Source organism: Myotis yumanensis, unplaced genomic scaffold (assembly GCF_028538775.1).
Source record: "Myotis yumanensis isolate MYYU_CA2020_CCGP unplaced genomic scaffold, mMyoYum1.0.hap1 SCAF_3, whole genome shotgun sequence".
NCBI lineage: Eukaryota > Metazoa > Chordata > Mammalia > Chiroptera > Vespertilionidae > Myotis > Myotis yumanensis.
In genome coordinates, this window is record NW_027223754.1 from 170989955 (window position 1) to 171134133 (window position 144179).

Below are 144179 nucleotides of genomic sequence, written 5' to 3' on the forward strand. Positions count from 1 at the left end.
CCCAAAGGATGCTAGGAACTGGGGTCACAAAGACAGCATGCTTCCAGAGCCCTCCAGAGGTTACTACAAAGATCTGGGATTTTAATCCTGCAGTTCTCTGAAACCAGGCTCATAATTACACACCCACTGAGCACTACTCTGGGCTTGACTTTATGTTTAACTGCATTCTCAGATATCAAGACTCCCTATGACACCAAAGGTAGTAATACTTCTCAATTCTCAAACTTCCTCCATCCTGCTGAGTGGATGAACTGAACAGTAAGGAGTAATCTTGCAGTAGAAAGGAAGAAAAATCTACATTTTAGCAAAACACTTCAAGCCCATTAAAAAGAAAAACGACAATCCGATTATTTAAACCTAGTTGCTTTATTTTGCACTTTTCAAATTCACAAAAAGCTTCACAATATCTGCTTTCCCCTTTTGATCACCAAGGCTTTATAAGACAATGAAAATGTTATCACATCAGCTGGGCAGACACACAAACAAAGGATAATTTACAAACACATTTTTTTAATGAAGGACATTTTGCAAAGTACACACGCTGGTACACATCTGAATTTATCTATCCTAAAATTAGACTTTAAAGCTTAAAGAAAAAAACAAAAAACACAGATTTAACACTGACAAACCTACCAGAATAAAGCTGGTGGCAAGTTTATTATAAACTGCTTTAATGTTTAAATGTTATCTGTTGAACCTACATTTAAATTCATTTGAGTAAAAGTCCTATAATTTAATGAATTTCAAAAAAGTGAACAACTCTTTTGCCTCCATGGTAGTTTCTCAAGTTTATTTATTAAATTGTGACATCTCGACTAAGGAAAATGGATCCTGGAACTACAACATTGAAAGAGAAGAAACACATGAGGACAGGGGAGAAACAAAATCCGTACTTTTATTCTTTCTACGGTGATTGTAACAAACAAAATCATTGCTCATATTAATAAAGGATATCAGAGATGATACGTGGGGTTGAGTTTTGGCTATGTACAGCATCTAAATGGCAATAATTAAAGTTCAAGGTATTATATAGGAAACTTAAGAAAATAATTGTTGCCTTCAATTTTAAATTTGTGGAATGGCATAATACATTTTTTGAGGTACCTATTATAGGATCTGCTAAAATTATTTATATTATTTCCACATTTAATAAAATGTTTATCTACGCTGGGTAGCTGTTAAGATAGTATCAATAAAGGCCACTAAAAATGTTGCCAGAATTCAGGTGAGAAGAGTGGTAATGGAAAGAGGATGGGAGGATAATGATACTGGGTAGTAATAACAAACATAATTTTTAAGGTTTCCTAACTAATGCTACAAAATTACATATTTTGGCTAAATGCCTCTGGACAGCTGGAAGTGATCAGGAAATGAGTGGAATATCCTAATCGTCCCAGTTAGATTCCTAACTAACCTGTTATTTGGATGGCTAGCTCATAAAGGATGGTTTACACAGACTGCTTGGTGAAAGGTCATTGTGCGAGGCTTATTACCTACTCTGCTTTGTTTCTTCCAAGAACACTTTTGAAGGGTTAAGAACCCCTTAGAAAAGCAGCAAAAGAAAGAACTTTTTAGAATACAAAGAGATTTACAAAGACATAATCGTAAATCGTTTAATTATGGATATGTTATCGGTCTTCTTTCTTGAGATAGGGAATATGGGCCAATGGAAAAAAAAAAAAAGGAGCCCTACTACTCCCTCAAATTCTAAATTTTTATCTTTCAATTAGAAATTTTAAAAGAAATATAAGCTTTAAAATGGCCCTCATCTTTCATCTCAAATTACCTATATATGATGTTGTCTAAGATACACACAAGAATTTCAGGATTATTTTCATAAACGACATTAATTTAGGTTCATTTACTTAGAAAACAGGATTTTATTGTGAGGTGTCTTTTAAGAGATTTAAGTGCTCTAGTTACCACAATGAGAATTTATACTCAAAGCAAATATTCTCTAAGATACCAAGGTATTCAGTATACAGTGGGGCCTTGACTTACGAGTTTAATTTGTTCCGAGACCCAGCTCGTTAAGGAGCTCGTTAACTCAAATTACTCTATCAACTCAATGCAAAAAATAGGCCGAGAGACAGCTGGTATCTCAAAAAACTTGTTAGTCGGGACACTCACAAATCAAGGCCCCATTGTATTTGGATCTTATACTTAAACATATTAAAACTTACAAAGCCTAAGATAAGCAAGCAACAAGTCAATAAGATCACAACTTAGAATTCTAACATTTTCACATGGTATCAATGACTATGAAATGCAAAAATCTTATAAATGTTTAAGTGGAATGATCTCTAAAAATTACACTAGTGTGACCAAACAAATGATCACATACTATGGAAGACTATAGCACATGAATAAGTACAGAAAGCTGTTCTCCAGAACTTGAAACATTACTTGACCCATCATCATTTTAGAGGGGGGGGGGGTGGGGGGGGAGGTAAGTAATTACACGTAGATAAAACAAATTCTAATTAAAATATCTTAAGACTATTTTAGATGTTTATTTGATATTGGAATTGTGGTCAACTATCATAAAGTATTTCTCTTCATCAAAAAAAAAAATCCATATTTTAAGGATTTACACAATCCAGTGGGGGAGAGGGACTATCTGGTACCTTTTTTTTTTTTTTTTTGGCCTGAGCACGTAAATTTTTAAAAAGGCTCTCCAAAGTCTTGACTAGAGGTGTCATACTCTGCAATGAAATGCTTGAGTTCTTCCACACACCGCTCACCTATTTCATGTAAATTCTGTCTCAATGCAAACTGTATGGACTTTTCTAATGAAGGATCTTTTTCAATCAGCATTTTCACAACCATCCCGAAAGTTTCACAGTCTTGTCGGTAAACCTAGAAAGATGAAATACATTGTGGTTAGCTGAAAGTGAAAATAATTAGTCAACTATTGAGCTGGTTCAGTTGGCAGAATTATGATGCTACAGTTCAAAAGGGAGAGAGTAATATCACTGAACCTCTGTCAGCCCTAAGTAGTCACTAATTGCCAAAGGCCATTTAAACCTCTATTTTTAAGGTTTGCTGACAACTTCGATGAGTAGGAAAACACTGCTATACCCCATCACTGACTACTGAAGTTAGGCATGACTTTTGTCAGCATAAGGCAGTCTACAAAAAGGACATCAGACTAAAGGTGAGAAGAACTAGGAACAAAAGAGTAGCGAGGTAAGGCACATTAATGGATTTATTCATTTACTTGTTTGGAAGAAAAAAGTTTCTGAGCACCTAACTTCTGATCATTTGTTTGAACAATGACCAAATGACAAATTCAAAATTCTGTTAGTACACAACAAACAACTATAAGAATGCCAAAAGTAACTACTTGAAAAAAATTTCCAAGCTATAAATATTTAACTATATAGTCACCAAGGTACAGTGTGCACACACGTGTATATATAAATCCATACATATTACATATGTACATGTGTATATATTTTCTACCTCAGTGTTTATATTTTACTTTAATTACTATATATAATTTTTACCGGTGGCAATTAGATGGTTATTTCCTGTCCAAAAATTGCTGTTTCCTCCATACTGTTAAGAAAATGTCATTTCCTTAATTTGTAGTCACAAAATACATTTTAGATGTCTATGTTATTTTTCATACTTTGTTATTCATGCATTTAGAGAAAAATTATAGTTAAATCTCCATGAAAATTAAGTGAAATACAAATTATCCTTTTTAAAAGAACTATTAAATTAATTTTGACTTTTCTAAATTTAACAAAAACAATTAATATAACATGTTTATTCTCTGAAAAAGAATTTTGTTCATTTAGAAAACTTTAGAAAAAAACAATTTGAGATAATGCTTGGCTTGTGATAGTGTTTACTCCTCAAATGATCACTGCTAGCTGTGGTCGTTGCTGCTGTATTTTTAAAATGTCTGCAATGTTTGATTTCTTAAAAATAAATATTTAAAGAATATTTAATTTTGACTCTCACTAATAGGTTGCTAAATGATATTCAATTCATGTCCTTGCTCTTGAAAACCATCCATAAACCTCAAGAAAATTAATAGGATAAATTCTTCAGATGACAGAGAAATTAAAATATATAAATCCCTTAACTACTTTCTCCATTTCAGGGTGTGCATGTGCACACCCCACACACACTTTCGCTAAATAATGATGAAATTTACTTATAATAATAAGTTTAATTCCAGCTATTTAAACCAACCATTTATTCCAGTTTATCCTAAGATTTACATGACCCAGAATTGATAATACTACTCTAATAAACCAGCATAGAAAACAGTATACCATTCACATACTATAAGTGATGTCAAGGCAACAGAGCACATTAACTGCTCTAACAAACACATAGTACCCAAGTCAAGCCAATGCAGCCCCTATGGGGGGGAAGCCAGAACCATGATGTTTCATTCTTAGTGGAGGTAAATTCCTTACCAAACCAGTCAGCCCACATAATAACAGCATTCTAATGCCAACCACAGGCCTCAGCAGACCACTTTGTGGGTGGCCTAAATTTTATAGGCTCCTTTATAACAGATGTACTAGATGAGGATAATGTTACACTGTGAATTAACCTGCAAATTCTTTAATGTAAATCTGCTGTTTTACCTAAACTCTAACTCTTCATTTAGCATATTTACAGAACATAAATGTGCTACAGATGTGCATATCAAAAGTAAAACCATATTAAAATGTGTTCATACATTTATTTAAATTGTAAACTACTATCACTCTGGAGACAAGGTAATACAAGCATTTAAAGATTATGTTTTATTTTTAAATTTTAAGTCCTTTCTGAATTATTCATTGAAATAGACAAATATTATACATTAGTTAAGAACAACCAGAACTGCCCAAAGCAATGTAACCCTCTACTAAAGGGTAAATTTTCTAAAGAGACTGCTTCAAATACACTAGTAGGCCATTAGACAGGAAATAATTAGTTTTTGTTAAAGGAAGAACCACACCCTCCAACATTTTATAAATAAAATTCACAACTGTCAGAAACCTATTTCCGAAATCTGTTCCACAGTAAACTCGGTCCCAAACAGGAAGGGTGTAGTTATCTGTAGGAGAGTTTGTTTGCTTATGGTCCCTAGCTGGAAATGCATTCTAATCTTCAGATTTGATATCTACAGGCCACACAGGAAGATTATTTTGTTCTTGCTTTTCCCCCTGATTGGAGTTCATCAAAATGGGAAACAGGTTAAAGTTTGGGTGGGGTTCACATAAACTGCAAAGAAATGTAGTTAAATTTGCCAGTATAATAAAAACACTATCCAAATGTGGTTTCACACAGTCCTTTATTATAGTAGCCTGTGTTAATAAATTCTCATACAGTACTTCTAGGAATAAGCGAGTATGATAAAATAAACTACCAAGGCATTTTACTATTAATTATGCTTCTGGTGACTGGAAGAAGAGCATCTGGCCAAACAAGCTCAATGGCAAGCTTGTTCTATATCTGAAATACCTGTAATAACATAAACCACCTCTAAAATGTGTATTATTTTAGGCCTCAACTCTGATCCCACAAATAGAGAAACTAAAAATTAAGACCACATGAACTGTTAGAATTTTCATTTCAGACAAGTTTTCTTTAGCATTAGCATCCCACTGCTATCTGAGAAGTCTGATGGAATGTCTGAGGTCAGAGTTGTGCTATCTAATACAGCAGCCAACTAGCCATAGGAGGCTACTAAATTTGAGTATGTATGCATATACTTACCTTAATATTTAATTTATAATTTAGTTTATATTAATGTTAGGAGGTAACTGGTTAACTGCAAAAGTGAGGCATGCACACAGCCTTAAAAAGCTGGGGAATCAAATAAAAACAATTATTTTCTCTATTGTTGATGCCTCATCATTCTATATATTTTCCTTGATCTGAACTCATTTGGTTCAAATGCTGTATGTCCTGTGACCATCTTAGTTGGAAAGGTAAACACAGACTATTAAAACAAAGCATAAAGGAGATATTTAGATGTTGAAGGTGGTATCGAAGTTGGATAAAACAGAGAAGCAGTTCCATGAATAGGCTTATTAAGTTCAAACCCCGATTCCACTACTGCGGGAGGCTGAATAATGCCACCTACCCCACACTCAAGATGTCCAGACCCTAAACTCTGGAACCCATGATGATGATACCTTACAATTCAGTAGTTCTCAACCTTAGCTGCACATTAGAATCACCTGGGAATCTTTTAAAATCCTGATTTCTGGGCCTCATCCTCCGGAAATTCTGTTTCTTTGTTACTAATGTTGTGGCCGCACCCCATAACAAAGAAACAGAATTTCCGGAGGATGAGGCCCAGAAATCAGGATTTTAAAAGATTCCCAGTTGATTCTAATGTGCAGCCAAGGCTGCGAACCACTGCCTTACGTGGTATAAGGGGCTTTGCAGATGGGCTTATGTTAAGGATTTTGAGTTGGGGAGATTATCCTGGAATATCCGTGTGGGGAAAATGTAATCACAAAAATCATGTAAACAAGAAATGCAGGAGCGCCAGAAAAAAAAAGGAAATGTGACCACAGAAATAGAGGTGGAATGATGAGCTTTAAAGATGGAGGAAGGAGCCACCAGCCAAGGAATGAGGCAGCCTCTAGAGAACCGACAAGGCAAGGAAGAGATTCTCCCCTGGCAACTCCGGAGGAAGTGCAGCCCTGCAGACACTGTGGTTTGGGCCTGGAGAAACCCATTTCGAGCTCTGCAGGTTTTTTCAAGCTCACATGGAATATTTACCAGAATAGACAACATCCTGCAATCATAAAACACACCTTAACAAATTGAAAAAACAGAAATCATACACTATATGCTCTCAAACCATAAAGGAATTAAATTAGAAATCAACAGAACGACAGGTAGAAAAATCTCAAAATATTTGGAGATTAAACAACACACTTCCAAATAACACAGAGATCAAAAAAGTCTCAAGAGAAATGTAAAAATATTTTGAACTAAATGAAAATACAACTTGTCAAAATTTGTGAGATGCAGTAAAAGTAGAGCTTAGCAATTTATAGCATTGAATGCACATTAGAAAAAGTAAAGATATAAAGTTAATATTCTAAACTAGAAAACAAGAAAAAGAGTAAATTAAATGCGATGTAAGCAATGAAACTGAAAACAGGAAATTAGAGAAATCACTAAACCTAAAGCTGATTCTTTGAAAAGATTTTTTAAAAAAAGCAATAAACCTCTAGCCAAGCTAACCAAGACAAAAAAGAGAGAAGACACAAATTATTTAATATCAAAATTGAAATAGGGGTCATCACTACTGACCTCATGGACATTAAAAGGGTAATAAAGGAATATTAATAACTCTCTGCCTAATTTGATAGCTTATATGAAATGCACCAAGTCCTAGAAAGACACAGTGTCCAAAACACAGACAAGGATAAATAAATCATCTGAATAAGCCCATATCTATGAAAGAAACTGAATCAATATTAATAAATTTCCCAAACAAAAAGCACTAAATGATTTCACTGGTGAATTCAACCAAACATTTAAGGAAGAAATTATACTACTTCTCCACAATCACTTCTAGAAAACAGAAGCAGAGGGAACATTTCCTAACATTCTATGAAGCCAACATTACCCTATTACCAAAATAAGACAAAGACATTAGGAAAGAAAATTACAAGACCAATGTATAGATATATGCTAATATGCAAAGTGTCCCCTCGGGAGTTTGACTGGGAGACCTGGAGTTCAATCGCTATGACGTGTGCTGACCAACAGGGGGCGGCACAAAATGAAGGAAGGTCCCGGCTGGCATCTGGCAGCCAGGGAAGGAAGGCCTTGATCGCAGGCCAGGCCTAGGGACCCTACCTGTGTACGAATTCATGAACTGGGCCTCTCGTATCTCTCATAAACGTAAATGGCCAAAAATTCTCAAAAAAAAAAAAAGTAGTGAATCAAACAATGTAGTAGAATTATGCAACACAACCAAGTAGGATTTATTGCAGATATACAAGGCTCATTCAACATTTGAAAATCAATTATTAGAATCCATCATATCAATAGGCTAGAAAATCCCAGCAACTATATATGGAGGAACTTTAAATGCTTATCGTTAAGTGAAAGAAGCCAGTCTGAAAAGGCTACACAATGCATGATTTCAACTATATGACATTCTGGAAAAGGCAAAACTATAGAGACCTTAAAAAGGTCAGTGGCTGCTGGATGAAACAGGGGGATACATAGGTGAAGCACAGAGCATTTTTAGGGTGATGAAACTACTGTGTCAGATGCATTCTGCATTTGTCAAAATCCAGAGAATTAAGTGACACGAAGAGTGAACTCAAGGGACTTTAGTTCATAATAATGGATCAATATTGGTTCATCAATCACAACAAATGCATCACAGCAACGTAAAACGTTAATGATGGATGAAGCCCTGTAATGGAGAGGGGGGGTATATGGGAACTCTCTGTACTTTCTTAGAATTTTTCTATAAACCTAAAAATGCTCTAGTAAATAAGGTCTATTTTAAAAAAAGAATCACACAAGCAAATTTTTAAGAGGGGTGGGGGGCGGGGCCCTCAGATTCAGTACCAATAGAATTGACTATGCTGTTATGAGGATTAAATGAGATAACTAAGAGCACTCAGAATAGTACTTGCTATACAGAAAGCATTTAGTATAGTGATGCTGATGATGGAAACAGGAAAAACAACTCTTCTGACTTTGTCTAGAGAAGGGAGCATTAGAAAATGGTGTTAGGACTAATTCTTTTCTTAATGTTTAACATCTAATTTTGACATTGAAGACTAGTTTGTTTTATCAATAGTGCTTTTATTTTGATTTTAGTTTTATCTCAAGTTGTCCTTCACTTTCTGCTAACATTAATCATATACATATTTAAAAATCAATATGATGATCACATTTGCCATTTCAAGAACTGATTCTTTAAACATGAGAAGTTCACTCCAGGGAAACATGAATGAGGAAAAGGAAATGGCAGCTGATTTGGCCTAGCTAAAGCATAGGGTATGTTCACCTTCAAAGTAGATCATGAAGAGCTTTCTTTCAAGGAGTTTAGACCTCAACCTATAAATTAGCAATAAGCAAATGGGAAAAGAGCTATAAGGAGGAAGAGGATCCCTTCAATGAATCAGGAAGAGAGAATGATTAGCAATTGATACTACAGACTCCTGAGAGTGGGGACTATGAATGGCACATGACATGATGTGTTAAAGATGAGATTAGAGACTGTACAAGTAATTAAGAAGCAATATGGGTATGATAATGTACAGACTGATGGATGGAAGATTTTTAATTCATTTCAAGGGGAAGGGTAATGGGAATGGGAGAGAAGTTCAGTAACTATTACATAATTGAGGTATCCATCAAAAGGAATTTGAGTATTGAGTCTAGACTTCAGAAGAAGGAAACAGAAGAGAGAGGATAGGAGGGAGGGAGAGAGGGATTGGGGAAAAAGAGTTATCTTTACATTGAGGCCAGTTGAGGCCATGGGAGTTCCTTAAAGAAAGGGGTAAGTTCTTTCTAGCCCCAGTATTTGTACACAATAGATACTCAATAAATGTTGAATGAATAGCTAAATATCAGCTCTAAGAGAATGGTAATATAAGATCAAAAGGCAGCCCAGAGTAGACATCTAAAATCATAAATATTAGCCACAGAAGAGACAATAGGAGACTAAAAACCAGAAGAATGAAAGCACAGGTGCCAAGGGAAGTTTATAAAATAAGGATATAGTCAGTCAAATGCCAGAGAAAGATCAAAGAAACTGACAAACAAAATACAGTATATTGACTGAATTTGGATATGAAAGAGTAACTGGTTAACTGCAAGAGCAGTTTATTGGGATGATGGAGATAACAGAACGGTGCTATCTAATATAGCCATTAGCCAGAAGTAACTAATTAAATTTTAATTTTAATTAATTTAATTTAAAATTCACTTCCTCAGTCACACTAGCCCTATGTCAAGTACTAGTGGCTTTCACATTGGACAGTGCAACTTCAAAACACTTCCATCATCACAGAAAATTCTATCAAGCACTGTTGTTAAAAAGAACTATGGAGTGAAAAAAAAGGGGAATATGTAGTGATAGGTGTTAACCTGGTAAGTTAAATAATATATGTATTTGCAACTATTTTGTCATTAAAGTGGAAATAAAAGCTTACTACTTTTAAAGGAGCATTGTGAAATATAGCATTTTTGAAATGTTCTACAATATTTTGATGAAATGCATGTAAAAATGTAAGTTAAAATAAGTAACTCCAATAGAGACTTAATATACAAGGAAACATTCATAATGTCTCATGTGTTGATGAAGTTGGGTAAAAAGCGACAGCATACTGATGTTAAAAAGTGGAGACAAATTTAGACCCTTTAATTTTGAGTCTGTAGTAATGCAGAAGGCATCAAAGCTATTATAACTATGTTGCTCTTTGTGCTATATTAATAGAAAATATATCTTTGAAATGTCCTTTTCAAAGCTACGGCCCCATTGGCTCTTAGAGCACAGATGCTAAAAAGGCCACTGGTAGTTGCTAAGAAATGCATTATGGGCACATGGATTAGATCTCAAATGCCTACACTCAATATGTGGGTGCAGTTATTACAGCCACATAAAAAAGTAATTGCAAAGATAATGATAAAGTGGATAAATGCGAGGAGAATCGAAGATGGCGGCATAGGTAAACACCGGAGACTGCCCGCCGTGGACAACCACTTCAAAAATACAACTAAAAGTCGGAGCGGACATCAACCAGAACCACGGAAGGCTGGCTGAGGAGAGTCTCTTCAACTAGAAGCAAAAACAACAGCATTCCGACGCTCAGCGGAGGCGCAGTGTGGAAAATTTAAAGGTACGGCGGTGCGGTGGTGAGGGTGCGCGCGCAAAGCGGGCTGGCGGCTGAGGGCACGATTGTCGTTTTCAATCAGGAGCGAATCTCAGACTCTGGGCTACAGATCCGGGCGAGTCTCTAGGGACCCAGACTCAAACGGGAGAAGCGGGACTGTCTGGCTACGGCCCCTCCGAGATTTGCAGCAATTGCTGGGACAGAGAGGCAGAGCCCCTGGGGACGGACTGAGAGCGGCCATAGCTGCTCCCTCCCCCCCGCCCTGTTGAGCCCGCCCCGCCCAAACCCTGCACACAACCATTTGCCGACCGCCTCAGGCAAGGGCTGGACTAGCGCCTCCCCTGAGGACTGAAGTTTTCCCACAGCTGATTTCCACCGCCAGTCGGCCGGGTGGTCAAATCCCTCTAGTGTTAACTACAACAATTAAGGCTTCGCTAGAACAAGACTGCACACAGAGACCACAAGGGGGTGCACCAAGAAAGCATAAAAGATGCGGAGACAAAAAAACATGACAGAAATGGAGGACATGGAGCTAAGAATCGCAATTTTGAGGGCTTGCCATAAATTCGTGCAGAGCCTCACGAAAACTAATGAGACCCTCGATGCTACGATAAAGAAATTAGAAAGTAACCATACACGGACTGAAATAAAGAATATTATACCCAATAGCAGACCAGAGGAGTGCAAGAATCAAACCAAAGATTCGACAAAAAACACCCAATTGGAAAAGCATAATGAAAAAAGAATCCGAAAGTGTGAAGATAGTGTAAGGAGCCTCTGGGACAGCTTTAAGCGGACTAATATCAGAGTCATTGGAGTCCCAGAAGATGAGAGACAGCAAGATATTGAAAACCTATTTCAAGAAATAATGGCAGAAAACTTCCCCCACCTGGAGAAAGAAATGGACTTACAGGTCCAAGAAGCGCAGAGAACCCCAAACAAAAGGAATCCAAAGAGGACCACACCAAGACACATCATCATTAAAATGCCAAGAGCAAAAGACAAAGAGAAAATCTTAAAAGCAGCAAGAGAAAGAGGCTCAATTACCTACAAGGGAATACCCATACGACTGTCAGCTGATTTCTCAACAGAAACTTTGCAGGCCAGAAGGGAATGGCAAGAAATATTCAAAGTGCTGAATACCAAGAACCTACAACCAAGATTACTTTATCCAGCAAAGCTATCATTCAGAATTGAAGGTCAGATAAAGAGCTTCACAGATAAGGAAAAACTAAAGGAGTTCATCACCGCCAAACCAGTATTATATGAAATGCTGAAAGGTATCCTTTAAGAAGGGGAAGAAGAAGAAAAAGGTAAAGATACAAATTATGAACAACAAATATGCATCTATCAACAAATGAATCTAAGAATCAAGTGAATAAATAACCTGATGTACAGAATGAACTGGTGACTATAATGAATCAGGGACATAGAAAGGGAATGGACTGACTATTCTTGGGGGGGAAAGGGGAATGGGAGATTCGGGAAGAGACTGGACAAAAATCATGCACCCATGGATGAACTCAGTGGGTGGGGAGTGAGGGTGGAGGGTGGGATGGGAGCTGGAAGGAGGGGAGTTATGGGGGGAAAAAGAGGAACAAATGTAATAATCTGAACAATAAAGATAAAAAAAAAAAAAGTGGATAAATGCTAAAAAAAAAAACAAAACCACACCCCATAGAAATCAATGTTTATAGAATTCTCATCCATAAACACAGATCAACTTATAAATTTACAGGATTCCAAGATTAACATATAAATGATTTTCATTTTACCCTTTCCAGCTTGCTTGTTCTTTCAATCACAATACCCTAAATGAACAAAAATAGAAGTAATTTCAAAGAGTCGCAGAATCCTTCACTGATGTCAAAAGCAGGTCCTACAGAGATTAAATATAGGAACTAGACAAATCTTAAATTAACACTGAGTGAAAAAAGTTGCAAAGGAAATAAGAGATACCATTTATGTATGTTTTTTAAAGTTTATTTAATTTAGGGATACATACATACAAAAATACAAAAACATGAATAAGAATGACAGCTCTGAGAAGGAAGGGAGCCAGGAAGGATCTGAAAAGGGTTTTATCTATATCTGTAATATTTTATTTCTTTAAAAAAAGAAGAAAGTCACAAATATTAATCTCTAGTTAATGGCATATATCAGTGATGGCGAACCTTTTGAGCTTGGCGTGTCAGCATTTTGAAAAACCCTAACTTAACTCTGGTGCCATGTCACATACAGAAATTTTTTGATATTTGCAACCATAGTAAAACAAAGATTTATATTTTTTATATTTATTTTATATATTTAAATGCCATTTAACAAAGAAAAATCAACCAAAAAAATGAGTTTGCGTGTCACCTCCGACACGCGTGTCATAGGTTCACCATCACTGGCATACATGCTGCATCAGAAACAAAGTGTAATGAAATTCGCAATATACTTTAATATGCATCAAAAACAAGATGAATTAATGGATGAATACAGGAACAGATATATGACAAAAAACGAAAATGTTAAAGAATCCAGGGGACTATATGGATGTGCACTGTATAATTTCTCATGTTTGAAAATTTTCATAATAAAATTTTAAGGGGAGAGATGTACTAGTAAAGTAAAATCAGGAGCAATGGTGGGGTATATTTGTCTGATCATCTCAGCTTACAAATAAAAATGGCTCTGTTTTGCTTAGACCCTGGATGATGAACTTTGCGTTTTCTCAATGTGGATTGAGAATTACAAATATTATCCTATATAATAAAAGCCTAATATGCTAAGTGTCTGGTCATCCATTCAACCAATCAAAGTGGAATATGCTAATGATATGCTAAGGCTGCTCAACCGCTCTCTATGACATGCACTGACCACCAGGGGGCAGACAATCGACTGGTCAACCAGTCGCTATGATGTACACTAACCACCAGGGGGCAGATGCTCTGACTGGTAGGTTAGCTTACTGCTGGGGTCCGGCCGATCAGGACTGAGTGAGACGGGCCAGACATGCCTTAGAGCCCTCCCGCAGCCCCTCCCCGACTGGCCAATCTCCTGCATCCCTCCCAAGCCCTGACTGTGCATCAGTAGGGTCCCTCGGCCTGGCCTGCACTCTCTCACAATCTGGTACTGCTTGGGGGTTGTCGGAGAGCCGGTTTTGACCCAATCCGGCAGGCCAGGACAAGGGACCCCACTGGTGCACAAATTCCTGCACTGGGCCTCTAGTTATAGATATTAATGAATCTGCAAGCGCAGATATACATTTGAACGAAAGGCAGATGTGCCCACCAGACAACTCGAACTCACATGTGCAAGGCACTGGATTTCATCAGCAATGTAGCACATCCTGCTCAAGGAAATTAGGTTCCAGTAAAAAAAGTGATACATTTAAGATAACCATAAGACAAGGTAGAATACAGTAAGTGCCATGAGAGAAATAAAAAGTATTAATAATAATTCCTAATACATAATTATTAATAATAATTCCAAAGAAAAGATAATGGGTGGGATGGGAAAGGATTAAAAGCACTGAGAATGTTCCAAGCAACTCAGAAGCTTGCAAACAAAAAAGCATAGTATGTTTAAAAATGAATAAAAGAAAGTTTTAGAAAAGATAGCTAATGGACAGACCAAAATCAAAATGGAGATAGATATAAACAGGTTGGACTTCAAATAACTTATAGTTAGACTTATGGTTTAATTTCTCCTTGGACTTAAAATAACTTATGTTACACTGTAAACATCTTTTTCTTATTCATCAAACAATAAACCACTGGAGATTATTGATTACAAGAAAAGTAATTGTATTCATTACTCAATATCCCCTTCAAATCTGTTACTGGTTTGGAAAAAAAAAATCACTTCTAAGATTCAAAACATATGAAAAGGCTAACTATAAAGAAAAATATTCATAATGAAGACTAATGATAATTAAGTACATTATAAAATAGGTTTAAAAATTCTAATTGCTGAAAAAGTGGTTAACAATAAATATTTTGTAAAATTACAAAATTTTTCACGTGGCTTTTAATTTCATGTCTAAGAACAATATAAATTCTTTAATAAAGTTAGGGAGGCAAAGGCTTAATTTAGATATTTTCCCAAGTTAATGTCTAAAACATCCACCACAATGAAGATCACAGGTTAAAATGGCAAGTCAGCTTCTTAAAAGATAGCTGTCACTTAGAATGTATTTCAATTGATTTAAAAAATCAATTTTAAAAGGTATATGTAATATTTAAACTGATTATTTTACATATAGCTAATTGTTATAAAAGAAATTATTATATTGGGTGAGAAATTAAATGAAGCTAAGGCGTATACAAGTAAAAGAAAATAATATACAGTTTAAAGTTATAATTATCCAAAAAATGTATTTTACGATTAGTTCCAAATAAATCTTTTTAGAAAGTAATACATTTTAAATTGCTTATGAGGTAGTCCAGTCCTCAAATGATTTAACATTAAAAATAAAAAAATTACAAAGTCCTGGCTGTACAAAAAAAGTCATGTTTTAAATTGACTAAGGCCAAAGAAAGGAAAGAAGAATTCGAGGAAAATGGAGAGGAACCCTACCTAGGCAAAAGTCTTTATAGCTAGAAATGGTGATGGGTTACAATTTTAAAGGGCTATTGTTTGTTTAAAGAAAGTAACATTTTGAAATTATTGGCATTTAAGAAACATTGTCACTAACAATATTTTCATGTAAGCTTTCACATTCTTTTATGTACCAGGAATCCTCACAAGTACTCTGAAATTGCTATCTTCATTTTATAAAAATAATGAGTCAGAGAGAGTAAAGGGAGTTAGTTTTAAGAAGTATGACTAACATTCCCAGCCTAGGTTTCTAATCTATCTCTTACCATACTGCTGCAATAACTCAGGGGAATTATATAAATCCAAAACCTAAGTAAAGCCCTAACTGACACTAAATCCTTGACAAAGATAAATTAATCTGCTTGGTTTTGAAGAGGGGTATACAGCAAGTGGCTTGGAGGGGCCTGGAAGGTAGATCAGCTGATCATGACTCCTAACTATCATGAAACATTATGTGTGTGTGTCCTTCATGGTTAATACTTTAAGTCATGTCCCTAGTGAAATCTGAAACTTGGATTATTTTTCCAGACAGCTTCAGGGATGTCACTGAGATAAATTTATGAAAAACAAACAAGTAAGATCAGCCATCTTTACCATGCTCGGAAAAGTACTACTGTTTTATAAACTCATGTGCTGGGATGATTAAAGAGCACTTTATGGTTGAAATGTGACATTTTCAATCTGTTCTGCAGGGGAAGATAGATCTTTAGCCTTTTTTTGCCAGGTGATTCAATGAACCGGGTACATTCACTCTATTATACCATTCCTTTCGTCATTAAAATCTGTATTATCTAGGTGATTTTAGGGGAAATCACTTTTCCCACTATGAAATTTCTCCATGTCTCATTCTGACAAATTAAGTTATGGTTTCAGCACACATGTGCTGTTGTGCTACTTTTTCTTTTTCTCTGTTTTTGTGTGATTTTGGACAATTTAAATATTTTATATGTACTAAAGTTTAGAAAACCTTTCATTTCTGTTACAGTATTCAAGGTATTGTGAATTTTCAGCTCAACATGAAGTTCTTGTTAATGCAATAGTTATGAGAGACTTAAAATGTTTGCTATAGTCTCTTTTTTAGTAAAGGTGATGGCAGTGGGGGTTGTTAAGAGGTAACTGAACCCAAAGGTGCCAGGGAAAGGGCAGAAAACACTAATGATGGGCATGATTAATTATAACTCCAATATAGAGCAGCTTCTGCAGTTTCTACTTAGTTGTCTCTTCCCACCTCCACCCCACATCTCAAGAGAAGCCTCTCTGTCAGGTATATTTATATTATGTATTTATAGAAGATAGAATTTAATTCAGAAATACCGAAAACTATGTATTTATAGAAGATAGAATTTAAGGGATTTTGGTGAGGAAGATGAATCCCAGGGTTCACAACATTATAAATTGGGTGTTTGACGCTGACATTGCCAAGCAATATGGGAAAAATGGATGGCAGTTGGGTAGGGAGGCATGGGGAGAAAGAAGGGAAGAAGGGAAACTGCCCAATGGCCTTCCAGTTCCTGGCTCTAAACCTGGTTTCTGTCTGTATTTCATAAGCTTTCAATATTTTCCTTTTACTTGCTAAAGGTAGTTTGAGTGGGTTTTATAACTGGAAACCAAAAGGAACCTTTGGTTAATAGCCTGATATGTGAATCTTATCTGGCCTCCTGGGAGCAGCAGAGACCTGTGCCATCACACCTGCGCTGCAGCATATCTGCTTGTCAGCAGTGCTTTCACACTGGCAGGAATGCCAAGGTGATGGTATGAATCTATTTTCTCTTCAATGCAATTGCAAACCCATCACAGATGCTTCACAGGCTTTATCCAACACAGTTGGAGGGAGGCTATACTTTTACATGGTGAAAGCTAAACAATTACCAATCTTTCAAATTCCCACTGAAAATACAGCTTTTGTTACTTTTACTGAAAAAAAAAAATAAAGCAATGTATCTGTTTTCAGCTCATCATATGCAAATGTAAGAAACAGAATATTATCAGTTTACTTAATCATACTTCTACCAGAGCGAGGCTTTTCAAACAGATAACATATAATACCACTCTGAATACTTCTAGGATGTGTTTTTTCTTCCCAGAAGAAAGGTAGTATTAATAACTAACACAAATTGCCCAACTTTATTTTAAAAATAGGAACTGCAGTATCAGGTATATTAAAAGTAGGTTAAAATTAATTAATATTTAAAATAATTCATTATTTTACTTTTATCTCTGAAGGCATTATATACACTGGGGAAAGTCCATAAATTCCATTACATATGAATGAAAACATATTTTCAAGGCCTACCTGCAAATATTTTTCTAGTCTATGCTTTTTTCAAAAATATATTTTTATTAAGAAAAAGGGAGCGGGAGAGAGAGATTGAAACATTAATCATAAGAGAGAATCATTGATCGGCTGCCTCCTGCATACCCGGCTCCCTCACCCCCGCCCCATGGGAAGGATCGAGCCCACAACCTGGGCATGTGCCCTGACCGGAAATCGAACTGTGACCTCCTGGTTCACAGGTCAACACTCAACCACTGAGCCACGCCAGCTGGGCTCTAGTCTATATTTTGAAAAGCAAAGTATATAGAGCAATTGTTATACAATCTAAATCAGCGGTTCTCAACCTGTGGGTCGCGACCCCTTTGTCGGTCGAACGACCCTTTCACAGGGGTTCGCCTAAGACCATCCTGCATATCAGATATTTGCATTACAATTCATAACAGTAGCAACATTACAGTTATGAAGTAGCAACGAAAATAATTTTATGGTTGGGTCACAACATGAGGAACTGTATTTAAAAGGGCCAGAAGGTTGAGAACCACTGAATTCTAAATGAATGTGATGTCCACTTAACATCACAAATAAAACTATTAATGATGTCTCAAATAATGCTGAAGTTCCTTCCAAGAACCTGAAAAATACTTATAACAATACTGTGCACACAAATAAACAGACACATGCTAGAAGCACAATCAGCTATGCTGCTACTTCCATTTCATTCTCAACATAAGCACTGTGTGCTGGTCACAAGGACGGTATTAGTAAATTTTAGTAAATGAGGATCTAAATCTGGTCCTCAAAAAGCCCATTTGAAAATAGAATTTAGCTACAGCCAAGGATTTGAGACAGGAATCCAGTCAAATTAAATTTTTTGGTAATGTTTGCAGGTGATTTGGGGTAAGCTGATATTACTAAATATTGTATTTCTATTTATTTGAAATTAGGGCAAAAAATGATGTAATATGAATTCTACTGGAATCCTGAAAGTATAATGAAACTTAGCATATGTATTTTCAATATGTTGTACATTCATTATAATGGTGTTTTAAAATTTGACTTACTGGTTTAAAAGTACATACTTTTAAATTACTGATTATTTTTGTTGACAAAATCACTAAGACTAGACTGATGGTATATTTTAGGAAAGAATAAAAGAAAAAAGCAGGAAAAAAAATCTGTTTGGATTAGCAGCACTGGATATTGAAATGGTTCAGATAAAATAAGGGTCAAAGGGCCGACCACCTTACTACAAGAGCCAAAAAAAACAGTAGACTGTGGCTTCCCCTTTAACCTTACTTCGTGCAAAATTATCATGTGTTCACATAGATACAACATAGACAGAATTTTTTCATATAAACACATCCTGGAAAAACGCATTAAACCATTCCTCTCCTCATATATATTTTCAGTATCCTATGGCAATAAAAAGCACAAATATCAAAATGTGGCTTCATTCTCTGAGAGTTCAGTGTGCTTCATGTTACAGTATTTAAAAGTCCAGAAAGTAATATTTATGGTTAGGACTTATTTCCTGGGCAAACATGAAATCATTTGTAAATACTAATTGCTAAATTATTCTACTTTTAAAAGGGACTGTTTCCATGCTTTGAGAGGCATCACAGTCTGGAATCTGACTCCGTTGTATACCTCCTTATTGCTATTCCTATAGTCACGATGCTGGTGTGAACCTAACAATACACCCTGTTTCTAATTGTTCAGCTTCTAGTTTTTTTATTCTAAACTGCCCTACTCACAGATGCCATCATCCTAAAGATGGAAACCCCTTTTCAGAGAACACTGCTGCTCTGCCTTCCAACATCTGATACAATTAAATTCTTCAACAAAATCTGAACTACTAAAATCTTATCACCCAACAAAATGCCATCCACCATATATTTTTTAGCATTTTACCTGTTCTCATATATCATCTGAATTCCCTTACATGCTTTTCTACTACTTAAATTTCTTCAAATTTTGTACAAGATATCTTGTACAAACTTGTTCTAGATCATTTTTTCTGTGTTACTTTAAATATTTAACAAATATATGTTCCTTTCTGTCTCCCTCTTTCATTATACTGAGGGCAAACACAATTTCTTTTGCTTCCTTTGTAACCGTCTCCCATTAAGTATAAGGCTGGGAACAAAATGGATCTTTAATTATCTCTGATTAACTTAAAAGCTTAAAATCATATATTCTGGCCTTGGCTCAAACTTTAATTAGATAATTTTAGCCATCCTACCCAATTGATCCCATATGCAAATTATTTTAAATTAGTAAATAAATTTGTTCACAGGACTGTCAATAAAAATTGTTCCTTTATCAAGTAAAGGTCACAATTAAATTTTTACTTGATTTAGCTTTACAAGGAAAGTGAAGTAAAACAAAGTAATGTTCTCAAATCAAGCAGGCAAGAAAGTTTATGTTATAAAGTCATTTAAAAATAGTGAAAAGCCTTAAAACACAATACCTTGAAAAGTATAATTTTTTTAAATATAAAGTCACCTCAACTTTTAAAGTATATAAAATCTAAAGATCTTGGTTCAGAATTTTTTTCTGACAAATAAAACTTTCTTGTACAAAGTTATTCACAGACTCTTGCTGATGGTTTGCTTAGCAAAATGTTTTTTCTGTAGGTTGTGTAAAGTGATCCTTGATCCAATATATAGACCACATCTTGGGTTAAGATACTCAATTCCCGCTGCACAGATCGACAACACTCTACTATTCTGTGGGAATCCAATCTTCTAACCAGAATCAAAAAGATTTGGTCTAAAGTCCGCCCCCCACCCCAGCCCCCGGAAGACAATCATACTGTAGGAAGAAAATAAAATTCAGTTAGAAGCACGTTACTTCGCTGTACATTCATAGAGTTTTCACTACTAAAACTGAACACCAAGGGACAAAATAATTTTTTCAAAACTACTATACAAAGAGACAAGTCTTAAAATGTCAAAAAAATATGTATCATCTTTTGCAAAAAACAAAAACCACATGCGCGCGCGCACACACACACACACACACACACACACACACACTCACACCAAGCAAACCCAAACCCCAAACAAAACTCATCCAGAAATGGTACCATTCAAGATGTCACTATTTAAGAAATCAAAATAACTATACACTAAGATGAAATAATTAAAAGGTAAACGTATTGCATATAAAACAAGATAAATTTTTCCAGTTCTGCCTCTGTCTCCATTGTGTAAGTGTGACAGGAAAGCTGTAAAAACTTTCCCCAAACACTAAATCTCATCCCGTGATTAGAGCCAGTATTTATCTGATGTAGTAGCTCAATTGTGTAGCAGCTGCATTTTGCATTCTATTTTATTTAATGGCAGTTATTTCAGCTTTAGAGACAAAGCCACATTAAATTTGAACAACCAAAATACAACTTTAAAAGTCAAATTCTGGCCCTGACTGGTGTGGCTCAGTTGGCTGGAGTGTTGCCCCGTGCACTGAAAAGTTGTGGGTTAAATTCCCGGTCAGAGCACATATGGAAGGCAACCAATTGATGTTTCTCTTTCATATTGATGTTTTCTCTCTCTCTCTCTCTCTCTCTCTCTCTCTCTCTCTCTCTCTCTCTTCTCTCTCTCTCTCCTTCTCCCTTCCTCTCTGAAATCATTCTCACATACTGAACACACTCAAAATTATCCACATAAAAGTCAGATTAAACCATGTTTTCTTAGCCTTCGATTATATCTGAATATAATTACACAGTAAAAGCTAGAAATTCAAGTCCTTTGCACAATAAAATTCAACTCTTATGACCTTGAAGAATGAGCCACTCATATCCACAGGTATGTCAAAAAAGAAAGGAGAAAATGTAAAAAATTACCACAGATGTAACTTCTTACTTTGTTCCTACAAAAGAAGCAACTTCTCATTTATACTGAACAAGAAAATGTAATTTAAATCTAATTCAATCTTCAAAACTGCAAATAAAACCCTTTTGCTTTCAACCATTTAAAAAATTTCCCAGAGACACAACTCCTATAGAAAGGTAGGCTCATAAGCATTTTAAATATCCAGTTTTACTTTGTTTAATGGAGATAATGGATTTTATGGTCATGGAGCCCCAAGGTCTGGGCTATTGTGTGACCCTGGGCACATTACGTAACTCTGTAAGCCCCACCTGCCTTACTTGCAATGTGGGGATTGTAACAGTACCTTAGCTCACAGGGCTTTTGCGAGGATTATGTGATAGAACAAACATAAAGTATTTAATACTCAGGAACCATTCACTTAAACACTTGAGGGCTACTAGTCAACAAATATTTGGGGACCCGCTATGGACCAGCTCTGTACAAGTGGTAAACAAGAAAACATATAGTCCCTATCCTCAGGAAGCTTTCTTTTTTTATGTGTAGAAAGACAGACAATAAAATGTATGAAAACACATAAATGTATAATTGCAGTAAGTGTTACAAAGGAAATAAAGTAGGTTCAGTGATGAAGGAACTCCACTTTGATTGGTCAGAGTGATACAGAAATGTTTTAGGGTAACATTTAAGCAGGGGTCTGAGAGGTGAGGAGAAACCAGAGAATTCTAGGCAGAGAGAGAATTCTCGGCAGAAAGAACAGCATCAACAAGGCCACCAAGAAGGGGAGAAAGCATGTTCTACTGAGAGGCCGGTTTGACTGCAGCACAGTGAACCACGAGGGTACAATGAAAAATATTTGGAGGGAAAGGTAGTCGACAGGATCAGCAGATCTCTGTAACAGTAAAAAACTTCGGGCTTTTATTCTAAATATAATGGGAAGCCACTGGAGGGTTTCGAGCAAAGAAATCATTTAACAGGTTTAAAAGTCAGGAAATCATCATAACAACATTCCATTTGGCTAGGAAGATCTAGATTCAAAGCATTCTGCAGCACTGAAACACACCTTTGTTTAAAAATACTATTGTTTGTTCCTTTTCAGTGGAAAAATCTTAAATATATGTGGCCATTTCCTGCCTTAGTTTTTAAAAAGACATCTTAAAAACTCTAAAAAATAGAGCCCCCCCCCCCTTTAAATGCATCATGATCAATAGCAATGCTGAGTTATAGATATAAGTTTAATTTGTATCATTTGCCTCTTTAATTCTGAACTGCACAATATGTAGCTGCTCAAAAACCTGGGCAACAGAACTGGTCAAAATTCCTGGCACACTAGTAACTGAAAGACAAAGGAGAGTAAGTTTGTCATTAATTTTCCCCCCGGATAAAATCATCACCTTCTCTGTCTTATGGGTGAGCATTTTTTGCTTATTTAGTAACATTTAAGGTGTTCTTCCTTGGTCAACTATGGATAAACAACCTGGTTTGCCTTTCCTACTCTTACTCAATGGATGCTGCTGTGAATGGCTGGAAAAGGTCCAAAACTGCAATTATTTGATCCCCCATGACCTCCTTAATCTCTCTTGTTACTCCATATCAACATACAGCATCTGGGGCATTCTAAGCCCTTTCCATGCTGATAGGACTCTCCCCTCCCTATCCCATTTCCCCTTACTTTTAGCAAAACTGCCTCTCTCCCTAACTTATCTCTTCTCTACCTCAAAAATGCCACTTTATTCTACTTTGCCCTAGTCCCAGAAAAAGGTTTCTCTAAATTTTGAAGGTTATTCCCTCTATCTGTGCTACTGATAGCCTTCTTGCTTCATCAATTATTTCATCTGTTTTTATCTTCAGTCTCTGTCAAATAACCCTTACCTTTCACAAGTGGTCAAAAATAAGCAAATAGGTCTTGGGTTTTATTTCTTCTCCTGCCACACACTTGAATGTACTTGTTCTCTATTTCTGACTCCACCAGCCTATTTCAGGCTCTCATCCTTCATCTGAAGTGTAGCCAAACATTTTTGTACAACCAAACTAATCTTTAAAAAAAAAAAAATCCTGATCCTAATTCTCCTGTATTTGAAATTCATCCAGAAACCGTACTGCCTATCAGCTTAATTCACTCTTCTAATCTAGCATTTAAATTGTCAACAATCTGGCTCTAATCCACATATCCTCAGAAAACTATCCCAGGCTTGCTATCTACTATCTTTTCTCTACCAACAACTTTCTGTAAATTATAATCTATAATCACATCCTTTTCGCACACTACCTTAGTTTCTCATCTACTACTTGGGAGACTGTACTTAACTGGTGAGATTTGCATGCACTAACTCGAGTGGTTAATGCCAGAACTGAACTGCCATATACCTGTTGGGATTAAAACAGAGGATTTCCTTCCTGATTTGTGTCCTTTATCATAAAACTATAATCTTAAGTATAGCACTTTCCTGAATACTGTCAGTTGTTCAGACCTATTGGGAGTCATGGGAACCCCAAAACTTGTAGCCAGTGGGTCAGAATGCAGGTGGCCCAGGGACCCCCAAAGTGCAGCAGATGTCTGAAGTAAAGGCAGTCTTGTTGGGGACCATGCCCTTTAACTTGGGGGGTCTGCACTAACTTTGGTTGATTAATGACAGCATTGAACTGTAGGACACAGATGTTAAAACAGAATACTTCCAAAGTCTTCCTACAAAATCAAAAGTACTCAAGATCCTTCTATTACACCACAATAATTATAATTTTACCAACATCTACTCTATTAAGTCATAGTAATAAATGTTGTGACTGGGGAGTAGGGTTGAGGAATGAGGGTATGGGGGAGAGATTTAAAAATACCCATGAAAGATACGGTTTTAACCAAACTAAAGTACTTGTAATTGTTGATTATTCCCTTTAATTCCCTATTTGCAATCTTATGCACATCATTCACCCCATTTATAATCTTTTATCTCCTACTCTACCTAGGAGACTCCTACCTGAATTTTATTAAGTATCCAAGCAAATGTCACTTCCGAACTGAAGCCTCTTTAGTTCTCCCAACTGAAACATGTAAATCACCGGTCTGGTATAAACTTGAACAGGTCAATTGAGCTTTGTTAATCCTCACCCAAGGATATTTTTTCTATTGATTTTTAGAGAGAGTAGAAGGGAGGGAGGGAGGGAGGGAGGGAAACGTTGATGTGAGCACATTGATCGGTTGCCTCCCGCATGCACCCCAAGCAGGCCAGGAATGAACAAATGAACTGGCAACCCAGGTACATGCCCCCTGACCGGGAATCGAACCCAAGACCCTTCAGTCCTTCAGTGCCTGGAGCCCATGTTCCAACCACTAAGCAACACCAGCCAGGGCTAAAACTAATTTTTAAAAATCTCAGTTTCAAGGACAATAAGCCTAATCTACACTAATAAAAGAGAAAAATGGTAATTAGCGTACGACCGCTACCCTTCCCATTGGCTAATCAGCATATCCTTATGCAAATTAACTGTCAGCCAAGATGGTGGCCGGCAGCCAGGCAGCTGGAAGCGAACATGAGGCTTGCTTGCTCCAGTGACTGCAGACTCCAACATTCCCCGCCTGACTTGCCGGCCTCTGAGCTGCAACTCTAAGAAACTTTGTAACAAATATAGAAGCTAAACAAAACCCCAGAAACCAGCTTTCAGTCAGCCGGGATCTCAGAGCTGGAGTTATACATTGTTTCGATTATAGATTGCAATCAGCAGCGGAAGCCTCAGAGCTAGAGCCAGAGCTAAAGCTGGCCCAGAATAAAAAAGAAAAAAAAAAGAAAAAAAGGAGCGGTTGGGAGCTTCAGTCAACAACCACCAGCCTGAAAGCAGCCCTCAGCCCCTCACCCAGACTGGCCAGGCACCCCAGTGGGGACCCCCACCCTGAAGGGTGTGTGACCAGCTGCAAACAGCCATCATCCCCTCATCCAGGCTGGCCAGGCACCCCAGTGGGGACCCCCACCCTGATTCAGGACACCCTTCAGGGCAAACCAGCCGGCCCCCAGGCCTCTATCCTATATAGTAAAAGGGTAATATGCCTCCCAGCACCGGGATCAGCGGAGACACGAGGCCTCCTGGCGCCAGATCAGTGTGACAGGGGGCAACGCCTAAACCCCCTGATCGCCCTGCAGCTCTGTGTGTGACAGGGTGCGGCGCCCCAACCCCCCCCCCCCACCCATTGGCCCTGCCCTGAGTGTGACAGTGGCAGCGCCCCAACCCCCTGATTGGCCCTGCTCTGTGGGTGATAGAGGGCGGCGCCCCAACCCCCTGATCCGCCCTGCTGTGTGTGACAGGGAGCGGTGCCCTAACTCCCCTATCAGCCCTACTCTGTGCATGACAGGGGGGAGCTCCTCAACCCCCTGATGGGCCCTGCTCTGTGCATGACAGGGGGGAGCTCCCCAACCCCCTGATGGGCCCTGCTCTGTGCGTGACAGGGGGCAGCGCCCCAACTCCCTGATGGGCCCTGCTCTGTGCGTGACAGGGGGCAGCGCCCCAACCCCCTTATCGACCCTGCTCTGTGCCTGACAGGGGGTGGCGCCGCAACCTCCCCATCGACCCTGCCTTGAGTGTGACAGGGGGTGGTGCCCCAACCCCCCAATCAGCCCTACCCTGAGCATGACTGAGGGTGGCATCACAACCTCCCAATCCGCCCTGCTCTGTGCATGACAGGGGGCGGCGCCCCAACTCCCCAATCAGCCCTGCTCTGAGCCCGACCAGGGGCTGCACCTAGGGATTGGGCCTGCCCTCTGCCACCCAGGAGCAGGCCTAAGCCAGCAGGTCGTTATCTCCTGAGGGGTCCCAGGCTGCGAGAGGGCACAGGCCGGGCTGAGGGACTCCCCCCCCCAGTGCACAAATTTTTGTGCACCGGGCCTCTAGTATCTATATAAAAGCCCAGCAACCGGAACGGCGGAACAACTAGAACAACTGGTGGCTATGATGCACACTGCAGCAGCCAACCAGCCTGATCCAGGCCCTGATCGCCCCCCACCCCAGCCGGCCCGGCCCTCGATCGGCCTCCAACACCCCGATCGGGGGCAGGGCTGGCCGGCCAACCACCCACGGCCCCTCCCCCCCGCCAGCCCAGCCCAATGGGCCCCCATAGGGGCGGGCTGGCTGGACCCCACCCATGCACCAATTCATGCACTGGGCCCCTAGTAATAAATAGGAGTAGTCACATCTACACTAATAAAAGAGAAAAATGGTAATTAGCGTACGACCGCTACCCTTCCCATTGGCTAATCAGCATATCCTTATGCAAATTAACTGTCAGCCAAGATGGCGGCCAGCAGCCAGGCAGCTGGAAGCGAACATGAGGCTTGCTTGCTGCAGTGACTGCAGACTCCAACATTCCCCGCCTGACTTGCAGGCCTCTGAGTCAGCAGTTTGAAACTTTGTAACAAATATAGCCGGCTGGGATCTCAGAGCTGAAGTTATACATTGTTTCGATTATAGAACGGCAAACAAACCAGCAGCGGAAGCCTCAGAGCTAGAGCCAGAGCTAAAGCTGGCCCAGAATAAAATAAAAGAAAAAAGAAAAAAAAGGAGCGGTTGGGAGCTTTAGTCAACAACCACCAGCCTGAAAGCAGCCCTCAGCCCCTCACCCAGACTGGCCAGGCACCCCAGTGGGGACCCCCACCCTGAAGGGTGTGTGACCAGCTGCAAACAGCCATCATCCCCTCATCCAGGCTGGCCAGGCACCCCAGTGGGGACCCCCACCCTGATCCAGGACACCCTTCAGGGCAAACCAGCCGGCCCCCAGGCCTCTATCCTATATAGTAAAAGGGTAATATGCCTCCCAGCACCGGGATCAGCGGAGCCAAGAGGTCTCCTGGCACCAGATCAGCATGACAGGGGGCAGCGCCCAAACCCCCTGATCGCCCTGTGGCTCTATGTGTGACAGGGTGTGGCATCCCAACCCCCTGATCGGCCCTGCTCTGTGTGTGACAGGGGGCAGCGCCCCAACACCCTGACTGGCCCTGCTCTGTGCATGACGGGGGTGGTGCCGCAACCTCCCCATTGACCCTGCCTTGAGTGTGACAGGGGGCGGTGCCCCAATCCCCCAATCGGCCCTACCCTGAGGGTGTCTGAGGGTGGCATCACAACCTCCCAATCCGCCCTGCTCTGTGCATGAAAGGGGGCGGCGCCCCAACTCCCCAATCAGCCCTGCTCTGAGCCCGACCAGGGGCTGCACCTAGGGATTGGGCCTGCCCTCTGCCACCCAGGAGCAGGCCTAAGCCAGCAGGTCGTTATCTCCCAAGGGGTCCCAGACTGCGAGAGGCACAGGCCGGGCTGAGGGACTCCCCCTTCCCCCCCCCCGAGTGCACAAATTTTTGTGCACCGGGCCTCTAGTTTCTAGTATAAACAAGAACAGGTCAATTGAGCTTTTTAAATACATAAAATGAAGACAGGGCAAAACAATACACTGTTATTTTCCAGAAAACTCTCCTGTCTCAAAAAAACTTAGAAACACATTCTTTTGAAAGCATAACTAAGCTCTTAAAGTAGGAGGAATTATCAGCAGTCATAAATGAAGAAGCAGTAGCAAGAAACCAGTGTGATAAGTTAACATCGTGGGTCATGGCTGCCCCAAAGAACCTGGAACTCGGAGCCTGGTGGGGAATGGGAGACATGACCTCTGGCCCAGTCAAGGTACGAGGCCTCTACAGAAAGCTAAAATTTTTGTGAAAGGATGAACTAGAAAAAAGAAACCAAACAAAAATCACCGGTCAGTAAAAGAAAATGACAGGTGACCTTCTCTGTCTTAATCTGGGCTCCAAGGAAGAGGTGCCGTTTCCTCTAAGAATTTATTATTAGCACAGGTCTACCTTCATATGCATCCGAATTTCTAAATATAAGTTTACAACTCCAAAATACAAATTATATGAGGGCACATGCTTCTGTGAGCAAGAGTCAGCAGAAACAGCAAACTGGATTAAAGCTTTGAGACTTTAGATACTGAAATGATCAATGATAGAAAATAAGATGTTTTAAGGACTGAGAAAATGAAAACATGAGCAATAAATCTAATTCTAGACATTTTAAAAGAAAACCAATTTGTTCAATTTTACAAACTGAACTTCTAAAAGTGGAAAATACAACTGAAATTAAGAAGTCAATGAATAGGTTCAACAGCAAATTAGAGACAACTAAAATAAGACATAGATTCCTAAACAAATATTCCTAATTTCAGATTTTTAAAAAAATATTTTTATTGATTTTAGAGAGGAAGGAGAGAGAGATCGAAACATCAATGATAAGAGAGAATCACTGATTAGCTACCTCCTGCACGCCTCCTACTGGGGATTGAGCCCACAACCTGGGCATGTGCCCTTGACCGGAATCGAACCTGGGACCCTTCAGCCTCCAGGCCAACACTCTATCCACTGAGTCAAGCTGGCTAGGGCCATAATTGCAGATTTAAAAAGGTAATAAAGATAAAAGAAAAAGAGTTTAAGATATATGAAAAAAACTACCCGTTAGAATAGAAAATAATCAAAATTCAAAGAAATCATACTTTATAATTTCCTAACTCTAATGAAAATTATAAATTCTCAGAAAGCATAAATTATCTTAAACAGGAAAATTTTAAAACAATCCATATCTAGACACATAGTGAAACTGCACATTAAAAGTAAATAAATTTTAAATTAAAAGTAACCTCTTCCTTGCCCCTTCATAGATTGTCATAAGGATCCAATTTTTTACACCAAAATAATTTTAACATCAATCTCAAGATATATTTTAGTCATATGTGGTAAATTTATAAGAAATCCTCTCTTGTAGACTCTGAAAACCATAAAAATCTGGCTGTATATTTGCAACCAAATGAATAAGATGGTTTTGCTTCTTCCTTTACTTCCTAATTCCTTGAAGGAAAAGATTCTTGAAGATTTACTCTAGTAAATCTGAAATCAAGCAAAAATGGCAGAGCCAAACTACATGGGACTGAGGGTGCTTTGGGCACTCTAACCAGTTCCATTCATTGAACTATTAAACATTAACTGTGAGCCTACTGTAGGTGAGGAACTCAGGATGATACAAAGATGATTAATTGGGTCATCTTCCTTTCAGCCTATTGAAAAGTAAGTAGTATTGTAGGTGAACATATGCTAGCTATGGGAAGGAGGAAAAGATGTTATTAACTTTTGGCTGTGCAGCTTTCATGGCAAACAGTACTTGGTTGTGTAACTGGTGACTTCAATGGATAAAAATAAAATTTTAGAGTAACTAAAACAAAACTTAGAAAGTTATACATGCTGCAAACTATCCTCCCATAACATCAGGTTTCAACTAAAAACCCAATTAATTTGCCCTAACCGGTTTGGCTCAGTGGATAGAGGGTCGGCCTGTGGACTAAAGGGTCCCAGGTTTGATTCCGGTCAAGGGCATGTACCTTGGTTGCGGGCACAACCCCAGTGGGGAGTGTGCAGGAGGCAGCTGAATCGATGTTTCTCTCTCATCGATGTTTCTAACTCTCTATCCCTCTCCCTTCCTCTCTGTAAAAAATCAATAAAATATATTAAAAACCCAATTAATTTAATATATTTTACTCTTTTGCTTTACATACGGCCCTGATCTCTTTCACAATCACAATCAAGGATGCATTACATTAGAAAACATGTAATGGAAAAATATTTTTATGTAAGGATAAATTCTCTACTGAGAGAATCACATGCATTTCTCCAAGCTTGATCCTAGTGGTACCAAAAATTTTTACTAAAATAGCTTGTGATCAAATATTTTAACAGAATAAATGAGTACTATTTAAAATCTCTAGATTAAAAAATCTTTATTATTACTAAGGCCTCATTTGATCTGTAACATTTGGACCACAGATACAATTATAAAGGGATGAAAAACATATGTAGTATAACAGGTGTTGAAACAGCACCAGTGGTTTTTCTTCTTAGCTCTCCTCAAACAGTGCCAATAAACAATGCTAATAATAGAATAAAATTTCAGGGCAGAACAATACAACCCATAATTAGACATCAATACAGTATAAAACTGTCAAAGCTCCTGGGCAAAAATTACTATTGAGGACCCTCAAAAGAAGTGTGTGTGTATATGTATGTCTACGTGTGTGTGTATATATGCCAGTAAAGCTAATGAAAACAGATAAATCATTTTCAAAGTTAGAAATAGCCTAAAGATTGAAATAAACACCACAATTCAATACAATCTATATACAGCAAAAAACAATGGAGTGCAAACGTTCAGGAAAAATTTGACATAAAGAAGTGGTTTAGTGCGGAGAAAGTGACTACTATATTAGCTGACATGTAATTTTTAAAAATTAAATTAAAAAAAAAATTAAAACTTTGTAAGTTGAATTCACATACCATATATATGATTATTTCAAATTTACCCTGAAATAGAATATTTTCATCAATCTAACATGGGGATTGTATAAATAAAATAATAACTAAAAGGCAAAAGCCCTACCTAAAATAAAACATTGCTGTTATCTATATTTTTAAAGTTTTCCCCCAAGCAAATTAATCTTTAAAAAATACATGTACAAAAATCAAGTCCTACTAGCCTCAATACAATCACAACCATCACAGATAAATGACCAATATAGCAGTATATTATCACCATCCTGATAACACATTTCAGTTATTTAATATTTACTTTGCCTTTTACATTTTACTTCTAGTAAAAGGGAATCACTAGATGAAAGGAACAGGAGGAGTTGTTTTTTTCATTCGTGGTTTTAATCACATCAATTATCATTTCAATCTATTCACAAAGACTATAATTCAAAACACAAGGATTACCAAAGGAACAGATTACTTTTTAGTGTAATTTATAAGTTACTTGGTAGGAGTTTGGGCCTTGTTTTTCTAAGTTGGGATTCCAGGCTATCCCACAAAAACCTTATAAGCTCACAAGAGTTAAATACCTTTCATCTACCATGAAAAATAGTACAAAATAGTAATAGCAGCCATTGTGATTACTGACAATGTCCTAGGCAACTTAAATATCCATCGCACTTAATTCTAACATATTCATTAAGAGGGTAAAATTACCATCCCAATTACAGTAGTAAGCAAAAGCACAGCTCAGAAAATTTAGTTTCTCAGAAACACACAGTAAGCGCTGAACTGGGATTCAAGCCAAATCCTCTAATTCCAAAATTCCTACACTACTTGTTATAACTACTAAAATAATGTAGCAGCATTGTGTCAATTCTCTATAAATCCTTCTATTAACCATGTAAAATTCCATAGTGTGGTTACACTAGAACCTAGTTAGTCATTGTTCTTAGGGAGAAGATAAGGATCCTTGATGGGAGTTAGAGACACAAGAAGCAAAGAAAGTAGCAGAAAAGGCAAATATTTAAATAAATCCAAATAAATATTAATTGCATAAAATACTGTTAGTATCTTGTGGGATTTAAAATATACATGAAAGGCCCAGCAGGTGTGGTTGGCTCAGTGGCTGAATGTCGACCTATGAACCAGGAGACCACGGTTTGCTTCCAGGTGAGGGCACATGCCCAGGTTGCAGGTTTGGTCCCCAGTAGGAGAAATTTGGTCCTCCTGTGCAGGAGGCAGCCGATCAATGGTTCTATTTCATCAGTGATGTTTCTATCTCTCTCCCTTCTCCCTTCCTCTCTGAAATCAATAAAAACATATTAAAATATACATGAAAGTAAAACATAAACAGTAATACATCATTCAATAGGAAGTTCAATGGAGTTAAAATGCTATAATGTGCAGCCCTGAGTGGGTAGCTCAGCTGGTAAGAGCATCATCCCAATACACGAAGGTTGTGAGTTCAATCCTTGGTCAGGGCACATACAAGAAGCAACCAACAAATGCATAAATAAGTAGAACAACAAATCAATGTCTCACTCACTCACTCACTCCCCCCCCCCCCCCACTCCTTCCTCTCTGTGAGATCAATTTCTAAAAAATAAAGTTAAGACAGCAGATTTTATAGGAGGGATCACATCTAAAAAATGGGTGATGAGAAATAAAGGAGAAAAATATGAGAATTTATGTTTTAGGAATTCCTCAGGGAATTCTAAGGAAAAAGAAAAATCTTTTTTATGGTACTTCTTATGTCTAGAAATATAGGTAAGGACCAGTGAGATTAAAAAAAAAAAGAAAAGCCAAATGGAAAATGTGAAAGCAAAATTACAAAGTCCCCCAAAATAAACAAAATATTTCATCATAAAATTATTTTTATATTCATTTTCAATAAATGGGGGGAAAATAAGAAAAAAACAAAAACAGAAGCCCCAACCCTGACCATGATGAGAAAATTGCCTCTCATGGTTAAATCTATATAAGAAACTTGCTTAAAATATTCCTAAGAAGTAATCTGAAAGTAGTCAATATTCCAAAAGTAATAGTTACTATAATACCATAATCACTTCAATAGTGTTTTTCAACACACAAAGGGCTTTCACATAAAATTATTTATTCTGAGGGAGAATGTGCAATTAATCCCATTTAACAAATGAGGCAAAGGGCTCTGAGAGGTTAAAACACTAACTGGAAGTATCTATATCACACTAGAGTACTTACGTGCAAAGTACTGAGAGACCATTGACAACTTACAAAAAGGGAACTGAATAATATCAAAGGATAGTAATTTGAAACCAGTTGCGAAAACCCTTACTGACACTGGTAGACAGTGGAGGAAGAAGAGAGGTGAAAGAAGGAAGCTCCTACTTAAGTTTATGCCATGGGAAACATCTGAGTTGGGTCTTTTTTGTTTAGTAATGACATCCCTGGGGATAAGGTCCAAGATGGCCTCACCTCTTCTGGTACTTGTAGCATTTTAAGTACAGTTCTGATAAGACTTGGTATCCGTACTGTCAATTTTTATATTTTATATAAAAATAGTATCTTAACAGAGTCATCGATTTTCGTATTTATAGGTTTACATCAGATATAAAACAATTTATCTTTCCATTTAAAGGCTGAAATGCTTGGATTTGACATTTCAAATTTTATACAAATCACTTCATGATATAGTTCTCAGATGAGACTCCCTTAAAATGAAAACTTTACACTTGTGCTTCAGCAACAAGTTTCTGTAGTAGGAGCATGACCAGAATCTGAGTGATAAATTATAACATTCAAATACTTTGAAATTTGGCCAAAATAAATTATATATTTTCTATGTGTTTTGGGAATGAGACTTTTTCAGAGGTAAATCTTATATGAGTATATTTTACCAAATCTATATATGTAAAGCCTGAACAAGTGGCTGGTAATAAGGGAGTGTTAAATAAAGTAGGGTAGACTTGATGTCTAGACAAGATAGTGGTGAGAGCTGCACTTTAAGAGGTTCAGTACTTGCTCTGATAAAAAAAGAAAAACAAAGAATGTTTCTATTATGTAAGGCTAGCATAGTATGAAATGCTTAGATCATGCATATACAACAATAGAGTTACCACTACTTTGAAAATAATTTCATTTTAATCCATCATGTGTTAAAAGCTGATTCTTTTCCATGTTCCCAACTCTAGTTAACATTTTAGGAAGATGGTACTTTTGATTACTCTTCTAGACTTTTTAGTTTAAAAGTAAAACAAAGTATCCTATTATTATATGTTCACAAAGAAAGAGCAAAAGCTAGTAAGAGTTGCTGGGAACAATCAGCTGTTTATTTATTTAAATATATTTTTATTGATTTCAGAGAGGAAGGGAGAGGGAGAGAGAGAAATATCAATGATGACAGAGAATCATTATCAGCTGCCTCCTACACGCCCCCTACTGGGGATCAAATCCACAGACCAGGCATGTGCCCTTGATGGGAATCGAACACAGGACCCTGTAGTCTGCAGGCTGATGCTCTAGCCACTGAATCAAACCAGCTAGGGCCCATCAACTGTTTAGATGGTGACTGAAACGATACACTGCAAAAGGCCCACAGGAAGAACAATGATCAAATATAACACCTTATTTGCTGAAGAAAACATTTTCTGTACAATTCATTAGCTAAACAAACATCAATTAATTAAAGACTGATCATAGCAACAGTATATTTGAGTTTTTAAAAAACATTTTAGCATAAAATCCCTGTGTCCTTATGAAGAGGTTAAAAAAACTAAAACGCCTAAAAATCTATAATCAAATCTGAAATTAGCTACACATAACAGTGTGTCCAAAAGAAGCAATCTTAGCTGTATTTTTTTAATATGATTTAGATTAGAAAGGGACCTAAAAGATTATTCAATCCAATTTTTTTACTTCGAGAAAAATAAGAAAAGTTAGTAAGCAGTCCATACGGTCACAAAAATGGTGAACTAGTGTAAAAAGGCATCCAGGGGGAAAGAGATCAACCAAAAAGACTTGTATGTATGAATATAGCCTAACCTTTAGACACAGACAGTAGGGGGCTGAGGGCATGAGCTGGGGAGTGGGAGTGGCTGGGGAGAGGTCTATGGGGGAAAAAGGAAACATGTGTATTACTTTAAACAATAAAAATTTTTTAAAAAGGTGAAGGTGCAGTTCAAATTAATATAAAAATTATATATTAAGTAGATTGATCTAGACTCACAATAAAATCTTATTAACCTATAAGGCTAATGACCTAGACAGGCAACAAAATGATCTGTAAATTAACTTGATTTTTCGTAGTTAATTAGAGTAAGTAAAGAGGTTCTTGGATGGCTAAGAAATAAAATTTCTTTTATACATCAAGGCTGGCATAGCTATCAATGACTATAAAAAATGTCTTTACTAGCTCAGTTGGTTAGAGCATTGTCCCATGCACTGAAGGGTCAAGGGTTCCATTCCTGGTCAGGGCACATACCCAAGGTTCAGGTTCAACCCAGTTGGGACTCATACAGGAGGCATCCAATTGATGTTTCTCTCTCTCTCCCTCTCCCTTTCTCTCTCTAAGAGTTAAAAAAGTCTTTACTAAAATAAATGCACATTCTGTTTGAGTCCTTTTAAGTTAAAAGAAAGAAAACAAAAATAATCCTCTTGATGAAGTGTTTCTTAATACTCTCTATATTTAAATGTTTTAGAACACGCGATTCCCACCATATCTGGGTCTGAAATTATTCCTACCTACATTTTATTTATAAACTAAAGGCCCAATGCACGCAATTCGTGCAAGAGTAGGCCTTCTCCCCACCCCCCCACCCCCCCCCACCCCCAGCTGCTGCCGACACCAGCTTTCCTCCGGCACCCAGGACCCGGGTTTCTCTCACAGCCCAGGCTTCGACCAGAAGGACATCTGGTCTAATTAGCATATTATGCTTTTATTATTATAGACTAGAGGCCCAGTGCACGAAATTCGTGTGGGAGAGGGGGTGTCCCTCAGCCCAGCTTGCACCCTCTCCAATCTGGGATCCCTCTCACAATCCAGGACTGCTGGCTCCCAACCACTCGCCTGTCTGCCTGCCTGATTGCCCCTAACCACTCCCCTGCCAGCCTGATCAACATCTAACTGCTCCCCTGCCGCCCCCATTGTCCCTAACTGCCCCCCCCTGCCGGCCTGGTCCCCCCCAACTGCCCTCCCCTGCTGGCCTGGTCACCCCCAACGGCCCTCCTTTGCCAGCCTGGTCACCCCTAACTGCCTTCCTCTGCAGGCCTGATCACCCCCAACTGCCCTCCCCTGCCAGCTATCTTGTGCCAGCCATCTTGTGCCCACATGTGGGCAGCCATCTTGTGTGGTGGAGTGATGGTCAATTTGAATATCACCTCTTTATTATATAGGACTAGAGGCCCGGTGCACAAAAATTTGTGCACTTGTGGGGGAGAGGAGGTCCCTTAGCCCATCCTGTGCCCTCTTGCAGTCTGGGACCCCTCAGGAGATAATGACCTGCTGGCTTAGGCCTGCTCCCGGGTGGCAGAGGGCAGGCCCAATCCCTAGGTGCAGTCCCTGGTCGGGCTCAGAGCAGGGCCGATTGGGGAGTTGGGGCGCCGCCACCTGTCATGCACAGCAGGGCGGATTGGGAGGTTGCGATGCCACCCCTAGTCACGCTCAGGGTACAGCCGATTGGGGGGTTGAGGAGCTCCCCCCTGTCACGCACAGAGCAGGGCCGATCAGGGGGTTGAGGAGCTCCCCCCTGTCACTCACAGAGCACGGCCGATCAGGGGGTTGAGGAGCTCCCCCCTGTCACTCACAGAGCAGGGCCGATCAGGGGGTTGAGGAGCTCCCCCGTCACTCACAGAGTAGGGCCGATAGGGGAGTTGGGGCACCGCCCCCTGTCACACACAGAGCAGGGCAGATCAGGGGGTTGGGGCGCTGCCCTCTATCACCCACAGAGCAGGGCCGATGGGGAGGTTATGGCTCTACCCCCGTCACACACAGAGCAGGGCCCGTGGGGGGGCGGGGGGGTTGGGGTGCTGTCCTCTATCACCCACAGAGCAGGGCCGATCAGGGGGTTGGGGCGCCGCACCCTGTCACACACAGAGCAGGGCCGATCAGGGCGTTAGGGCGCTGCACCCTGTCACACACAGAGCCGCAGGGCGATCAGGGGGTTGGGGAGCTCCCCCCTATCAGGCACAGAGCAGGGCTGATCAGGGGGTTGGGGCGCCTTCCCCTGTCACGAACAAAGGAGGGTGGATAGGGAGGTTGTGGCCCCGCCCCCGTCACACACAGAGCCGCAGGGCGATCAGGGCGTTTGGTCGCTGCCCCCTGTCACGCTGATCCCGGTGCCGGGAGGCCTCGCAGCTCTGCTGATCCCGATGCTGGGAGGCATATTACCCTTTTACTATATAGGATAGAGGCCTGGTGTACGGGTCTGGGCCGGCTGGTTTGCCCTGAAGGGTGTCCTGGATCAGGGTGGGGGTCCCCACTGGGGTGCCTGGCCAGTCTGGGAGAGGGGCTGAGGACTATTTTCAGGCTGGCGGGTGACTGAAGCTCCCAACTGCTCCTTTTTTTCTTTTTCTTTTTTTATTCTGGGCCAGCTTTAGCTCTGAAGCTTGGCTCCAGCTCTGAGGCCTCGGCTGCTGAAAGCAGGTATCTGGTTTGTTTGGGTTCTATAATCGAAACACTGTTTCAACTCCAGCTCTGAGATCCTGGCGAGCTAAAAGCAGGTTTCTGGGGTTTTGTTTAGCTTCTATATTTGTAACAATGTTTCAAACTGCAAGCTCAGAGGCCGGCAGCGGCAGGCGGGAAATGTTGGAGTCCTCCGTCACTGAAGCAAGCAAGCCTCATGTTCGCTTCAAGCTGCCTGGGTGCCGGCCGCCATCTTGGCTGGCAGTTAATTTGCATATCGCCCTGATTAGCCAATGGGAAGGGTAGCGGAGTAACACCAATTTGCATGTTTCTCTTTTATTAGTGTAGATGTATAATATATATATATATATATATTACCATTTTTTCCATTTTCATAAGATTTAGAACACGCGATTCCCATATAATTTTTTCCATTTCTAACTTTTGCAAAATTATGTATATTTTATATATATATATAAAAGCCTAAGTGACAGGCCAACTGTTTGACCAACCGACCGGTAACTATGACGCGCACTGACCTCCAGGGGGCAGATGCTCAACGCAGGGGTGGAAACCCCAGACATGGAAACATGGAACAGACTGATGAATCTCAGAGGAAAGGGGGAAGGGGGGAGGGCAGGAAGAGATTAACCAAAGATCTTATATGCATGCTAGAGACTCAGTGCACGGATTTGTGCACCAGTGGGGTCCCTCGGCCTGGCCTGTGCCATCTCACAATCCAGGACCCCTCAGGGGATGTCAGAGAGCTGGTTTCAGCCCAATCCCTGCAGGCCAGGCCAAGGGACCCCACCAGTGCATGAATTCATGCACTGGGCCTCTAGTAACAATATAATGACATTGACTCAAGGCATTGAAGAGAAACAGCAAAAACAAACTCTTGTGCCCCGGCCTATGTGGCTCAGTTGGTTAAGCATCATCCTGCGCACAAAAAGGTCACCAGTTCAATTCACAGTGGGGGCACTTACCCAGGTTTTGGGTTTGGTCTCCAGTCAGGGCATGTACAGGAGACAACCAATCATATCATTCTCTAACCTCTCTTTCTCTCTCTCTCCCACTTCCTCTCTCTAAAATCAATAAAAACACATATTTTTTAAAAACACCTTGTACAATATGTTACATTTTATAAAGCCCTTTAACAGTTTATTCATTTAATCCTCACAAAGTGATAATACCCTATGAAGCAGGCAATATTTTCAAAATGAAACACTTTAAATTTTGCTATGCGTATTATGAGCACAGTGAGGAGGATTAAAAAGACAATGATTGCTACTTTTTTTAATCTTTGGTAAAGCAAAGCCTCTAGGCATTTTCCATTCCAAAATTATATTTCACACCAGAGTTTTTGTCCTATAACTATGCCTTAAGCAAACTATTTAATCTATCAAAAACAAGATCCTAACTTTCAGGAGTGACATCATTAAAATTAGATTTAAAAAGCTATCATTCATTTTTCTTTAATATTTGAAAAAATGCTTAAAAGTATAATGAAAAACATAAGAAATGTCTCTAATCCCAATATTCAAAAAAAATTTACTAACATTTGGTATATTTCTTTTAGCCCATTCCTATTACTTTTATTAGTTTTTAAATTTCTCCTACTAACTAGAATATTAATATTCTCTAAAAAGGAAGCTTGCTTTTTCTTTAAAAAAATAAACAAGTAAACAGGGGCCAGGGACCAAACTGACCAAAATTACTGTGAAATCAAATCAAACAATTTTTATAATTTTTAAAATTATTTCAGAGTCACAAGTGGGAAAGGACAGAATAAAATCTATTTATTCAATAACTATTTACTGTAAATACCATGTGTAAAGTGACATGAACAAAAGATTATGAACCTTAAGATGACTGGATTCTCACCTGTTCAATCTCTTTGGTTTTTGATGCTATTGCTTTGGAGCGGCTGTTTAGCTGACTATCTTCAAATAATTCCATGCCATCTGCTGCATTTGACTCAGGTTCTTCTGACTGGTCAATGAACAGTGGTGCTGTGGATCCTGCCTTTAAGAGAAATTAAAAATCTTTAATTGCTTTGTTAAAGGACATATAGCATTTCAGATAACTTGTATAGGCACTAACTTACAGATTATATTAAGAGAATATGCTAAATTTAACCTGTTTTAAGAAAGCACTTTCAATTTCATTATGCATAATAAGCAGGAGAATTAAAGAGGAAAAAATTTTAAGTATGACAAAGTCTCTAGACTTATTTAATTCCAAAATTATATTTCATGTGATTTTAAGAAACAGCTAGAAGGTTCTGTCCTATAACTATTCCTTAAGCAATCTATTTAAGAAATACTGAAGAGAAAAATTCTAATTGGAAGTGAGGGGTGTGTGTAAACATAAACATAAACATGGGCCTGGCCAGTGTGGCACAGTAGTTGAATGTCAAACCATGCCCCAAGAGGTCACTGGTTTGATTCCCAGTCAGGGCACATGACTCAGTTGCTGGCTCGATCCCCAGCAGGGGTCATGCAGGAGGCAGCTAATTTATGTGATGTTTCTCTCTCATCAATGTTTCTATTTCTCCCTCTCTCTTCCTCAATCTCTAAAAATCAATAAAAACATTTGTTTAAAAAGTACATGAAAAAGAGCTCTATTTTCAGAAGTTAAAACTACCTTGCTCCTATAGCCTAAAAATTTATTGAAATAAAAAGAAAACAATCCCCAAAAGCAATAACTTCTAATTTAGAACAATTTATTAATGAATAAATTTTCCCACAAAAATGCCTTAACCAGTTTGGCTCAGTGGATAGAGCGTTGGCCTGTGGACTGAAGGGTCCCAGGTTCGATTCCGGTCAAGGACATGTACCTTGGTTGCGGGCACACCCCCAGTAGGAGGTGTGCAGAAGGCAGCTGATCGATGTTTCTCTCTCATCGATGTTTCTAACTCTCTATCCCTTTCCCTTCCTCTCTGTAAAAAATCAATAAAATATACTTTAAAAAAATTATCCCACAAATAGACTACAGCCAATTACTTGTACTTTCTAAAAACACTAGAGAAAAAAAATGAATAAGGAAAGACTTTTATTTTAACTACACTCATTAGTTTTTACAAAGCTTTACTATATAACAAATGCCAAGCACTTCTCTAGGAACAACAGATATAATAATGAACAAAAAAGACAAAAGCTCTTGCCTTCATGTAGCACGCAGTAAGCAATTACTTAGAGTAAACTAAAAACAGTGTATTTTACTGTTGCATATTTTAGGTGGGTGGAAGGTAAGGGAGGAAATAAGAAACATGTACTTATTTGAAAAGTTAGGATTTTTATGATTGAAGTTATGGCAAACAGCAGTAGGTTCAGAGAAGTCATAAGACATATTCCCCCTAGCCAATTTGGCTCAGTGGATAGAGCATCGGCCTGAGGTTTGAAGGGTCCCAGGTTCAATTCCAGCGAGGGCACATACCTTGGTTGCAGGCTCCTCCCCAGCCAGGGCCCTGTTCAGGGCTCCTGCAGGAGGCAACCAATCGATGTGTTTCTCTCACATCGATGTTTCCCTCTGTCTTTCTCTCTCTCTAAAAATCAATGGAAAGATATCCTCAGGTGATGATTAACAACAACAACAAAAGACATATACTAATTACTGGTAGTTTTTCACCAGTAAAAGCAGTGGCATTCTAACACCTAGTGTGTTGTATTCTGCCACTTACTTAGAGAATGACTTGGCAGCATCTATCCAAATTTAGCACATGTCCCTTTTACCTGGCAAAGTTAGACAGAGAAAGGCAAATACTGTTATGATCACACTTTCATATGGAATCTTCAAAAAGAAAAAAATTCATAGAAAAAAAGACTAGATTTGTGGTTATCAGAGATGAGGGCTGGAGGGAGGGGGGCACAGGGAAGGAGAGGAGTGCTGAGTGAGGACTGGATGAAGGTGGTCAAAAGGTATAAACTCCTAATTAGATATATACCATCCAAGGTTTTGTAGGGAAAACAAGGTGTTTGATATATATTCAATATTCAATATGTAGAACTAGACAAGTAAAAAATTGTTTCAACAAAGGCAATATAAGGTCATCAGTGAAATACAAATACATAAAATTTTATAATAGGAAGGAGAGGAAAGTGGAATCAAGAAAGATCTTGGATCTTGTTTTCTCAAACACTATTGATTTCACTGAATGAATCAGAAATGAGGACCACAAAGATGGGCATTCTTCACTGGGGACAATAGCAAAGATATTGAAGTAGAAAATGACATCTTACATGTGGAAAAACATAAATCACATTTTTGCATCTACATAAAAATGTTTAAATTTTCTTCTATAGCAAAAAAACAACAACAACAACCTGTTCTACTGGGACATTCTAGCCTTTACCTAATTTGCTTCTCATTCTGAGAGCCAAAAGTAAAACTCTCCTGGTTGTTTGTGTTAGGACAGTAAATTATATCTCTATATAATTTGACTATAAACTCCTTGGCAGCTAGGATGGTGTCTCTAATGTAGTGTTTGACACAAGTAGTTTGAAGAATGAATATGCAGTGAATTTAAATAAACTATGAGAAAGCCACTACAGTATTATGTTCTGAAAACATGTGCCTTAAAATACTAATCCTAAAATAGGCACTATGAAAAAAATTTCATAATTACTTAATTTAATAAATTATGCAAACTTCATTATTCATCCTCCTTTCACAGCCCATGGATGAGCATGTTAACATTAAAATCTCTGAAAATTGCTGAATTATCAAAATCAACCTGACTCTTTTAAATCAAGCATTTCCCAAACATACTGGCTAGTAGAGTCTTTTTATTTTTCTTCTTCAGACTATTAGGTCCCTTCAGAATTATTGTTTTATCAAATGCTTTGAGAAATTCTCTACTAGTGGCCAAATGGTAAACTTATAAAACGAAACAGAGGAATGAACTGCAACATTCCTGAATATTTATCACTAAAAGTATCATCCATTTCTCTGGAGTTCATCTATAAGGTCTCCCTACCAAATTGCTTAAAACTATGTTGGTGGCAGCAAGAGAAGATAGACTGGAAACCTAAATATTTAATGTCTCTCTACTCATGAAAATGAACCTACATAGTACACAGACCATTATTTAAATAATATATTGTCACAGCTAAATTTAAGTGTGCATGCACATGCGCGTTCGCGCATGCACATGCGCGTTCGCGCGCGCACACACACACACACACACACAGTACTATATCAAACTCTTTCCAGGCATCAAAGTCCTTTTTCTCTCCCAGCTTATACTTTCAAACCTGATAGTAGTTTACAGATCTGAGGTCAAAATTCTCAAATACTCTGTATTTCAAAGAGTATGGATCACTGAAATGAGTAATTATATAACAACTACCCAAGAACAAATGTTAACTATCTGAGCAAAATGTTAATAAGAAATGGTGGGATTAAACTTTTAAACAAAAAATCGAGTAAAAAATACTTAAATAAAAAATAGAGTATGAAATAAAAATTTCCTACCTGCTTTATTTCCAATATGAAAAAGTATCAATCTAACTTGAAAAACATTTTAGACAATGCTACGAACTTGATGCTGTTTGTCAATATTAATGACATACAACAAACACACTACAGTAATCTCAATTCTACTCTCACATTTTGCCTTTGGTTCAACAGAAGATCATGCCTGATCTATGACATTCCTTATAGATTTTTATGGTTGTTTACTTCTCAATAATTCAAAATCTAGGAAATTATGGGCATATTTTAGAGAAAAAATAAGGTTTTAAAAATTTCTTTCTAGACCCAATGTAACTGCCTACTCAGAATCAAGATCCAGTCAAGCAATAATAAAAATAAGTAGCATATTTAAAGTCTGAGAAAGGTAGATCATCAGATTCTTTTTTTAAAATATATTTTTATTGATTTCAGAGAGGAAGGAAGAGGGAGAGAGAAATAAAATATCAATGATGAGAGAATCTTTGATCGATAGGCCGCTTGCTGCACATCCCCCACTGGAGTCGAGCCCCCAAATGGGAATCAAACCGTGACCTCCTGACTCATAGGTCGATGCTTAAACACTGAACCATGCCGACCGGGCATGAAATTCTTTTTCTAATTTAAGAGATTAAAAAATGATGGGGATGGGTAAGGTAGAATAAATATATCTTAAATAAAACCTTGCTAATTGAAAATAAAGTATTTAACAAACAATGTAGTGTGTTTAGAGGTTTTTTACTTTACCCTAAAAAAAAATTATCAGTTCTCTAAAACAGCAATTTTGAAGTATTTATATCTGTTATTAATATAAAAATCATTATTCTAAATTAGCAAAGGAAATAAGCAAAATTACCCAATTAAATGTATCACTGTATTGTTCGTGCATTTAAATAGTATTGGAAAGGTACCAAAGATGGACAGCTTGATTATTTTTGAAAAATGTATTCAAGAATATGTATAAATATCTATTTTACAGAAAGAAAATAAAATCTATTTTACAGCTACAATAAAGAGAAAACCTTTACCTAGTTAAGAATATTTGTTATCTAAATGGCAGATAAAAGAAAGTCTCCATTTGTATAAGGACAGGTAGGGTCTGTACAGGTTTGTACTTTTTGGAGCAGTGTATATTAGTTATTTTGGAAAGGATCTTTTCATAGTTTATGAAGATGTATGTAGGTATATAGAATATAGAATTCCAATGCTTGATCCTTTTTATCAAAGAACATTCCGTGAAAGGCATCCAAAACATACTGAAAAGCCATAAATCTCCTCCAAAGAAACATAATTTGTCATAGTACAAAAATTTGTATATTTTCTGCCTATTAAAATAATTCCTCAAGCACCAAATCTTGAATCTAAAATGCTTAATTTTGCCCATAAAACATCTATATTTCCCTATTAGAGATGTTATAAGCTATAGAGAAATTTTTCAGTTCATTTTCAAATATAACACAAACATTTCAAAACAGTATTCTAAGGATCCAAAAATGCTCACCTTTTGGTACTCAAGACTCATCAAAGGTCATAGGTAGTGCAAACAATGCATAATTTCATTTCTTGGGATATTTATGAGATTAATTTGCATAAACTAGAATATACAACAGTGATGGTGAACCTTTTAAGCTCGGCGTGCCAGCATTTTGAAAACCCTAACTTAACTCTGGTGCCGTGTCACATATAGAAATTTTTTGATATTTGCAACCATAGTAAAACAAAGATTTCTATTTTTGATATTTACTTTATATATTTAAATGCCATTTAACAAAGAAAAATCAACCAAAAAAATGAGTTCGCGTGTCACCTCTGACACGCGTGTCATAGGTTCGCCATCACTGATATACAATATAAATATAGCCCAAGACCCAAGGTCTAATTAGATTTCTGTTCTGAATTCACTGTTTTATCACTAGTGGCTTAGCATGATTTCTAGAGATACTTTTAACAGCGAAGTATAGATAGTACATTTTCATTTTATTCCATATTTATATTATTCTTACACTTCTAAACTATTGGAGACGTTGACAGTATAGTTGTTGAATTCAGTCATTCATATTCATACTATTACCGTATGTGATAAATTTTAATAATACATAAGAATAGTTTCCCCAAATATATTTTAAAATACTAGAATCAAATATTTTCTGCCCATAATTTAAAATCTAGACTAAAACTCTCAGATGGGAAACATAAAGGAGAAATGATGCCTTACCTCATACTCAGAAATTTCAGGTAAGTTACTTTCATCTGCCTTCTCTAGCTTCTCAGCAGCCCACTTGCTTGCAGCCTCAGCAAGTTCCTTTTGAGTTAGCTTACTGGGTTTGTCTAACACCTAATAAAAATAAAAGAACAGTTCTGTTACAATTCTCGAGGGCTTTTAAACTTCAAATACATCAAGAAGTACACCCCACTTACACTTAAAATCATAGAAGCCTTCAAATACATCTAGAGAACAAGTACATTCTTTATTTGCTTTTTCAAAAATATTCAACATTGAATTCAAGTAGCAATTCATTTGGGACATATAGACTAACCTTTTAATTCCATTTACATAAAACTTCAGAAATTCATCTAAGGAACAAAAGACACTGACAATGAACTAATATACTAATAGTATTTAGAACATATTAAGACATCATATGGATTTCAACTTTCTAGTTGTAATTATATTCAATGAAATAAATAATGCCAAATCTCATCATGGTAAATTTCTAATTAGTGCAACAGAAAAGTCCAGATATGCTATTTTTATAATTTGTAATAAGTTATATAAATCTTACTCTTTACACAAAATCAATAAACTTAAAGTTCATTTTTAAAAGAGATTCTTTTTGTTGTTGTTTTTATTTATTTTAGAGAGAAAGGAAGGGAAAGGGAAAGATAGAAACATCAATCAGCTGCCTCCTGCCACTAGGGATGTGCTCGAAACCAAGGTGCATGCCCTTGACCGGAATCGAACCTGAGACCCTTAAGTCCACAGGCGATGCTCTATCCACTGAGCCAAACCGGTTAGGGCAATTAATTCCCTTTTTATGTGCACGAATTTCATGCACCGGGCTACTAGTGTTAACTATAATTTGAAATTTTTTTAAAAATTAACAATATTCCGTTTTACAAAGTAGTTGTGAGAATCAAGAGAGGTAACAGACCTGAAAGCATCTAGCATAATGCTTAGGAGTCTAGTTTTTCGAGGAGACCAAGATGGCGGCGTAGGTAAACACCGGAGACCGCTGCCGCAAACAACCATTTCAAAAATACAACTAAAAGACGGAACGGACATCACCCAGAACCACAGGAAGGCTGGCTGAAGAGAGACTCTACAACTAGAAGGAAAGAGAACAGCAAATCGAGGCTCAGAGGCGGCGCAGTGTGGAAAATACAAAGGTACCGAGGTGCGCGCGCAAAGCGGGCTGGTGGCTGAGGGCGCGGTTGTCGTTTTCTGTCGGGAGTGAGTCTCAGACTCTGGGCTCCAGATCCAGGCGAGTCTCTAGGGACCCAGACTCAAACGGGAGAAGCGGGATTATCCGGCATCAGTTGGAACCTGAGGGCAGCTTTCTCTCCGAGGTTTGCAGCAGCTGCCGGGGTTCTGAGAAGCAGAGCCTCTGGGAACAGGACTGAGCGCGGCCATAACTGCTCCCTCCGCCCGCCCTGTTGATCCCGCCCCGCCCAAACCCTGCGCACAGCCATTTGCCGATCGCCTCAGGCAAAGGCTGGATTAGCGCCTCTCCAGAAGGCAGACGTTTTCCATACAGCTGATTCCTATAGCCAGTTGGCCTGGTGGTCAAATCCCTCTAGTGTTAACTACAACAATTAAGGCTTGGCTAGAACAAGACTGTGCACAGAGACCACAAGGGGGTGCACCAAGAAAGCATAAAAGATGCGGAGACAAAAAAACATGACAGAAATGGAGGATATGGAGCTAAGAATCGCAATTTTGAGGGCTTGCCATAAATTTGTGCAGAGCCTCACGAAAACTAATGAGACCCTCGATGCTACGATAAAGAAATTAGAAAGTAAGGAGTCTAGTTTTTCTTTCTTTTCCATATTCATTGTTATAAATCTGTTATAATAACTAAAATATATTTGAAAATTGATCACTCCATGTGCTCAATATAAAAATGAAGAAAATAAAATGTTTTTCCTGGATTACATATGATTCTCCTAATACTTTTTACAGACCTATGTTATAGAATAAGATGTAAAAATTGTAAGGCAAAAATTAGAACAATTCTTTCCTTAGGCCCTTATGGTAATTGATTCCATTCTATTTTATTAGCATACATTTTCATCAACTAGGCCCTTCACCCCTAATCTTATCTCCACCTCTTCTCTAAAGTCACATCATTGGTTCCAAATATATCTCCTCTGGATCATAGCGCCAGTAATCCCTATGTTATAGTACACTACCACTTATAAAGTACTTGTATATGTAAACCAAAAAAAAAAAGTATTTTAATTAAATGGTATTCCATGAAGATGGCTAGGGTAGACTGTATTACCCCAATTTATAAACCAAGAAACTGAATGTCAAAAAAAAACAAAACAAAACACAAAAGAACAGTCATTTGCCAGTTACTAATAAATCCTGAGCCGGAATTTAAAACTAGGTCTTCCAGTACAACAAGGCCCTTGACTTCCTTCCATAGCTTATTCAATTCACCAACCCACTGGCTTGCCATCCGTAATGTTTCCTGGAAGATATGTGGCGGGATTCCACGGTTATTGAAGAAGCCTAAATATCTAAGTCCAAAGACCTACCCATACATAAAGTTAAAATGTATAAGTAATTCCTTTATTATTACTTAGTAATAGAATTTAAACGTTTTTTAAAAATTAAGAGGACAGCACACAAATGTATCAAAGAAGAAAATTACACCTCACTTTTTGGGGTATCTGTTTTATAGAGCAAAAACGAAACAAACGTTGTAAGTTATCTCTAGTAATAAAGGAAGCAAAATCTTCTATAACTCAATCCTCTACTCATCTGTCATTAAATCTGTCCATTTAAAAAACTCTCATTTGAAACTAACTTCTAAAAGCAGAAAACAAATTCTGAAAAAAAGGCCTTTGACCTCCTACATGAGAGCAGCCATACTATTGGAAAAGAAAAAGTCCTCCAACCAAATCAGGAAATCTAGGTAACAGAGCTCACCAGAGCTACCATGTAACTCTGGGCAAAAGACAAAGGAAGGTGCACTTTCCAAATACATAAAATGATTCTAGATCTAAAATCTGAAATTCTGATTCCACCTTAAGACAAAAATGCAAACAATCTACATAAACTGTCAGACAAAAATATCTAAAATCCATTATCGTTTCCCACTAAATATATTTTAACATGTGCCACAAAATTTTATGTTGTAATTTGTTTTTTCATGGCATCATAGTTCAAGGTAAATGAGTATTTCATGTATAATAATTTAAATATCCACAGTGACTTGGATGGGCAAGTACTATTTGCTCCTCTTTCACTTCTACCTGACAAGAAAAACAAGCTGGTCTTTCAGGTAGGTAATGCACCTTAACAAGGCAAGACAGAAAAAGAAAATCTAATCCAGCGGTTCTCAACCTGTGGGTCGCGACCCCTGAAAATACATCCTGCATATCAGATATTTACATTACGATTCATAACATAGCAAAATTACAGTTATGAAGTAGCAACGAAAATAATTTTATGGTTGGGGAGTCACCACAACATGAGGATCGCGGCATTAGGAAGGTTGAGAACCACTGAATCAGTCTTTCCTATTCAAAACCCAGCATTCTAAAATCCTGATTTCTAGGAAAGCTCTAAAGATATAAGTTGCCACAAAGACACCATTTTCTTTTCCTTTATGCAGAGTAGCGCTGTCACTTTAATAGCAGCATAAACTGTGTCTACTCTTGTGATACCTACTCTTGCTGAAAATCAAAATGTACCAAAGACAGGAAAATAAAAAGAAGTGAGGAAAGAAGAGATGTAAAAACAGTAAAAGAGTGTGAGGTTGGTGAAGAGAATCTCTCACTATAGAGAACAGATAGAAAAAACAACACTTCAATATTTTTAAGTTTTGAAGATTAGAACCAAAAATCATCTTTTCAACACGTTTTAGGATGCTGCGAAGGTACGAACTGGAAGAATGATGTAGTGAAGAGTAGTTATGTCCTTGAGAAAATTAACTTCTGAGCCTTTTCTATAAAACGGAGATATATAACTACATTTTAAAATTGCAAGATAATTACAACCATAGTGTTACTTGAACACCTGCGTCACCTCACATAATTACTATTTCTTTTTTGTGGTGAGAACATTTAAGATCTCTTAGCAACTTTCAAGTATATGATATATTATTATTAACTATAATCACTATGCTGTACATTAGATCCCCAGAACTGTGACCAACATCTCTTCTTTTCCCCCACTCACCTTTCTCATCAATGTTTCTATAAATTCTGCATTTTTAGATTCCATGTATAAGTGAAATCATATAGTACTGTCTTTCTCTATTTCACCTAGCATAATGCCTTCAAGGTCCATCCATGTTGTAAAAGGCAAGCTATCCCTTTCTCATGACTGAATAATATCCCATTGTGTGCATACACCACAACTTCTTTATCCATTTATCCACTGTGGGACACTAAGGTCTTAGCTATTGTAAATAATGCTGCAATGAACATGGGAGTGCAGTTATCCCTTCAAGATCCTATTTTCATTTCCTTTGGGTATATACCCAGACGTGGGATAGCTGGATCACATGGTTGCTCTATTTTTTCATTTTTAAGGAGCCTCCATTCTGTTTTCCATAATGGCTACACCAATTTACATTCCCTCCAACAGTATACGTACAAAGGTTCCCTTATCTACACACCTTCCTCAACACTTACCTCTTATCTTTTTAATGACAGCCATTCTAACAGGTTTGAGGTGACCTCTCGTAGTTTTGATTTACATTTCCTTAGTGATTAGTGATGTTAGCAACCTTTTCATGTACCAGTTGGTCATTTATATACCTTCTTTGGAAAAATGTCTACTCAGTTTCTCTGAACATTTTTTAATAGAATTTTTGTTTTTCTCCTATTGAGTTATATAAGTCCTTTATATATTTTGGGTATTAATCCCTTATCAGATATTTGATTTGAAAATATTTTCTCCCATTCTGTAAGTTGTCTTTTCATTTTGTTGATGGTTTTTCTTTTACGTACAGAAACGTTAATTTGATGTAGTGCCATTAGTTTATTTATTGCCTTTTTTTCCCCCTTGCTTTTGGTGTCAAATTTTAAAAAATCACTGCTAAGACCAATGTCAAGCTTATCCCCTAAGTTTTCTTCTAGGACTTCTAAGGTTTCAAGTCTTCAATCCACTTCTAGTGGATTTTCACTTATAGTGTAAAATAGGGATACAATTTGTACTTTTGTATGTGGCTACCCAGTTTTCCCAACAGACTTTATGGAAGAGACAGTTCTCTCCCCATTGTATAGTCTTGGTTCCTTGTTTTAAATTAATTGACCATATATGCATGGGTTTATTTCTGAGTCTCTATTCTGCTCCATTAATCGATATGTCAGTTTTTATGCTAATACCATACTGTTTTATTATAATTTTGTAATATAGTTTAAAGTCAGTAACTGTGATGCCACCAGCCTTGTTCTTTTTTCTCAAGATCACTTTGGGTACTTGGAGTCTTTTTTAGCTCCATATAAATGTTAGGATTGTCGCCGAAACCGGTTTGGCTCAGTGGATAGAGCGTCGGCCTGCGGACTGAAAGGTCCCAGGTTCGATTCCGGTCAAGGGCATGTACCTGGGTTGCAGGCACATCCCCAGTAGGAGATGTGCAGGAGGCAGCTGATCGATGTTTCTCTCTCATCGATGTTTCTAACTCTCTATCTCTCTCCCTTCCTCTCTGTAAAAAATCAATAAAATATATTTTAAAAAAAAAAAATGTTAGGATTGTCGTATTTCTGTGAAAAATGACACTGGAATTTTGATGGCAATTGCACTGAATCTGTAGATTGTTTGGATAGCATGGACATTTTAACAATATCAATTCTTCCAATCCATGAGCACAAAATGTCTTTCCATTTATTTTTTACCTCTTCAATTTCTTTCAACCATGTCTTATAGTTTTCAATATACAGATCATTTATCTGCTTGGTTAAATTTATTTCTAAGTATTTCATTCTTTTTTATGCTATTATAAATGGGATTATCTTAATTTTATTTTCTTATAGTCCCTTTTGGTGTATAGAAATGCAACTTATTATTCCTATATTCATTTTGTATCCTGCAACTTAACTGAATTTATTAGTTCTAACAATTTTAGTGCAGACTCTTTAGAGTTTTCTATAGTGTTATGCTAGCTGCAAATAGAGACAGTTTTATTTCTTCCTTTCCCATTGGAAGCCTTTGATTTCTTTTTCTTACATAACTGCTCTGGCTGGGACTTCCAGCACTCTGCTGACTAAACATGGTAAGGGTGGGCACCTTATCTTGTTCCTGATGTTAGAAAATGCTTTTAGCTTTGCACCACTGAATACAATGTTAGCTATGGGCTTGTCACATATGGCCTTTATTATGTCAAGGTACATTTCCTCTATACTCAGTTTGTTCAGAATTTTTATCATGAGTGGATGAATAGATGTTGAACTCTGTCAAATGACTTTTCTGCATCTACTGATATGGTCATATAATATTTATTCTTCATTTTGTTCATGTGGTATAGCACATGGATTGATTTATGGATGTTGAAACATCCTTGCATCTATGAAATAAATCCCACTTCATCATGATGTCCATCAAATATGTCCCAACTGAACATTCACTGCTACCTGGTTATGGTCAAGATGAGCAAGGGCAGCAGTAAATACTAATTTTAGCATAACCTGTGAAAAAAAAATCTATGATAAAACTGCTCATTCACTCTGGTAGCTACTTTCAAGCTGTGGTTACTTACAATTCAAGTTTTTAAATGCAAATTACCCCCATTATGACAATAAAGAATAAAAGCATCTGTACTAGACAGTCCATATCGTTTACTTTGTAATTCCTCTTCAAATTGATTTTATAAATATAACAAACCTTTGATGAAGGAACTGTTGAAGAACTTGAGGGTGAAGTGTCTCTTGATGTTTTCAAAGACTGAACAGGTCTCTCTTTATCTACATAAGAAAATGTACAATGAAATTTTTTAGCTCATCTGTTTTCAATTAATGTGATTTTGTATTTGAATAAACAAGAGGAGTATACACTTATTTTAGTACTTAAATCATCCACTACATTATTAAATTAAACCAGTTAATATTTAAACCTACTGATCCTTCTAAGAGGCTGAGCACCATCAAAATTTTTAATTAACCTAGAACGAGTGGACATCATATCTGGCCATCTGTATAGGCCACGCCAATGCCAGTTTGAAAACACAGAACCACTGAGAAGACCTCAAGAAAGGCAAAAATAAAAAATTTTAAATCATAAATGCTTCCTCCTCCAAGTTCTTAAAATCTAACTTTTAATAGATCACAAGAGAGTTATTGTGTAGATCCCACCAAAGAGAACTAGCTAATTAAGCAATAGCTCACAGAGAGAAGCATTTAAGAAATTTAGCAGGTATTCCTGAAATGTTTAGACAGCCTAAAAAATAAAATTAAAAACTAGAAAACTATAATTTAGAGGGCTAATCCAGCGCCAGATATAAATGAGTACCTAAATATGTGGTAAATGGTTAATAATAAATCAGAATGAGATAAAATCATTAACCTTTATCTTTAGTCAATTAAGACACCCATGTCAGTGCTCTACGTATACCATTAATTTTATAGAAACTTTAGCCAGAAAATAGATTTAAATAATATTAATTTAGCCGGTTTAACAACAACAAAATGAGTTTAGTTAAATATAATCTTAAAAATAACAATGAGTTGTTTCTGACAGAAAAACATTTTTCATTACATTGTCTATATGTGACAAATATAACATAAATCCCTTGCTCTTAACTTCTAGAAAAACTGGTGAAATTATGAAGAAGAGGAAAAAGTGACACCAAGTTTGCAGTGACACAGAAGCTGGTCAAAGCTGGACAGTGAATTAAGGCCAAGAAAGCAGTCAAGAGCAGAGGCAGAGACAAAACGACTTTGCAACTGAGGCAAAGCCAGCTTCAGTCAACAAAAGCCTCTTAGGCGCTTCCTGCTGTGGCCGAGATAGCTAAGCAAGGGCCTGGAGACACACAGGCTTCTGAGGCCCGTAGGACAGTAGTGAGTACCATCTCTTCCTAATGTCCTGCAGACCAGAAAGGCTTTCTCAGCCCTCTCACCCCCCGCCCCAACCTCACCTCTCTAGGGACATTTGGCAATGTGTGAAGATACTTTTTATTTCACAAGTGGGAGAGTTGCCTCTGATACATAGTAAACAGAGGGTAGGGATGTTGCTAAACATCCAGAAATGTACAGGACACAACAAATGTCATTCCTGCTCTAGGCACAGTATTCCAATTCTGAAGCTCCAACAGTCTTAAAAAAGACATAACCCTAGAATCTTGTAACTTGTGGTACCATTAAGAAGTTTTCACACTAAGCAAGTTTAAAAGTTCTTGTAGACCTTAAAAATCAAAAATAAAATACCAATCATCACTACATCTCCAAATAATTCAGAGCATGGCTTATTTAGTCATTCCCTACTGTATTTCCATTGCACATGGTAAATTACACATGATACTGCGACAGTGTCAGTCCTAGCCCCAACACCAAAAGAACCTAGAGGAACAAGTACTATAGCTTATTTATTTCTGAATACTCAGGACCTACCTAGCTTGAGTCCTTTAAGTAAAAGAGTAGGCACTCAAAAATTTGGTGAAAAGATCATTTGGTTTTTTACTCTGAGACTGCAACGAACTCCCCATCCTATTCAGATAATCAATTCCTTGAAAGGAAATGAGGAGCTGAACCAACAAGCACAGCACATTAAAGGCATAATTGTAGGTTCAATTCTGGCACAGAGCAGCTAGACACAGAAAAAACTTTCCCAAGCACTTGTTAATTTCTTACCTAGCATTTCCTTTACAAACGTCATCAGCACTATGGCTATGCCAAGTATGGTGCCCAAGTATAGTCTTACAATCTATCTTGATGGTAGCTGCAGAAGGGCTAATTTAAGCAGGTATCAACTAATGTCAGTGTGCAGCAGCAAAGGAACACTGAAGGGTAGGGCAGGTGGCCTGGCATATAGCCACATGTATTCATATATACCAAATGCATGAAAGGGACGGACAGGCAAGAAGCAAAAGATAAAGAAAAGAATGACATAGAAGGTAGCAGAAAGGGCACAGGAAAGGTAAAAAGAAATCCCGTGGACCTACTGTTGTACCTGTCAATGACTTGTCTAGTCTATAGATCTCAACCTTCTATGAGGTAACTATTGCAGACCAGGAATGGCTGGGCCAGACACCTCACCTCTGTATCCCCTATTATCTGAGTCTACTGTTCAACTCTGGTTCCAACAGTAGACTACTGGAGCAGTTACACACTTTCCCTTCTATAACCTCAATCAATTCAAGCCCCCACCCTTTCACAACCCCAAATAAAAATCTAGCTCAAAACTCACCTCTTGCTGGCTTTCCTTCATTCTGCCGTTTGTAGGAAGCAGCAGCACGCACGGGTTCTAAGGAAAGGTGGGCAGGGAGGAATTACTACCAGCAAGCACCTCTGTGCCCAGGAGGAACAAGAGAAGGACCCAGAAGTGGTAGTGATGAGAACAGGAACTCTAAGCACTTGCTGGTGACCCTAACCTCTTTCCTAACCCGCCTTCAAGTACGGCTGCCTGATCAGCCACCACTGCAAAGGAGTAACATAACAGGAAAAAACCTGCTTAAGATCATAAGTGGGTTGGGTCCAAGACCAACAACATGAAATATGAAGATGAGGCTAACCAAGGATAGCATGGGCAGAAAGAAATGAGGAAAGGATCATAGAATAAGATACCAAAAATTGAAGATGAGATCATATTTTACTCTTAGTTTTAAGAGCCTACTCTAATCTCCTCCATAAAATCAACATTCAAAGGATTGATTAAAGAATGACACCAAAATATCAAAAATGAATTATCATTAACAATAAAAAAAGAACACAGGAATGATTTCATAGTAGTTATTTTGAAATGCTCTCAACAGGAAGCCTATTACTAGATCGTGCTATTTCTTTTTATACAAACTTTCTCATAGATGAATTTTCTTTTTTTTTTTTGTTTTATCCTAACCCGAGAATATTTTTCCATTGATTTTTAGAGAGAGTGGCAGAGAGAGGGAAAAACAGAGAAATATGAATGTGAGTCCTGCATGCACCCCCACCAGGGCCTGGACCGGGGAGGAGCCTGCAACTGAGGTACGTGCCCTTGACCTGAATAGAAACTAGGACCCTTCAGTCCGCAGGCCAACCAACGCTCTATCCACTGAGCCAAATCGGCTAGGGTGATGAATTTTCTTTATACCTAAATCCACAGCTACTGTCTTTGTTGAATTCCTAATTATCTCATACTTAGAAGCATGTAAATATTTTATTAGCTTACTGCAAATACTTGATGCAGATGGAATCAGCTTTCTAAATAGCCTAAATATACTAGCAGAGATTCCCAAATATCTTTGCAATAACATATAAATTCCTTCTTCTATTATAGATCCCAAATTGCCAATTTTACCTTTTTTTCTAAGAAAACAACACACCTCTTCTGAACCATTTTGGCACTGTCAGCACCTTGTATTAAACAAATGGTGCCCTCCTACTTTTGGAAGAATGTTGCTGAAGATGTAGTGTCCCCCTTATTGTTCACTGATCTATCATCAGGAAATGTTTGTTCCTCCTGAGCAGCTGATATGTTTTTACCCAAGGTACACTGCGAACACTATTACTGCTCATTTCCTCTTTGTTTTAGGCAAATCCTTAGTTCACCTATAGCAACTACTGAGAGCCTTATTATAGGCATTTATTTAATATATTACTAACTTTATTCTTATTTTATTTTCATTTAATTTTCCTTTTCCATAAAAGCCTTCACCCGTTTTCTTAGCCCTATTTTATTAAGTGTTTATTTTGTTAACCTGTCTCAAATTCTTTGTAGATCAAGAAATTAGGACAGGGATGTTTTACAGGAGTGTCTGGAGTCTGAGGCTGGCTCGTGTTAGCTGGTGAGAGTGGAATGTCTGCATCTCTTCCAAACTGCAAGTTTAATGACTCCACATGGGTAGCCTGAAATCAGCCACAGTGGTAGTATTTACTCCATGGATATCGGCAAATATCACAAATCAGGTAGTTTTCCCCTCCATAGAGTCAGTTTACTAATACATGCTATGTTTATTGATTTCAATTCCAAATTTCAGAGACACTACAGGAATTACCACATTTAACTACAGAGTTCTAGCCATGCTGCCCTAAACAAGCTTGGACTATTTAATAAATTTTAACAGACTAGTAAAACCACCCAGTTGAACCTGGCTCAAATTGCAGAATCATTAAAAAAAAAAAAAAAAAAAAAATCAAGTGGTTGTTTTAATTTTTTAAATTTTAGAGTATATTTTAGTACAAAAGATAGTAGAAACAACCCCACTGTGCTTAACTCCTCATCCCAGAGTTTCCAAGGATATGTTTATATTAAAACCAAGGGTCTTGTCCTGACAGGTGTCATCCTGTGCACCGAAAGATTGCAGGTTCAATTCCCTGGGTTGCAACCTCAATCACAAATAGGGGGTGTGCATGAGGCTGCCAATATATGAGTCACTATCACACTGATGTTTCTCTTTCTCTCCTTCTCCCTTCCATTGTCTGTAAAGATCAACTAAAAACAACAACAACAAAAAACAACCAAGGGTCTTTCTTCTTGTCCTCTACTACAGCATATTAATAAATATAATAAAATAAAACAAGCATATAATAAAAACTAAACAAGTTTGGTTTTTTTTAATATTTTGCCATTTGGTTTTCCTGCCTTTGTACTTTTGTGTTTATACTTCCTATCTACACCTTTCTCTTTCTTCATTATTGGTTATTGTTCCTCCAAGTGAGTGTTCCTAACCCCAGTTCTTTTTGCTCTGCTATACTTATGTGGCTCCAACCAACACTATAAATACCCATATTTTTCAAATCTGCTTCTTAAATTCACACGTCTTTATTTCTGACAGGATGCTACTCCTTACCTATTATCTATTATCTCAAATTCATCTCACACAGGATCTTACAAAAAGGTTCAACACATTTTTGCCTTTGCTGTGACTTGCTAAAGAAAATAAGTTCCAAATTAGGATAAAGGAAAGAAACCAGGAAAGAAAAATTCTGAATAAGGCAGTAAGGAAATTAAAATCCAAGTCAATATTTTGGTGAGTGAAAGAATAAATGGGAAGGAAGAAAATGAAGAGGAATTTCAAATACTGGTTCCATAGACCAGGTATAAAGTTATTCCCATGCAGATGAAATCAAAGCTAGAGAAGCAGATTATTCTTCTAACAAACATTTAAAAGTTCTATACGAATTTAACATTTGGTGACTCTCTGAAATAATAGCCGATTTAAATATTAATAAAACAATATTTGATGACTCTTTAAATATAATAGCTGTAAATTTGATACGATCTTTCAGAAATATGCTTTCTTTCTGATGTGTTGTCCTGATGAAAGCCATGACAAACCTAACCAGACTCATCCAATCCTAATTAAGTGTTGTTATTGATAATCCATGAAAGAACAAAGGACACTACTAGAAAAAAAATCATCATTAAAGATAATAAAATTATGGATTCTGTCTTGCATATTATTAAATTCTTGGTACACTGCCTGACATATAGGAACAAAACACACTTTTGAATGAAAGTCTTTTCAATAAAACTCAGACATGGACAACAGTGTGTTGACTGCTAGGGAGAGAAGGGTGGGGGTAGTTTAAGGAGGGTATCGGGGGCATAAACGGTGATGAAAGGAGACTTGACTTGGGGTGATGAACACACAATCCAGTGTACAAATGATGTTGTGGAATTGTGTACCTGAAACCTGTATAATTTTGTTAACCAGTGTTATCCCAATAAATTCAATAAAAAATAGAGAAAAAAGTCTTTTCAAGAAACAAAAAAAAGTCGTAGCACAGGTCATTCATCTTCCCCTTGAAGCTTTGAAAGAGAAATTAAGATATGAACAAATGAAGATGTGGTGCTGACACAGAAGATAAGGAAATAACTTGTTTTCTCCATCACGAATGATGACATACAAATTTGGGGCTTTTGGTTAGGAAGAGCAGGATTTCCTAGAGATCTACTGATTTATTCAAAAGGATACAAAACAGAAAATAGAGGGGACAGAAGAAAATGCTCTGTGGTAAAGACTCAAAAAAAAAGAGAGAGAGAAACCCCACAAAAACAACAACTTGAGGGGTAGATAAAGCTTTGCATTACTTCTGTTTCCCTAAAGTAATCATCTTTAGAAGGTTAAAAATGCAGCAAGTTGAAGTAAAGGCATATTAACTATGAATACTTTGGAAGTGCACTTCTAAATAGAACTCTTCTTTAATAATCAGCTAAAACCACTTGAGCTCACTTTTTAAAACATCAATCAAACATATCATTAGTACATTACAAATATCTGCTATTGACAGAGCACACTAAGTCCTAAAACAGAGATACTATAAATGCCTACACATATGGAAACGGCATTAACTAATTACTTTTTAGAACCATGGTCATTCAGTTGCTTGAAAAACCACAGTTATACTCCTAGGATTTCCCCAGGAAACTCACAGACAAAGCTCTCTTGTGAGTAAGCAACAGAGTTTCTAACAAAAAGAATATATAGTATCTAATTCCACTGCACAATAGCACGGACCAGTTAACACTCCGGTGTGGGGTGAATTTCCCGCCAAAATATAAGATGGCGCGGGCAATTATTTAGGTTTCCCGCGCAAAATCAGGGATTTTTATGATACCTATTACCCCAATGGGTATGAAACGGTTCGCATACGCAGGTAGGTATCTTTGTGAACGGCAAACAAACAAATATTTGGTAATACGCAGTTACAATCGGCCCGAGTTTACACGTTTCCCGCACTCCACCGCAAATCTATATGAACCGAGTTAAGACGGCTCCCGCGGAGTACGCGCAATTCACGCGAGCCGACTTAACTCGTTTCCCCCACTCCAAGTGTTAACAGTCCAAGATCTTCCAGGAGACTAAATTACATTTCAGGCACTCCACATGAGATAGCTCATAAGCCTTCACCACTTGCATCTTTCCACCAACTTCTACCCACCCTTCAGATTTTACCTAAAATGTCTATTCCTATGTAATGACTTGTTTGTCTCCATCACTAGATCATAAACTCAGAGGGCAAAGACTGGATCTTTCTTGCTTGGCTAACCATTTATTTGAAATATATTTTTGCTAAATGAAAGACTGTATGAATATTGATCATAAATACAGTGACTTTCAAACCAAGAAACACTACATTCAGCTGTTAAGAGAATGAACTTAACCTTCCTTCCTACTGCCTAATATACAAGATCTTAGGATAAAGCCTTATTTCTATATCCCCATTACCATCTAAACCTGCACAGAAAAGCCTTCCTTATAAAGGCAGACTTAAGCTTCTAAATTTTATTGGAATTTCAGCTATAATCCAAAAATTAATGTGGACTTCCAAATTTATTCATAGCCAACCAGGTCTTTAGACATGTATCTTTTCCAATTACATTGGTGTTCAATAACAAAGTCTATCTTCCAAATATTCTCTTCTCAATATAGTATTTTTTTCATTTTATTTTTTATTAAATTTATTGGGGTAACATTGTTCAACAAGACCATATAGGTTTCGAGTGTAGATTTCTATGATACACGATCAGTATACTGCATTGTGTGCCCCCCACCCAAAGTCAAATTAAAACAGTATTTTTTCATTCTTATACATTTTCAGTTATCTTAGATATGCTTTCAAAATGGATTAAGCATAGATTAATAACAGTCTTTCTTTAAAATATCTTCTATTTGTAATAATGGTTGCTGATGTCAAGAAATAAGGGAAGCCTGGCCGGTATGGCTCAGTGGTTGAGTGTCAGCCTATGAACCAGGAGGTCAAAGTTCAATTCCCAGGCAGGGCACATGCCTGGGTTTCCAGCTTGATCTCCAGTAGGGGGCATGTAGGAGGCAGCCGATTAATGATTCTTTCTCATCATTGATGTTTCTATCTCTCTCTCCCTCTCCCTTCCTCTCTGAAATCAATAAAAATATATTTAGAAATAAAAACAAGGGGAGTCCCGGCTGGATGGCTCAGTTGATTAGAGCGTCATCCCATACAACAAAAGGTTGTGGGTTCGATTCCTGGTTGGGGCATGCAAGGAAGGCAACAAATCAATGTTTCTCTCTCACATTGATGTTTTTCTCTCGCTCTCTAAAGGAATCCATAAGCATATCATGGGTGAGGATTAAAAAAGAAAGTAAGGGGAGGGTGGGCCCAAAGTCAGAATTAAAGAAAAACAGACATATGTTCAACCAAAGAACTTGTATGCATATATGCATAACCCATGGACACAGACAATAGTGTGGTAAAGGCCAGGGGCAGGGGCGGGTTAAGGGGTCAATGGGGAGAAAGGGGGACATATGTAATACTTTCAGCAATAAAGATTTAAAAAGAAAGAAACACAAACAGACACAGATCAACAAAAACAATAAACTTCCAAATCTTCCAGAATAATGATATTTTAAAAATTCAACCAAAATGTCACACTGCCTAATTCATATATGAGCATCACTGGTAAAGTTGACATTATACTCTATAGCAAATGTTTAGAATTAATTAACAAAGAGGCAGTTTATAATCACTGATATAATCATCCCAGGAGCCACAAAGCCCCTAATGTTTAAAAAAAAAAAAAAAAAAAAAAAAAAGGCAAAGCAATTTTTATGCCATTATTTTGACAGAGGAAATGCTTTGTAACTTCAATTTTGACAAAGTACCAAGTCTTCCATTAAATCCACAAGTGGAAGAAAGACAAGATTGGGGATCACAACTGGTTGAATAACAGCAAATGATGCAGATAAATGGCTGAAATCCACAGAGAGAGGTCTCTAAAGTTTCTATATTAGGTCATACGCTACTCAACAAAATTATTATTGGTTAATATAAAGCACATAATGCATACTTCATTTGCAGATAAAACAAAGTTATTTATCTGCTGCTAATATATAAGATCACTAAATGAGATTTTTAAGCCTCTATGGAAGAGAATCATAAGCCAAAGTTAATTAGATGAAATTTAGCATAACTAGATTTTTTTAATGCATTAACTACACATAAACAATTGCACCGGAAAAAGTACAGCTGAAGAGCATTTTGTTTAAGAATAAAATATAGAAAAACAGTTTAGGTTTCAATTGTCTGCAGTCTCAGTAAGGGTCAGTAATGCAATGTGGTTGACAAAATAAAAGTTCACTTCTGGCATCACAACTTGAAAGGAACAGAAAAAAATTTAGCAAAGCAAAAGGTCCAAAAATCTGCCAAATAAAAGGAACAGCTGAAAGAGCTAAATATATTTATACCTGAAAAACAAAAATTGAGAAGATTATGATGGGACTCTTCAAATACATAAATGGTTATAATATTAAAAAATATATTATCTTTATGGGTTTAAGGTAAATAGCATTATGTACATGTTACAGGAAAATGTTTTAATTGTTTTATTAAAGTGAGCTATACAAAGATGGAAAGGCTAGATTGTGATACATTAAACATCACAGGAAGTACTTTAATAAAGAATGGATATTAGTGATCTCTGGTGCATTACTAATGCCACAATCCTAAACAAAAGATAAATAATAGTTGAACTAGGAAAACAATAGGATTCATTTGAAAAGGGGGAGTCAAATAGGAAAGTAAATATCCAAGAGAGCTGACAAATGGGGAGATGTTTGGTTAATTAGAATAAAAATAAACTTCAAGTAAAAATATTCAAGCCCCACCGGTGTGGCTCAGTGGTTGAGCGTCAATCTAGGAACCAAGAGGTCATGGTTCGATTCCGGTGGTCAGGGCACATGTCCAGGTTGCAGGCTCGATCCCCAGTGGGGGGAGCTGCGGGAGCATGATGTTTCTCTCTCATTGATGTTTCTATCTCTCCATCCCTCTCCCTTCTCCTCTCTCGCTCTAAAAAGTTAATAAAAACATATTTTAAAAAAATATTCAAGGTATACGTGACAAAACAATTTTAACTAGAACAGTCTCATAAGCAAAGGAAAAGGAAATGAGGTTAACTAGGACAACCCACACTGGTGGCATGTAAATATGGATAACAAAAAAGAACGAAAAATAATATGGTAGTCACAGCTTTGACCACGTTAGTCCAATTAAGTTATAGGCAGAAGTCTTATACATGAAGCACATGATAAAAACACTGATTTAGGAGAATAATCAGTCTAAAGCAGAACAAAGTTCCATAGGCTTAACCCAAAAAGCCAAGTAAGAGAAATATAATCAAATGCATGTGTGTATGTGTGTGTTCGTGTGCACATGTATAACTAGTTGAAATGAAAAAGGAGTGAAAATCATTCTGTGGCTTATAATTAAGCACATAACAGACATTAAATGCACAGAAGAATTATGAATAATTAGTCCTTAAATGGTTACCATGTGCCAGGTAGGTACTAGAATTATAGCAGGCGGTCTACTTCACAAGTTATATAAATTTCTAACCACAGTGCTGTACACCTGAAAATAATATAATGTTGAATGTCAACTGTAATTGAAAAACAATTTTTGATTAAAAAAAATGGTTACCATGGCCAAACTAATAGTAATTACTAAAATAAGTAAAATTACTCTAAAAGTATGAATAAAAAGTAAAAGTTAGAGAATTAGCAAAATGGTAAAATTAACAAAATTATTTTTACTTGTTATTTATACAAACATTTTATATCTATGGCAAGCCCTAGCTGGTTTAGCTCAGTGGATAGAGCAGCAGCCTGTGGACTGAAGGGTCCCAGGTTTGATTTCAGTCAAGGGCACATGCCCGGGTTGCGGGCTCGATCCCCAGTAGGGAGTGTGCAGGATGCAGCTGATTAAGGATTTTCATCATTGATGTTTCTCTCTCTCTCTCTCTCTCTCTCTCTCTCCCTTCCTTTCTGAAATCAATAAAAATATATGAAAAAAAATCGAATTTAAGGTAATTTAAAAATAAAAATAAAATCTATGGCAAAATTTTTTTACATTAGAAAACTAAACTAATCCAATACTGCTAATTAGCCCAGTTTAAATGACTGATCATTGAAGGACCCTGTTTATCAGTCCTTTTTTTTTGAAGAAAAGCAAAGTAAGGTGCTATCAATATTTGTTACAATTAGATTTAAAGCAAAAGTTGGTATCATAAATATGTAAAATAATAATTACTTTTCCCATTTACTGATCAAAACAAGACTTTTTGCAAGATGATCTTATGCAACTATTCTGAAAACCATTTACATGAAAGGAGTATAGAAAAACATTTAATAGTTCAGCCCAGCCATGGCCAGCATGCTCATTGGTTAGAGCATCGGACCCCACATGGAAGGGTTGTGGGTTTGATTCCAAGTCAAGGGCATGTACCTGGGTTGCAGGTTTGATACCCAGCCCCAGTCGGGGCACGTGCAGGAGGCAGCCAATTGATGTGTCTCTCTCACATCGCTGTTTCTTTCTCTTTCTCTCTCTCCCTTAAACTCTCTCTAAAAATCAATGGGAAAAACATCCTTGGGTGAGGATTAACACACAAAAAAAGATCAGCCCAAATAGTTAAGGAATCAACCAAAGTACTTTGTAAAGAGAGTTACCCCAGAACAAACTTTTTTTCTTGATTACAGTTTACTTTTAAAGCTAAATGACTTAACAAAATAAACATAATGGTATTAACAAAGTCATATGCTCTATTTCACTTAATCCATCGCATACTTTAGTCTCCCACCATTCTTTGTTAGCCTCTCATCACGCCAGATATTAAAGGCATTAGATCTTGAAGGATAAGAGAAGTATATTGGAAACCCTATGACAAGAGCATGATGGTGGCTCCTCCACATTTCATCTCAAGATATTAGAGCTCTGGCCACTAACCAGGCCAAGAGCAGATAGAGATGCCTCCCTAGAGATCTGCTTTAGAGGTGAAATAAAAAAGATAAGGCTAATTCACCAATAACTATCATAAATAACAGCTTTCTTATAAGCTGTCAAGTAAGAATTTCAAGCCTCCATTTTACTCATGTTTTGTCTGAAAGGCTTCATAATCAGTTTCCCAAGATACTTTCCTCCACTTAATCAAATCATTAATAGATTTGGATTTAAGTCATACACACACAAAAAAACTATGTTCCTAGAAGGTATCTGGCTAATTTTGGATATTTCTGGCTGTACATATGAGCACACATTACAACTTTGAGATAGTTTTTCTCCTTGAGGGAAAGAAGGGTGGTGGGAGAGAGGAAGGAAATATCAGACTGTTAACACTGAACTCCAGAATAAAGCTTTCAGTTACCTGGAACTATTCTAAAAACATTTTAAGCACTCAGACATATGTAAGTGCATGACCATTCATACACATGCAGTAAAAAAAATTTTTTTTGGAAGCCCCACTCTATCTAGTTCTGAAAATAGTAAACAATTGATAAATGTTTCTTAAATACAGGAATCCAGCAACAGCTCCAATGGAGACATTCTGATAGCCTGAAGTGAACTTCCATCAATCTTAACACCCAGGAGGCACAGACTGTTAAACTAAAAATATTATTATTTGAAAAAAAACAGATAATAGAAAAGGAGTTAAATAGGAAAAATATCCTAGACTTTTCTGATTTTTCAACTTATAATTCCTTATACCTAGTAGATACTTCTACACTTACAGAAATCTGAAATGAAAGATAAGCCCAAATGTCATGTTCTCCCATCCCCAGAGCGAGAATCTCTCCTATCTTGACCTGCCCATGTTACGTTAGCTCATTTATGGCATATCGATTCAGTTATGTTTTACATATGCTATATTTACAAATTGATAAAGTTGTTATCAGTTGGGGGAAAATACATATACATATTCTAGTTCCTTGGTGACAGAGACATCTTTCTATCTAACACAGTGCCTTGAATATAGAAGGCAAGAGTAAATTTTTTGTGAATGAGCAGGTAGTAGAGTCTAGAAATATAATACAGGAAGATTGCATTTATTTATTCCCACACACACTGAGCAACTCAGTCAGGATGACATTATTGCACAGGATGCCATTCTTGTCCATATAAGTTTGAAATTTTAAAAAAGAAAATGTTAAAAAATATACCTTTTACAGCACCTAAAAGGCAATCTGTCTTAGTACTTTCTCATCAGTGTAAAAGAAAAAGGAAAAGTTTTTAAAATACATACTTCTATGTTGAGACTGATGGAAAGAGTAAGTTTTGCTTCTTTCTGGAGAGTAGCTTCTACTACTGACACTGGAGCCAGATCTGCTGTGTGGAGAATCCTTTCTGCCAACAGGTGATTCTCTTAAAAACGGATTTTCTCTTTTATGAGGAGACCGGTCTCTCACATAATGGGAAGCGTGGAAACTTTTTCTTCTAAAGCCATCTCTCATGTCCCTTTGAAAAGAAAAGAGGTTAATTATATCCTTTACCCCACATATCCACAAATGGCAAAAGCTCTGAATACCAGCTACTCTTCAAGTTGTAATCTTGGTTCCTTTTTATACCACCACCTAACTTCTGAAGTCAGCCCACAAAATGAAACTTTATCAGTGAAATATGTTTTAGAATGCATCGTTTTTTCACAGTTTGGGGTAGAACCAGTTGGTAAGTGTAAAAGTTACTTTATTCTAAGCAAGCACAGTAATTTTAAAATGTGAAACCAACAGTTATATAGCTTCTACTTCTTTTTGCCATTAGCAATATACTACCCAGCTGTCATATTCTCAGACACCTAAAGGATGCCAAAGACTTCCCAAGTGAGGTACTCTATGGCCTATTATCGCCTTTTATGTACACTATATACTGATTTTCAAATGTTGAGATTTTGCCCCCACATGACAATTTGGCTATGCCTACAGACATGTCTGTTATCACAATTAGAGAAGAAGGGGTACCACTGGTGGGTAGAGGGCAAGGATAATGCTAAACCCTACAATGCCCAGGACAGCTCTCATATGCACAACAATAAATTATCTGACCAAAAATGTTAATAATGACAAGGCTGAGAAACCCTGATATATGCTTATTAAATCACTGTTTTCTGAATTCGTATTCTTATCTCTAAAAACCAACTTTTATAATCACTTTTATTTTTACAAATTAAACTTCTTTATTAAGCAATATCCTTAATTCAAAGTAGGAAGCAAGCCTAACTAGCAAAATTTTATAAAATCAAAACTATCTTTAAAACACAAAGCAGCTTAGCCAGCATGGCTCAGTGGTTGAGCATCAATCCATAAACTAGGAGGTTACGGTTCAATTCCAGGTCAGGGCACATGCCTAGGTTGCGGGCTCCATCCCCAATGTGGGGCATGCAAGAGGCAGCCGATCAATGATTCTCTCTCATCATTGATGTTTCTACCTCTTTCTTCCTCTCTGAAATCAATTAAAAATAATAAAAAAAAACCATAAAGCAAATCAAAATTATTAAACTATCAAGACTTGAGCTTCTATTTAAAAGAACATGTGGAATCAGACCGGTTTTAATTGAAGATTTAGCAAATGTACCTTCATATTAAAATTAAAAAACTTTAGCCCTAGCTGGTTTGGCTCAGTGCATAGAGCGGCAGCCTGCAGACTGAAGGGTCCCAGGTTCAATTCTGGTGAAGGGTACATGCCCAGGTTGTGGGCTCGATCCCCAGTGGGGGGCGTGCAGGAGGCAGCCGATCACTGATTCTCATCATTGATGTTTCTGTCTCTCTCTCTTCCACTCCCTTCCTCTCTGAAATCAATAAAAATATATTTCTAAAAAAATTAAAGAACTTTAAATTTCAGAAGAATGCTAAAAGACAAAGCAATGGCATAAAATTTCCAATGATAAAAATAATTTCAGCATATTGACTGGCACTCCCCAATATGTAAGTAGGTTGTTATTATCTGATTAGTATCCAAAATATATTGCCTTTATAGTTACACTTAAGTTTCTCTAAACAAACAAACAAAAAAAAACACAGAAAACAGTAAAAACTCATGATTAATGAACTTGAACAAAATACTAAAATAAAGAAATTCTAATATATTCAACTTTAATCACTAAAACTACAGAAGTCACATCAACATCAGTGAAAGCCAGAGTGGCTGTACAGGTATTACACAGGTTTTAGGAACTGTACCAGGTGCTAGGGACCTCATGGTGAACCAAATGCATGCAATCTCTCCCACCACAGGACTCCCGGGTTAGTCAGAAAGGCTAATATTTAAAAAAATAAAATAAAACATGGAAACACAATCAAGAGTGCATGCAGGGAAACTAACTGGTAACCTACTCAGTCCAGGCTAGAGACAGTAACAGCTTAGATACAGCAGAGCAAAAAAGGAGTCACAAATTTAACATGTACAAGAACACACCTTGGTGGATTCAATGGCACATGGTAAATGTAGTAAGGGTGTCAGGAAATATTAAGCTGATTCCCAGAATTCTGGCACTGATGGATTATTGAAATGAGAAAAGAAAACTATGAGAAGTAGGGATGGCATCTTAGATTCGAACATGTTAAATTTGAAACCTCATGTAAACTTCTTGGTAGGCAACTAGAGGTACTGATGCAAAGACCCGAAGAGATTTTGGTTATAACAATAAATTTGTCAGTAGATAGGCAGTATTTAAGCCTTGAATATGGATGAAAACAAAGGATAAAAGAGTAGAGGCCCAGAATTTGGGGGTAGAAAATTACCACACTGAGAGAGAAATGGGCAGTCTGAAAATGAAAGATGGTCACAGAAACATGAAGGAAAGTGCTATGTTATCAAGAGAGCCAAGGGAAGAGTGCTCCAAGGGGAGAATAAAGGTCTCATACACTGAAATAAAATGAGCTCTTACTGTTAACTTACTTTGGGGATGGAGAAGAGGAGGCCAATATTGAGAGAAAAGATTGCCTACTTTCTCTGGGGAGAAAGAAAAGAAACACTGAGCTACAGTTTCCTGGTCCTGACGCCAGATGGCAGTAAAATCACAACAGAATAAACAGTTCAGAACTAGCCAGTGACCCGCATGGCTGGATACACTTGGGGAAAATACATGTCAGATTTTAACATCTCAGAGCAAAGTAATGTCTCCTCCCCTTCACATCAACCTTTCCTATTGCCGATAGCATTAAGCAAAAACATCACAATTGGACCCATCTGGTTTGGCCCAGTGGACAGAGCGTTGGCCCGAGGACTGAAGGGTCCCGGGTTCAATTTCGGTAAAGTACCTCGGTTGTAGGCTCAGGGAGCATGCTGGAAGCAACCAACATTGATGTTTCTCTCTCTCTCTCTTCCTCTCTCTCTCTCTCTCTCTCTCTGTCTCTCCCCATCCCTTCTACTCGCTATAAAAATCAATGGAAAAATATCCTTGGGTGAGGATTAAAAGAAAACAACAACAAAAAACACACAAAAAAAACCCCATCACAATTGGTATCCTCTACTGTAAGTATCCTCTTTGATAAAGTGATAATATTAGCCATCATTTATTCATGTGTGTGTATGAAAAGAACTATGAAGAACTACCCTGACTCTGAAGAAGCTTAGTATTAGATTGGGAGAATGGGACATAAATGTTCCAGAGGGCTTGTACTAGTAATTCAGAAGAGAAATGTATATAAGATGGAAAACTAACCTGTAAGTTTTTAAAGATGAAATTTAGATCAACATTGTTTCGAACCTCAAATATACTAACCACATTTGAAAACTAAAGTATCATAGGTGAAATTTTAGTATTTTTTACTTAACCCAATTTATTAAAAATATTATCAACATGTAATCAATATTAAAATTTTGGTGAGATATTTAATATTCTTTTTCTCTTACTTTTTTTAATCCTTACCCAAGGATATATTTTACTGATTTGAGAGAGAGAGGGAGAAGGAGAGAGAAAGGAAGAGAAACATTGATGTAAGAGAAACAGCGATAGGATACCTCTCATATGTGCCCCGACCTGGGACTAAACCCCCACGTGCCCTCACAGAGAATCCAGAATCGAATTCGTGACCTTTCGTGTATGGGACAATGCTCCAACCAACTGAGCCACACTGTCCAGGCTATATTCTCTTTTTCATTGTAAATCTTGAAAATCTGTGTATTTTATATTTACAGAACATCTGTGTGAACTGCCATATTTCAAGTGCTCAATAGGCACATTCAGCTAGTGGTCCCCATTTTGAACAGCACAAATTTAGGTGGTAGAAAAGTATTCCAAGCTTCAAGAAAAAGCAGAGCGGAATTAAAGGGTATTATGCAAACAAGAACAGAGTAGTCAGAACAGTGAAAAAAATTTAAAAGCAGTGACTAAAAAGCATAGGAAGGAAATTATTAAAAGGGAAAAGAAAGTAATATCAAATACTGCAGAAGCTGGAAGAGATCTCTGCATTTAAAACCTAGGAGTCATGTGACCAGTGAGTGGGCTGTCCAGTGAAGCTTTGGAAACAAAAGCACATTAGAAAAAATTAAGGTATTTTTTTAAGCCATTACTTTTTTGTCAATAAAATTTGACAGAGGGAAGAAGGGAGAGAATTGGGACAGTATTTTGAGGAAAGGGGCTTATTTGATCACATCTGGAAATTGAGGAAAAGGGTTAATTTCCTGTAGAAGGAGAAACTCTTAATTTAAGACTCTAGAATGTTACTGATAAGGAAGAAGCCAAAAATCAACAGGAGAAAATAAGACAAAGAAACTAAGTAGAAGAGAATGGCACTGAAGGAAAGAAGAGAAGAAAATAAAAGGGATAAAGAGAAAAATTCTTGTTTCTAAGAGAAAATATGAGAAATCTCATCTCAGAAGGACTTTATCTCAGTAAAGTAATTCTAGAAGTCATTAATAGGAAGTAAACAAAGTAAGAATGTGAAAGAAGCTTGAGGCAGAGTGGAAAGTTTTGATCTTTACCCTTTGAGGGAAAGTGTTCCTCAAAATACAGTCCCCAGGCTTGCATCAGCATTACCTGGGAAGGTGATAGAAATGCCCATTAACGGGCATCAAATCACACCTACTGAGTCAGAATTTCTGTGAGACCAGGATTCTGGGCTTTAACAAGACCCTTCAGGTGATTCTCATGCACACAAAACTGAGAAGGTTCTCCAAATAGAGAATCTCACTAACATGTAAGCACTGTATATGAGGATGATATCTATAAGTCAAAAGCAGAAACTCAGAGCCCATGAAAGAGGCAGAACAATTCCTAGGGATGATTCTAGGATTTGACCATGCTAAAGATAAGAGCTGAAAAACGTAAGACCAATCCCGACCTAGTGTTAAAGGTTATCATCAAATCAGGATAGAGAGGAATGGAGGGAAAGACTGTGAGCCAGAAATTATAATCATCAAGGAAGAAGGAATGGGATCCTGGAAATTCATCAGCAAGTACAAGGAGGAGGACAGGGTAGTATAAATGGGGATATGTGGCAATCAATGTCTGAAGATATGAGATTTTTTACTGTACAACTGGTGGGGTACAAAAGTGCAGCCAAGAAATACAAAAGTGGTAACGATAGGAGTACAATTCAAACTGAACATAAACAGAATTACAGAAAAAATAGTTAACTATGAGAATGTTGACAATGTTTACCTTCAAGATACTGTACCCTGAGGCAACTATTGAAGGCAAACTTATTGACATAAAAGACGAAAGTGAGCCCCAGCCAGTTTGGCTCAGTGGATAAAGCGTTGGCCTGTGGACTGAAGGGTCCTGGGTTCAATTCCCGGTCAGGGCACATGCCCAGTAGGGGGCATGCAGGAAGCAGCCGATCAATGATTCTCTAGCATCACTGACGTTTCTATCTCTCTCTCCCTCTCCCTTCCTCTCTGAAGTCAGTCAATCAATCAATAAGTAAAAGATTGTTAGTAATTACTACATTTAAATTAAATAAATAAAATATTTATATTTCATAAAGTTCAAGCCAAAGATACCATTACCTCAGGGCTCACCTCAATTTCTGCTACTTCAACAAAACACCACTATTACATTCAAGAAATACTTCTAGCCTGGCCAGTGTGGCTCAGTGGTTGAGCATCGACCTATGTATGAATCAGGAGATCACGGCTCAATTACTGGTCAGGGCACACATCCAAGTTGTGGACTGGATCCACCATAGGGGCATGCAGAAGGCAGTCAATCAATGATTCTCTCTTATCATTGATGTTTCTCTCTCCCTCTCCCTCTCCCTTTCTCTCTGAAATCAATAAAAATGTATTTTAAAAACAAGAAAAAAAGAAATACTTCTACATCCAAAAATTAAGAACTAAGTTGACTGCTAAAAAAAAAAAAATGTAGAAAAACCAAATTTTTTTTTAGCAAACTGCTCAGAGTCATCAGAGCTAAGAATTCAGTAAAGAACTATGGAATCAATAAGAAAAGTAGAAAGCCCAGAGAGCTGGGCTTATCTTTTAAGGGGCTGCTTTTCCCTATATGTATCTGCCAATTTCAGAAGCAGCAGCTGAGAGGATGAAAAGTTGAGAAATAATTTTGATAGCTTCAAAGGATTATAATATAAAAATAGAGTCCAGACCTTACCAGGGAAGGAGGGTTGAAACCCCAAAGGGCCACAAAAGTGCAGGGTAAACTGGAAATAGACTAGCCTGGCTTCATGACCTAAATTCCTTAAGGTAACCTTGGATTGCTAGTGACTCTAACCCTCCGTTTGAAATGCTCAGACGTTTCTGTTTTCCTGATCATTAAGATTCCTTAAATTTATTTCAGATGTAAAATCCCATTTTAACAAAAAACAACTAAAATCACAGAAGTAAAATAAATTTAAGCTAGACAGTCTTAAATATAGAACTGTTTCCAGAAAAACTGTACAAACTAAAACAAAGCCACATAAACAACTGTCACTGAGTATTTAAAATGCAAAAAATGAAACCTCTATAGATTATTAGTTCCCCCAAAAAATTAAAAGGGAAATTACCAATTAATTGATACAAATATCACAACTTTATGCATACTATTTTTATTTTTAAAATGTGTTAGTCCCGCCCTAGCTGGTTTTGCTCAGTGGATAGAGCATCAGCCTCTGGACTGAAGGGTCCCGGGTTCGATTCTGGCCAACGGCATATGCCCAGATTGCGGGCTCGATCCCCAAAATGGGGCGTGCAAGAGGCAGCCAATCAATGATTCTCTCTCATCATTGATGTTTCTCTCTCTCTCCCTTCCTCTCTGATATCAATAAAAATATATATGTATGTTTTAAAATGTGTTAGTCCCTCCTTGGCCAGTGTGGTAGAGTTGGTTAGAGCGTCATCCTGCGTACTGAAGGATCGTGGGTTCAATTCCCAGTCAGGGGACATACCCAGGTTGTGGGTTCAGTCCCCAACTGGGGTGTATATGGGAGACAACTGATCGATGTTTCTCTCTCACATCAATGCTTCTCTCTCCTTCCTTCCCTCTCCCTAGAATCAATGAAAAACAATCCCAGGATGAGGATTAAAAAAAAAAATGTGTTAGTCCCAACACTCATGATTATCTATAAAATTCAATCAACAGCAACTAGTATAACTTTCTTTATGCAAGTATCATCCTAATTTTAAAGAAAGAATTTTATTTTAACAATTACCCTGAAATATGATAAATAGCAATAGTATAGTGGAAACTGGGGCACATTTTTAATGCCATTTCAAAAATCAGAGGGTAGAAACTTTGCACTGTGACTACTGCAAAGTTCCATTTACACAAGAATACCTACCTCTAAAGTCTTCAAACTATAATGTTTTTAGCTATGTTGAAAATGAGGATAAATGCATGATATAATGGGTTAAATACAATTATCAGGAAATCAAAAAGAGCCTTTGAAGAAATATAAATAACAGTATAACTGGAATTCTTACTATAAAGATTTTTTTTAAAGCCATACTTAACTAATGTTTTTTATTTTCAAAAAAACAGTTTAAGAGTTGGGACAGCATCTTCGGCTGTATCACAAACATTTTAGCCATAATGCTGGACACACACAGGAGGCAAAGTTACCTGGAGAATGGAAGATGGGAAGAACTAATGCCCTATAATGCACCGTTCCTCAGAATGTAGTCTTGAAACTATCTGCACTATATTTACCTCGGATGTTGGTTGTGAAAGCCCATTTATAAAGCTCAGAATTCTCACCTATTAATATGCATCCCCTCAAGGTAATTTCAGCCCATGACATCAGTCACACCAGACAAGTTGTGATGGACCCCTCCGTTTAAGCAGACATATGTTTATCAGTTAAGAGTAAAATTCAATTAAAGTAGGAGGCAGGGATGTAAGAGGAGAGAGGAAAGGGAAGAAAGACAGCATTTCACTTATCTCATTTTTCTTTCCTTTGCACATCCAACACAAATATTCCACACAAAATACCGACTACTTCATTTCTAGTCAACATGAACTTCAAAAAGGAATTAAGACTGTGGGAATCATTTGAAAAAGCAGCTAGTAGGGAAAACTTAAGAATAAATTTAAACCTCATATATCTTGTTTTAGAAACTTTAGAACTAGGGTGCTGTGACTTAAATGAAGGGAGTTCCCATATTACCTTTTATTCTACACTATCCACAAAAATAAATGTCGTGCAGCAGAGTTGTGATTAGAAGTTTGATGACCAAGTCCAGAGCCCTTTCCACAAAACCACATCTTTACACTTAAAAGTATTCTAGGCATGAGATATGGACGAAGAGATAAAACACTGAGTATTGTTACAGAGATAAAATAAGCTTAAATAGCTATAACAAAAATACCCAAAAATGCAGGGTTCAGTCACTACACAAAAGAAGTCTAGCTACCATCAAACAGTCTAGGGCAGGCATGCCAAGGTGAGAGACTCCATGTAATCATCCAGAAACCGAGGCTGACCACTCTATTTCAACATGTGGCTTCCAAGGCCACGGGTCTGCTGTCATTCCATTCCAGGACCCACCCTGCAACATGGGAAAAGGTCAATGTGCGTGGAAGAACACATGTAGAAGCAGAACTCCTATTTACACTTTACTGGAGATAAATTAATCATATGGCCACATCTAGATGGAAGGAAGGCTGGGAAATATAGTCCACTTATGTGACTAGGATGTGTGGAGAAACACTGACTGGTTACCTCATGCACACAACCGAACTGGGGACCAAACCTGCAATCTGAGAATGTGCCCTAACCTGGAATTGAACCCATGACCCTTCAGTGCATGGGATGATGCTCTAACCACTAAGGAACACCACCTGGGTGCTACCATAGTTTTTTGTTTATTTCCATTTTCATGAAATATCTTTTTCCATTCCTTTACTTTTAGTCTGTGTGTGTCTTTCCATCTGAAGCAAGTCCCTTGCAGATAGCATATGTAAGGGTCTTTTTGTTTAACCATTTAGCCACTATATGTCTTTTGATTGGAGCATTTAATCTATTTACTTGCATTTAAAGTAATTGTTAAGTATGTATTTAACACCATTATTCATATAATTTACTGTATCCTTACTTAAGGATATATTTTATTGATTTTAAGAGAGAGAGGGAGAAACATCCATCGGTTGCCTCCCATACACACCCCAATCAAGGATCAAACCCACAACCTAGGTATATGCCCTGATCAGGAATCAAACCCACAACCTTTTGGTGTGCAGGACGATGCTCCAACTAACTGAGCCACCTAGCCAAGGCATTCATATTTTTTTTATCTTTTTCTTCTTCTTCTTAAAGACTGTTTACTATGTCTTATAATACTGGTGGTGATGAATTCCTTTAGCTTTTTCCTTTTTCTTGTCTGGGAAGACCTTTATCTCACTTTCAATTCTAAATGAGAGCTTTGTTGAGCAAAGTAATCTTGGTTGTAGGTCCTTTGCTTTTCATCACTTTAAATATTTCATGCCTATACCTTCTGTCCTGAAAAGTTTCTATTGAGAAATCAGCTGACAGTATTATGGGAGCTCCCTTGCAGGTTACAAACTACTTTTCTCTTGCTGCTTCTAAGATTCTCTCTTTGTCTTTAACCTTTGGCATTTTAACTATGATGTGTCTTAATATGGGCCTCTTTGGATTCATCTTGTTTTTGTTTGAGACTTTGTGTACTTCCTGGACATGTATGTCTTTCCTTCACCAGGTTAGGGACATTTTCTGACATTATTCTTTCAAATACGTTTTCAATTCCTTGTTCTCTCTCCTCTTCTAGAACCCACACGATGCAAATGTTGGTATGCTTGAAGTTGTCCCAGAGGCTCCTTATACTATCCTCATTTTTTTAAATTCTTTTTTCTTTTTGCTGTACTGACTGGGTGTTTCCTGCTTCCTTATCTTCCAAATCTCTTGATCATCTGCTTCTTCTACTCCACTGTTGATTCTCTGCAATGTGTTCTTCATTTCAGTTACTGTATTCTTCATTTCTGATTCTTTTTTATATTTCCCATCTCCATTTTTATGTTTCCTATCCCTTCGTTGAAGTTCTCACTAAGTTCTTCTATTTTTCTCCTAAGTTCATTATGAATCCTTATAACTAGTGTTTTGAACTCTGAATCTGGTAGATTGCTTGTCTCCATTTTGTTTAGTACTTTTTCTGGAGTTTTGTTCTGTTCTTTCATTTGGGACATGTTTATTTGTCTCATTTTGGCTGCCTCCCTGTATTTGTTTCTATGTATTAGGTAGAGTTGTTAGGTCTCACAGTCTTGGTAGAGTGGGTAGTAGGTGTCCTGTAGGGTCCAGTGGCAGAGCCTCCCAAGTAACCCAAACTGGATGCTCCAGGTGTGCTTCCCTTCTACACGCACCCCTCCCGTTTGGGCTGTGTGCATCTTCCTATGTAGCTGAGCTTTGACTGCTATTGGCACATCAATGGGAGGTATTTATCCCCAGGCCAATTGGCTGTGAGGACTGGCTGTAACTACAGAAGAGGAGCTGCTGTGCAGGGGCCAACTCCACAGAGCAAAATTCACTTCAATGGGACTCTGGTCCAATGAGTTCACCCTTTGAATATGTCATTCATGGAGGTGGTTGATTGGTGCTCTCGTGTGGTCTGAAGCTGTCTAGGGGTGCGCTGGCTCGGGGGCCTCCTGGAAAGTGCAGGTCAAGATCAGCCGCCACCTGTGCCCTGCGTAGGGTCACCCACTATGAGTAATAGAGCAATCTGTAGATGGCTGCTGCTTGTCCTGGGCTTGGAGGTACCCAGGAACCAAGGCCAGCTGCTTCTTGTGCTGGTCCTGAGGCCACTTAGTAAGAGATAGTGGGCACACAAAGGCCAAATGCTGCTTGTTTCAGGTATGTGAACCATTGAGAGATTTTAGGAAAGTCTACATTAGCCAAGACAGGCCATTTGTATGGAAAAGCCACTGGAAATGATTTGGGTGGGCCCAAAATTGTTGAAGTTCTCACTAAGTTCTGGAAACGACTTGGTGTGGGACAGGGTCTCAGGGACTCACCAGGGCAGGGTGAACAGTGATAGCCAGGTTGATGGAGACTCATATATTTCACCCACCTGCCAGCCTGTAGGGAGAGGGCTCAGCAAAGGAACAATGCCTCTGCCAGCCACATCTGTCTGGGAGGAAAGCTGCCCCTCCAGCCCTCATCCTGAAGTCACAAAATTTAATTCCTCCTCATATCTCCCTGGCAACTTTCTTGCTGATGCCCAAGCACAGGCCCTTTAAGAGGAATGCCTGGGACTCCAGCAGCCCTGTGTCTCACTCAACAACAATCCCCACTGGTTTTTACTTTTCTGAGCCCGGAACCCGGGCGGGTGAATCCTGGCGTGGGACAGAACCCCTCGTTCCTTAGTGGGAGCCTCCCGATTTTTAACCACCACATGTGGCATGGAACCAGCCAATTCTGTGTCTTTGTCCCTACTACCAGTCTCAATTTGGCTTCTTCTTTATATCTTTAGTTATAGAACTTTTGTTCAGCTAGACAGATTTCAGGCTGTTCTGAATGATGCTTGTTCTGTAGTTTACTTGTAATTCTGATGTGGTTGTGGAAGAATACGAGTACCGCATTTATCTACACTGCCACCTTGAGCAGAAGCCCCCTTGAGGTTAGATACAGACAGTCCTCAAGTTATATCAGACTCGACGTACGTCGTTTCGTGGTTACGTCACCATCTCCCATCCTATCTAATAAAGAAGTAATATGTTAACTGACCATCACACCATCGCAAAGACGGCGGCGCCCACAGCCAACAAGGAGGGAATATGCTGACTGCCCCACCTTCAAAGATGGCGGCGCCCACAGCCAATAAGGAGGAGATATGCTAATTGACTGCCACACCCTCAAAGATGGCGGCGCCCACAGCCACAAGATGGCAGCACCCAGTCCCCTCAACCCCGCCGGGGCAGCAGGGGCCCAGCCGCTCCTCGCGCCTGCCTCCAGAGTCCCCCAGTCCCCTCAGTCCCCCAGCCGCCCAGGGCCAGCCCAAGGTGCAGGCAAGCCTCACATGTCAGCTGCCCAGCCACCCAAGGCTCAGGTAACCAGGGCCAGCCGAGGGTTGCGCTGCCGACAGTGGCAGCAGCAAGGTGTCATGATGGGGTATCGCTTTCCCCTGATCGCCAGGTCGCCTCCCACCCCTGAGGGCTCCCGGACTGTGAGAGGGGGCAGGCCAGGCTGTGGGACACCCCCCTCCAGTGCATGAATTTTCGTGCACCGTGCCTCTAGTTTATTTATAAAAAAATAAGTTCCATCATTTTGCTGTATGTACATATGTGCTTTATGTTTTTTATTATTTATTTACCACAAGTAAAGGTCAGGAATTGTTATCTTTCTTTTAAATTTTTTTTACTGTTTCACTTTATTACTGCTGTGTATGTGCTCCATGTGAGTGACGTAGGTGCTTATGTAGGTGGGTTCCGACTTACAGCAAAAATCATGTTATGTCGGCCATAGGAACGAATCTCCGATGTAACCCAAGGACCTACTATATCTCGTGAGTCAAGTATCAAAGTAGTTATGTTATTAATTTCATCTTTTTACCTGTATTCAGGCTGACGACTTCCAGAATGATCATCTCTTGTCCACTTATAGTTAGATTCATCCTGTAAAATAAAAAGATACTTAGATATTTATTTGTATTATTTTGGTCACATAGAATATATCTAACAGTAGTACTAGGAACCTAGTCTCTAAGACCAAAATAATATGAAGACAAAACACCTTTCTAAATTTCTCTGAGGCTAAAAAGCATAAAATAAAAAATATACAAATCATCCATTTCAACAACTAAATTAGTAATAAACTGAGAATCTGTGGTACCATTTATTTCAATGAAAATGCTTAAATATTTCTCTGGTAGGCCCTAATAGTCTTACTGCCAAGGACATATATACCAACATAACAATAGCTAAGGGCTGTTCAAGAACAAAGGCTCAATTTAAATTTAATTAAGTAGATGTTTCTTGGCCTTTCATTTTATTCGTATGTCAAGTTATCTCATCAATTTTCAAGCTCAATAAGAAATTTAGTACTTTCCCACTTTTCTCTCAAGTTTTCATTTCTCATCCTACCTCCTATTAAATTTGGAAACAAGAAACCACCCTTACTGATAAGCTATGTTAGAGCTAAATGTGGCACTAAGTTTGAAATTAATCAAAGAAAGCAAATAAATTTTGTCCTCTAAGATAGACACATTTGAAAAGGTTCATAAAAAAAGAAACACATAATAATCCACACCCAATTAATTTAAAATTATTCACAGAACAATACAACATGTAAATTACTTACAATCAGAAACAATGATTCAGCTAAATAAATACTATTTTCATTTCCTTTAGCATCACAGACTCTGCTCTTATATAAAGTCTATTCATCATTTTTCTTCACAACATTAAATATAAACAAAAGAAAAAACTCAACAGCTATAATTAAATATTGGATCAAGTAAGTAGTTTGCACTATATGACTGAAGTCTAGAAAAGAATCAGTGTCATAAAAGTTCTAAAAATCTCAAGTCGGCTTGTTTGTTTGAAGAGAATTTAAAGAGGAAATGTTTTATACAGTATAAACACTATTTATATCAATAGAAAAAATTATTATTGAGGCACTATTATGCTACAAGGTTTTAGAAAAAAATCATGTTCGTGAGGATTCAAATACAAATCGGTCCACTGAATCCAAAATTCCCTCTCTACAGCAGCAAATGGCCACAGGGTTTTCACAAGAGGGTTAACAACTTTATGCAAAGACCAAACTGTTTCTTCCTGAGACTACCTGGAATAAGGGCTCTGATGGCAAAATCCTGTATTTCTAGGATAGGGATAATGCATATTTACTTTTCAAAATGGAATCCCTCTTCCTAAAGGAAGAGCATGACATGTTAAAATTAAATAAAAATTAATTCTATGAGAAGGAAATCCTAACACTCCAAACTTTCAAAGCAAACGTAAGAAAACACTGAATAGTCTCATTACCACTATAGAATTGTCAGCGCAACCACAACATGGCAGTGAGAGAACTGGACTCCCATATGTATACCCACCCTAGGTAAGTCACCTTACCTCCATTTCTTCAAGTGAAAAGTATGGAAACTAATTCCAACAGCAAATGTAAGGTCAAATTTTATCATAAGAAATGCTTGAATAGGTACTGTCAACTACAATATTATACAATAGGGAAGGGGGGAAAGAGATCATGTAGGAAAATGGCCTAGCAGAGGAAACATGCAAGCTACATTAAAGAAATTGCATCAAGGAATATTTTCAATCAAGTTCAATGACAGATTACTGCAACATTAAATACATAGTTTTATATTATTAAAGATGATCACAAAAAACAATATAACAGCAGTCAAAATAGTAATGATATCAGCCAACATTTTAAAAGTGCTTACTATGGGAAAGGTGATGTTTTGAGTGCTTTCTAATCTGAATTAGTAAATAAATTTTAATAATAACTATAGCAAAAATGAAACAGAGACTCAACCTTAACCCAACCTCACCCACAGCATTTCATCATGCTAAAAATAAGCAAAGTAATTATAAGTGGGCACATTTGTAAGAGATGGTAACCACTTGGACATCACTTACTGAGTACCAAGGGAACAGATTACCTTTAACTGCTTCTGCAAATCCCTGATGATGTGGGCTAGTTGGAATTAATGTCATTTAGATAAAGCTCTCCAGAGTGCTTACCCACTTTGTCCAGCACCCCAAGATTCTTCACTACCAGTTCCCATTTGACAGCTCCAGCAGGCAATTCAACAGAGCATCAAGCAGGAAGTGTTTATTCAACTGCCTTCATGGCCAGTCACATAAATTTTAAAAATTACATGACTTTTAAACTTATAAAAAAAGTAACAATTAGTATATGGGGTAAATTTACATACTCCTCTGTGAGGTGGACCACTTCTTCGATCATGAGAAAAACTGCGGCCCTCGTCATAGTCTCGGTAATCAACATGACTGTAATATCTATTGTAGCTTCCTTCAACCGGTCTGTCTAGCAGTGGTGGTTTCTTTGTCACAATATTAACTACTCTACGGTAGCCATCCTAAAACAGACAAAAAGAAATATACAACAATCACTAACTTCTCTATTTGGTTTTGGAAAGGTTTCAAAAAAGCACAGGAGATCTTATCCTTAATCAAATAAAGTAAATGTATAAACAAACAAAAATGCTTTAATGAAATAACATGAATATAACTAACAGTACGGTCTTCACATGGATTAAAGGAAATAAAATCGTTCAATGAAGAAAAACAGGTGTTTAACATGCAGCAATGCAGAAAACCAATCATAAGTAAAAGAAAAATATTGTTTTAATAATAAATAAACTACAGAAAATAAGAGTGTTACAATAACTCTAATCTCTAATTGTCTAGGAATTTTAGGAATAAAATCATTTAAGATAGCATACATCCTTGGTCTATTGTTAAAGTATACTGTTCATAAGAAATGCAAGACTTTTCTACACATTAGCAACAGCAAATAGGGAGGTAATACTGAGGTAGGAAGATCAGGAGGAAACATTTTGCTATCTCTCCACAGCTCTGGACAAAGGAGAGTTTTTGACTTCATAGGTTTGGACACAAAAGAAAACCCAATGTAAAATTTGAATGAATTTTCAAAGTAATATGTTGTTAATGTTCTAAAGCAGCGGTTCTCAACCTGTGGGTCGCGACCCCTTTGGCAGTCGAACGACCCTTTCACAGGGGTCACCTAAGACCATCCTGCATATCATTTACATTACGATTCATAACAGTAGCAACATTACAGTTATGAAGTAGCAACGAAAATAATTTTATGGTTGGGTCACAACATGAGGAACTGTATTTAAAGGGCCAGAAGGTTGAGAACCACTGTTTTAACGTTTTAGCAACTGAATGGATTATTTGTGGGGGTTAGGAAATTGGGCAGAGGGAGAACAACACTGGTCTTAGATTAGTAGCTGCGGTAAAGTAACAGAACAAAAATGATGATCAACAGTAAAAACTAGAAATACAGAGCACATATCTGTAAGTAATCTGCTCTTGAGCACTCATGCTAACTTTCTTTTTTTTTTTAAATATATTTTATTGATTTTTTACAGAGAGGAAGGGAGAGAGATAGAGAGTTAGAAACATCGATGAGAGAGAAACATCGATCAGCTGCCTCCTGCACATCTCCTACTGGGGATGTGGCCGCAACCCAGGTACATGCCCCTGACCGGAATCGAACCTGGGACCTTTCAGTCCGCAGGCCGACGCTCTATCCACTGAGCCAAACCGGTTTCGGCACTCATGCTAACTTTCTATCAATATCGGGTGAGACAGAGGTGGAAGAAACTGGTAAGCTATCACAGTATGTAAGACATGATCAACTAATGAGTTAACTAATTTAACAAAATAAAAAAACAAAACATAAAGCCCAACATTCAAAGCTGGATACTTTACCTTACTAAACCTCAGTTTCATTATTTGTAAAATTAGCTTAATACCTACCTCATGAGGTTGGTGTGAGGGCTAAATAAAAAACAGATTGTAAAGCATTTAGCACAATAGTATAAACTAGGTGCTCAAAGAATGTTTACTATTTACGTAAGTCTATGTGAAGCACTAAATTTTTTTAATTGTCTATTTCTTAAATTACTTCTTAGCATTGATAACTACAACTATTCAGTTAATAAGTTATTACATCCTATTCAAACTTCCCAAAGGGTAGGAAATTTGTTAATGTGCTTGGAAAAAATAAAATCAATAGTTCATATCTACTTGACAGCTAAAATATCTACCTAACTTTTTTCCAAGATGGTTTCCTTCTTTAGTATGTTAGATATTAAATTTTAAGAAACATTTCATATGTTTGCATCAGACATACTAAACAGCCTTAGCTGGTTTGGCTCAGTGAATAGAGCATCGGCCTGTGGAGTGAAGGGTCCTGGGTTTGATTCCAGTGAAGGGCACATGCCAGGTTTCGGGCGCATTCCCAGTAGGGGTTGTGCAGGAGGCAGTCAATCAATGATTCTCTCTCATGATTGATGTTTCTATCTCTCTCTCCCTCTCCCTTCCTCTATGAAATCAATTAAATATATTAAAACAACATAGTACACAGATTAATTTATTGAGTTTCTTCTAAACACTATCTTCCACAGAGCTTTCAATTAAATCTAAGCAAATGCTAATCTTCCAAAAAATGTCATTAAGCCAAAATTAGTAACATTACAAATTATAACATTTTCTAATTCAAAACGTATTATTCAAAAATGTTAATTCGAAATCTGTTACAAAAGTAGAATTACTGATTTCTCCAGTTTTAAGAAACCATGAAATTCCATCCCACAATATCCTTATTTGTTGGTACATGCTTATTTGGAGGATGGTGGGGTGCATATGCCTAAACATTTCTATAAATGGAGAGAGAGCTTCTTCCTAAGCAGCCTATTCCTTTGTTCAACTCCCACAGTTACTAGAAAATTATTTCAGGATTTTAATATGTGTATGGTAAAACTTTCAAAGAAGTAAAACTAGAGTCACATTTAGTTATATATTTAACAAATTGTTTTTACCAAATAACAAATGGGGGGGGGGGGGGGGACACAACTCCTAATAACAGCTCTTGTATCTAGCAATAAAAATCAAACTGTTTCCTGTTTTGAGAAAGTGTTCAAATATAAGTACATTATAGCATCTCTGCTCTGTAGGCATCTAATCTTAAAGAAAACTCCCTACCTATATGAAAAGATTTAAGGAAATGAAGATGACTATATGAGTCTGTGACAAAGCAAAAATATTTTCAGAGACAGTTCATGCCTTATCCAGATACAACATTCATGGATTTCTTTTTCTTTCTAATAAAATCCATGATGAGTGACAAAGATTTCAGAATTTCTCTTTCAAAAGCTTATACTATTAAAGTTCAAATAGTACCTTTCGTTACCTGCAATGCCAGACCTGAATGAAAATATCATCACTCTTTGAAATTCCTGTACAAATCTTACAATAAGCTATACACATGTAATTTTCCTCTCTAAATGCTAACAAAAGTACACAAGGCTTCGGGATGGTATGTTTGGAAACTCCATTTTAGAAATATCTTAGAAAACAATGGCACCATTACATACAAACCAAAAATAAAAACTAGAACTTAAAAAGTAAAACTGCCGTAACCGGTTTGGCTCAGTGGATAGAGCGTCAGCCTGCGGACTCAAGGGTCCCAGGTTCGATTCCGGTCGAGGGCATGTACCTTGGTTGCGGGCACATCCCAGTGGGAGGTGTGCAGGAGGCAGCTGATCCATGTTTCTCTCTCATTGATGTTTCTAACTCTCCATCCCTCTTCCTTCCTCTCTGTAAAAAAAATCAATAAAATATATTTAAAAAAAAAAAAAGTAAAACTTAAAAGGTTTTTGAGGATAAAAGGGATCATTTTCAACTAACTAAAAATGAACTCAATGAAATTATTAGGCTGGATACAGATTATGAGGATCACTATTTCTTTGAAATTACTTATTCTCCAATGTCAATAAAATATATTTTGCACACAATTTAACACAAAAATATTTAAAATAAAAATTTTAATGCATAAGCACCCCCTTTTAGCATGCTTATCTTTTAGAGATACACACTGAAATATTTATTTGCATTAGAAATATGGTATCTTGGATTTACTTCTAAATAATCTGAGAAAGAGAAAAGCAGTGAAGGCACAGACAAAACAAGATTAACCTTGAGTTTTGGTAATTGCCACTTAGATGATTTGTCCATGGGGCGTTCATTACATTTTGTCTACTTTTATATACTTAATTTTTGCCCTTACAAAGAAATAAAAAACAACAAAAACATACCAACCTACCAGTAAAATAACTATGTATGATGGCTCATGTAAGCAATCAATGCCATCACTTCCTAACTCAACAACTTACACTACAAATACAAGCCCCATGTGCAGAAACCTTATTTTGTCTTATTCACTGCTCTATTCCCATCATCTGGAATATCATTTGGCACATAGTAAGCACCACATACATAATATATATTCTTCTTTGCTATCCCAATGTTATGTCACTTTTGGCATCACATGCTTTTTACTAGAAAAGTACCTAACAAACCATATCTAACTAAAAAATTGTATTACACAGGCTGGTAAACTTTTGTTTTCTAAGTATGAGGGTTCTTCACTCTGATCCATCCTAGTTTGTGACAAGCATTTTTATTATAGCACTTACTGGTTTAATTAGCTTGCTGAGTTTTCTTTTTTTAAAGGACATACTTACAGAGAAGAGGCGGGGGCGGGGGCCTGGAGGGGCGGGGGGGAGAGAGAGAGAGAGATGGGTTGCCTTCCGTGCACTCCCTGACCTGAGATCAAACCTGCAACCCAGGCATATACCCTGACCAGGAATGGAAACTGCAACTTCTCAGTGCAGGGGACAATGCTCAACCAACTGAGCCACTACAGCGGGCTCACTTGCTGAATTTTAAATGAAATATTCAATTGCCTTTTGGGGATAATTTATCAAATATATTAAACTGGAACTGTCCCAGAAAATTAGGACACATTGTTGTAGAATGTAGCCAAGAACTGATTATATCTCTCTGAAAATAGTGACAGCAGAAAAAGGTAAGCTTAGTAGGATTGGCTCAGTAGGTTTACTATCATCCTGTGCACCGCTTGGTTGCCAGTTCAGTTCCGGGTCAGGGCACATACTTGGGTTGTTGGTTCAATCCCCAGTGGGGTACGTGCCTGCAGAAGGCAGCTAACCAATGTTTCTCACATCAATGCTTCTCTCTTTTTCTTCCCCTCCCATTCCCCTACCTCTTCCCCTTCCCCCCTTCTCTCTCTCTCTTTCTCGCTCTCGCTCTCTCTCTCTCTCAGTATGTCCTCCAGTGAGGATTGTTATTGTTGCAATTCTGTCAGTCAAGAAAGTTAAGCACCTGCTAGGGCAGCTCTACAATAATATTACTAAATCAAAACTAAGCACATTAACATTTAGGTTTTGCATTTCATATAGTAATTTTCACATTGGGGGAAAAAAAAAACTTTAAAAAAACATTGCACTTGCCCTAGCCTTGGCTCAGTGGATAGAGCATGGGCCGATGCTCTAACCACTTAGCCACACCAGCGAGGGTATAAAAATAAGGACCTTACAGACATCTAGAAGTTAAATGCAGATATTCCCAATGGAGGAATGTGTATACTTATATACAGACTCTCTGTAGTGTACCCCTTTGAGCTTTACATCCTATCTACCCAAGTTTAAGGCCAAATAAAAATTTCTGTGCAAGCACCTTATAAAAGTAATTTATTGATACACAAGTAATTTTTAAAAGCTATAAAGTTGTACACTGAGGATAAGCTTTCCAATACTCAAATTTAGTGTAATTTAATATGAGCACCAAAATATATGAGTGTTCAATTGCCTTTCCAGGTTCAACAAAACTAGGAGGCCACAAAATTGCTGCTTTTATTAATATAAAATAATAGTGTCATAGGTACGGTCTCAAGTCTCCCCTTCAAGTTATATTATATATCATATCCAATGTTCCTTAAATACATTTCTGACATATCAGAATTAGGAATGAATGGGGCAAAGAGAGAAGAAAAAAAATGCAGTAAAATTGCTTTTCTAGTATAGAACCCAAATATAAAAAATAGAGTATTATCTTTCTCTATCCCAGGCACTAATGATAGTGGTTTCTCACTTTTAAAAGAATTAACTACAATTTTATATTTAGAAAATAATATGCTTTTTCAAAATTTAAGTGAAATTTTTATTGAGATATGACATATACACAAAAAAGTATACAAATCACAAATACACTCCTGGATAAATTCTCTTCAGTTAATCACACTGTGCAATTACTACTCAGATCAAGAAACTGAACATTCCTAGCAAGGCAAAAGCCTTCCCATGCTGTCTCCCAGTCACTACCTTTGTCTTCCCAAATGTAACCACTTTCCTGACTAGTTTTTCCAGTTTTGACACATTATATAAAAGAAAACACACAGAATATACTCTTTTGTATGGCTTCTTTCTTTCAGTATCATGCTTGTGAGATTCACACATGCTGTTGCATTTGGCAAAATTCCATTCATTCTCATTGCTGTACGGTTGTAAATTAATTTATCCATTCTACTACTAGACATTCAGATTGTTGCCATTTTGGAATTATTATGGATAATGCTGCTTGTGAACATTCTTGCACATATCAATATTATATAACAATATAGCTTTTAAAGTAATATTAGATAATCTCTGCATTGTAAGAAACTATTTTAAAACTTTTAAGCTATGTTTTTATTAAATCCAGTCAGAAATTATAACTTGATTGAGTTACATTTCTAGTTTTAGTGTCACTTATCACTTTAACCCAAGGATTCAATTGAGACCATGAAAGCAGATGTGAATATAAAATTACTCTTTTACCTAAATATAGGCAACAAACACAAAAGCAGTATTTGTGCATCATCACTAACAGAAATCAGATATTTACATATCAAATTATTGCTATTGCAAATATCTCAAAATATCATTTACACTCATCACTACTTTGAAAATACTGCAATAAAACTCTTACCACTAGCTCTTGATGTTTAATGACTGATTGACCTACCTACGAAGTACATATACTACATCACAAATTTGGTTTTTAATGGTTTGTTATCTTCAAATAAGTGGTTCTGAGAAGGGGTCCATATACTTCACCAGGCTGCTAAGGGGATCCATGGCACACAAAAAAAAGGTTAAGAACCTATGTTTTATTTAACTAAAATGTAGGTGTAACATAGAAGGCATAATTCCCAAGAGCCATCAAAGCAGTACGTAACATATTGAGGGAAAAGAAAGGCTTTATGTCACTAACCAAAATAAAGCCCAGTTCACCGGGAAAAAGATGAATCTGAGTCTTGAAGAGGGGGAATATGGGAATACTAAAGGATTTATAAATTAGGAGAGGTTGATTGGGGGAGGGGGAGACCAATCTACTGGAATAAAAAGAAAAAAAAAAAGGAGACCTGTATAAGGTCTGGGCATGTTCTGTGCTCTCAAAAGGAGAAAAGCAATCTATGCTCTTCCCCCTCTAAAAGAAAACAAGTAGCTAGAGAACTTAAGTAAGATTTCCAATTGGGCAGTTAGAGATAGTTGAGTATAGCTACTCTGACATCAAGGGCAATTGTGGTATAAAACTTATCTCATGATCTCACTCATATGTGGAATCTAATGAACCAAATAAACTGATAATCAAAAATAGACCCAGAGTCATAGAAGCTTGAACAGACCGTTGAACCTCAGAGGGAAGGCAGGGGAGGGTGGTTATGCACATATGAACTCATAAACATATATGCATAGCCCGTGTACACAGACAATGGGTTGGTGAGGGTCTGGGCAAAGGAAGGACGGGAGTGGGCTGGAAGAGATTAATGGGGGGAAAGGGAGGACCTATGTAATACTTTCAACAATAAAGATTTTTTTTTAAGTAAAAATATAAATAAATAAAACATCTCTCTGCTTACTGCTGTTGAAATTATTTTACAAAGGAAAAGAGGCTCTGTTTCACATATATACATACAAAAGTGGATAAAAAGAAAATGTTTTTGGTTTGTGCAGATTTTACTACACTCTAAATTACCAATTGCATATCCTCATTAATTGAGGACTTCCATCAACCTGTGATCTTTACTTCAACTCCTCATATAAGTGACATCAGTGTTCATCTACAATCTGCATTTCTTAACTCTTCATATAAGAATCACCTGATGAACTTTTAAACACTGATGTCCAGATCCTACCTGCAGATAATTATGACTTAACTAGAGGCCCAGTGCACAAAAATTTGTGCACTGGGGGTTGGGGGTGGTGTTCCTCAGCCTGGCCTGTGTCCTCTCGCAGTCTGAGGCCTCTCGGGGGATGATCACCTGCTGGCTTAGGCCCGCTCCCTGGGAGATCGGTCCCAAGCTGGCAGTCAGACATCCCTCTGGCAGCCCGGGAGCCCTCGGGGGATGTCCACTTGCCAGTGGGGAGCAGGCCTAAGCTGCAGTCTAACATCCTTAGTGCTGCTGAGGAGGCAGGAGAGGCTCCCACCACCACTGCTGTACTGGCAGCCATCAGCCTGGCTTGTGGCTGAGCAGAGCTCCCCCTGTGGGAGTGCACTGACCACCAGGGGGCAGCTCCTGCATTGAGTGTCTGCCCCCTAGTAGTCAGTGTGTGTCATAGTGACCAGTCATTCCCAGTCTTTCTGCTATTAGGGTCAGTTTGCATATTACCCTTTTATTATATAGGCTAGAGGCCTGGTGCATGGGTGGGGGCCGGCTGGTTTGACCTGAAGGGTGTCCCAGATCAGGGTGGGGGTCCCGCTGGGGTGCCTGGCCAGCCTGAGGGGCTGATGGCTGTTTGCAGGCTGGTCACACCCCCTTCAGGGTGGAGGCCCCCACTGGGGTGCCTGGCCAGCCTGGATGAGGGGCTGATGGCTGTTTGCAGGCTGGTCAAGCCCCCCCATTGGGGACCCTCACCCAATGGAGGTTTGGCCAGCCTGGGTGAGGGGTTGATGGCTGTTTTTAGGCTGGCCACACCCCCTTGAGGGTGGGGGGTCCCCACTGGGGTGCCTGCCCAGTCTGGGTGAGGGACTGAGGGCCATTTTCAGGCTGGCCAAGCCTGCTGGCGACGAAAGCTCCCAGCCTCTTTTTTTTTTTTTTTTTTATTCTGGGACTTATTTATCTTCTATAATTTTAACTTTGTTGCCTGAGTGGAGCTCAGAGCCAGCAGGCAGGCGGGAAGCTTGGCTTCCTCCATCACTGGGGCAAGCAAGCCTCCTGCTCACTCCAGCTCAGTGGCCACGGCTGGCTGAAAGCAGGTATCTGGGGTTTATTTACCTTCTATAATTGAAACTTTGTTGCTTTGAGTGGAGCTCAGAGCCCCCTGCGGCAGGCGGGAAGCCTGGCTTCCTCCATCATTGGGGCAACCAAGCCTCCTGCTTGCTTCAGCTGCATGGCTGCCGGCCGCCATCTTGGTTGGGTTAATTTGCATATAGTCACTCTGATTGGCTGGTAGGAGTGGCTTAAGGTGTAGCGAAGGTACGGTCAATTTGCATGTTTGTCTTTTATTAGTGTAGATTATCTGGAATGGGACCCATACATAGGTATTTAAGAGCTCCCTAGGTGATTTTAATGTATAGCAAGGATTTAGCACCTCTAATCTAAATCCCTGGTCCAAAAATCTAACCTCAAAGTTTTCTTGATCTCAACGCCAATTACCTTCACCCACCTTCTGTCCCTCACCACTATACATTGAACATTAATCACCCAGAACTGTTCTGTCTTGAAAACTCTACACTCTAAATTACCAATTGCCTTATCTTTCTGCCACACCCTGTCTTCAAGCTCACTAAGCTTTTCTTGTTCCTCAACCCCTCACTTCTTTCAATCCACCTTCCCTCTCACTGCCTGACTCCCTTTCTTAACTGTTTGAGTCCCAAGCAGTGCAATCGCGCTGCTTGGTATTTCTCGACATAAAATAAAACAAGCGCTATCACGCTGTTTGGGTCTTTTCGTACTCATTTAGAGAAAGCGCGGTTGCGCTGTTTGGGATTCTTCGACAGTGTTTTTTCAATACCCCCTGGGACTCAAACGAATCGTATGTTTTCTCGACATAAAATCTCAGCAGCGCAATCGCGCTGCTTGGGACTCAAACGGTTAAACAGTCCCTATCACATAGACTCCCTTCTTAAACAGTCCATATCACATAATATATTACCTCCGTAATTCTCTGGGTCAGAACCTTCGATATCCTTATCTCCCTGGGTCAACCACTCAACTTGCAATCTTCAATACAACCTTCCTCATTTCTAATCTGGGCTTCTTAGGTATAAAACTTATGGTGCACAAAAGTCCTCAGCAAATCTTATTAAATCTCCTACTCAGAAGATATTTGTAATGTTTACTCCAAAGCTTCAGTGCTGGACTCAAGTGTTCCTCCACCTCCTCAACTTTGAATAGATGATCTTGCTATCTTTTACTTCAGAGAACAACAATGGCTATTGGATATGAACTTTCTCAAATCCATTCTCACACATTAACCTAACTGAAGAACTGGAGGGCCCTTCTTACTGGTCTTCATGACACTGATATAACTGATTAATCCCATCTTAATACTTTTCCCCAGCTCCCCTGCCTAGCAATAGCCTCCTAGCGTATCTCTCTGCTTCCACTCTTAATAGCTTTTTAAGCCAACTTCTACTGCAATATGTTCTATGATATAATATAGCATGCATACATACTTGCAGAATGGTATACTTAAGGTTTTATATCATAACTTTTTTCATAATTTCAGCATGAGTGATTCCCATTATCTGAAATTATATCCCTGTACATAAATCCTGCTTACATTTTATGGTTTCTAAAACATTCTACGGGGTTCTATAAATGTTGTACCATTCAACACTAAGTATTGTTTTGAAGATTAGGAAGTTCATACATAAAATCTTTCATTTGTAGTAAGCAGGCTCTAGTTAAATATAAAATTACAGTAAATTACTGTTTAAAGTAAGTTATCCCCGCCCTGGCCGGTTTGGCTCAGTGGATAGAGCGTCAGCCTGCAGACTGAAAGGTCCTGGGTTTGATTTCGGTCAAGGGCACATGCCCGGGTTGTGAGCTTGATCCCCAGTAGGGGATGCACAGGAGGCAGCCAATCAATGTTTCTCTCTCATCACTGATGTTTCTATCTCTGCCTCTCCCTTCCTCTCTGATATCAATAAAATAATTTTTAAATAATAAAATAAGTTATCCCTCTCTGTACCTTATTTTGCAATTTGGAACCATCTGTGTTAAATTAAAAAAAAAAAAAAAAAAAAAGAATTAGAGAAGAAAAAGGGCAATCCCCAAAAATTGAAACAAAGTAAAATGCAACTATATATCCAACTGGCATAATCCCACCAAAAATCCTTTTAATTAACTTTGAAAAATAAATTCGTAATGGGATATATCCTTGTGCAGGCGGGATTCTAAAAACTAAAAAAAAATTTTAAATCATCCTTTTTCCCATCCCTGCATTTGTCCTACATCATGTTTATCGATATCACTTGTTTGTTGTTCTAGGTAAACTATAAAATATTTTTATCAAGTTGAAAAAAATTTAAAAATTGGGATTTTGATTAGAAACATAAAGTCTATACAATAACTTAAAAAGAAATCACATATGGTAATAATTAAGTCTGCTCATTCTAAAAGATATATGGTAAGTCTCTTCATTTTTTCCATCTTAAATCATTTTAGATCAATCCCAACCTAAGCTGTAACCTAGGCCAAATGACAATTTTAAAGGTAACACCACCCATCTAAGTGGGTTATAGGATTTACTTATAACATATAAGTAATAAACAACTAATATATAAACAAATATATCCATACAATATCAAGCCCACAAGCCCAATCTCCTGGTGCTTATAATGGGCCTGTGCAAAAGTTTAAGATTGACGGCTTCTTGACCTTCCTCAAACCCTCCCTTGGGTTTCCATATAGGATTGTGCTGAGTGCATATATTTATTCAATAAACACTGAACTCCTTACTATATGCCATGTACTGGATATATTGCTGGGAAAATAGGAATAAGCAAAATAGCAAGCTCCTTGAGAAAAGACCTGATTCAAAATTCCAACTCCCAGAGCCACAGAGACAAGCAGTAAGAGCATACCAGAAGTTGCCTGCCTGCCTGCTCCTGATGTGCCCCTACTTTAGAATTTCACATATCCAATTTGCAAACATTTTTAGGAATATAGAAAAATAGGTGTCGGCCAATAACAGGAACAGGTGCTTAAATACTTTGTGAAGTGATGGACTGACCTTTACAAACCTAAAATTTTCTTCACAAATATAAAACCTTCATTCTAGAAATATAAGCAGGAAATATAAAATAGGGATTTTCTAAATAAATAAAATGCTGACTTTTACTTTCACACTTTTAACTTTTAAAAGATAAGCTTAATCTATTTATATTTCAACCTAGATTGGTAAATTTTTGGCCCTTGAAGATTTTGTTAAGAGGCCTAGCTGTGGTGTACCAAAATGACTTAGACTCTAGGTTTTCAATTATTCTACATGTAGAAGGAACTTACACTGGGGTGATTTCGAGTTGGTGCTCGTTCTCTTGGAAGCCTTTCGTAGTCATGTCGTCCCTCAGACCACATTTCATCTCTTCTGTGAGCCACTATAGGATAAAAGAGAAACCAAAGAATTATAATTTTTTTTGTTATTGGGCAATAATAGAGAAGATGAAGGAGTAATGACTACTTTCCAACACAAGTATTTTCCAGAGATACTTAAAGGAAAAAAAAAAAGTAAATGGCCAAAAGAAAAAAAAGAATGATTAACGCAATTCTTCTTCCAAACAATTTTGAAATTTTCTTTTAAAGAAAATAGAAAGCTCCCCCAACCCATTCCATTCTAAAAAAAAAAAAAAAAAAAAATCCATAAAGGTGGGGGTTATTTCTGGGCTCTCTATTCCATTCCATTGACTTATATGTCTGTTGTTATGCTGGTACCATGCTATTTTGATTACTATGGCCTTGTAGTATAGTTTGATATCAGGTGGCATGATTCCTCCAACTTTGTTCATCTTCAAGAGTGCTGTGGCAATTTGGGGTCTTTTGTGGTTCCACATAAAGTTTTGGAATATCTGTTCTAGTTTTGTGAAACACGCCATCGGTATCTTGATATGAATTGCACTGAATCTATAGATTGCTTTAGGTAGTATGGAATTTTTATTTTTAATGAACACCTTTATTACATGAGCTAAGATAGGAGGGAAGAGGATTTATTTGCTTTTCCAGGCCTTGATTTTCCACAGAAAACTCTAACTCCTTGCCCTCTAGCACATAATCATCTGTGCGGCCACACTGGCCTGATCTTGAAGCAATGCATGCCAGAAGTTTGCTCTGTTGAAACTGCTTCTTGAGAAGACTGCTGATTTTGGCATTCTTTCTCCTTTGATCAGGTCTTCTGAATTTTCTTTGGTCGATTTTTGTTTAAAAGCTCTTCCTCCTCCGGAGTAAGCTTGGCCCCCTTTTTGTGGCCCAGGGGCAGTGCATAGTGGGTACATTGTCCTGTCAATGAGCACAATGCAATTCTTTACTAAGCTCCTGGTGCAGATCAGTTCATTACTGGATGCACTGTAAACAACATCAATAATCCTTGTTTTGTATGTACAACACTTGGAGCCCCAGAAGTTGCCCACACCCTGCCTCAAGGCTCAGTACTTCTTGTTGCCTCCTCACATGCAGATTATGTGTATGTGGTAGAGTTCAATCTTTGTGTTGGCAGCAGGGTGTCTCAGCTCATATTTTCGCTTCTTTGGTAGGGCTTTCTCTTGCCCCTGGTCTTGTAGGGCTTATGCCAGTTGTCCCAAGAGATGCCCATGGCTTGGCATAGGCTGGGAAGAGCTAGTATGGACATTTTAAAGATGTTAATTCTCCCTATCCATGAACACAGCAGATGCTTCCACTTATTTGTGTCTTCAGGTTCTTTCTTCAATCTATATATATAAAAGGCTAAGTGACCAACCTTACGTCCGTCTGACCATCTGGTACATATGACGTACACTGGCAATTTAAAAATAAACATTGACTAGCGCATGCACGATACATATAAAGCTCTCACTGGCGCCAATCGCATGTGTTTTAATTTTATAATACTATCTATATATATAAAAGGCTAATATGCAAAGTGTCCCCTTGGGAGTTCAATCACTCGCTATGATGAGCGCTGACCACCAGGGGGAAGCGCAGAACGAAGGAAGGCCCCAGCTGGCAGCTGAGGAAGGAAGGCCCTGACTGGCAGCCAGAAGGCCCTGATCAGCCCTGATCGCTGGCCAAGCCTAGGGACCCTACCCATGCACAAATTTCGTGCACTGGGCCTCTAGTATTATATATACTATTTTGACATATAATGTTTTGCAGTAACGTAATTACCGCACAAATCTTTTTTCTAATTAACTTCCTTTCAATGTGCACAAATCAGTGCACTGGGCCACTAGTGTTTTATAATTTTCTGAGTACAGGTCTTTTGCATCCTTGGTTAAATTTGTTTCTAGGTTGTTTTTTATGCAATTGTAAGTGAAGATAGTTTCCTTTTCAACAGTTCATTATTGGTATATAAAAATGCATCTGACTTCTGGATATATTTGTATCCTGCTACTTTATTGAATTCATTTATCAGTTCTAATAGTTTTTGGTGGAATCTTTAGGGTTCTCTATATACAATATCATGTCATCTGCAAATAATGACAGTTTTACTTCTTCCTTTCCAATTTGGATGCCTTTTATCTCTTCTTGTCTGACTGCTGTAGCTAGGACTTTCAATACTATGTTGAATAAGAGTGGTGAAATAGGCAAGCGCTTTCCTTTTCCTCTTCCGGGGACAGTGACTTATGTTTAGGTATTCACCATGGTCCAGCGTTCGACATACCGTCAGAGGCTGTCCTACAACACAGCTTCCAACAAAACCAGGCTGTCCCGAACCCCTGGTAATAGGATTGTTTACCTTTATACCAAGAAAGTTGGGAAAGCACCCAAATCTGTGTTTGGCATGTGCCCAGCCCCACTTCGCAGAGTTCGTGCTGTGAGATCTAAAGTTCTAATGAGGTTGTCTAAGACGAAAAAACACATCAGCAGGGCCTACGGTGGATCCATGTGTGCTAAATGTGTCTGGGACAGGATCAAGCATGCTTTCCTTATTGAGGAGCAGAAAATCGTTGTGTAAGTGTTAAAGGCACAAGCACAGAGTCAGAAAGATAAATAAATTTAAAAATGAAACTTTTTTGAGTAATAACAACAAAAGTCTCATTCTGTTAAAAAAAAAAAAAGTGGTGAAATAGACATCTGTCTTGTTACTGATCTTAAGGGAAACACTTGTGTAGTTTTTGCCCATTGAGAATTATGTTGGCTGCAGGCTTGTCATATATGGCCTTTATTACATTGAGGTATATAACCTTTATTCCCACTTTGCTGAGAGATTTTATCATAAAAGAGTGCCAGATTTTATCAAATATTTTTCTGGATTATTGATATGATCATGTGGTTTTTCTCCTTTATTTTATGTGGTGTATCCTGTTAACTGATTTGCGGATATTGTACCAACCTTGCAACACCGGAATAAAACCCACTTGATCATGATATATGATCTTTTAAATATATTGCTGGATCCAGTTTGCTAATATTTTGTTGAGATTTTAGCATCTATGTTCATCAGGGATATTGGCCTATAATTTTCTTTCTTTGTAGTGTCTTTATCTGGTTTGGAATTAGGATAATGCTGGTCTCATAAAATGAGCTTAGGAGTCTTTTCTCCTCTTGAATTTTTTTCTAATAGCTTAAGAAGGACAGATGTTAGTTCTTCTTGAATATTTAGTAAAATTCACCTGGGAAGCCAGAACTTTTGCTTGTTGGGAATATTCTGATTACTGTTTCCATTTCATTAGTTATACTCTTTCTATTCATATTTTCTGATTCTTCCTGATTGAGTTTTGGAAGATTGTATGTTTCTAGGAATTTATCCATTTCATCCATATTGTCCATATTTCATATTTTCTTATAATCATTTGTATTTCTTTGGTGTCAGCTGTTACTTCTCTTTCATTTCTGATTTTATTTAATTGGGTCCTCTCTCCTTTTTTCTTGATGAGGTCTGGTTAAGGCTTGTCAGTCTTGTCTTTTCAAAGAACCAGCTTTTGGTTTCATTAATCTTTTGTATTGTTTTTTTTAGACTCTATTTTGTTTATTTCTGCTCTGATCTTTATATTCTTTCTCCTACTCACTTTGGGCTTTGTTTGTTGTTCTCTTTCTAGTTCCTTTAAGTGTAAAGATGGATTGTTTATTTGAGTTTGGTTGTTTTTTTTTGTTTCTTGAGGTAGGCCTATAATGATATAAATTTCCCTCTTAGGACTGCTTTTGCTGTGTCCCATTCATTTTATTGTGTTTCTTATACTCTTTATAAAGAATAAAGTTATTCCTTCTTTGGGCCTCTTAAAGCACCTATCTATAATACTATTATATCAAATTATCTTCAATTTACTTTTCTTCCTCTTCTCTCTCCCAAACTAAATATCACTGCAAAGTAAATGACTGTGCACCTCTCTTACTTAGCAGAAGTACTTATTAAATAGTGGCCAAATAAATAAACATAATATTGATGACCACCACATGAGCCGTTCTGGAAAACATTAATATTACTTTGTATCTTTTAATTATCCAGAAAACTTCCAATGAGCACTCTTAGATTATGGTTCCTTTCACACTTTTCATGACACCTGTGCCATTTCATTTTTAAGCAAAAGGTACTGATAAGAATCCTTTAGATCTAGCACCAAAAACAGGGATTCTGAACCTTGGGTACATATTATTACTATCTAATGAGCCTTAAAGAAATACCAGTGTCTAGGCCAGTGATGGCGAGCCTGTTAGAGGTGACACGCGAACTCATTTTTTTGGTTGATTTTTCTTTGTTAAATGGCATTTAAATATATAAAGTAACTATCAAAAATATAAATCTTTGTTTTACTATGGTTGCAAATATCAAAAAATTTCTATATGTGACACAGAACCAGAGTTAAGTTAGGGTTTTTCAAAATGCTGACACGCAGAGCTCAAAAGGTTCGCCATCACTGGTCTAGGCCCTATTCTCTGAAATCCCTATATAATTGGCCTGGCTGGGACCCTGACACTTTTTAAAAATCTTATCTCAGGCCAGAACCGGTTTGGCTCGGTGGATAGAGCGTCGGCCTGCGGACTGAAAGGTCCCAGGTTCGATTCCGGTCAAGGGCATGTACCTGGGTTTCGGGCACATCCCCAGTAGGAGATGTGCAGGAGGCAGCTGATCGATGTTTCTCTCTCATCGATGTTTCTAACTCTCTATCTCTCTCCCTTCCTCTCTGTAAAAAATCAATAAAATATATTAAAAAAAAAAAAAATCTTATCTCAGTAGATGTACTGATCTAAAAGAAGGTAAACATATTCCTCACATACTAAATTGAATCAAGAAGTTTTTAAGAGCTGTCTTGAACTAAAAACTACCTAATACTATTTCAACTAAAAATGTTTAAAATTCCAGACAACTAAATTAAAAATTAATTTTAGAGCATACTTATTTAAAGTTCGGGGAAAAAACTAACATTAATGCCAATTAAAATGATCAAAATATAGCAAAGTATCTACTAGAATTAATCATTGTTCAGTGTTCAGAGAAAGATAAATGCAGAAAATAACATAAGCTAAGAAAAGGGAAAGGAATTAGGGAAAACAACATATACATAAGAAAGCTGCAACTGACAAAAACAGAAGATGCACATTGCAAAGGAGTAGGAAATAGCCCTGATTGGCATTCAACAAGCTTTCATTTCCTCCCCTGAAGTAGGTATTATTCCTCCCATTCCAGATAAAACATGGAGGCTCTGAAAAGCTCAAATTCCAGAGCCAAATGGAGCCTGGAATCAGACTCAGGCCTATATGACTTTGAAGCCCACACCCTATCCATCATATTACACTGCTTCACAACAAAACAGGGAAGGATAGAGAGAACAAATTCAAGGGCATTAAATGGCACAACATACTAAAAAATTAGAGTTCACTGAAGGCTTATAAGCCTGCAAATGAAGTTGGGGGCAAAATGGCATTCCAGAAGATTATCCTGCCAGTAAACAAGATGGATTAAGAGAGAGAGGTTAGCAGGCTCCAGGAGGCTACTCCTCCAGCTGCCTCCAAGAGGACTGAGCTTTGCCAATGACTGTAAATCCAAATAAATACCCAGCTTTCTAAACAGCCTGTTGCCAATAGAAGCCCTAGAATGAACCCCTGGGGGGGTGGGGGGAGGGAGGGAGGGAAGTGAGGGAGGGAGGGAGGGAGACACGGTGTTAGAGAAAAGGAGACCACTGACTGCTTCATAATGAACCATGTGACTTAGAACTGTGAAAGTACTGCATTCTCTACTAGTTTCACAAGTTACAGTGGGGCCTTGACTTACGAGTGTCCCGACTAACGAGTTTTTTGAGATACGAGCCATCTCTTGGCGGATTTTTTGCTTTGAGTTGAGAGCTAAAATTCGGGTTACAAGCCAGCTTCAGATACCCCACTGCTAATGGGCACAGCGAACAGTGAACGCCACAACATCAGCCCAGCATCACGTGTCTCACTCGTTCACTTTTTGATTTGACATACGAGTAATTTGAGTTACGAGCTCCGTCACGAAACTAATTAAACTGGTAAGTCAAGGCCCCACTGTATTTGACTTTTCAATGCTTTAAGGCAGGGGTTCTCAACCTGTGGGTCGCGACCCCTTTGGTGGTCGAACGACCCTTTCACAGGGGTCGCCTAAGACCATCCTGCATATCAGATATTTACATTACCATTCATAACAGTAGCAACATTACAGTTATGAAGTAGCAACGAAAATAATTTTATGGTTGAGCCACAACATGAAGAACTGTATTTAAAGGGCCAGAAGGGTGAGAACCACTGCTTTAAGGATACTTCTTTTATAAGACCCACCATACTGTATTAAAAACTTAGGAGATTCTTGATTATCCATTGTAGTTATCAAATAACTAAAATTACATAAGTTAGACAAAATACCAGATGTTTGCTTATACATAATATTTACAAATCTAAATCTTATTATCTACATGGAAGTTAAAGTCCTAATTGGCCAGCCTCTTTCCAGTCTTTTACTCTCCATTTCACCCTTAAAAAAAGACAATCAATTCACTTTGCTAATACCTCATTCATATCTGGCTTCCCTAATCAAGAATCCAAATAGTTTCTTATTCTCTGCCCTCCATATGCTCGCTCCCTCTATCATTTCACTTAACCTCCTGTTCTCTCCAAAAGGATTAATGCCAGCCTCATCGCTCTGCCACAGAAAAACACACACTAACCTGGAGTTGTTTGACATAGTTCCCAAACTGGAATACCTCTTTCCATTCTCTCATTCAACTTCCAACCATCCGCCAAAGGCTCAGTTCAAAATCTATTAGTCTCCACAATGCCCACTTCTACACCCAACAACACTTAAAACAGAATCCAAACTGTTGACTGACAGGCCACATGTGACTGATAGGCCCAAGTTTTGTGTTGTGGTGCGTATTTTTTTAATAAAATTTTATCCCATTGACAAAACTTAAAAATGGAAGATATCACTTTAAAAAACAACTGCATTTCCAACTTTCCTTGAAAAAACTGGATGCTATGGCAACACTGGGATCACACAGTCACAATGAGCTGTACCTGAGTAGCAGATGACCCTCTCTGAACGGCTCTTAGATGTAAAGTCTGGAAATAACAGTCCACTGCCTCATTTATGGTACTGTACCTGGAGCATTGTAATCATTCCAGAAATACCTGACTGTCTACCAAGCACTAGAGTTACAAAAATACAGCCTCTCCCCCACAACCTACCTTAGTTGAAAAGGCAGAGAGACAAGCAATTAGGATACATGAGATAAGGGCTATGATAAGGGAGGTAAAGGGCGCTTAAGGCATGGCTAGGGTATCCAACTCTGTCCATGGGAAGTCAGGGAACACCCCTCAGAGAAAGTGATCTTTAGCAGTCACCGAAATTATCCAGAAAGAGATCAGGGAAAACAAAATGCCCGAGAGAGAGAGAGAGAGAGAGAAGTATTTGAGATAGTTACATCAGTTCAACATGGCTACAGCCATCACCCAACCTCAAAAGCAACTGTCAGAGTAAAGCTCAATTGAAAGGGCTGGAGGGGAAAGGCCAAGTGTGAGTTAAAGTCAAGAGATGAAGTAGAATTTCCATAAAGTGACTGACTATGTAAAAAAGAGTTGGCTAAGCAGGGAATAGAGGTTTCAGAGAGCACAGCTGTGTTGAGAGGTGAAATGCAGAAATAAAAAGGAGAGAGCAGCAGGGACAGTCTAAACCACGGGAGGGGAACCACCAAGCAGCACGGGGACGGGGGCGGAGGAGCGGAGAAGACCGAAGGGGCTTACATCTCGGGCGGTAACCAAGGATAACGGGGATGTGAAGCATGGCAGTTTTGGCTGGCCACAAGTCTGCCAAGAGAATGAGTCCCGGCGGTCCCCGGGGGGACGCGGAGGCATGCGGGCCTCTCAAAAGGCAGCTGTGTTCTGGCTGGGTCGCACCTCGGGCGCTCTGTGCGGCATCGGCTTCCGTCCGGATCGTGCCGGCTCCGGGAAAGGCTCTGGGCTCCAGGCTGCTGCCACGCAGGCTCCCATGGAGTGGTGAGAGGCCTGGTCTGTGTGTGCTGGTGGGTAGAAGTTTAGTATAAACTACCTTGTATTGTTTTCTGTAGGGATGCTGGGCCTGTATACATCCTCTTAGGAAAAAAAAAAAGCAGTGGTGTGCCCATTATAGATTGACACAGGAAGGAAAAAAAAGGTGCGGAGAAGTTCAACATCTGTCCATACCAGTACTCAAGGTGAGTCATTCCCGAATCCAAGTCTCCCCAACTGGATTAAGATATCCGCCAGCGGGGGGTGGGGGAATAAAAAAAATGCCTGTCTTTGCACTTTTTTTTTTTTTGTAGCTCTCAAAAATGCCTAATACCGAAGTGGATGCGTCCAACACATTCAGTAAAATTTACCGACTTCCTAACATTTCTGGGGTCATTGAAGTGACCTCGTTCAGTCCCCTTCTTGCAGACTAAGGCGCTCAAGAGACGCGAACTGTATGTAGCTCAGACTTAACACTTTGCTTTTCTTTCCCAACTCCACTGTGTCTGTCCACCCTCCACCGCAGAGGCACAGCTGCTCCCCGATTCCAATGCAGCGGGAGACCCCAAGTCCCGTCGCGGAAAACGCCCGCCCGCCAGCCCGCCCACCCGCCGCCACTCCCGCGAGGCCCCCCGGCCCCGGCCCCCTCGCACAAAGGGAAAACACGCTCACCAACTCTGGGCCGCCGGGAGTCTCGGTAAATGTGGTAGTCCGCTCGTCGCCGCTCTGAGGAAGGCACTTCCGGCGCGCGCATGACGTCAGCAACGGGCCCGCGCCGGGGTCTAAAGCGAGCGGGGAGGGAAGAGGCTTTGTAGGCGCTGCCTTCTCGTCCGCGGCGCCAGGCCCTTCCCAGCCCCGGCGATGCGGAGGCCACTGCGAGGGGCAAGGAGTCGTCGGGGTTGAGCGCCCCCGGAGCCGAGGGCTCGCGCTCTGCCGACCGCCCGGGCCCGCCCCACTGGAAGGTAAACGCCTCCTCGGCTGCGGCCTGGCCGCCGGCCGGCCCCTCCCTCCCCAGGCCCCGCCGCCGACAGGACGGGCCTTTGGGTGCCCCGACCTTTCCCGTTAGCCGCCTGCGCGGTCCCCACCAGGACGGCCGACGCGTTTCCAGCGGGAACCTTGTCAAACGAGCGCTACCGCTGTGAGTTTCTGACGTTGTCCGCGTCCATCCCCCCCGAGCGTCTGGCCCGGCCCTTCGAACCGGCTCGCCTTCGAATCCGTGTTTTGCCGTTTGTGAGCGTTCGGAACCCCCGTCTTAAAGATATAGCGCACGCGCTTCTGAGACCGAAAATTTGACCGTGGTGGAGCCGGATGGGACTTCCAGGAAGTTTGCTGTACTTTATGTGCATCCAAATGTGGGGCTAAAATGTCCTCTTCAAGCCATTCCAGAGAAAAATAGACAACCAGGAAGGTACCCAGCCACAGTATGAGTGGAAATCAGTGACTGAGGTTCTTTCTGCGGCCCCAGGCTCTTTCTGCTGTGTGTATGCGAAGTCTTACACATATTTGAAAGCACTGTTTGCTCTCAGCCTTAGGGAAGATTAGTAAGGTCCGGGTTTTTCTCTCATCTGTTTAAACCGCACTTCCCCATTCACACTGTATGCCGGCACTGAGGGGTTAATTAGTGTGAAGAATCCACTTGAAATAGAACCAGAAAACTCTCTTAAGTGGTGTCTGGAGAAAAGGAATTCCTTAGTTCACCCAACTGGGGGTCATTATTCACTATTACTAAACAGTAAGGAAGGTGTATGAATCTGGCATAATTAAATCAGTGATTGCCTCTATTGGGTTTTACTTGGAATGGAGACTATCCTGGCTTAGATTGCTTTTGGATCTGTTTGTTTTTCTTTTTAGAAATGAGTGGTGGATTGGCTCCAAGTAAAAGTACAGTGTATGTATCCAACTTGCCCTTTTCCCTGACCAACAATGACTTATACCGGGTAAGTAAGTTTTATTAATAGTACTATTATCTTCTGAATTATCTATTTGAGAAATAATTGTAGCTAAAGCAAACAGTTCTCCTTGGTAAAATTCTTTTTTTTAATATATTTTATTGATTTTTTATAGAGAGGAAGGGAGAGGGATAGAGAGTCAAAAACATCGATGAGAGAGAAACATTGATCAGCTGCCTCCTGCACACCCCCTACTGGGGATGTGTCCACAACCAAGGTACTTGCCCTTGTCGGGAATTGAACCTGGGACCCTTCAGTCCGTAGGCTGACGCTCTATCCACTGAGCCAAACCGGTTAGGCTTGGTAAAATTCTTAATAAGTACATTGCAATGCCTGTCCTGCAAGTGGGTGGTTAAGAAAAACTAGAAGGAATGACATGAATCCTTTCTTCCTAGTGTACCCTCTTTCTCTGTGCTACTTGAGGTAGATGTTAAGTAAAGAGATGCTGCACAGATAGTCTATATTCCTTGATTATTTAATTTAGTTTTAATCCCAAAGAACAGAGGAGAAAATGAACTTTAGCTTCTTTGCTTGTTACAAAAGAGACATTTCTGTATTTATTGAACACTTACTGTATGCTGAGCACTCTTAGAGATACTAGGAACACATCAGCAAACAAAAAGATGAAAAATCACTCTTGGCATTCACAATAAAAGGATAGACAATGTGAAATATAAAAAAGTCGAATGATGTTATTTGTTAAATACAAAGTTAATGCTAAGATGTTAGGTGCTAAGGAGAAAAGTAAAACAGGAAAGGAGGGTTATTAAACGTTAGGTTGGGAATGGAGGTAAAATTTTACATTGTGGTCTAAAGCCTTATTGAGAAGGTGACTTTTCAATAAAGACCTGAAGGAAGTAAAGGCAGCTGTCTAGGGCAGGGGTCCTCAAACTACGGCCGGCGGGCCACATGCAAATACAAATATTGTATTTGTTCCCATTTCGTTTTTTTACTTCAAAATAAGATATGTGCAGTGCGCATAGGAATTTGTTCATAGTTTTTTTTTTTAACTATAGTCCAGCCCTCCAACGGTCTGAGGGACAGTGAACTGGCCCCCTGTTTGAAAAGATTGAGGACCCCTGGTATAGGGGATAAGCATTTCAGGCACAGAGTAAATCAAGTGAAGAGAAGAAGAGGAGCTGTCAGAGGTAAGCCCATGCAGGGATGCCTTCTAAGGCCTACACAGATAATGGTAAGGACTCTGAGTGAATTGAGAAGCCTTTTGAAAGTGTTATATGGAAAGCTGTCTGTATTGGCCTTCAGAATTCAGTGTGGCTACACAGTAATCCAGTTATATCACATTCCAGCATTACACAAATCACTCAGAGGACTCAAAATTTATTATCATTGATTGCATATATTAATATATTCAAAAACACTTTTCTAAGAAGCAATGTATAATAGGAACTATCTATCCTATCTAATAATAGAGAAACATAGTAATTAGCCCTACCTCCTCTACCCTTCCCATTGGCTAATCAGGGCGATATGCAAATTAACTGCCAACCAAGATGGCACCCGGCAGCCAGGCAGCTTGAAGCTAACAGGAGGCTTGCTTGCTTCAGTGACGGAGGAAGCCAACGTTCCCCGCCTGCCCCTGCCGGCCTCTGAGCTTGCAGTTTGAAACATTGTTACAAATATAGAAGCTAAACAAAACCCCAGAAACCTGCTTTCAGCCAGCCGGGATCTCAGAGCTGGAGTGGAAACAGTGTTTCGATTATAGAACCCAAACAACCAGATACCTGCTTTCAGCAGCCGAGGCTTCAGAGCTGGGCCAAGCCTCAGCGCTAAAGCTGGCCCAGAATAAAAAAGAAAAAGAAAAAAAGGAGCGGTTGGGAGCTTCAGTCACCCGCCAGCCTGAAAACAGTCCTCAGCCCCTCACCCAGACTGGCCAGGCACCCCAGTGGGGACCCCCACCCTGAAGGGGGTGTGACCAGCTGCAAACAGCCATCATCCCCTCATCAAGGCTGGCCAGGCACCCCAGTGAGGACCCCCACCCTGATCCAGGACACCCTTCAGGGCAAACCAGGCAGCCCCCACCCGTGCACCAGGCCTCTATCCTATATAGTAAAAGGGTAATATGCCTCCCAGCACCGGAATCAGCGGAGCAGCAAGGCCTCCCAGCACCGGGATCAGCGGAGAAGCGAGGCCTCCCAGCACCGGGTTCAACGGAGCAGTGAGGCCTCCCGGCACCAGGATCAGCGTGACGGGGGCAGCCAACAAACCCCCTGATCGCCCTGCGGCTCTGTGTGTGACAGGGGGCGGGGCCACAACCTCCCTATCTGCCCTGCTCTGTTCGTGACAGGGGAAGTTGCCCCAACCCCCTGATCAGTCCTGCTGTGTGCCTGATAGGGGAGAGCTCCCCAACCCCCTGATCGCCCTGCAGCTCTGTGTGTGACAGGGTGCAGCGCCCTAACCCCCTGATCGGCCCTGCTCTGTGTGTGACAGGGTGTGGTGCCCCAACCCCCCCCCCCCCCCACGGGCCCTGCTCTGTGTGTGACGGGGTAGAGCCATAACCTCCCCATCGGCCCAGCCCTGAGTGTGACAGTTGCGGCGCCCCAACCCCCTGATTGGCCCTTCTCTGTGGGTGATAGAGGGCGGTGCCCCAACCCCCTGATGGGCCCTGCTCTGTGAGTGACAGGGGGCAGCGCCCCAACCCCCTGATCGGCCCTGCTCTGTGCTTGATGGGGTGGCCCTGCAACCTCCCCATCGACCCTGCCATGAGTGTGACAGGGGGCGGTGCCCCAACCCCTCAATCGGTTCTACCCTGAGCGTGACTAGGGGTGGCATTGCAACCTCCTGACCCGCCCTGCTCTGTGCATGACAGGGGGCGGCGCCCCAACTCCCCAGTTGGCCCTGCTCTGAGCCCGACCAGGGGCTGGACCTAGGGATTGGGCCTGCCCTCTGCCACCCGGAAGCAGGCCTAAGCCAGCAGGTCGTTATCTCCCGAGGGGTCCCAGACTGCGAGAGGGCACAGGCCGGGCTTAAGGACCCCCTCCACTCCCCTCCAAGTGCACAAATTTTTGTGCACCAGGCCTCTAGTACATATATATAAAAGGCTAATATGCAAAGTGCCCCCTCGGGAGTTCAACAGGGAGTTCGATCACTCACTATGATGTGTGCTGACCTCCATGGGGCAGCGTGGAATGAAGAAAGGCCCTGGCCAGCAGCTGGAAGGCCCCAATTGGCCCTGATGGCCAGCCAGGCCTAAGGACCCTACCCATGCATGAACTTCCTGCACCAGGCCTCTAGTCAGTATATAAGTATTGGCTGAAACAAGAAGTGAAATTGTGAGGTTGCTTAGGGTGAAGATGTAGAAGTAGAAGAAAAGAAAGGGCCAACTATAAAGTTTCACCAACACTTTAAGGGGGGGCAGAAAGAGATTTGGGGAATGGATTTTTCATTACTGGAGCTTTCTTGTTTTATGTTTTGTTTTATAAGCAATCTAAGGATCTGTCTTCTGAAACAGATTGCTTGATTGGGTGGGAGCAGGCTGGGAATCATGATATTGTACAACATTGTTCTTTGAAATGCAAGGATTCTTTGGAGCTGTGGTGGAGTTGATAGTTGCCATGGGTATATCACAGTAACACAGCAACTGTATAATGTGTGTGCCTTCAATCTACCACACCTGAAGAGTGGGTTTTTTCCTCTGTATGTGCTCATTTGTCAGAAATTTAGAAACTGAGACAGATACCTGGACTCCAATAACAAAATTAAAAATATTATTCTAGTCACTAAAAAAATTTATCTTACAGACTAAAGGCTAAAATTTTTCATAAACTATAACGAAGAATATGGCAAGTGTATGCAACCTAAAAATTTAATGTTTTTGTGTGATTTTTAAATTAAATTGTAAATTGGCATGTGTTATTTTGTTTCAGATATTTTCCAAGTATGGCAAAGTTGTAAAGTAAGTATTCGAATAAAATTTTGAAACTTCATTTAAAAGTTTATCTTAATTTACTTCTCCATTATTTTTAATGGTAGTCAATTTACTATATTTTATAAAACAAATATTTGATATGACAAAGTAAATGAAAATACTATTGTTAACATTTTTACATATATATGTCATTTTTCTATGTATGTAAACATGTACAATTTTCTTGAAAGATTCAATTAAATTCTGACAACTGCCTTTTAAGGTAAATACTGTTATTATCCTGTTATTATTATAAATGACAAAACTGTAAACCTAAAATTATATTGCTAGTTTGTAGTGGAGACTATTTAAATCCAACAGTTTGATTCCAGAGCCTACTCCCTTAACCCTACCATTACCTTTTCTTGTTTTGTCCCTGTCTGTCAGAATCGCCAAATGAATTTCTATACAAATATATAGCTATGAGAATGCTATGAAGTTAAAGACACAGAGTTGTAAGGACCTATAACAGGGAAGACCTGATCTAGTCTAGATAGTGAGGGTAGAGTTGCCTAAGTCAGGATCCTTTGAGTTGAAAACTGAAGACTGAGTAAGAGTTAAGTAGGCAAAGCAAATGGAAGAAACATTTTCAGTAGAGGAAACTGCTTGTGCAAAGACCCTGTGGCAAGAGAAAATAAAGTGACATCATGAAACAGAGAGAAAGCCAATATGACCAGAGATGAGTGAACAAGAGGGAGAAATGCCAAGAGATGGAAGCAGGTTCCTAATCTTGCTTTTTGGCCAAGTTACAAGATATTTGGTTTTCATCCTAAGAACAACAGGAATCCATTAAAGAATTTTAAATGAGGGAGTGACACATTGCTTTACTCCCTTTATATTATCAATGTTTAGTGCCTGGACTTGCAGCTAATTGAGTGACTGAATGACAACATGAATAAACAAATAGATGTACTCTTTTGAGAAACTAGTTTCCCATTTGCATCTATCTTTTTCTTTTAACATATTGAGCTAGGCTTAATAAAAACAACCTTAAAGGAGTGTTTATTATAATACACTAGAGGCACGAAAATTCGTGAAATAGTAGGCCTTCCTTTCTCTGGCTGCCAGCACCAGCTTCCTTCCGGCACCAGGGACCCAGGCTTCCCTCCTCCAGCCACCAGGCAAGCACCTGGGACCCGGGCTGCTTCCCTCTTCCAGCTGCCCCCAGACACCCAGGACCCAGGTGGCTTCCCTCAGGCCATCCGCAGGCACCGAGTACGCGGGCTGCTTCCCTCCTCTGGCCACCGGCCAGCACTAGGACCCAGGCTGGCTTCCCTCGGGCCGTCCGCAGACACCCGGGACCCGGCCTGGCTTCCCCCTGCCCTGGCTTCATCAGGAAGGACATCTGGAAGACGTCCGTTCTAATTAGCATAGTACCCTTTTATTATTAGATGAGATGAGGCATAGTTTTTACATAACTAGATTTCAGTAGAGGCTAGCAGAAAGATGGAGAAAGTATTTCTAGTTAAAGAAAATAGTTCACCTTATACCCTATCCCAGCCTTGGAATCAGCCATTTCTCCTAAGAGCCCTGTTGAACATCGTCTTTTAAACTATATTTAATAACATATAATGATGGATAAAAAGAACTAAGGATGTGTAAGGGATCAGGAGAAAGAGCCGACTCTGCTCTTATCACTTAGGTACTTTGGGTGGTATGGCTAAGAACCACAGAGCTGGAGAGTCTTTAAAAGAAGTTTAAGAATATAGTTAGTCTAAAACCTAGAAAAAAATAAGTAGTTTTACTTTTTGTGTTAAGAGAATACTTTGTTTTGTTTTTTTCTGCAAAGACTTAGTAGAGAAGAGGAATTATGCTGAGTCTTCACGATCCCATTGTCTCTGTAATCTCTGCTTCATCCTTAAGCCCCTGATTACAGTTTGATTTATCAGATACTCCTAATCATACCTGTGTTCACTAGTGTTAAATCAGTATCATACTTTCTTATTTCCATTCTTGATATCCCATAACTTTGAAGAGATAAGCTATTTGTCAAATGTACTCATTTCTCTTACTATGTAAATGTTTTATTACCCTTTTTGAATACAGGTGTCTTCCAAGTTATTAATAGCTGTTTTATTTATTGCTGCTTCATTATTTTTAAGTATTTGTTTATGCTTTTAAGGGTTACTATAATGAAAGATAAAGATACCAGGAAGAGTAAAGGTGTTGCATTTATTTTATTTTTGGATAAAGACTCTGCACAAAACTGCACCAGGGCAATAAACAACAAACAGGTAAGCCTTTCATTCCCAATAAGGTTTTTAACCCAAAAGACTTTGTGCTCATCCAGGCCAAAAATATGGGGATGTAGTGGGTGATCAAGTCTGACAGGTATCAGTAGGTTCCGAGGTTATTTAACATGTGGAAAAGAAAAGATGCCAAAACTGTACTGGTTTTCCAAAACATTGGTAGAATAAGGAAGTAAGAGTCTATTCTACAGAACAGAATTTGTCACACCTAAGTAGGCAATTGTTAAAATAATCTAAAAAATAAAATAGAATTGAAGATTTGAGGAAATGGGATCAGTGAATACATATTCTGCATTTACATTTTCTCCTGTTTAGTTATTTGGTAGAGTGATAAAAGCAAGCATTGCTATTGACAATGGAAGAGCAGCTGAGTTCATCCGAAGACGAAACTACTTTGATAAATCTAAGTGTTATGAATGTGGGGTGAGTATACCTAAAACTTAATGTAATTTTCTATAGTGTAAAGTACTTTCACACCAGTATTTTGTTTGTGCTCTTCTAAGCTCCTGGGTGGCTAAAACCAGGTTATGAAAGATGTTTTAATCTGGGACTTGACTCGTCTATGCAAACTCAATTGAAATGTAGTATGTAAAGGTAACCTAAGTTGGATGATACAGAGTGACATTTTCTCCAGTTTCTAAATCTTTGAAAACTGTTAGGTTAAAAAGTATTGACTAATTACTTATATTATTGTCTTAAAAGATTTTACTGACCCATAAATATTTGTGTTAATGGGATATTGCCTGTTTCTATAATATTTTGCCAGTTTAGTGTCTGCCCCTTGGTGATCAGTACGCATCAAATCGACTGGTCGACCTATCATTCTGGTCATTCTGGTCATTTGGTCTTACCGATCACTTAGGCTTTTATGTATACTAATATATTTGTGCTCTGGTGGGGAGAGTGTCCCTCAGCCCAGCCTGCACCCTCTTCAATCTGGGAACCTTCGGGGGATGTCCAACTGCCAGTGGGATTGGGCCTAAACCGGCAATTGGACATCCCTCTCACAATCCGGGACTGCTGGCTCCCAACCGGTTGCTACCTGCCTTCCTGATTGCCCCTAACCACTTCTGCCTGCCAGCCTGATCATCCCCTAACCACTCCCCTGTCAGCCTGATTGACACCTAACTGCTCCCTTGCCGGCCCGATCGCCCCCAACTGCCCTCCCCTGCAGGCCTGTTCACCCCCAACTGCCCTCCCCTGCCGGCCTGGCCTGGTTGCCACTAACTGCCTTCCCCTGCAGGCCTGTTCCCCCCACAACTGCCCTCTCCAGCTGGCCTGATCTCCCACAACTGCCCTCCCCGCCAGCCATCTTGTGGCTGTGGGCACCGCCATCTTTGAGGGCATGGCAGTCAATTAGCATATTCCCTCCTTATTGGCTATGGGCGCCTCCATCTTTGTGATGGCCTGAGGGTCAATTAGCATATTCCCTCTCTATTAGATAGGATAGATGGTTAGTCTAGCACTGTCAAATATGAATACAATGCAAGCCACAAATGTAATTTTAAATTTTCTAGTAGCCACATTGAAAAAGAAACAAATAAAATTTAAATCTTTTACTTAACCCAATATGTATCTAAAATGTAAAATATGATCATTTAAACTGTGGTAATTAATGTTTTAAAATTAAGATATTTTACTTTCTTTTCTCACATTGTCTTCAAAATCTTGTATATATTTTACCCTTATAATGCATACCAATTTAAACAGGTTCTCGCTAACCACAAAAGAATTATGGCTAGTGGTTACCATAATTGGATAGTGCAGGGATAGTCTAGATATGAAAGAAGCAAAATGAAATTAATTTGGAAAAATGAGGAAACTAAATTTTTTTTTGACACAGAATGTTAAGCAACATCTTGGGAGTTAGGAATAGTTTTGTCCCAATTTTATCAAATAACTAGAGGCCCGGTGCATGAAAATTCATGCACTGGATGGGGCAGGGGGGATGGTTCATCAGCCCGGCCTGCCCCCTCTCACAGTCCGGGAGCCCTCAGGGGCGGGAGGCGACCCGGAGATCAGGGGAAAGTGATGCCCCCATCACACCTCTGCTGCTGCCACTGCCAGCTGCGCAAGCCTCGGCCGGCCCTGGTTACCTGAGCCTCGGGCAGCCCTGGGAGGCTGGGGAGCTGACATCCGAGGCTTGCCTGCGCCTTGGGCTGGCCCTGAGTGGCTTGGGGGCTGAAGGGACTGGGGACTCTGAAGGCAGGGCTGAGGGAACTGAGCGCCGCCATCTTTGAGGGTGTGGCAGTCAATTAGCATATTCCCTCCTTATTGGCTGAGGGCACTGCCATCTTTGTGATGGTGTGATAGTCAATTAGCATATTCCCTCTTTATTAGATAGAATAACTTAAAATGTTTATATTCAAGGTAGATAGTTCATTTAAATTTTGAATTGTTTTTTAGCATGTATTTAAAATGTTTGCAGGAAGAATACTTCTTTTACTCTTAGCTCTTTGTGGACTTCTAAAATACTTTCTTATTGTTAAAATAGTTTATTAGGAGTTAAAATTACCTTCTAAATATTAATGGGTTTTATTAATTTCTTCATATATGTTCCCAGTGTGACAGTCTCTTTATTTTTTTAAGTTCTAACACCTTTTAGTCTTCAGGTACCAGGCAAGTTTCTATTAATAACACAACAAATAAAATATTTTCCTTTCCTTTTTAATGGGAAACAAAAGGAAAGTGGACACTTAAGTTATGCCTGTCCTAAAAATATGCTTGGAGAACGTGAACCTCCAAAGAAGAAAGAGAAAAAGAAAAAAAAGAAAATTCCTGAACCAGAAGAAGAAATGTATGTATATCCACTCTTACTAAATACATTATAGTGTTGTTTCTGTCTTTTTACTATTGGTTAAATGCATTCTGATTTTTTTTTTTTTTAATTTAGTGAAGAAGTAGAAGAAAGTGAAGATGAAGGAGAAGATCCTTCTCTTGACAGCCTCAGTCAGGCCATAGCTTTCCAGGTACTAAGTAGATTTTTTAAAAGGCACCATGCCATAGCAGCCTTGGGTTAACAGTTTTATATTCCTTACTTACTTTATTAATCATCTCCTCATTGTGGCAACCTGTCTTTCCCCTTATCCTCCTAAACTACAGGAGACTGACTACTTTTCTAAGGTCTTTAGAAACAGTATGATAGAAAAGTTCCTATTGGCTCCCAGATTTTAAGGACCCTATAACACTTTTAATATCATAATTTGTTTTCATTATAGAATTGAGCAGAACTATTTGATTAAAGTAAGTTTAGCCCAACAGAAAAGATTTTATTAAAGGTATTGAAAAGATATCTTTGAAAGAAGCTTCGCTTCAAAACAAAACCAAAAACATATTTTTGACAACTAAAGACCCTAATACAAATATATGAAATATTTTTTTAAAAAAGGATACATAATCTCCTAATTTTTATATAACCAGATATTTTGTTTTAATGTAGTTGACAAATGGTAAATGTATACGTCAATTTATTTTTCCTTTTAGTTAACTAATTTCATATTTTATAATTCCCAACCTTCAGCAGGAATGGAAAGTAGGCTTCATTTACTGTGCCTGTTAATTAGTAGAAATTGCCTAAAATAATTTTGAGTAAATGGTGAAACAGATATATCGGGAGTGAGGGAGGAGCATTCTGATGGAGTAGAATTGTTTGCACAGACTGGGAGCATGGGGAGTGTTGGCATTTGTGATGTGGTTTTGCATTGTTTTGAATTAACGTACCATAATAAACAGGTTCCTGGTTTTGTTTGTTTTCTTACAGCAAGCCAAAATTGAAGAAGAACAAAAAAAGTGGAAACCCAGTTCAGGGGGTCCCTCAACCTCTGATGATTCAAGACGCCCAAGGATAAAGAAAAGCACATATTTCAGTGATGAGGAAGAACTTAGTGATTAAAATTATATTTATTATGTAAATAGTTAAAAAATTTAATCTTAGAGTACCAAGTTCAGTTGGGACTAAAGATTGTTTTTAGAATTTGATCATAAAAATACTTAATGTCAAGTAATTTTTTTACTATAAAATAGTTCACCCTAGCCAGATAGTTGAGTTGGTTAGGGCACCATCACAGTACACCAAAGTTTTGGGTTCAGTCCCCAATCAGGGCACATATAAGAATCAATCAATATATGCATAAAAACGTGGAACATCAGCCTGGCCAGCATGGCTCAGTGGTTGAGCATCAACCTAGGAACCAAGGAGGTCATGGTACGATTGCAGGTCAGGGCACATGCCCAGGATACAGGCTCAATCCCCAGTGTGAGGCTTGCAAGAGGCAGCTACTCAATGATTCTCTCTCATCATTGATATTTCTATCTCTCTCCCTTTCTCTCTCTCTAAAATCAATAAATATTTTTAAAATTACTATAAAGTAGTTATTGAAAAGAAATTTTAAAGTATCATGCTTCTATCCTGCCTTAGGAGAGTATTAATAATAAAGATTTGTTAATAACCATTAATCTTGAAAACTATATTTGAATTAAAAAGAAAATATATAATAATGCTATTGTCATCCCAAGAAATAAGGTATATATTAAAAAGATTTGTTTGAGGGTTTATTTAAAAAATGTATTAGTCTTGATTAGTTTATATGAGGACTTTTAAAATAAATTTCACCAGCAAGAAAAAAACCTTCATAAAGACTGGAAAAAGTTGAATGATGTATTGTTATTAAATATTAAAAAATTTTTCAAGAGAATTTTGTTTTTAATATGGGTGTTTGTCACCTTATTTCTTATAACTTGATCCCAATCTGGATTACATTATAATTTCCCCTAAAATATAAAGTAGCTCTAAAATGCTTATAACCAAACAGCATTAATTTACCTTGCCTTTGGCACCCAAGTTCCATTCCCCTAAAGCAGCTAATTTAAGGTGTTTCTTTTCATATGTACTTATATTTTCCTAAAAAAGATGCATATATTTTTCTACTTAATTCATAAAGGGATAGAGGATTTTTCCAACTTCTATACTCCCCACTGCCTTCCTCCGTTTCTCAGTATGGTTATGTTAAAATTGTTGTTTAAGTCCATTTTTATTTAATGACCATGTAAATACTGTTCACCTCTGAGCTAACAAGTGTGCTATTATATTTTTTCAGTTAATTATTTTCTCATTTTTTATGTTATAGATCTTTTTATTTATGACTAAATCTTCCCATACCTTCTGCAGATATTCATATGGGAATGGGATTATAGAGCCTTTAATTTTCTGCATTTGTATATTTCTATAATGTTTGAACGCTCTTAAAAAGAATACCCACTTACTAGTTTTCTTAAATTACTAAAAGCAATAAAAATATTTCCACTTTGAAAACTACACAGGTGATGAAAGTGTTAACCACTTGCCAGCAAAGAATCTAGATTGCAATGAGGAAAATATTCAATATGAACAGACAGATCAGCACCATCAAACATTTGAGGAAATGGAGACCCAAATGACCAGACCAAAAAGGATCTGGAAGGAGCTGAGAAAATTCTGGCTAAAAAAATCAATCTGGGCCTAACCAGTTTGGCTCGGTGGATAGAGCATTGGCCTGCAGACCGAAGGGTCCCAGGTTCGATTCTTGTCAAAAGCATGTACCTTGGTTGTGGGCACATCCCCAGTAGGAGGTGTACAGTAGGCAGCTGATGATGTTTCTAACTCTATCCCTCTCCCTCTCTGTAAAAAAACCATTAAAAAAAATTTTTTTTTAAATCAATCTGGGCTAGCGTGTAGGCTTGGTGCCTGGGGCAGGTGAGCGGGCCTCTGGGAGGCAAAAAAAAAAGCCCACAGGACCCAGTATTGTCCCGTCCAAGTACTAACCAGGCCCAGCCCTGCTTAGCTTCCAAGTGGTATGGCCCTAGATCAGCCGTGGGCAAATTACAGCCCGCGGGCCGGATCCGGTCCGTTTGAAATGAATAAAACTAAAAAAAGACCGTACCCTGTTATGTAATGATGTTTACTTTGAATTTATATTAGTTCACACAAACACTCCATGCTTTTGTTCCAGCCCTCCGGTCCAGTTTAAGAACCCATTGTGGCCCTCGAGTCAAAAAGTTTGCCCACCCTTGCCCTAGATGCTGAAGGTGGCCTCCAGGAATCTTAAGAGCCCACACCTGGCCTCCAAGCCCCTCAGCCCTGGCCACCACACTGAGCTCCAGCTTGTGCTCTGCCCTTCCCTGGAACCAGATCTCTCACTGAGCCCTCCATCTGCCTCTCACCCACCTGAGCTTCCAAAGGTGCCAGAGGGCACCTCCTTTGGGGGTAGGATTCCCAACTAGGCAGGACAGAGCCCCCTAAGGATTGCAGAAGGTGGGGGAGGGGGATTACTAGGCGGCCTTTGGTCTGGGACACGGGGTTCCCTTAGATTGCGGATGTACCTCCCTCCGCAGTACAAGGGTTCGTTTGGTTCCCCCTGTTTCCGGGCACTGGCCCCACGGATTTCAGGGAAAGGGACTGTGGACCCATAATAAACTTGGTGCTTTCTAATATTGAAAGCATTTTTCAATCAGTGCTGGATATAAGGTATGCTTTCCCTCTGCAATCATTTATTCATTCATTTGCTTTTTTGACTAGATGCCTATTCTGAAACTGCCAATTATGATTTTCAGATTATCACAAAAATCAGTTAAAGCCACGTATAGTAGGACATTTATAAATAACTAGAGGCCTGTTGCACGAAGAGATTCGTGCAATAGGCCTTCCCTTCTCCTGGCTGCCGGCACAGGTTTTCCTCCGGCACCCGGGATCCAGGCCTTCGCTCCGGCCGGAGCCGCCTTAGTCTTCCGTCTTCACTGCTCCGGCTTGCCTTCAGTCTTCCCTCCACTGCTTGGAGCTTACGTATGCAAATTAACCGCCATCTTTTGTTGGCGGTTAATTTGCATATCACGCTGATTAGCCAATGGGAGGCTTAGCGAAGGTACGGTCAATTACCATGTTTGTCTATTATTAGATAGAATAAATGGTAATTTCTGTTTTATATCGGTAAGTGTGCATATATGTAGAACACAACAGTGATCATGAGATATGTAGGCATTAAGATGTATGAATAGTAAAACCTTGACTACCATATCTAGAGGTCTTGAAGTACTTGAAGTTTTGCAAATAAGATACTACAGATAAAATAAGTCATTTAGACTCAAATCATATATGGAAGAGTGATAGGTGACAGGAAGGGCCTTGGAATCACATGACTGAGCCATTCAGCTTCAGAAATGGATGAATGGGTTAAAATGTCCCACATAGAATAAGGGTATTCCTACACAATGTTTCATCTATTTTCAGGTTGCAATCAATGTGGAAATAACTTATCCTGTCAAAAGAATCTTAAGCTCTCCTTTCATCATTGTCAAAGACAGAATACCAAGGCAGCTGAGCAGGAGACACAGAGAAAATATAGATACAGCACCAAACAAAAAGAAGCCATTTCCCATAATAAGCAATTTCACAGACTATTTGCAGAAAATATGGAAAAAACATTAAAATCTTTTTGGAAAGCAGTTCCATAAGCACTGTTACTAAAGTAACAATGCAAACAATTACAGTCAGAGACAACCCTAAGTCCACAGAATGGGTTTAGCCACTATCAATTACTTTTTTAAAATACATTTTTTATTGATTTCAGAGAGGAAGTGCTGGGGTCCAGCCCCAGCGGGTCCAGGGGTTCCCAAAGGTGTGGACGGAGTCGGCGAAGGATGTTTTACACAGAGACAGCGTTCAGAACTCTCTAGCTTTCCTCAGTCTCCGTGGATCTTCACTGTGCCTGGTTGAGGCCACAGAGAGAGATCCCAAGGCAAGCTGAGCCTTTATTTTATAGTGAGCGGCAAACAAGGTAGTGGTTTCCATAGTTACACAGTAAGTTACACTGTTGTAAGTTTTACTTATTTTTGTTCTTGTAAGTTTCATTTGTTTTTGTTCTTGTTGCACTTCCCTCAGCCCATTAGCTTCCCAAGTAAGATCTAGGGAGCTTTATACAAGGTCAAGCCTAATTATGCTAAGAGGACTGTGCTCTCTAAGCTGGGAATTGTTTATGACTTTGCCCACAGGTCAGTCCGAGGCTTAACCCTATATCAGTTCCCCACAAGGAAGGAAGAGAGATAGAAACATCAGTGATGAGAGAGAATCATTGATCAGTGGCCTCCTGCACACCTGACGCTGGAGATCGAGCCCAAAACCAAGGCATGTGCCCTTACCGAGAATGGAACCATGACCTCCTCATTCATAGGTTAACGCTCAACCTCTGAGCCACACCAGCTAGACCAGTATCAATTACTTTAAATAAATAAATAAATAAATAAATAAATAAATATATATATATATATATATATATATATATATATATTGATCCCCACACTGGGGATCAAGCCTGCAACCTGGGCATGTGCCCTTGACTGGAATCGAACCTGGACCCGTCAGTCCACAGGCTGATGCTCTATCCACTGAGCTAAACTAGCTAGGGCTCAATTACTTTTAAAATTGCTTTTATCAGATCAAATTTTAAGAATCCTTAGGTATAGATAAAATCAATTAGGTATAGATAGAATCAATTAGTAATTTTAGTTAAGATCTGGTACCTAGAGTAAGCTGACCAGAAATATAACAGCTTTTATACAATGTGGTCTTAAGCAAATTCCTTTCCCAGAGAGTTGCATTTCTCATCACATCTTTTCAGATGCATAGCTCTATGCAAAACACAGAACAATTTATAAAGGAGATATTATAGTTTGGTTAGGACTTTATGTGTATACTCAAAACGAGTTAAATCCAAAAACAAGCTTTTAACAAATTATCTGAAAGAATTTGTATCACATATTTAGCACTATGCATCAGGCACTGTCTTAAAAATATCTATATGCTAAGTGTTCCTCTGACTGTCCGACTGGTTGCTATGATGTGCAGGGGGCAGACGCTCAATGCAGGAGCTGCTATGACGCATACTGACCATTTACAAAGAAACGGCACTGCAGACCTGATGCCGACAAAGCCACATTCAGCTTCCCCCATGTGGGACACAGGCCCCTACAACCCACCAAATCGCAGTCAACACTGCAGAGACCCCATGGCATGAAATGCAGCCCCCAGCCCAGCCCAGCCCGGAAATAGTAACATCCCGTAGCAACACCTGGCTTCCTTTACCTAGCAACTAGCCTCCTTGGAGTTTCTTCAGCTCAGGAATAGGACTTGCTTTATAGGGAGGTGCAAACATTTTATACTTTAACCCAGTGGTTCTCAACCTGTGGGTCGCGACCCCTTGGGGGGTCGAACAACCCTTTCACAGGGGTCGCCTAAGACCATCGGAAAACACATATATAATAACATATTGTTTTTGTGATTAATCACTATGCTTTAATTATGTTCAATTTGTAACAATGATATCAGGGGTCACCACAACATGAGAAACTGTATTAAAGGGTCACAGTATTAGGAAGGTTGAGAACCACTGCTTTAACCACATGTCTGTGAAGCATTTTCCCATGCCTCATCTCATTTGGTCCTCACAGAAGTCCTGGTGTAGGTAAATAGGAATTTTATTTTATTTTCATTAGCCAGAAAACGAAGATTTAGAAAGTTTAGAAACTTGACCCGACTGAAAAGAAGTAAGAAATGTTGGACCTTAAAAATGACTTAAGGTTTTCTAATTGCACAGAATATAGTCAAACACTGCTGCAGTTTTTTACCCTTTGTTCTCCCTGCATGATCTACAATAATAATCTGCTTTGTGTTAATATTTACTGCTGTGTTGTTGACAATTACCTGAAAGAGAAGTTGGGGTGCTTCACTGGGCTGGAAAAAGTTTAGCTAAATCAGAAAGCAGGTCTAATTAAGCAAGTTTATTCTATCCCAGTGGTTCCCAAACTTATTTGGCCTACCGCCCCCTTTACAGAAAAAATATTACTCAGCCCCTGGAAATTAATTTTTTTTAATTTTAATAGCAGTTACTCATCGCCCCCAAATGCACCTATGGCCATCACCACCCCCCTGGATCACTGCAGCGCCCACCGGGGTGCAGTAGCGCCCACTTTGGGAATCACTGTTCTGTATAATAAAAAGCTAATATGCAAATGGTCATCACATGCATAACAACCGATCAGCAGGAGGCTGCATGTGTGGCAGGCGGGCATGGGTGGACAGGGCTGCATGCATGGTGAGGCAGGGGGACATGAGGCTACATCCCCTGCTGGCACCAGCCAAGGGATGTGAGGCTGCGAAGGGCCGAGGCACAGCTATAAAGGGCCCAGGCTCAGGCCGGCAGTGGCAGCAGCAGCGGGGGAGTGGGGGTGGCACCTTCCCCTGATCTGCCAGGTCGCCTCCTGCAGAGGGAGGTCAGTTGCAGCTTAGGCTGGGGCCTTAGACAGAGGTGGTTAGGGACACTCAGGGTGGCAGGGGGGCAAGTTAGGGGCAATCAGGCCAGCAGGGGGGCAAGGTAGGAGAGATCAGGCCGGCAGAGGGGCAAGGTTGGGGCGATCAGGCCGGCTAGGGGGCAAGCTAGGGGCGATCAGGCTGGCAAGCAGAGGGGTTAGGGGCAATCAGGCAGGCAGACAGGTGAGCAGTTAGGAGCCAGCAGTCCTGGATTGTGAGAGGGATGTCCGACTGCCGGTTTAGGCCTGGTCTCTGTGGGATTGTGTCTAAACTGACAGTCACACATCCCCTGAGGGGTCCCAGATTTGAGAGGGTGCAGGCCAGGCTGAGGGACACTGCCCCCCCCCCCCCCATGCAAGAATTTTGTGCACTGGGCCTCTAGTTTATACTAATAAAAGGGTAATATGCTAATTAGACCGGACATCTTTCAGACGTCCTTCCAGACAAAACCACGGTGGCAGGGGCCTAGGCAGAGGTGGTTAGGGGCAACCAGGCAGGCAGGGGTCCCAGATTGGAGAGAGTGCAGGCCGGGCTGAGGGACACCCCCCTGTCATGCACGAATTTCATGCACCGGGCCTCTAGTGTGTGTGTGTGTGTGTGTGTGTGTGTGTGTGTGTGTGTGTGTATAAATTGACTCGCACATGCGTGATACATATAAAGCTCTCGCTGGCGCCAATTGCACATGTGTGTTTCGATCTGTCATTGTTGATCGTGAATTTTTTTTTTTTTTAATATTTTTTTATTGATTTTTTACAGAGAGGAAGGGAGAGGGATAGAGAGTTAGAAACATCGATGAGAGAGAAACATCGACCAGCTGCCTCCTGCACACCTCCTACTGGGGATGTGCCTGCAACCAAGGTACATGCCCTTGACCGGAATCGAACCCGGGACCTCTCAGTCCGCAGGCCGACGCTCTATCCACTGAGCCAAACCGGTTTGGCTGTTGATCGTGAATTTGGTTGACACTTCTATTATAGAGAAAGGGCGAATAGCGATATTAAAATATTTCTTCTAATTAATTTCCTTTCAATGTGCACAGATCTGTGCACCAGGCAAATAGTGAAAAATGTAAACTAACAATCCCTTTTAGGTAGGCATTATTTTCATCATTATACAGATGACAGAATTGAGGCACAGAGAGGTGAAGTAATATACCCCAAGTCACACAGTCAATAAGCACAAAAGGCCTGCTAGAGAGGCAGCATTGTCAGAAAGCAAAATTTGCTCCCCTTTCAGTTGCTGATATAATGTAGCATTTTTAGGCCAAGGTTCTGCAGCTGGGATCTGACAGACAAAGGCTTCTGCCACTAGAGACACATGATAGTCAGCATCTTCCTCTGCAACCCCCGTGGCTCCTGATAGCTAACAGGACTTACCCCTGCTGAGGCTCTGACTTGCAAAGCCCACCACTATTTCTCAAACTTTGTCAAAAATTCTGGGAAACCCTAGCACTGAGTTCTTAATTCTTTTTCAAAATGATTTTTATTTTTAGAAATGTTTCCTTTAAAAATATATATATTTTATTGAATTTTTACAGAGAGGAAGGGAGAAGGATAGAGAGCTAGAAACATCGATGCGAGAGAAACATCCATCAGCTGCCTCCTGCACACTCCCCACCGGGCATATGCCCGCAACCAAGGTACATGCCCCTGACCAGAATTGAACCTGGGACCCTTGAGTCCGCAGGCCGACGCTCTATCCACTGAGCCAAACTGGTTAGGGCAGAAATGTTTCCTTTAAATTTGCTGTTGATTAAGGATTGTTACAAATTCTTTGTTACATGTCTTATTCTAAGATGGAGTCCAATTCCTCTCTTTGAATCTGTGTTGACTTTCAGTGACTTGCTCAGTCAATAGACTGTTTTGGAAGTGATATTTTGACATTTCCAATGCTAGGCCATAAGAAGTTTTAAGGCTTCCACCTGAGCTTTTTGAAACACTTGTTCTGAGGGCAAGCACTCAAGGAGCTCCCTTTGTGAGCCCAGACGTCATGCTGTGAAAAACAAGCCACATGGAGAATGTGCAGACACTCCTGAAAAGTTCTAGCTGAGCTCCCAGCAGAGAGAAAGCACCAGCTTGTCTGCTGACATCCATGCAAATGAGTTCTCTTGAATATCTCCAGCCGTGGGCAAACTACTGCCCGCGGGCGGATCCGGCCCGTTTGAAATGAATAAAACTAAAAAAAAAAAAAGACCATACCCTTTTATGTAATGATGTTTACTTTGAATTTATATTAGTTCACACAAACACTCCATCCATGCTTTTGTTCCGGCCCTCCGGTCCAGTTTAAGAACCCATTGTGGCCCTTAAGAACCCATTGTGGCCCTCGAGTCAAAAAGTTTGCCCTCCCCTGGATTAGACTCAGTGCTTCTCTTACACCTCTCTTTTCCATGCCGACCTTCTCCCACCTTTTTCATATTAATCTCCATTTGTCATTAACCCTTTTTCTGACACTCTTTTATTCTTCTTTCTCTGGACTTGAAAGTATCCATTTTTACACTATAAAGAGGAGGTGGGGAAATGGGTTGAATGTATATGAAAACAATTGGAATTTATGAGAGAAAACGATAAAATGTGCAGAAGATTGAAAAGAGTGGTGTTATTTTTTTAGGACCAAGTTTTATGAAGTTATCCCATAGAGCTAATGATGAGTGATTCAGAACTTAAATACATTTGGAAAAATAATTATGCCTATTATACTGCCTTACTAAACACAAGTATACAAAAATCCTGTTGTTTGTGAGGCCAACTAATGCCTTTTTTAGTGTACTGGTAAGTTTCTTTTTTCAGAGAAATATTATTTGACCCATAGGTTAAACAAAGTAACAAATTAGTAAGATGTTTTGAATGAGATATGTTATAATGGGGTTCAACATACTAATAATCTACAATGGAAAGTTTTCTAGGGAATCTCTGAACTCGGGAGAAATTTTTAAACAATAAAATATATGACAATAATAAGCACTACTGTATGTATTATGCATAATGTTTTAAGTTTATTTTGTTTCTTATGCTTAATGATAGTAATTATGTAATGTATTACTGAATGCTCACTAAGTATTAATTTTTCTTTGGGTATTTTTTAGAAATTTTATTTTTATTGATTAGAAAAGATAAAATGTTTTCTCCAAATTTTAGGTGAGTAGATTCTAAAACAGTATGCCCTTTATTTATTCTCATACAACTACATGTTAAGCCACCATTTCACATACAAACCACTGCTACTGATAACATATATCCTATGTTGAATGCTTAATATGTGCCAAGTAGTATCCCAAACACTTTAAATGTATTTTCCAATTTAGTAATTCTCCTAAGAACTCAAGGATGCCCATATTACAGATGAAGAAACCAAGTCACAGAGAAGCTAAATAACCTACATGTTTTATGGCTGTAATATTAGATGATCTTTAAGTTTATGCAGAGTCCATCTAAATAACATATCTTACGTTATAGGAGTTAGCTTGGGCTTTATCTTCCTACTCTCTTTTTCTAATATATTTTTTAAATGATTATCAAGGGAATGAATAGAATGAACATCAATAGAATGCCAGATGCTAATACGTAGATGTTATAATAATGTTGCCCTAGCTAGTTTGGCTCAGTGGATAGAGCATTGGCTTGTGGAAGGGTCCCAGGTTTGATTCCGGCCAAAGGCATATTCCCAGGTTGCAGGCTTGATCCCCAGTGGGGGGTGTGCAGGAGACAGCCAAACAATGATGGTTCTCTCATCATTGATGTTTATATCTCTCTCTCCCTCTTCCTTCCTCTCTGAAATCAATAAAAATATATTTTTTTAAAAAAATTAAAGATTAATTTGGCATACTGTGAAAGCTTATCAACCAAAAATTCCAGTGTAAATGAAAAAATATTTAGTTACCCTGATACAATCTTACTGGACTGGTCTTTTAAAACCCACGTTTTACTCTCCATAGCTAATTCTAAGGCCAGAATTCTAAGGCTGGACCTGAATGTTTTATGGCTGTAGTACTGGATCATGATCTCAGAATGAGCTCTTTCTGCATTTGTCTTAAACTGTCAAAAGCCCATGTTAATTGGTTTTTAAATTCCTTGCTCACAAAGACATCTATATTTTTGTGTTCTTTGTACTATAAATAATAGGTTAGCCTGGAAAATGTCAAGCCTCTTTTTATATAGAACCTCTGCCTCCTTTTAAGTAGGAAAAAAAACAAAACAAAACATGTTTTTGCATTTCTTCACTTAATTCTCCTCTGATACACTCAAACATGTAGCTGTAGGTAATGCATACCCTCTCCACCATACTGTTTGGAATTCAAGAATCAATTTGCAGAAACACATGTACATCAAATTATGAACTGTGTTTGTCTTTTAAAAATCCTTTGAAAATATCTTTACTGGAATAGACTAGAGAGATGATGATTCATGCCATAATTTTATCTCATGAAAGGATAGCAAATCTCTTTTGGCTAACATCCCAGCCAAGCACTAAATGCAACGTAAATCTAGATGAAACATAGCTATCAGATTCTGTACTCATTTTAAGTTTTTTAAATGTATACCCGAATACTGTATTTGATCACCTGTAGCCACCAATTACAGAGAAGAGTGAAAATAAAACCACTCTTATGGTTTTAAGTCAGGGGTGGGCAAACTTTTTGACTCGAGGGCCACAATGGGTTCTTAAACTGGACTGGAGGGCCGGAACAAAAGCATGGATGGAGTGTTTGTGTGAACTAATATAAATTCAAAGGAAACATCATTACATAAAAGGGTACAGTCTTTTTTTTTTTTTTTTTTTTTTTAGTTTTATTCATTTCAAACGGGCCAGATCCGGCCCGCAGGCCATAGTTTGCCCACGGCTGTTTTAAGTCCTAAGTAGTCAACCACTTTTTGCTATAGTTCTGGGAGATGCAATTATTATATCAAACATTACATAATTTTTGCTTTATCATTCAGTTATGTGTTTCAGTATCTAGCATAGAAGATTTTCTTTAATAATAATAGTAGCAAAATGAAAAATAAAGCTACAATTTGAGAACCTACTATGTGCCACATATATTACATACACCCTTGTCAATTGTCTTCATAGTCCTGGAAGACAGATGTTGACCATAGGCAAAAGTTGTACTCTTTGCTCTAGTCTTTTGAGCTCTGTCTCAGTCCACAAGGAGAAGAGAAAGAACCATTGATGTGAAAGAGAAACATCAATTGGTTGCCTCCCATACGCGCCCTGACCAGGGATCCAACCACAACCTAGGTAGGTGTCCTGACCAGGAATTGAACCCGCAATCCTTTTGTTGTACGGGACGGCACTCCAACCAACTGTGTCATTCAGCCAGGATCACAAGGGAAGTTTTTATGCTTTGGTTTGGTTTAAAGAACATTCAGTAGTCGTGACTAGTGACTTGATGTGAGACCATTTATCAAATGCCCTATCAAGACTGGGTTAGCATGAAGAGCTAAGGGCTAGTGCTACACTGTCAAAACCAAACCAGCTCTTTCCCTACTCCATTCTGTGCCAATGAGGTTATGGCAGTCAGGCTTAGGACTTGGCAGAAGCCTAAACCACCCCCATTTTTCTGCTCTCCCTTTGCCTCTTTTTCCCAGGTGACACAATCAAGCTCAGTGTCTCCCCCTGGCACACGCAGGTCTGGGGTGGATAGCTCAATGCTCAGGGAATTATTTTTCTCTCGTGATTTGTCCTTTGTTCTCTAGCTCTGCCATGTGTCATTTTCATACCACTGAAATGGCAAATTTCAAGACTTGAATGTGTGAATAGGGGTTGGGGTTGGAAGGAGAGAAAATACTTGCCAACTGATTTGCTTTGGCTATTGGTTTCTATGGCCACTAGCCTAAAGAAGTGGAATTTTAGCCTTTTTCTGGTCCAGCTCTCTGGCGTTTTATGTTAGCATTTGGAGCCAAGGATCTAGCTAACAATGAAGTATTCTTTTGTATTGTTAAGCTCCTGTTGTGCATCTAGCTCCCTCAACACCAACACAAAGAGAAGGAGCAATAGGCCCAAGACCAAATTCAGATGTTGCTAGCTAAATTCCATCCAGCACCATGTTGATACTAATCTACACTAATAAAAGAGAAACATGGTAATTGGCGTACGACCGCTACCCTTCCCATTGGCTAATCAGCGTATCCTTATGCAAATTAACTGTCAGTCAAGATGGCGGCTGGCAGCCATGCACTGAAGCCAGGAACTGCAGACTCCAACGTTCCCCGCCTCACTTGCCGGCCTCTCAACTGCAACTCTAGGCAACTATTACTATGTTGCAAATAAGAAGTTGAACAAAACCGGCTTTCAGTCAGCCCCGGACCGCAACACTGTATCCATGTTTTCAGCAGCGAGGCCTCAGAGCTAAAGCTGGCCCAGAATAAAAAAAAAAAAAGAAAACAAGGAGCAGTTGGGAGCTTTTAGTCAACTGCCAGCGGGAAAACAGCCCTCAGCCCCTCAGCCAGCCTGGCCAGGCACCCCAGTAGGACCCCCACCCTGATCCAGGACACCCTTCAGGGCAAACCAGCCGGCCCCCACCCGTGCACCAGGCCTCTATTCTATATAGTAAAAGGGTAATATGCCTCCCGGCACCGGGATCAGCGGAGCAGCGAGGCTCCTGGCACCGGGATCAGCGTGACAGGGGGCAGCGCCCAAACCCCTTGATCAGCCCTGCTCTGTGCCTCATAGGGGGGAGCTCCCCAATCCCCCGATTGCCCTGCGACTCTGTGTGTGACAGGGTGCAGCACACCAACCCCCTGATCGGCCCTGCTCTGTGTGTGACAGGGTGCGGCGCCCCAACCCCCGCCCCCCCATGGGCCCTGCTCTGTGTGTGACAGGGTAGAACCATAACCTCTCCATCGGCCCTGCCCCGAGTGTGACAGTGGCAGTGCCCCAACCCCCTGATTGGCCCTGCTCTGTGAGTGATAGAGGGTGGCGCCCCAACCCCCCTCCACGGGCCTTGCTCTGTGTGTGACAGGGTAGAGCCATAACCTCCCCATTGGCCCTGCCCTGAGTGTGACAGGGTGCAGCGCCCCAACCCCTCGATCCGCCCTGCTCTGTCTGTGACGGGGGCGGTGCCCCAGCTCCCCTATCGGCCCTGCTCTGTGAGTGACAGCGGGGAGCTCCTCAACCCCCTGATGGGCCCTGCTCTGTGAGTGACAGGGGGCAGCGCCCCAACCCCCTGATGGACCCTGCTCTGTCAGTGACAGGGAGCAGCGCCCCAACCCCCTGATTGGCCCTGCTCTGTGAGTGACAGGGAGCAGCACCCCAACCCCCTGATCGGCCCTGCTCTGTGCGTGACAGGGGGTGGCCCCGCAACCTCCCCATTGACCCTGCCTTGAGTGTAACAGGGGGCGGTGCCCCAACCCCCCAATTGGCCCTACCCTGAGCGTGACTGAGGGTGGCATTGCAACCTCCCGATCGGCCCTGCTCTGTGCATGACGGGGCGGCGCCCCAACTCCCCAATCGGCCCTGCTCTGAGCCTGACCAGGAGCTGCACTTAGGGATTGGGCCTGCCCTCTGCCACCCAGGAGCAGGCCTAAGCCAGCAGGTCGTTATCTCCCGAGGGGTCCCAGACTGTGAGAGGGCACAGGCCGGGCTGGGGGACCCACCCCCTCCCCAGTGCACAAATTTTTGTGCACCGGGCCTCTAGTCCATTATATAATGTTAATAAGCTATACTAACAAACAACTGTACTTTGTGCTAGGCTGTGTTTCAAATGATTTAATCCTTACAACAAACATACTGCCTCTGCAATGAAATAATTCAATAAAAGTTGAAAAGCACTATATTCTGAGTGTTGGAAGTAAAGAAGGAGTTAAAATATATGAAAAGGCAACTTGTAGGGGAGCAAGCCTCCTTAGTGCTGGTATGATTAGCTCTCTGCTGAGACTCAATCTGAAAATTATAGATATCACTTAGTTCACATATAATGCCATTAATTACTTGAGGAAAAAATATTGAAGTTTTTCTTATTTACATTTATATCAATTAATGGGGTTATCATTCTGTGTTTACTTTTGTGGAATAATAACTCCAAATTATCTCTAAAATTATTATTTACCTTGTAAATGAAGCACTTTCTCCCATGGACACTCAGAATTCTGAATATAAATGTAAAGGATGGAAACTGAGAAAAGAAATATTACTTTCTAGCTTTCCCCGTCACAAGATTCTTACTTATAGATCATAATTCAAGAATGTCTGCCAACTTCAACTAAAAGCCTACAAATAAAATTATTTTAGAGGATGGGAGGTCATAGGGTCTGATAAGCCAGTTACACTATTCTAATGCAGTTCCCCATATCTTGTGTTGCACGATAAATCTAAGTCTCTACAGATTATTATGGAAGAACTAAAAAAAAAAAAAAAAAAAAGGGCAGCCAGAAGTTGAAACCAGATACAGAGGAAGGTCAATGAGAACCAGTAAAATAAAGCAAAAGTAGAATCAGAGATTGGTCAATGACAGAAATCAAGTTGCCCAAATGACACAGTAAAAACTAATAGACATAAATAGAAAAAGGCAGAGGCCTAATATTTACTTAAGATTTAGATCTGCTTGGGCTAAAGAATGAAATCAAGGGACACACACACACACACACACACACACACACACACACTTTTGTGGAATCCAGCAAAGATGTGCTGTGGCAGCCACTGTTTTGGAACATAAAGCCTCATAGAAGTTCCTCCATTGGCTTTGATGGCTTTGAAGGCTCAGACTCTCAACCTGGCATTTGACAGATGCTAAGGTCAGACTCCCCTGGGTCAGGTAGCTTGGCTTTGTTTCCTTCTGTCTTTTAAGTGCATTCAGGTGGTTGTAAAAGGCGCTGAGCCAGAAAGTGGGAGAACGGGTGTAAATCTATCTCTGCTAATGAGACACAACTTAAGGCACACCAGCATTAAATCAGCAGAGCCCTACTCGTATCATGTTACCAAGACCAAGAATTGACCCATTGGCAAAGGTGCTGCCAGTTGGCTCTTTCTAAATGGGGAAAAGCATTTATCTTCATTCTTGGAATCATTGGGATTATTGGCTCTGGCTTCAGATAAGCAGGATAAATAAACCTCAGCTCAACTGGAAGCTTCTATTGCATTCCTCCATGGCAGACTCTTGCAGCTTATTCTGACTGAGAATTTCTAATGGATTACATATATTTTCTTACTTGCTTTTCTCATGTGTGTTTATCTTTACCTATGCATTGGCTAATGGACACCTCTTATGAGTGTTGTCATTTAATGTGTTTCCTAATGACTATTTATTTGCCCTATTTTGGCAGTGATAATGAGCACACTTGCAGATAGCGTGTCCGGTGAATTTAGTTTTTGCTTTTGTTTAGGAAAACAGTCAAATAGCTTATGAACAGGTCCCCTTTTAAAAACATCAGTAATGTAATTATTTAAATAACAGTCCTGCTTAAATTACCTTAAATGGGGACAGGAGAGATAAGGTATCCATATGCCCGGCTAATTTCCCATGATCTCTTTACTGAAAATTATGGCATAGAGAATTAAAAACTTTAAGATGTTTCTAGACTTCTCTCTTATGGTTCTTTGCATTCCCCTACACCGACCATCTATGCTTGAGATTGCAATGATAGTAAAGTAGGATAAGAAAGGACTAGGAGTGAAGTGCAAGAAAAAGGAATGAATAAGAGAGGAGGCACTTATAATCAGTTCAGATTTAAGTACTGGATTATTGATTTGCAAATAGGCTAGTTCCCTTATGTAGACAATATATGCTAAGCTGACATATAATTTTTATTTTTTTTAAATTGCTGTATATAACTACACCTCACTTGTCTAAAAGACATTTATCCAACAACCTCTCATCTTAGGAAATAAAGGGGGAAAGCTGTGATAAACCAAATGAGAAATCGTAATGTTTTTACACTAATGCTCATGAACTTTATCCAGAAGGCAATCCTTTGATTTTTCAGTCAGTCCCTATTTTCCTGGCCTATAGCTGCATAGGAGCAACAGATTAGAAAGGAAGGCAAAACAGGTGTCTTGGTAGTGGACAGCTGTATCATGAGGGAAGTGATGGAAAAAAATGTAAAAGCAGATAGAAGATCTTAAAAATGTTAAGCATCTGAGTACATCTATTATATATGACAAACAAATCTACACATAGGGATGATGGAATATCTTTTATATGATAGTAAGGTGTTTAGATAAGTAATTAGAAGTCATTGAGGACCTTTAAGTGCTTAATCTCAGATTTACATGTTAGTTTTAATCAGCCAGACAAAAAATATTTAGCAAGAACCTCACTACCTGGATTAGCTGGGGTCACAGAAGTCAACAAGTTATGTTCCCTGTCCTCATGGGGTTCGCAATGTGGAGAAGAAATTATATAAGGAGTCAAAAGTTCTAGGTCAGGCAGAGGAATGACTAAAATACAAAAAATATTAATGGAATGAAAGCGATAAGACTCAGATGTGGAATGTGGATGTGGAAGGTGACAGAAAGCCAAGATTCTCCCATGTGGACAGTAGATTTTGATGTTGGTAACCAGGATATGAAATCAAGAGGAAAAATATATTTAGGGGAAAGGATGAGTTCATGTTTGAGGTGCTTGTGTCATAGCCAGAAATACTGTTTGGAAATTCTGAAGAAAATTATTTGACATTATCATTGTGAGGCTTAATTTTATGTGTGAACTTGACTGGGCTAAGGGATGGCCAGATTGCTGGTAAAACATTATTTCTGAGGGTGTCTGTGAAGATGCTTCTGGAAGAGATGATCATTTGAATCACTAGACTGAGTAAAGAAGGTTCACCCTCACTAATGTGGGTGGGCATCCTCCAATCCTCAGGGGCCTGAATAGAACAGAAGGCATAGGAAGGGCAATCTCTCTCTCTCTCTCTCTCTCTCTCTCTCCCCTCCCCCCCCCCCCACCCGCCTTAAACCTGGAACATACATCCCCTCCTGTCCTCAGAAATGGAAAGCTTCTGGTTTGCAGGCTTTTTGACTCCAAGACTTAAAACCAGTGGCCTCCATGTTCTCAGGCCTTTGGTGTCAGACTGGCTTTTCTGGTTCTCCAAATTGCAGGTGGTATATCATAGCATATCTCAGCCTCCATAATCATGTGAGCCACTCCCCATAATAAATCTCTTCATATATATTTCTGTTGGTTCTGTTTCTCTGGAGAACCCTGACTAATACAGCTATGTATATGTGATGATAAAAACTGTAGGTGAAAATGAGAATGCTGTACATAGAGCAAGAAGAAGATAAAGTACAGGAATTTATGAAATATTTATGTTTAAAATATAAATACAAAATATGAATAGATGAAGAGGAGCATAGATGAGCCTGACCCTTTTAATAGTAAAACAATAGTTTTTTCTGAAAACTCTGAAGTAGACTTCCATTTATATCCCATTAGCTAAAACTGTCAAATGACCACTCCTGGCATTAATGGAGCCTGAAAAATCAAAATTGTTTGATGTGAGGCACATTGATGTTCCAAGTAAAATTGGCATTAGTGAAGAAGAAGAGGTAATAGATTTTGCGTAGGTAATAAGAGCATCCTATCTAATAATAGAGAAACATGGTAATTAACCATAACTTCGTTACCCTTCCCATTGGCTAATCAGTGAGATATGCAAATTAACTGCCAACCAAGATGGCGGCTGGCAGGAAGGCAGCTGAAGCGAACATGAGATTTGCTTGCTCCAGTGATGGAGGAAGCCAAGGTTTCCCACCTGCCGCAGCCCGGCTCTGAGCTCCGGATGCAACAATGTTTCCATTATAGAAGCTAAACAAACCCCAGATCCCTGCTTTCAGCCAGCCGGACTCAGAGCTGGAGCTGCAACAGTGTTTCAATTATAGAAGCTAAACAAACCCAGATACCTGCTTTCAGCAGCCGAGGCCTCAAGCTGGAGCCGGCCTCAGAGCTAAAGCCGGCTCTCAGCTCCAGAGACAGCCATAGAAGGTAAACAAATCCCAGAATAAAAATAAAAAAAAGAAAAAAAGGAGAGGTTGGGAGCTTCAGTCGCCTGCCAGCCTAAAAACGGCCCTCAGCCCCTCACCCAGACTGGCCAGACACCCCAGAGGGGACCCCCACCCTGAAGGGGGTGTGACCAGGTGCAAACAGCCATCATCCCCTCATCCAGGCTGGCCAGCCACCCAAGCGGGACCCCCACCCTGATCCGGGACACCCTTCAGGGCAAACCAGCCAGCCCCCACCCGTGCACCAGGCCTCTATCCTATATAGTAAAAGGGTAATATGCAAACTGACCCTAACAGCACAAAGATTGGGAATGACTGGTCACTATGACACACACTGACCACCAGGGGGCAGACGCTCAATGCAGGAGCTGCCCTCTGGTGGTCAGGGCGCTCTCACATGGGAGGAGCTCTGCTCAGCCACAAGTCAGGCTGATGGCTGCCAGTACAGCAGTGGTGGTGGGAGCCTCTCCTGCCTCCTCAGCAGCGCTAAGGATGTCTGACCAGCTTAGGTCTGCTCCCAGCTGGCAAGTGGACATCCCCCGAGGGCTCCCGGGCTGCCAGAGGGATGTCTGATTGCCATCTTAGGCCCAATCCCCCCGGGGAGCAGGCCTAAGCCAGCAAGTGGTCATCCCCTGAGGGGTCCCAGACTGCAAGAGGGCACAGGCCGGGTTGAGGGATTCCCCCCGCTCCCCGAGTGCACAAATTTTTGGGCACCGGGCCTCTAGTTTATTATAATCTCATATGGTGCTGGAAGTTACCCAAGGAGGTTTTACAAAAACATCAACATCATAGCAAAGTTTTTAAAAAGCATTAGAAATAAACCAAAAGAGAAATAAGAATAAGGTTATAAAACAGAGATGGAAGTGGAGTTTATTCACAAAATTGGCCCTAAAGTATCTAGCAGTCAATTCAAACAGGAAAACACTTTAAGGAAAACTCAGTGTCCTTGAGAAAGGGTTTGTTGTTTGGTTGGTTGGTTGTTGGGGGGAGCACTCCAAAAGGCATAATAAAAAGAGCTAGGGTGGGTGGGCAACCACCAGAGAGAGAGTGATTTATTGGGGAATAAGTACAAAACAGTAGAATGACAGTAGATTGGATAGAGTGTGTTGGTGGAGGAGGGAGACTGTGATTTGCAATTATGAGAGTGATTGAGGATGACAGAGAGTATAAGCCTTTTAGGATTAATTGGCTTGGAGGTTCAAAATGGCCCCAAGCTAAAACCTCAAATGGTGTCAGATCTGATGAAGCTAATGTCTATGCCTCTGTCAAGAATCTTTAGCCTTTGCTGGCATTCTGAATAGAACAGTGCATGGTATGTGCTGGGAGCTCCTGAAGAGAGATCCAGCGAGAGGAGAGTGACATTGTCCTTAAAGTGTTCTCTCACCGAGAGTGACAGAGAGGGAAGGAGGCAGGAAGACATGTCAGTTCTAGGAATGTCATCTCCCTGTGTAGTTTGGGGCCCAATGTGACTTGAAGGCTACAGTTTCTACTTCAGGAAACTTTAAACTCTGTCCAGTATGCAACTAGTACCTACATCTCTAAAGCTGTCTCTCCCCAAACAAGAGTGAGTAGGTACTTGGCACCACTCCATATGTGGTGAGAAGTATTGTTGCATCTAAGACATGATTATCTTTTTTATTCATTTACCTGTGGTGTTTGTGTGTGTTTTTTTAAAATATATTTTTATTGATTTCAGAGAGGAAGAGAGAGGGAGAGAGAGATAGAAACATCAACGATGAGAGAGAATCATTGATCGGCTGCCTCCTGCACACCCCCCACAACCTGAGCATGTGCCCTGACCTGGAATCCAACCATGACCTCCTGGTTCATAGGTTAACGTTCAACCACTGAGCCATGCCACTGGGCTTGTGTGGTTTTTTGTTTTTGTTTTTGTTTTTGTTTTTGTTTTTGTTTTTAACGTCAGCAAAAGATTCTAAACGAGTAAGTGCCTTGTTTTAAAAATTCCTAGGATCTATTATAATGCTAGATAAATAATAATAAATAAACATGGCTTAATAAATAAACATTTAGTTCTTTGTAGTTTTTGTATCCTTTACTTGCTTTTCATAGAATTTAAAAAACAGTATCATAGTAAATTCTTATGAAGTCAAAAAATGGCTTATTATAGAAATTATTAAATTTTTTAAAGCCTGGTAGGAAAGCTGTTTCCAGAGCTAAGGAATTTGGAATGTCAGGTTTTCTTTTTGCAAACAAATAAAATTTAAAAATAGTAAGTTCACATTCTGAATATATTCTGACATTAGAATTTTAGAAAGCAAATAATGATGCTGTAAACATACCATGGCTCTAGTAGTAGTGTAAGTACAAGGAGATGTCAGAAATTCTTCATTGAAATATCTGTCCTCTCAATAAGTTCTTCCTGAATGTCCCCACTAGTCACACTATTGTCCATTAATATCTAAAGTCCATTTCCTTTTCTAAAGACTTCTCACAAATCTGGCAATAACATATAAAAGGCTATGTTAAATATGTAAATCACTCTCTTAAGACTTTAGCTCAATAATGTGGTGGTTTCTCAAAAAATTAAACAGAGAATTGTCATGATCCAGCAATTCCACTTCTGGGGATATACCAAAAATAATTGACAGCAGAGACTCAACAGATATTTGTACATTTATGTTCATAGAAACATTATAAATAGCCAAAAGGAGAAAACAAGCCAAGTATCCATTGATGGATAAATGGATAACAAAAAAATGACGCACACACACACAATGGAATATTATCAGAAGGGGAGGAAATTCTGAAACATGCTTCAACATGGATGTAATTCAACATATGTTAAGTGAAACATATGTGTGATTCCACTTACACAAAGCACCTAGAATAATCAGATTCATGGAGACAGAAAGTAGAATTGTGGTTGCCAGAGGCTGTGAGACAGGAGGAAACGGGAGTTATTATTTAATGGGTAGAGTTTCAGTTTGGGAAGATGAAAAAAGTTTTGGATATGGATGGTGGTAATGGTTGCACAACAATGTGAATGTACTTGATGCATATAAAAATGGTTAAAATGGTACATTTTGTGTTATGTATATTTTACTATAATCAATCAATAAAACACCGAATGACTTTAGCTCATGTAAAGATATAAATAGTTACAAAACCAAAGAAAAAGCATCATCATCTATAATAATAAAAGCATAATATGCTAATTAGACCGGACAGCCAAATGACCTTCTGAACGACCTTCCGGATGAACCCTGAGCTGTGAGGGCCGAGCTCCTTGCACGAATTTCATGCATCAGATCTCTAGTGTTAATAATAATAATGCAATTAAAACAATAAATAAAAAATGACCATAGCTTTGTATCACTAAAACTTAACAGCAGAGAGTAATCTATTACAACATACAACCACCTGGAAAAAACTCAATTGTTACAGAAAGAACTTCATTTTAAATATCTGTATTAGATTAGCCAAGATAAGAGGAAACTGTGTTTTATTTAGTAGAAGTGGGGGATTTGTTACAGAAATTTAGAATTAGATAGTTGCATCCAAAAATAATCACAAATGTTGAAATGTCAATTCTCATCAAATTGATCTATAGATGCTCTCCAATCCCAATCAAAATCTCAGCAGAATTTTTTGGAAATATCAACAAGCTGACTCTAGAATTTATATGTGAAGCTAATGAACTAGGATAGCCAAAACAACTTTGAAAAGGAAGTTGGAAGACTCACACTATCTGACTTCAAGACTTACTTTACTATAAACCTTTAGTAATCAAGACTGTGGTTTTGGCCAAAGGATAGCTACTTAGATCAATGGAACATGATAGAGCCAGAATTAAACTCTCAAAATACAGTCAATTAATTTCTGACAATGATGCAAAGGCAATTCAATGGAGAAAGGTTAGACTTTCCAACAAACTGCTTGAACAATTTGATCTACATGCAAAATATAAACTCAATTCATACCTGATACTTTATATTAAAACTAGAGGCCCAATGCACGAAAATTCATACAAGAGTGGGCCTTCCTTCCCCCAGCTGCCAGCACCAGCTTCCCTCTGGCACCCGGGACCCGAGCTGGCTTCCCTCAGGCCACCCACAGGCACCCAGGACCCAGGCTGGCTTCCCTCCAGCCCCGGCTTTGACAGAAAGGATGTCCGGAATGACGTCCAGAAGACGTCCGGTCTAATTAGCATATTACCCTTTTATTATTATGGATTTGCTCAAAAGGAATCATAGACCTAATGTAAAGCTTTGAAACATTAGAAGAACTCACAGGAGAAATCTTTGTGCTATTGGATTAGGTAAAGAGTTCTTAGATATGAAATCAAAATCATAAAATGGAAAAAATCTTAAATGGAAAAATTGATACAATGACTTCACCAAAATTAAAATATTTTCCTATTTCAAAAGTCCCAGAGAAAATGGCAAGCAAAAGACTGGAAGAAAATATTTGCAAATAATATATCTATGAACAGAATACAAAGACACCTCTTTAAATTCAATAATTAGATAACACTGGCATATTATTCAGCCATAAAAAGGAATGCAATTTTGATATATGATACAACATGGATGAACTTTGAAACATTATGATTAGGGAAATAAGTCAGACACAGTAGGCAAAATATTGCATAATTCCACTTATATGAGGTACATAGAATAGAAAAATTAATAGAGACACAAATTAGAATATAGGTTACCAGGGAATGGGGGGGAAAAAGATGAGGGCAATATTAGTGTTTGGTGGGTACAGAGTTTTGGGAATGATGAAAAGTTTTGGGTATCAATAGTGATAATGGTTACACAACATTGTAAATATATTTAACTAGAGGCCCGATGCACGAAATTTGTGCACCTGTGGGACCCTGTCCCTCAGCCCCCTAATATTTATGTATTTATGTATATGTGTGTATGTATGCATATTTTGTTTTTGATTTTTAGAGTAGAAGGGAAGGCGAGAGACAGAGAGAGAAACATGGATGTGAGAAAGACACATCAATTGGTTGCCTCCTACATGTGCCCCAACTGGATTGGGTGAAACAGCACCGCTGCCGACAAGACCGACTGCTGGCGGCCCACTGGGGCTCAAGCATTGAGGGTTTGGCGATTTTCTATTTCTGCTTCCACTTTTGGTAGAGGTCCCACTTGTAGGAGCTGCTGATGTAGCAACCACTTTCTTGACCTTCTTCTTGTCCTCCTGTCCTGACTGTCCTACAAACTGCTTCTTCTTCCAGGAGCTGCTGCTGGCCCCTGGTCAGGTTCTGGGCCTCGTCCCCCATCAGGTCCAGGACAGCGCTGGCCACCTGTTGCTCAAAGGCACCCCTGACCCCACCAACACTCAGGCCCCGTTCACTGTCGAAGTCCTTTGGGCCAATAGGGGACATAGAAATCCTGGTCCAGTGTCCGGTCCTCCTCCTTCCGCCTCTTGGCTCCCCGCTCAGGTCCTGGCTGCTGCTGTTTGGGCCGATGACCTCCACACTCCCTCTTCCTCTTCCTCCTTCTCCTCCTCCTCTTCCTCCTCCTCTTTTCCAGGCTGCTCCACCTGCTGCACTGGGCAGCTCAGGGCTGGGCCAGTCAGGCCCTCCTTTCGGCCCTGCTGGAAGCTGGCGATGGCCTTGCAGTCCTTCTGTCACTTGGCCCGCATCACCTGGCTGCTCAGGTTCCGGCTGGAGGCGTTGATCTCAAAGATGGTCACTCACCAGCGGTACTGCTTGATGCTGGCCACCAGCCTCAGCCACTTTAGCTCCTCCTCCTGGAAGCTCAAGCTGCAGAGGGGGTGCAGGCCCAGCTCCTTGGCCCGCTTGATGGACTCTGGCGAGGGCGCTGGCCACCAGCGCATATACTGCTGCTGGGCATTGTCGGCCACGAGGCCCAGGCCCAGCAGCTCCAAGGATGCCTCCAGGGTGTTCCAGAGGCCGCAGTCCTCATCGTCTACAGCGGTTCTCAACCTGTGGGTTGCAACCCCTTTGGCGATTGAACGACCCTTTCACAGGGGTCGCCTAAGACCATCCTGCATATCAGATATTTACATTATGATTCATAATAGTAGCAACATTACAGTTATGAAGCAGCAACGAAAATAATTTTATGGTTGGGTCACAACATGAAGAACTGTATTTAAAGGGCCAGAAGCTTGAGAACCACTGGTCTACCACCTCTGTGGCACCCAGCCCAGCACGCTATCCACCCTGACCACACTTGAGGGCTCCTCGTGGGGGTGGGTGAGGGTGACGGTCCAGCAGGTAGGGGACCTCGTCTGGGGCCACCAAGCAGTAGGCTGCGCCACTTCGGCCAGCCTAGGCCACACGACCCACACGGTGCAGAAAGAGCTTGCCCTTGGCTGGGAAGCTGAAGTTGATGATGTTGTCCAGCAGTGGGATGTCCAGGGCCCTGGCCACCAGGTCAGTCATGATGAAGGTGGAGCACTTGTTGTGGGTGAATTTGGCCACGTTGATCTTGCGGCCATCTGGTCCAGGGCGCTGTAGATATGGGGGCAGGTCACCCACTGGAGCGGCCTTAGGTAGGCAGATGCTCAATGCCTGAGCCTGGGTGGGGTGGGGGGGCAATGGGGGTCAGGTGGCTGGGGGGAAAGGCTGGAAGATAGGGGGGCCGATGGAGGAGGATGGGTGGTTGGCCACCGCAGTGCACATCATAGTGACGGGCTGTTCTGCTGTTCGGTTGATTTGCATATTACCCTTTTATTATATAGGATACTACTGTATTTACAAATGGTTAAAAAGTTAAACATGTATATTTTACTACAATTTTTTATTATTTAAAGTATTACACATAGTAGTACATATATCTCTTTTACTATAATTTTTAAAACTTTAATAAGAAAAAAAATTCAAAATTTTTAAATGAGCGAAGTTTTGAATAAACACTTCACAAAAGAAAATACAGGAATGGCTAATAAGACCATGAAAGAAATGCTCACATTGTTTGTCATAAGAAAATGCAAATTGAAACCACAATGAGATGCTGATACATACTCACATGAATGGCAATAATAATAAAAAAAAAGGCTGACAATATTAAGTGCTGTATGAGTATAGAACATTCATTTATAGCTGGTAGGAATGTAAAATGGTACAGCAACATTAGGAAGAAGTTTGGCAGTTTCGTAAAAATTTAAACATAAAATACTATGTGACTTAATAATTCTAGTCCTAAGTATTTATGCAAGAGAAATAAAAACATATTCACACAAAACCCTGTATACAAATCTTTATAGCAGTGTTATTTCATAATCACCAAAACTTGGAAACAACTCTTATGAAATATATGTTTATAATGAAATTCCACTCAGCAATAGAAAGGAACAAACTATTGATACAAGCAACAACATTGATGAATCTCCAAATACATTGTTCTAAGTGAAAGAAGCCACACTCTAAAGGCTACACACATCCATCTGTATGTTCCACTTATATGGCATTTTAGAAAGGACAACTGTAGGGTGAAGAACAGATCAGTAGTTGCCAGGAGTCAGAGGTTGGGGGAAGGGTTAACTGCAAAGGGACTGCAGAGGGAACTTTTTTGGATGATGCAACTGTTCTACACCTTGACTACTGAGGTGGTTACATGCATTTGTAAAATTCATAGAAGAGTTTGTTTTACTGTATTAAATTGGAATATAAAATTTAAAAATAATCACATATATGAAAGTCTAGTCAATAATAATCCTGGAGAGCTATTGAGGTGCTTAGTGAAACAATGACTATATGATCAAGAAACATATTTTTAAAAAAATACCAAGAGCCCTAGCTTGTTTGGCTCAGTGGATAGAGCATCGGCCTGCCGACCTAAGAGTCCCAGTTTCAATTCCAGTCAAGGGCACATGTCTGGGCTCTATCCCCAGTAGGGGCGTGCAGGAGGCAGCCTATCAATGATTCTCTCTCATCATTGATGTTTCTATCTCTCTCTCCCTCTCCCTTTCTCTCTGAAAACAATAAGTATACTATACATATGTGTGTGTGTGTGTGTGTGTGTGTGTATAAAAGGATAATATGCAAATTGTCCCCACAGGAGTTCAACCGGGAGACCAATCGCTTGCTATGACGTGTGCTGACCACCAGGGGGAAGCACTGAGTGAAAGGAGGCCCCAGCCGGCAGCTGGAAGGTCCCAATTGACCCTGATCACTGGCCAGGCCTAGGGACCCTACCCGTGCACTATTTTTATGCACTGGGCCTCTAGTATATATATGCTAGTATTACCAAGAAGGATGCTGCAGAGTATGTGAAGAGATGAGCTAATGTTATAAACATTATGCCAGGCATGATTATGTATTTTTGCACTATTTTGCACCAGAAATTGTCTTTCATATATGCATGGGTAAATGAATCATTATATTACTTCAAAGATAGACCCAAGCTATATGTTAAAGAATGCTATAAAATTAACCACTACACGATATACTAAGAGCCATAATAATAGACGAACACATTTTGCCAACAGCTAAGTCATTCCACTATCTGATAAAAGTAAAACGTTAGTGGAAAAAATGTCTTGCTATTAAAAACATCAGAGAAATTTATTCGGTTTGGGCAGCATGGGGGTGTGTGCTTCTGGCAGAGTAGCTGGAAGCAAATGTGGAAACTCAAAACCATCAAAGTAAAGCCGCTTATCCTCTTAACAACTGGCATGACTTCATATACATGAAATCTAACTTGGACATCTTAGCCGGTAGAAACCCTTTGATGTCAGTCAAGGAACAATGACTTCTACTAGTATATACTTGCTAAATAACCAGAAGTTTCCATCTCCATTATTATAAAGCTCTTCTGTTATATAAGTTAAGACCAGATTGATTTTACAAATGATCACATCTTACATTTGTAAAATGTATTAACTGTGTGGAGAACTTTTTTTGTAAAATATATGTTTATTAATTTCAGAGAGGAAGAGAGAGGGAGAGAGAGATAGAAACATCAATGATGAGAGAGAATCATTGATCTGCTGCCTCCTGCATGCCCCCTACTGGGGTTTGAGCCCACATCCTGGGCATGTGCCCTTGACCTGAATCGAACCCGGGACCCTTCCGCAGGCCAATGCTCTATCCACTGAGCGAAACCGGCTAGGGCAGTGTGGAGAACTTTTACGTACTAGTATATACATTTCCTCATTTAAACTTAAAATTTATGCTTGGATTTGTAAGGATTTTAGAAACTTTCAAACCTATAAAATTCTGTTATTTCAAATTAGTTCAGTTTTACAGCAATTGAGTCATGAAATACATATAATTATAAACATTCCAATTCATTTTGGGCCTTTATTCTCTATAATAACAAGAAATTATAGGATTTCTAGAAACCTACAGTTTAAGCAGCTGCCACCAACAGTGGGTGGTATTTGAGCTACGGATCTGATTCAAGTAGCAAGTAAGACTCTACCTCTCTCTCAGACCACACCACACCAAACATCATCTTGTCACATGAATAGAAAGCTAGAGGTTTCTAATTTCATACCTGAGATATTTTCAGTACAATCCTTTCATTTTACAAGTGAGACAATTGAGGACCCAAGAAGCTAAGTGATAAATACTTTGATAAATATTTAGATACAAAAATGTAGATTAAAAAATAGTTCCAGAGTAGAACCAAGACAACTCAAATATTTTACAACTTCCAGCTGATTCTATACCTCTCTCATTTTTTAAAAAACCTAGAATAGCCCTGGCTGGTTTGGCTCAGTAGATAGAACATCGGCCTGTGGATTGAAGGGTCCCTCGTTTGATTCTGACCAGGGCCACGTGCCTGGGTTGCAGGCTCAATCCTCAGTAGGGGGTGTACAGGAGGCAGCCAATCAATGATTCTCTCTCATCATTGATGTTTCTGTCTCTCCCTCTTCCTTCCTCTCTGAAATCAATAAAAATATATATTTTAAAAACCTAGAATAGAAATAAGTATAATTATATGTAAACTTCTATTTGTCTGGAAGGCCACAGAAAACCCTGGGCAGAAGGAATCGGAGGTTGGCTGGTTGCCCCTTGGGAGGACTCAGTGGGTTCCAGGATGATGGGCTACCTGCAAATCCACTAAGCTTTGGGACTTTCGAGTCTCCCTGGCATTCAGAGTAAGCGGGAGCAGCTGGTAAAGGCAAATGTTTATACAGAGCTTACAGTATTCCAGTCACAGTACTTTATGTAGATCATTCCGCAATAATTCCACGAGGCATTATTATCATGATCACTTTACAGATAAGGAAACTGAGGTCCAAAAAATTTAAATAACTTTTCTGAAGTTATGCAGGGAGTAAGCTGTAGAGCTAAGATTAGGAACCATCAGTCTGGCTCTAAGCATTCTGTTGAGCTACCTCAGAAAAACAGCTCGGTCTTCGATATTACCTGTAAGTGCTAAGCATTGTTCCCAAGGGCTTTACATATATATATTAAGCTCTTAACCCTCATAACAACCTCATAAGTACATACTATTAATAGCCTCATTTCATGGATGTGAAAGCTGAGGCACAGGTTAAGTAATTTGTCCAAGGTAGCACAGCTAGTAAATTGCAGAGCCTGAATTTGAATCCGGGCAATTTGGCCTCAGATAATGCCCTTAACCATTGTTTAAGCCAGCGGTTCTCAACCTGTGGGTCGCGACCACTTTGGCGGTCAAATGACCCTTTCACAGGGGTCTCCTAAGACCATCCTGCATATCAGACATTTACATTACGATTCATAACAGTAGCAACATTACAGTTATGAAGTAGCAACGAAAATAATTTTATGGTTGGGTCACAACAGGAGGAACTGTATTTAAAGGGCCAGAAGGTTGAGAACCACTGGTTAAGCAAACAGCCTTGTTTTGCTTGTTGCCATAATTTATTCATATTAAAATTTAAAAATATACTTAACCTGAGAAATGTCGAGTAATATATAACTGTGTTGTATATTACTGAAATAAGATGTGTTTGCTTCTAGAATGTAATGTACTAATGAAATACATTATTTAAATGGCAATGTGTTTGCTGCAAGAAATCCTTGTAGAAATTGCTGGAGTTTTATTTATATTACTGCAAAAACTGATGCTAGTTCAATCATTTTCCTATGAAGATACATATGACAACAGATTGAAATCTCTCCTTAAACATCTGTTTCCAAGATTATGTCTCAGGGAAATATTATTTTCACTACTGAGAAATATGGCACTGCAGCTGTGTTTGTGCTCTTGGCAGAAAGACTTTGGGTACTTACATTTTTTTCAGATATGTTACAGTAGATTTTTCTGGGTCAAACATGAATATAAAAATGAGTCAAATACATTTGACTTTACTAGGGGTTCTAAGTGTAGCTACAGTATTTATATTTTGTACTGGAGTTTATATAGTTACTTAATATGTGATTGGGGCTGAAATCTTTACAACTGTGGAGTTTATTGCATGAAGAAACCGTCAACAGTGACTCTTCCTCTCCCTCAGTCCACATTGATGGCCTTTTAAGCATTTCTTGCAACTGGCTGATTGAGGAGGAAAAACCTAGGACTGGTTTACAAATGGTTCTGCATAATATCCCGGCACCAAGGAGAGGTGGACAATTGCATCATCACAGTCCCGATGAGAGGTGGCCCCGGAGGCCATTCATGGAGGGAAATTCTCCTAATGAGCAGTTTGGAGCAACACATTTGATAGTCCACCTATCTGGACTGAAACGTATCACAAGTATGGATCTGCAGTGATTCATAGGCGCTTGCTAACATCTGGGCTGGATGGTCAGGAACTCAGGAAGGACAAGATGGGAAAATTGATACAAAAAGGTCTGGGGAAAGAAGTATGTGATGGGCCTCTCAGAATGTCTCTACAGTGTAGAGACGTCTTTGTTGCATGCAGATACTCAACAAAGCCTTCATCTGAAGGGGAGGCTTTCAGTAATCAGGTGGACAGAATGGCAGTCTCTTACTGCCCACCAGCCACTGTTCCCAGCCACCCTCCTGCGGATGCTGAGTGTCAAAGGACTCACTGTGGCAGTTACTGGGTCACTGTCAGCCCCAAACCCACCTCTATTCTATACTCGCTTTGTGATGCCGGAGCTGGACTCCTCTGTACGCTGGGGCCACATTTCAGTTTTGTTAGCTGGCTACAGCTGGCTCTGCCAGCAGGGGATGCCAGGAGGAGACTAAAAGGCAAGAGGAAGAAGGGACTTGCTCTCCCCCCCCTCTCCCGGCAGCTTCTTGTTGCCTCTTCCTTGTCTTCCAGTCCACTTCCTGCTCCTCTAAGCATCACTCCATCAGCAGCAGTTCCTTTCTTTGGTAGGAGCTGAATCCTACCAGTTTGCAGTTTCCCCGGTATTTGCAGTACCAGCCTCACATGACCCTGTCAGAGACACCATCATCAGTGGGCCAGTGGCTCTTCTTCAGAGCTGGGTTCAAGCCTTAAAACATCTTCCAACTCCCTTTTTCAAATTCATCTCTTTTTAAAAATACATTTTTATTGAAGGGAGAGGGAGAGAGAGATAGAAACATCAATGATGAGAGAAAATCATTGATCGGCTGCCTCCTGCACGTCCCACACTGGGGATGGAGCCAGCAACCTGGGCATGTGCCCTGATCAGGAATCAAACTGTGACCTCCTGGTTCATAGGTTGACGCTCAACCACTGAGCCAAGCCAACTGGGCCAAATTCATCTCTTATTAATGCATCTACTGTCCCCATCACACTCCTTTCTGGATTTGGGGAAGGTGGGTAAGACAACACGTAGAAATGGAAGGCTATCCTAAAGCTAGCACTGAATTGGTTTGGAGTAAAGAGGAAATGCAGGAGGAATAGTGCCCCAATGGGTGGGTCTTTATAGTAAAGGCCAGACCATGTAATGACATACAGAACTTTTAGGAAGCAGTAGGATATAAGAAAAGAGAGAATTGCAGACTAGCGGGAACAAAAGGCCAGGGGCTGACAGTATAGTAACAGGTTGTACTGTATTGAAATGAAATTGAGACTTACAAGCCACCTTAGTATTTTGGTGTGTTTCCTTCTGAACTTTTTAAGTGCTTTTTATTCAGTTTAGTCTTTATTGTATATTCAATTTTATCTTCTGCATCTGTCACTTAACATTAAACATAAGCATTGCCTCTTCTTATAACATCAACATCGTCTTGTGTGTGTGTGTGTGTGTGTGTGTGTGTGTGTGTGTTTTAATTTGGGCAAGAAAGCAAAAGAGAATATAAAGATAATATGCAGACCTAGCTTGTTTGGCTCA

The 144179-nt window shown here is 39.3% G+C and overlaps 3 protein-coding genes and 2 pseudogenes across 10 annotated transcripts; 2 read left to right on the plus strand and 3 right to left on the minus strand.

Annotated features, from left to right (window-relative positions):
- Nucleotides 1–347: 347 nt before the first annotated feature.
- PPHLN1 (periphilin 1) lies at nt 348–101830 on the minus strand. Of its 6 annotated transcripts, none has more exons than XM_070410402.1 (11): nt 101664–101830; nt 101282–101391; nt 92486–92577; nt 80295–80459; nt 77948–78009; nt 65263–65474; nt 54478–54534; nt 51961–52040; nt 45118–45237; nt 39336–39476; nt 348–2859 (listed from the first exon to the last, which is right to left on the minus strand). In XM_070410402.1, the coding sequence occupies exons 2-11, from the start codon at nt 101361–101363 to the stop codon at nt 2665–2667; spliced, it is 1206 nt and encodes a 401-aa protein (XP_070266503.1). In that variant the 5' UTR covers nt 101364–101391; nt 101664–101830; the 3' UTR covers nt 348–2664. The 6 variants fall into 6 exon arrangements, with proteins under 6 accessions (XP_070266503.1, XP_070266505.1, XP_070266506.1 ...); XM_070410404.1 differs by lacking the exon at nt 101664–101830 and adding an exon at nt 100367–100641 and having other exon boundaries at nt 101282–101352; XM_070410405.1 differs by lacking the exon at nt 54478–54534.
- On the minus strand, nt 93137–93785 carry LOC139005346 (small ribosomal subunit protein eS8 pseudogene; annotated as a pseudogene).
- LOC139005582 (large ribosomal subunit protein eL34-like) lies at nt 94812–95149 on the plus strand. Its single transcript, XM_070407806.1, has one exon. The coding sequence runs from the start codon at nt 94812–94814 to the stop codon at nt 95124–95126; it is 315 nt and encodes a 104-aa protein (XP_070263907.1). The 3' UTR covers nt 95127–95149.
- ZCRB1 (zinc finger CCHC-type and RNA binding motif containing 1) lies at nt 101377–118440 on the plus strand. 3 transcript variants are annotated; one of them, XM_070410408.1, is made up of 8 exons: nt 101377–101571; nt 102461–102546; nt 106443–106471; nt 108606–108717; nt 109048–109155; nt 111417–111529; nt 111626–111701; nt 112493–118440. In XM_070410408.1, exons 2-8 carry the CDS (start codon nt 102463–102465, stop codon nt 112622–112624), a joined length of 654 nt encoding a protein of 217 aa, XP_070266509.1. In that variant the 5' UTR covers nt 101377–101571; nt 102461–102462; the 3' UTR covers nt 112625–118440. The 3 variants fall into 3 exon arrangements, with proteins under 3 accessions (XP_070266509.1, XP_070266510.1, XP_070266511.1); XM_070410409.1 differs by lacking the exon at nt 101377–101571 and adding an exon at nt 101620–101747; XM_070410410.1 differs by lacking the exon at nt 101377–101571 and adding an exon at nt 101832–102017.
- Nucleotides 118441–133837: 15397 nt separating this feature from the next.
- Nucleotides 133838–141140, minus strand: LOC139006443 (ATP-dependent RNA helicase DDX54-like; annotated as a pseudogene).
- Between the last annotated feature and the right edge of the window lie 3039 nt (nt 141141–144179).

Bases quoted from the DNA above. Each gene is read 5' to 3' on its own strand.
- LOC139005582 (XM_070407806.1), top strand. From the start codon at position 94,812: ATGGTCCAGCGTTCGACATACCGTCAGAGGCTGTCCTACAACACAGCT.
- PPHLN1 (XM_070410402.1), bottom strand. From the start codon at position 101,363: ATGCGCGCGCCGGAAGTGCCTTCCTCAGAGCGGCGACGAGCGGACTAC. The intron at 92,578-101,281 runs GTGAGCGTGTTT...TTTATCCTATAG, and splicing joins CTCCCGGCGGCCCAGAGTTG to TGGCTCACAGAAGAGATGAA. The intron at 2,860-39,335 runs GTGAGAATCCAG...TCATCTTTCTAG, and splicing joins AAACCAAAGAGATTGAACAG to GTTTACCGACAAGACTGTGA.
- ZCRB1 (XM_070410408.1), top strand. From the start codon at position 102,463: ATGAGTGGTGGATTGGCTCCAAGTAAAAGTACAGTGTATGTATCCAAC. The intron at 106,472-108,605 runs GTAAGTATTCGA...TATGCTTTTAAG, and splicing joins AAGTATGGCAAAGTTGTAAA to GGTTACTATAATGAAAGATA. The intron at 111,702-112,492 runs GTACTAAGTAGA...GTTTTCTTACAG, and splicing joins GTCAGGCCATAGCTTTCCAG to CAAGCCAAAATTGAAGAAGA.